We start from the raw sequence: 120,401 nt of genomic DNA, 5'->3' as shown, positions 1-120,401 counted from the left end.
CAAAAGCATGAACAGTAACTGCAGATTGAATATCCGTTCTGCATTTCACACGACTTGTACGGTCATCAGTTACAGCCACACCTACATTCCCAGTTAATACTTTATATTTTTTTATTGGCAACATTCAGCTGCTGTTTGGTGTGTTTTTAATATGTAGATTAAAAAGTTGGAACTGCCCAGATAGATAACTGGTATTACCCAACCCTTCTGCCTGTAATCTGAGCACCTGGAAATGAGAAATGGCAGTAGCTATAATACAATTATTTTCAGTATTTTGGTAGATTTTATTTGAAGATCAGTAATAATTTGCTTCTCTAAGGCAAGTGGTTAACAATTCATATGCATTATATGTTTTTTTTTCCTGCTTTAACACACATGACCCAGCAAAATAAATTGCCAAGCCCAAAATTGTTGTATAGTGTGTAATGTGGGTTCTGTATAATACTGGGACTGAACACTGCCTTCTTTTTGTAGCTGAACATCAGTGTCTGGAAAATTGATGACAAATAAATTTAGATACAATACAGATACAATAGTGAAGCTCTTCAAGTTTTTAACGCTGTATTGGATAATTGTACATTTTGTTATTCTGTTGAAAATGTACGTAATGTAATTGGAATTTTGGATTATAATGTGTGGTCCATTTGCCATTTGAGGTTTACATACAGGTTTTACCAATGATTTTCCTTCTTATATTTTCAGCAAATTAACCTGGTTTAATGAAAAAGCAAAACCATCACATTTTAAAGCATAACATAATATTGCATAATAGGCAATGGTTTCACACAATGCCCCTTGTACTTCTACTTAACTGTAAATATGAATTGGCAATAGCTTGTATGGTGTTTCCTGGTATTTGAGAGTAGTGTGTGCAGGTCTGTGTCATTTGAACATCTCCAACTGGTACATGAAAGTTTGAAGAAATTTGGTAAACCTTCTATTTTTTGGTTTATCACATTTTTGTTGGTAGCTTCAATGAGCACTGTATTGCAGTGCTTTTGCCTGCGACTCAAGTTCAAGTTCAAGTTCAAGTTTGGTTTATTCGTCACATACATAGTCATACACAGTATAACTCGCAATGAAATGGTGGAGAGTGCTCTGTCCAAACTGAGGAAAAGAAAACAGGGGTGCATAGAGAAAAATATATATATGCAAGATAAATACATATATTATATGTATATATGACTCTATTCACTTTCCCTTTTTCTCTAACAAAAGAACTGTAGCTCTGTTGCACACCACAAATTGCACTTGATAGGATTTTGTTCTTAGTTTAAATAAATTGTCTCAAGCAGCATTATCTGCTTTGAAAGTGAGTTTGAGAACATCTGTGTCTCTTCTGTGGGTTTGAGACATCAGGGTTCAGGCACTGGGTGCTCCTTTGAAGTTTGGCAGGAGGCTGTGGAACACAAATGGTTTCTACCTGCTCTGAACTGAACTGTTCTCCATATTTAGCTGCTCAAGAAATTGCTATTTTACTACATGGAACTTGCTAAGGGTGCTTTCAGATGATGAGTGGCAAAATCTTTGTGCTGCCCTTTCCAGTGCTTTCCTGTGGAGAAAGCAGTGTTACTTCTGTTATGCCACCTTGCTCTTGTGCTCAAGGTTCAAACAAAATAGAACTGACCTAGATGCCACAGACCTTTTCAAAGCACAGCCAGTCAAACTAAATTGTTAACATGACAGAAGTAACTCACTTTGTCAAAATAAGGAGAAGAAAGTGACTCCCATCGTTTCAGAATACCCCATGAAGTTTTCTGAACCCACTTTATTTCTCTCTGGATCCTTGTCTTCTCCCATCTTGTCCACATAACTGCTGGTAGAGTTTTTTTTTTCTCTCTCTCTTTCAAACTGAGAATCATGATTAAAAGAAATGTTCTGCAGGTTGTTTTTAGGCTTGCAGTCAATCGACAGCTACTGTGTGCTGATGACATAAACATAGTCTTTATTGCAAAGACGTTGAAGAAACTATTCTAAAGCAAGTCGTTTTTTTGCATAATATATGAAAATTGTATCAACAAGTCAAATAAAACATTTTATTGATTACTGATTATGCAGCTTAGTCACAATGGCTTTCACAATTATCATTTATTGCAGGACTATTTCAGAATTAATTATTATAAGTGAACCTATTATAACTGGGTTTTACTTCTATGTGTTTTTGTTCCTGTGTGTCTAATTAAATGTCTTTTCTGAGAGCGTAAACTTCCCCCGCTCACTGTTCCTAATAATCTATAAACACCTAACATACTTTTTAAAAGGCTTTTTAAATGACTAACAATATTTGAAAAAAAAAGTTTTAAAATAGTTGAAGATGTGGTTTAAAAAAGTTTGATTAAGTTAATTTTCATGGCAAGGAATAACTTTGCAATTAATTGCCATTCATCTGATGACTCGTCACAATCTAGAGTTAATGCAAATTGCGACCACAAAAACTGAATTAGCAAAATTTGTGCTAGTCTCAAAACCTCAAAATCAAGCAGGTGTAGCTTCTCCAGCCAGTGCCAGTCCTTGAAGAGCATCAGTGGGAAATGGGTCACACAATTCTGGCTCAGGCAGAGCTTATGTAGGCTGATCAGATAGATATTCATATTCACTACAATTATGAATAGCTTGCTGTATTTTAATCTCTCATTATATATTCAGAATTATAGTGAAGTACACAAAGTTTCCAGAGAAACAGGACATATCAGACAGTGGTCCTTCATCAACTGTGCAGTACACCTGGAATTTTCTTCAGATATATGGTTTGCTATATGGCACTTTGCTTGCAATGCTCATGAAAGACCTCTGTACAAAACATCCTGTTTCTCTGGAAACTCACCTGGAATCTTTTCTCTCACAAACACACGCACATACACACACACTCACATATGTGTATGTATATATATATATATATATATATATATATATATATATATATATATATATATATATATATATATATATATATATAGATCCTCACTGTTTTAGCGATTTAAAATCAAGTCATCTGTCAACCGATATGTGTCATTTTATGCTGCTCACTGCACATTTATGGGGTTACCATGGAAACCATAGTATTTACAGCAGCAGTGATTGGAGCAGCCAGACAGCAAGAATTTGATATTTCTGTACACACACACACACACACACACACACACACACACACACACACACACACACAGGCATGCAGGCACACACATATGCAAACTCTGAAAGTTTCAGGTCAACAACTATGATGCAAATTTTGTTATCCACATTCAACAAACACTAAACTGTTCCTATAAAGCTCCCACACTATGGAATAACCTTCCTGTAAATGTTCAAGACTCAGGCACAATCTCAATATTTAAGGATAGACTGTCATTTTATTATTAACTACTTCCCATCTTAGGTAAAGGTGTAGATCTGGGGGTCCATGGGTATTGAGAGTTATGGTAAACTGGAATGGTATGGTGCTGTCACTTCACCTCTCTTTTGTCACTCAAGTTTGTTGACTGGGAACGGCAGAGTGCTGATGTTCCTGGGTGCCCTCATGCCTGTTTCCTTCTGGCTCTATTCTTTTAGCTATGCTGCCATAGTTAGATCGCCGGAGTCCAGCTTTGCACATTATAGTTTCCTAATTTAATAAAAATTAACTACTAATAGGGCAGTGGCAGCTCAGTAGTTAAGGTGCTTGACTTGTAATTGGAAGGTTGCTGGTTCAAGCCCCACTGTTGCCACTGTTAGGCCCCTGAGCAAGGCCCTTCACCCTCAAGATGTACTCACTCATAAGTGTAAGTTGCTTTGATGAAAGTATCAGCTAAATTACAGCTAAATGCTGTAAATGTAATTTACACACCCTTGTAACTGGACATGCTTAAGAATCTATTCTGTCTTTCTGCTAAGGTACACCTACCCATGATGTTACTGAGCCTCAACCCGTCATAACTGCCATGGCTACTCCCACCACCCCCTGATGTCCCCTGCTGTAGCTCACTACAACTCCACCCCAGCCAACTACTTCTCTACTACACTTAATGGGTGGGATGGGTTTCAGACATGTGCACACCATTGATACCAGACTAGGACTTCTAGAGAACTGGAATAGACATGAATTGCTTATTTTTTTCATTTTATTATTATTAATGGATTTTTCTCTTTCACTACTAATTCTGCTCCTTACTGTCCATATTGTTACTATTGTGTTGTCCATAGTCAGCTAGAGGAGAATGGGCCCCCCCTTTGAGTCTTGGGTCCTCTCCAGGTTTCTTCCTCATGCTCTAGAGTGCTTTTCCTTGCCACTGTCACCCTTGTCTTGTTCACTGGGGACTTGGACTCGGCCATTTGTAAAGCTGCTTTGTGACAACAACTCTTGTAAAAAGTGCTATATATATGATATATATATGAAACAAGGGGAAGTATCTAGATGATAAAGAGGATGGGTCTCAGAACTGAGCCTTGTGGGACTCCTTGAGTGACAACAAAGGTGGAGGAGGCGTTTCCATGGGTGTTTCCATAAATTGCTTTCTGTCAGTTAGGTAGGAGTTGAACGAGTCCAGGGCAGATCCATCAATGCCCTGTTCATACAGCCTTGACAGAAGAAGTGGAGGAACATACAGTGTGAAAGGCAACACTTGGGTCAAGTAGAATAAGGATACTAAGTGTACCCTCATCTGCAGACAGGAGAATGTCACTGATGACCTCTGTGCTTTGGAAAAGGCACAATACAGATTGAAATTGTTCAAAAAGCTTATTAGATTGTCGGTAGGCTTGAAGTTGGCAACGGCCTGTTCAAGGATTTTGGACAGAAATGGAAGGATAGAAATGGGATGGTAGGTGTTAAGATTAGATGTGTCAAGGCCAGGTTTTTTAACTATAGGAGTAACTGCAGAGATCTTGTAGGCTGAGGGACCTTGGCCAAGAAGCAGGAATTTATTGAAAATAGCTGTGAGATGAGGGTCCAAGGCAGGAACAGATGGTTTGGTTAGACAGGTATGGAAAAGATAAAGAGAGCTGGTGGTTGTTGTAGTGATGATGTCAGCAATTATAGAAGAATTAACAGTTTTGAATGCAGGAAGGTGGAAGGAATGTGAGTGGCAGGCTGAAGGGAAATCCGGGAGGTAAAAGAAGAGACAGCTGTATAATAATAATAATAATAATGTCTGATCTACTATGTAAGTTATCTGTTATCTAATTCAGCAGAATAGGAACCATCTTGAATATCTGCATACATAAGTGTGTTGATGTGTTCAGTTGTGTTGGCAGCATAATGTGGTTAATGATGTCTGGTGTGTGTTTAAGTGACGGGAGAGAGGATGTGCTGCCCTTTGCTATTTCTGAGCAGAATGTGGATTCTATTTTTGGGGTTACCATGGAAACCATTGTATTTGCAGCAGCAGTGATTGCGGCAGCCGGAGAGCAAGAATCTGTTATTTCTGTACACACACACACACACAAACACAAATACACACACACACACACACATACACACGCAAGCATGCAGGCACACACATATGCACATGTACATTCTTACAAACTATGAAAGTTTCAGGTCAACAACTATGCTGAAAATTTTGCTAGCCACATTCAACAAACACTAAACTTTTCCTACAAAGCTCCCACACTATGGAATAACCTTCCTATAAATGATTCAGACACAGTCTCAATATTTAAGGCTAGGGTGAAAATCAATCTGTACGGTCAGGCATTTTATTAACTACTTCCCCTCTTAGGTAAAGTTGTAGATCTGGGGGTCCATGGGCATTGAGAGTTCTGGTAAACTGGGATGGTATAGTGCTGTCACTTCACCTCTCTTTTGTCACTCAAGTTTGATGAGTGCTGATGTTCCAGGGTGCCCTCACACCTGTGTTTCATTCTGGCTCTTTCCTTTAGCTGTGCTGCCATAGCTGGATCTGCTGGAGTCCATCCAGTTACTGAGCCTCATCACATCTCAGCTGTCATGGCTACTCCCACCTCCCTCTGATGTCCCTTCCTGTAGCGCACCACACCGTAACCTCAGCCAACTACTTCTCTGCTACCCTTGATGGGTGGGATGGGTTTCTTTTTTTTACATGTTTAAAAATTATTTTTCTATTTAAATTATTGTTATTGTGGCGACCATTGTTGGCCAGAGGACGATAGGCCCCCCCTTTGAGTCTCGGTTCCTCTCCAGGTTTCTTCCTCGTGCTCTGGGGAGTTTTTCCTTGCTACTGTCACCTTTGGCTTGCTCAATGGGGGCTTGGACTTGGACATTTGTAAAGCTGCTTTGTGACAACAACTCTTGTAAAAAGTGCTATATAAATACACTTTTAGTTTTAGTTTTTATTTTTTGACTAAACACACCTAACATACTCAAGACACCTGTTTGGCTGTTTCTTGTAATCGTGCATGGGCTGTCCCATTACTGATGTTGACACAAGTGCTGGAGACAAACAAACTAAGTTGGCATGTCAGAGAGAGGGTAAATGTATGTTTTCATCTTGACCTAGAGAGAACAATGCAAACAATGAACTCAGACACACACACACACACACACACACACACACACACACACACACACACACACACACACACACACACACACACACACACTCACTCATAGACACTCACATATACAAACCATTAACACGGATTGGGCACTAGGACCCAGAGGAGAAAACAGCTCCAGGTGCTCCCTCCCTCATAGCTCTCTTGCTCTCCATCATTGCAGCTACTGCATGTGTATGTGTGTGTGTGTGTGTGTGTGTGTGTGTGTGTGTGTGTGTGTGTGTGTGTGTGTCTGTGTGCGTGCGAGAGAGAGAGAGAGAGAGAGAGAGAGAGAAGCACAGATTAATCTGCTCACTTCCATAGGAGGCAGAATAGATATCCTCTGTTCCTCTATCATCTTTCTCACCACACAAGAAAGAACAGACATAGGAGAGGAGAGAGAACAGGAGAGAGAGGGGAGAGAGAGGGGAGGTGAGAAAATAGAGGAGGAGGAGAGTGAAAGGAGAAAAGGAGACACAGGGCAGTCTAGGTGGTGTTTCAATGCTGACTGCTTCTGATGATGATGAGGAAGATGACGAAGATGAAGATGATGATGAAGTTTTGAGGACACCACTAGCTAGGTCGAGTTATCCACAGAAGGTATGTTGGTTGGTGTTATATGTGTGTATGTGTTGAAAGTATGTGTACTAAAAGCACAAGCAATTAACAAGCAGGATCCCCCAACCTGTGTGTGTGTTTGTATGCATGCGTGTTTTGTTTTTTGTTTTTGTGTGTGTGTGTGTGTGTGTGTGTGTGTGTGTGTGTGTGTGTGTGTGTGTGTGTGTGTGTGTGAAAGAGGGAGAGAACAATACTGATGACTGAGAATACCTCAGATAACACACATAAATACATAATTGCGGGCTTTTCACTTCCTGAAAACAGTCTGCTTCTGCATGTTGAGAACACTTGGACACACTTGTCTAAAAATAAGCATAGTGGCTGGGTGTGAATTAGTGTATCAGGCATTCCCTGAATGGAAATTCAAGTCTCGATGAGTGCAGTGTGAGCAGTAGATCTGTGTATATGTGTTTCAATTCATACAGGAACCACAGGCCACAGTACAATCAAAGCATGTTTTCAAATTTTTGTAACTGTAGTGGAATCTTCTGATATTTTGGGCAGGGGAGAATGTGTTCCCTTTAATGGTAAAAATTATAATCATAAGCCCTGAGCCTTCTTATAATTCCTATAAATTCAATCATTCACACACTCACACACATACAATATACAAAAAATGATTTAGTCAGGTATGTGGAGATGACTAATTTATAATAATAATTTTGAGATGAACAATTTATGATAGTAACCTTTAAATGGATTAATAGATTTTGGGTTAGTTGAGTCTCTGCTGAAACTCACGATTATGATCAGATTGGCTGTCCTTTCTTTTTCTGTTCAGGAAATGCTTGCAGTGCCAAGATAACAATGATGATGGTGATGAAGAGGACTCCTGCAGAAGATCCGCAGGGATCCACACCTTTTTGGTGTGAAGCAGGTTGTGGCTGTTTAGTTAAAGTTAAAGGTAAGGTTTTTCTCAGCCCTCTACTGAAGGATGGGACATGGCTCCATGAGTAACATCACCAGCCTGGTTCATCCCGTCCCTCTATGGAGTCACAGAGGAACTCCTCAGCTACGCCTCCATGGTTGGCCAATGAGTCTCGCTCTGACTCACCAGACGGGGTTGCCGTGTCCCAGTCGCTGGCGCTCCTGGTCATGCTCCTCATGGATGCGATGGCTGTGGTCGGCAATGCAGCTGTCATGCTGGTCATCGCTAACGCACCGCAGCTCCGCAAGTTTGTGTTCGTGTTCCACCTGTGCCTGGTGGACCTGCTGGGCGCACTGTTACTTATGCCCCTGGGCATGCTCTCGGGCCGCACCTTCGTTAGCGAGACTCTGTGTCGCAGCTACTTGTTCCTCAGTGTGTGCCTGGTCAGTGCCACCATCCTGTCCATCTGTGCCATCAATGTGGAGAGATATTACTACATCCTTCACCCCATGCGCTACGAGGTACGCATGACCCTTGGGCTGGTGGGTGGGGTCCTTAGCGGGATCTGGGTGAAAGCGCTGGTTATGTCAGCACTGCCCCTACTGGCCTGGATAATGCAGGGGGGGCGGGGCCACTTACTGGAGACAGGAGGAGGTGAGGTCAATGGGGCTGGGACTGTACCTGCCCCGCCCTCCCAAACAAACAGACGGTGCTCTCTGCACTGGAGTGGGGGTGGAGCAAATCGTGTGGCATTCATGGTTCTTTTTGCACTTGTGTATTTCCTGTGCCCACTGCTCCTCATCCTGGTTGTGTACTGCAGCATGTTTAAGGTGGCTCGCGTGGCGGCCATGCAGCACGGCCCCCTGCCCACCTGGTCTGACAGCCCACGCCGTGGACGCTCCCAGTCCCTGAGCAGCCGTTCCACTATGGTAACCAGCTCAGGCTCCGCCTCCCACAGCGAGACAAGTGTAGGTGGCCGTGGCATGCCCCACCGGCCGTTTGGAGGGGGCAAAGCAGCAGCTGTGCTGGCAGCTGTGGGAGGGCAGTTTCTGTTTTGCTGGATGCCATATTTCTCCTTCCACCTGTATGCAGCACTAGCGTCCCTGCCTCCTGCAGCTCTGCCGCCCCTGGAGGACGTGGTCACCTGGATTGGCTACTTCTGCTTCACTTCTAACCCCTTCTTTTATGGCTGCCTCAACCGGCAGATACGGCAGGAGCTCAGTAAACACCTACCCTTCCTGTTCCCACCCACAGCGGAGGAGGAGCAGGACCGACTGCCAAGCCGTGAGGGCTCTATAGAGGAGAATTTCATGCAGTTTCTACAGGGAACCGGCTGCAACATGTACAACCAGGACTCACAAAATGCCTCAAGTTCCAAAACGCCACCCCATAGATCTTCCCCCTTACTTGCACCGCCCCTGCCACAGTCTCAGCCAATCCCTATTGACTTCCGTATCCCTGGACAAATTGTGGAAGAGACTTCTGAATTTCTGGAGCAGCATCAGGTTAAGAACAGTCTTATCATTTCAGATGGCTAGGATACAGAGAACTCCATTCCAACATTCCAGGATTTCAATCCATTCTTAGTTGCATTAGTTGATTAATGTATTGTGAACTTCCTGTTTATTGTATGACATTCTTTAGTTTATTTTTCTGACAGAAATTCTACCTGAATCAGGTGATTGCGTGGAGGAGAGTATGAGCTTAGTGAGGTGTAAGTGAGGTGTTATCTGCATCCTGATTGCAAAACAGCAGCGGTTTTAGGCCACCGCCACTCTGCTGGGGGCCAAAGAGATTGTTGAAGGCTTGAAACCCAACACTTCTGTTGCTTTATACCTCTGGGTTTCTTTTTTATTGTTGGGAATGATTAGCTTTTGTTTTACCTTTGAGAAGTAATCCACTGGAGTACCACTGGAGTGATCAGAGTGAACAGAGTGATCCTCTCCCCTCCTCTCTCCCAACTAGAAGCACATTCACACACTCAGCATTTGGGACACAGTGGAACCTGAGAAAATCTTATAGAGTTCAGGGAAAATTACATTCTTGTGTATTTTATAGTTGATTATTTATATGAGTTCCTTCTACATATCAAGTGTCTTTTCAGTAATCCTCAATCCAAAAATCCTTCCTCACTTATTTTGAATTACTGGTTTGAGTAATGTTGTGTATGTATAAGTTATATTTTATTTATATATTTACCTAGATGTTATTTTACCTTGTGTTGATGTTGTAACTAAAGGGTCAGGTAGAGAACAGACCTACATACACATGTACAATATCGTAAATACACAATACATAGGAAGCAGCATAACCCATTCACATTGTTCCATGACCCATAGTACAGACACAGCAGTGATGGGCTTCTTCTCTCAAAATAATTGAGACATTATGGGGTTAGGGTTTCTCCAAATGGTACAATCTCTATAAGGTCAGTGATTCAGAGATTAGGGAGTTAGAGTGTTACAACATCATTACCAAATGGTTACAGTCTCAAAAATATAGGCATAAAATGAAGCTGAACCAAAAACACCAAACCCTCATATGATGGCAATAAGTTGGTGTTAGACACATTTTTTTCTTCCTCTATGTGTGAATATCCAATAAAATACACAATAGGAGGTAGCTGCAGAGTGGGCAACAAAACCTGAGCTAACTAACCAAACAGAAAAGAAAATACAATCACTAAACATTATAACCATCACCAAACTAGAGGAAAGAATGGTGCTCACCGCCTTCATGAGGGTTAATTATCCACTATACAAATACATTAAGATTATTTGCTAAAATTGCAGTTTACACACAAAAGACACAAAAGTGTATGTGAGTGAATGAGTGTTCAGGATGGCTCTAACAGGGCAAGAGAGATATGTTACCTTCTGAGCATCAGGTGAAGTTGGTGCTGGCTAAACCCTCCCCTTGAGGCTGAACACTGACCCTAACCTTAAGTTGTAACCTAAAGCAGCTCCACAGGGAGTGCCACAGCCTCCGGAGGTAGACCACAAGCTTTCCCATATTTCAACGGCAAAGGATCAATGTTCATGCAGATAATCAAGGAAAGGAATCTATCAAATGCCTGATAGGGAATCAGTTGTCTGAACTTTTATGTACAAGGATGATTTACAGATTACCAAATATTCCACCAAGCTGCAGTACATTCATGCAGGAGACCATTTCTTTCACCCAGGTGTCCCTGACTCCTCTGTACTCACATGTACTCACACACACTTACAAGTGCATACAGTAGCCCTACCCTTTTCTCTTGCACACATAGAACAGAGCTACAAATGAAATCTTTCTGAGGCAATGACTACAGATCTTCTGGGCTGTAGGGATAGGAGGATTGTTTGTGCTGTTCAGTGTTGTTGATAAACAATGGTTATTAAAATGGAACAGCTTCCCCTTTCTACCTCAAGCTCATTTGTGTGAGTGTGAGTATGTGTGAGAAAGACAAAGTATGGTTTTAATCTGGTCAAGGCTGGACTGCAACCTGTGTGTGTGTGTGTCTGTGTGTGTGTGTGTGTGTGTGTGTGTGTGTGTGTGTGTGTGTGTGTGTTTGTTTGTGCAATTAGTTGCTAAGATTTCTTCCACTATATCAGGGTAATAAATGTTTGTGTTTCATAATAAGCTTCCTAGTGTTGCAGACACATAGCTGAGAGAAACTGTACATTCACACCTCCTCCTCCTTGTCCCCCCTGCATTTAACACACACACACACACACACACACACACACACACACACACACACACACACAGCATCCATGTGCTATAAACCTTGTGACCTTTTGTAGACATTTCAGCTTCAAAAACATGAACATCATCAAAGAAGTGTGCAGTCTCACCCGAAACTTTGATCTGGGCCCATCCAGTAGGGGGTGTTACCTAATGCTCTAGTGAACCATAGATTATAACTCTTCATATGTGACTGTGTCCCTAATAATGAAACTGGGTGTGTTTGTAATGATGGTCTGTGTGTGTGTCTGCAGCACCCCCCCCCCCCCCCCACCCCCCCAGAGCACGAGTCTCATGCATACACTCCTGGCTGCTAGGGATCTTTGTTTCCATGGAGACCATCAGCAGCGACATTTCACAGGTGGTGGTAGGAGTATATTTCTGGAGAATCTACTCCAAACACACCCCCCTGTCCCTCATTCTTTCCTGCTTTCTCTTTGTCCATGCATTTCTCTCTCTGTCTCCCTCTCTAAAAAGTCTGTAATAAGTGTACTGAAAGATTGCAACTGAAAAACATTATTAGCCAGTAAATTGAAGTGCTTTATATGACATGTCACAAAACACTACCTTTGGTAGTCTAGTATGTAAATCTGAAAGAGGTGGTATTATTATCCTTTGAAACCAAAGAATATTAAAGTGGCTATTACTAAATAAATCTGAATAAATTACTAAATCTGACCTAAATTAACAGATTTGGATCACAGTTGCACTTTTTAAATCACCAGCACAAATTATAATCTTTTGAACACAATTCAACAAATGTTTTTCAGTTTCACAAAGGAAAACTATTTGGGGAAAACAGTCTGTGTACCTTATGTTCATTTGATTTTCTTGTCTGAAAAGAAAACATAAAAATGAAAAGCAATGAACTTTCCTGAAAATTGTTTGTCGAGCCAAACTGGGGGGAAAAAACACATATCAATGCATTTCCTGAGGCAAATAGAGATAATTAGACCATGAGCTTTAACATGTTTTTATTTATATATTCTTTGTTGTTTGTTTTACTTGAAATTTCTACATTAAGAAAAATATACAATACAATAAACAGAGCGTTACATATAAATAATTACAAATTCATCCAATAAGCACATAATCATTTTAGCTTTTTTATTAAAATGTTATGCAATAAATATAATTAGGAAAGGCTGTGATAAAAACTTTGAAACTGGTATTAAAATTACACTCGTTTGATTCATAAAGGTGGTATTTACCTAGTATCAAGAATAAATCAATTATATATATTTTGTGGCAACTGAATTAAAGGGACAGCTACACCTCTTATATCCTTTTTAAGGGAAGTAATAGAATTACCCCTCAAGGGGGCGGGGGGGGGGGATTCTAAAATGCTTTACTTGGAAAATAATAATAATAATAATAATAATAATAATAATAATAATAATATAGGTATTATTATAATTTATTATTATTATTATTATTATTATTATTATTATTAATTCTCATGAAAACTCATAACCTGTAATAAATGAGCAAAATCTGCTGCCCCTATGTTATTGCTTTAGTGCATTAAGCAACGTTAAGCTTTTTCCACGTTAAGCATTTTAAAATGTCCTCACGAAATTTTTTCTGTCATCTGTTATCTTTAACCGGTATAACTCGAGAGAAGCCATTAGGCTGCGCAGACCGATCGCCGCCTGACTCGATATAAGTGCATGTCACCGGCGCATGTCAACGGTTACAGTCAGTGGTTACAGTCAATGGTTACATTCAGGCGCAGCTATAATTTCGTGACAGCGAAGGTTTCTGCAGGTCTCCAGGTTTCACGGACTGCACCGAGAAGCGACTGGATGACGACAGAGCTTAATCCGCATTGGCTAGAATATCCGATGTCAAACACGCATCCACAAACTGTAGTTAATACAGCAAGCAAGCTTTTAAAATTTTAGTGTGTATAGATATTATGCTCAAATGCGATATTTAGTTTGATATTCTTTAAATAAATGTTATGTTATATATTTGTGTGAATTCCACAAGAGCAGCCATCTCACGTGGGGATCAGCAGGTAAAACTGTCCGGCTTGTCTCTCTCCTCATCTCCTCCCCGACTTCAGCCAGCTAATCTTACTAACTACCAAGGCGAGGTGCAGTTTATCTCGGACAAGTCACCAGCCTCCTTTTACATTTGCATTTTGCAAATTTCATTTTGACAGTTCTCCACAGAGATTTGGGCACATTATGAGTAGCTTTATTTAAATTAAAATTTATTTCCCAATCTAATTAACATATTTGATGTAATTGTGAAATAATGGTTTCAAAATGATAACTAAAATGTTAATCACCTAATATGCATTTGTACTCAGTAACAAAGTGCTAGTGAAATTTAATGATCAAACTCACCACCATGCTAGAAAGATGGCAAAAATCAGATGAATAACAGTAAATGTCCACTTTGCAATAACATATTCCCACTCTACTGCACTCATTCTGCAACAAACATACACCTCGTTTCATTCTCACTCTTCCACCTGCCAGCCAGCAAATCAATGTGCAGCTTCAGCACGATAAAGACAACAGGTAACTTTTTTTGGAACATGGGGGATGAATTTGTAGAGTAGCCAAGATGGAGCGTATGGTAGAACTTATTAGGCACTCACTCAAGTGTTGGTACTGCCAAATTGAAAGCCATGGCAGAACATCTCTGCACTGTGAGCAAGGATATGGCCTCTATCACAGAAGGCCATGGGGTTGGCCCCTATCACAGAAGGCCATGGGGTTGGCCCCTATCACAGAAGGCCATGGGGTTGGCCCCTATCACAGAAGGCCATGGGGTTGGCCCCTATCACAGAAGACCATGGGGTTGGCCCCTATCACAGAAGGCCATGGGGTTGGCCTCTATCACAGAAGGCCATGGGGTTGGCCCCTATCACAGAAGACCATGGGGTTGGCCTCTATCACAGAAGGCCATGGGGTTGGCCCCTATCACAGAAGGCCATGGGGTTGGCAGAAGGCCATGGGGGTTGGCCCCTATCACAGAAGGCCATGGGGTTGGCCCCTATCACAGAAGGCCATGGGGTTGGCCCCTATCACAGAAGGCCATGGGGTTGGCCTCTATCTGTCTTCAAATGTATGGTCACATCTTTTGCAGCAAGGACAAGTCAGTTGCCACCCACCACAATACATTAAATTAATACATTTTAAACATTTCAAAAACAAAAGGAAACACTGGCTGATTTTTAGAAAAAGGTCCTCTCTGCAACCTGTTACTTTACAAGCCACTGAGAGTGTGGAGGAGTATTTGGGACTGTTGAGAACTATTACTGACTCTAAACTCATCTTGACTGCCAACACACTGGCAAGATACACTAAAGCACAGCATTGGCTCTATTTTTAACGTAGACACAAAACACTGAGGTTGTTTTATATAACCTTTATACGGAGTGTGGTGACCTATCCATCCACTGCTGGGGGTAGGACTGTCTCAGTCCAGAATATGCTGAACAAGGTGATAAAAATGGGTAGGAAAACCACTGGCTCTAATGTAACAAGCATTTTCCAAATCTCAGAGGAGTATACCATCAAGCTTGCTTTTAGGATACAGGACGATGCATTTTTCATTGAGGTCTCTCCACTCTCCTTTGGATGCAGGTTCCAAATGCCCAGAACAAAAACCAAACAAGCCATCACATCATTTGTGCCCAGGAGCATTCAATTACTGATTTATTTTGCCTTAGATTCTGTTTAATTCAAGGCTTCTTGTTTGGACCTAGTTGCTTGTTAGCTGTAATTACTCACTGCAGGTGTAGTTTCTCCTTGGCTTTAGGAGTGAATTGAGGGACGGACTCAGCACTTACTGAACTGAGTGAAATTAGGACGACTCTAACTTCAGATTTTAGTGTGCTTTGGTTTTTCTCTGTGATCATCCTCTGGTTAGTTAATGAAGGCTCTGAGTTTAATTACTTCTTCCTTAGATTCTGTTAAATTCAAGGTTTCTTGTCTGAACCTATGAATGTATACGTCTGTAGCGGTAATCAACAAAAGACTTTGCTGTTCTTTTCAATGAGTTCCTCATCTACAGCTCACCTACCGGACCTCGCAAACTCATCTAAGTATCTTTTTCCTCACACTATCTCAATCTTTCATGTCATACATCCACAAACCTAGCATCCAATCTGAAATGTGTTCCACAATTCCTGTCCACATATCCCACAGATCTCCTTGACACTATCATCATGTACAGTTGTGTTCAAAATAATAGCAGTGTTTTTAAAAACATGAGTAAAGCTCAGAATCCTTATAATAGTTTTTATTTCCATGCATTGGGAACACTGCACGTTATATTCTAAATCAAAACATGAAGAAAAATGTATCAATTTTTAAATTACTTTACAGAAGATTAAGAAAAATGAATATTGGGCTGTTCAAAAAAATATCAGTGTCTGCATTTTTTCTTCACAAACTCAAATATTTACTGTATAAACTGAAAACCTTTAGGATTTACTGTGAATCACTAAACTAATATTTAGTTGTATAACCACTGTTTCTGAGAACTGCTTCACATCTGTGTGGCCACTCCATAACTTTAATTTTGTTTGTCTGGAACCAAGATGTTGCTTGCTTACTGGTGTGTTTGGGGTCGTTGTCTTGTTGAAACACTCAATTCTTCAGCATAAGGCAATATGACTTCTTCAAGTATTTTGATATATGCAAACTGATCCATGATCCCTGGTATGTGATAAATAGGCCTGACACCATAGTAGGAGATACATCCTCATATCATGATGCCTGTGCCACCATGCTTCACTGTCTTCAGAGTGTGCTGTGGCTTGAATTCAGTGTTTGGAAGTCATCTGACAAACTGTCTGCGGCCCTTGGATCCAAAAAGAACAATCTTACTTTCATCGGTCTACAAAATGTTTCTCCATTTCTCTTTAGGCCAGTCCATGTGTTGTTTGGCAAATTGTAACCTCTTCAGCACGTCTTTTTTTTAACAGTGGGACTTTGCGGGGGCTTCTTGCCAATAGATTATCTTCACACAGGTGTCTTCTAATTATCACAGTACTCACAGGTAACTTCAGACTGTCTTTGATCACCCTGGAGCTGATCATTGGCTGAGTCTTTGCCATTCTGGCAATTCTTCGATCCATTCGAATGATAGTCTTCCGTTTTCTTTCACATCTCTCTGGTTTTGCTTTAAATTTTAAAGCATTGGAGATCATTTTAGCCGATCAGTCTATCATTTTCTGCACTTCTTTATACGTTTTCCCCTCTCCAATCAATGTTTTAATCAAAGTACGCTGTTCTTCTGAACAATGTCTGGAACGACCCATTTTTCTCAGGTTTTCAGAAAGAAATGCATGTACAACATGTGTTGGTTTCATCCTTAAATAAGGGCCACCTGATTGACATCTGTTTTTTCACAGAATGAATGGCCTCACTAATTGAACTCCACACTGCTATTATTTTGAACATGCCTGTTTCAATTAATTATTCAATTACACAAACTCAGGAGCATGCATATGATGAATGTTTGGTCTGATGATTTTCTATGACTACTACACCTACTGGTAAGTTATTTGCCATGTAGTAATATAATTTCTACCAAAAACAGTGATTGGTCTGGTTAGTCATGTTGGACTGCTATTATTTTGAACACAACTGTACATTTATAGCATTTATCTGACGCTTTTATCCAAAGTGACTTACAATTATGACAACTTGAGCAATTGAGGGTGATACCAGGCAGTTCTTGAAGGAAACTGTGAGTTCATGGTAAGGGTTGGAAGTACCTGGGATGTACAGAAGCTCAGTTTTACTGGGGTGGAGCTGCAAATGGTGGGCTGATTGGCAATTCCAAAGCCCTCCTGCCACTAGGATCTGTGATGGTGCCAAACGTTGTGATTAAATGAGGTTGCTGAGATTGCAACATATATGATAAAGGGCACTGCTAAAGGGCAGTTGACTTATAATCAGATGGTTGCTGGTTTAAGCCCCACCACTGCCAAGTTGCCACTCTTGAGCAAGGCACTTAACCTCTGAAGATGCCCACAGCCTGGGCATAACTTTGGATAACCAGTTGTTGTTCTCAACTCATGTTTCAAATCTAACCTGGTCTTTCTCTAAGAGCCATCGGACCTCTACAACTTGTCAAGAATGCAGCAGCACAACTGGCCTTCAATCTTCTGAAGTTCACACATCACTCCACTTCTGTGCTCCACTGGTTTCCAGTAGCTCCTCACATCAGATTTGAAACCTTGATGCTTCCCTACAAAGCCAAAAATGGACCAAATGGACCAAGGGTCAAAGCTCAATCCAAACCTCAAGTACAGCTTGGCTTGAAATAGCATGCTTCAAGTCTCATGGCAAGCATTGGGACTATTCTCATTCCTTGCTCCAAGATATTGGGATGAACTCCCACTTTCTGTCCACACAGCAGAGTCCCTTGCAGTCTTCAAACTCAGAATGAAGACCCATCTATTCGTGGAATATTTAAATGACCACTGATCCCGCTCCTGTATTAACTAACTGAAACTAATACTTATTGTAGGGTATTGTTTATTATACTGATGTTGTTTAACAAACTCTAGCACTTATTGTTTATTGCACTTATCATTGTTTAACATAGACCTTATGTATTTTGTATTTCTACAATATTCTAGATCATCGGTATATTGGACTCTAACCTACTGTACTGTACTAGGATATATTCTATGAGTAAATGGCAAAGCACTTTTGTAAGTTGCTGTGGATAAGAGCGTCTGCTAAATGCCATAAATGTAAATTAAATAGTTTAGATACATGCATTCACACTTTAGATTATGCACTTTTAATCACAATTCTAAATAGTGGCTTTTTGTTATTGATGTTTTAATGGTCTTAGATGTTTGGTGTTATTTATTTATTGTTATTAATTGCTCTTGGCATATTAATGTGTAATGTGGCCCTTCCTGTGCACGACAAATTCCCTTCAGGGCAATAAAGGTTTCAATGAATAGGAATGGCAGCCTCATCAGTGGACCAAGAAGTGCTGGCTTAAAAGGCTGAATGATGAGATGCAATTCTCTAACATTGAAGCATCAGAACAAGTGGAGAGCCACAACTATAGGAATGCAAATGTATGTACTTAAGATGCAATTTGTTATTCAGATGATAAAGTACAAATCCGAATGGCTCAGCCATTATTTGTGCTATGGCATAAAAAGGTGCTGCCAATTTCTTAAAAATCTTATTTTATATTGTGTTGTATTCTATTTTTAAATGTTGCATTACAGATAATTTTGGAATATAGATACTTTTGGAATATGTTGTGTTGATTTGGGATCATATGTATGTGTGCATTTATATTTGTGTATTAATGTTTTATATGCATATGTGCCAGCCTCTCAGCTTCTCAAACTGCCAAAATGTGAGTAATGTAGTACAAAAATGATTTCCATATAGGCCCACTAGCTGGGCATGTGAAGCACTTACAGGAGCAGCTTTCTTTAGTTGGAAATTAATAACCTTGCACTGCTCATGAATATGAATAACTATTCTGACTCTCTAATTGGTGTGTGTGTGTGGCTGTGTGTGTGTGTGTGTGTGTGTGTGTGTGTGTGTGTGTGTGTATCATGACTATTTGAAGTGACCACGAAAACCCTGAGTAACAAATTATTTCAAAATAATTTCAGGCATGCTATTCTCTTTGAGCTGTAAAGAGAGGGCAAGATTTGTGCCTGGTGTGTCCAGCAGAGGGACGTGGAAATTGGCCTTCTCCAAGTGTCAAAGGGCAGATGAGTATTTAATCTGTTTTGTATAATCAGACTTTAATTGTTTAGCACAGCCTCATCACTGACTTTGGAAATGGGTGTCACTGTATGATCAGAAAACCCTACATGGAAGTACCAGAGAACCTTGCTACAGATATTGTAGAAAGAAGCAGAGGCAAGTATAATGTTTATACTGTTTATTTTGTTTCACGGTGTACTGTGTTACAGCAGAATCTATGTTTGATCAAGGTTTATGAATAATTAGATTTTTAAAACACAATGCTTGGTATTTTGTATGTCAAGAGTTTAGAAATGCATCGATTCATTATTAGGCCACTGGTGGTTGGTGTAGGGTGTAATGTTTATGACTGTTCTGAGTGCTTCAGAAAGGACGTAGTAAAGAGCTGACAAAAGGAAGAGGATACAATCAACATTTATCATTTATGAATATTAGATTTATATAAACTAATATTTATATGATGTTTCCTGCAATAACTGCATTTAAACTGCACTGTTAACAGGAAATATCAGTGTAAAAATATATGTATTTAGCTAATAAGACCTATTAAAGTAACTATCTTAAATCATTTACAGTTACATTTCTTTATGAAATGTCACAGGCCACTAATAAAATTCATGGCAATGTTTTAGGTTTATGGTGGACTGTGTAAACCAAAGTCTATTTTTCAAACATAGAATATATGGAGAATGGAGTAAAAAGCTTTTTTTTTAAAGTTTGTTGTTGTTGTTAGAATATTAGATATTAAAACTAAATGCAGATGTTGGAAAAATTTTCTTAAGAACAGTGTCACTTGAAACTATTTTATCATCCTTTAAGTTTGTTTACATTTTTAGATTTAGGTTGTTTCTGTAGAACCCATGGATTTTCACAGCTGTATAGAGAGAAGAATGGATGATTGGAGCACATGTGAAAATGTGTGCAGGCAGGACAATAATATACTACTGAAAAGCCACTGCTGAAACTTGGGCATAAACCACACTCCCATTCCAAAACCATCCTCTGTCTCTACTCCAACCATTTAAGTCTCCTGTTATTCCTCCATTCTTGGAATCCTATTAGCCTGAAGTCAAGCTCAATAAGGTGAAGATCCTACAAAGCAAAGGGGCTTACTCTGGGTCTAAAAATGCTGTAAGTCCAAACTGGATTTTTTGAACACTGGGCTTAATATGCTTTACAGCTACATCCAGTTTCCTGAATGTTACAATCTATCCACCGTTATCCAAATTGTAGTCTAGGTAGTCTAACAGCAGCCAAAAACACACTGCAAAAATGAGTGATAGCATCTGTCAAACAGTGATAGCATCTGTCTCCTGTCAAAGGCAGGAGAATGTGAAAGGGTTTTTAAACTATCCACAGAACCTTTCTAACACAGTCTTAACCAAAAGTGTACATTATTTTCTTCAAAAATAGTTATGTTCTATTTTTTAACAACTTATATACAAAACAAATGTTAAAAGATGTTTTAACAATTTGACTTACAACCGATTAAACAATAATTTGTTGATTCCGAAATGCAGACTGACAAAGGTCAGTCTGTTGTTAAGATGCATACAAATGTAAAACTGTACTGCATGCAGACAGCAAGGTCATGAACCAGTCAACCAACCCAACCCAGTGGAGCCTGACACAGTCATACCTTGTTTTAGGTTTATGTAAACGTTGGCCTGTGCTTGTCCTGGGTATGGAGAAGCTGTTGATCTCTTGACTGGATTAGAGAAATGCTCAATCACACTCTCAACAGGTGGTCATTCAGTGTACACAAGATGTAACTGGGATCATGGAGACTTTAGCTTTAGAGAATTGTGAACAAAGGTGCAGAAGATCAGGAGCAGTGCTGCCCCCTATAAGGGTGCCGAAGTACTGGAAAAGGATCTTTTCCCATTAGAAAGATGCAAATAAATAAACAATGGTTGTCGCTGATGTTGACCTAATTTACTTTATTCATACATTACTTGTGGTGCTACTGTGTACAAAAAGACATGGTTTGGTACTAAAATAATACAATATGACAAATTACAAATGATTTCTTTTTAAAATTATTTTTTTCTTGTCTAACATGAGTAATGTATATGCTCAATCCACTTTTCTACCATCTAATAAGACAAATATAGCATACATTCAGTGCATCTTTTTAAAATGTGCAAATCCAAAATGTGTCACTACTAGGGGTGATGATAAGGGAGCTGATACCACAAGTCAGAAAAGGGGGGGGGGTCTAAAGTTGCGGCACTGTGTTGCATACTACTGAAGTAATCGCCCAGGATAAATTTACAGCCTCCATGCTTGCAGACTCTTAACATATACATTACTGAGAAAGTCCACAGGCACGAAGGAGTGTCTAATGCTGCCATTCATCTAGGCTGTAAGGGGGGGTGGGGGGGCAATTTTTTAAATTCCCATGTCATCTTAGGATGTAGGCTTCAGCAGACTTTGCTTGTGGAATTAAACAAACTTGGACATAACAACATAAACAAAGGGGAATTAATTTGATCACAAATTCTTTTTGCTCAATTTATTTAGCTTAAAAAAAAAGGTTTTACATTTTATTGTAACTGCAGTCTTCAATATCAATAGGTCCACTGGCTATGACACTGGAACATATTCTAAAATTTGTATTAAGATGCAGCTTCACAGATTTGATGTTAGACAAGGTACACAGGTAAAGGCTTACTTTCTGTAATACACTGAGGGGTCCTATAATGATAGTTAGTTAATGAGTTGAGTTGGGTGTGGTAGAACAAGAGAAATCTGTTAGGTGCAAAGAACGCTTTAGACTATCTATGTATGTGTATATGTATATGTGTGTGTGTGTGTGTGTATGTGTGTGCATACACTACAATAAGCAGACTGTTTAACAGGAGCTGTTAAATATTGCTATAAACTGCTGTTTGCTATCTGCAGTGTGACAGAGTCCATGCATCCACTAGGGTCATCCACTCAGATAGCAGCCATTCTAATCATGGTGGCGATTATGCAACAGAGTTTGGATGGTTACTTAAAAGTTTTTTCTGTTATTCTGTTAACTGTCAAAACAACCAGTATGGCCAACAAGTACAAGCTCCTACATTCTCTGTGTACTCAGGAGAGCTGCAATTGGTAAATCATAGAATGTTTTAGTATTGGTGAAAACTGCTCTTCAAGATGAACCTGTGGTGATTTATTGGAATATACTGATTAAAAACAATAGTGACTGGGAAGTACCATTGCACTGCAAGTTGTGTATCACCTGCAAATAACCTGCAAGTGAGATGGATTATCAAAATTACAACACAACATGTACTCTATTCATAAAACATAAATATCACGTTGAAAAAATACTTGGTTCATGATCAACAACCTAAAGTTCAAATTAGATCATGTATAGCAGTGAAAGCAAAAAAAGCATTATCAGCACCAGGAAGATCTCACAAAAGCATGGCAAAGGAATGAAATAAAAGACCCCAAACACACCCAGGATAGGAACTCAATGCATGAGACATATGTTAATCAAGCTATTGATGCTATTGTGATGCAACAACTCAACTAGAACCAATAAAAATGAAAGAAAAAGAAGAAAAGGTATAAGTGATTCTTGTTTAGCTTGAATGAAGTTAACTTATTGTATCTTAATGCAGTTATATGTATTATTATATGTAATAATAATAATAATAATAATAATAATAATAATCAGAATCACATTATTCCACCAAGTATGTGTATACACATACAAGGAATTTGTCTTGGTGAGTGCCCACATGTATGATTTAACCTACTAAAACAACTGGACAGCACATATACAACAACAGTATTTGACTATAACAGAAAAAAGAAAAAATGTAATAAAACAGGATATAGAATAAGAAATAAGTAAATAATAAAAATAAAACTTACAAAAGCTAAGGATATCTGTACATGTGAGATATGTATGCTATACACACACACACACACACACACACACACACACACACATACACACATACACACATACATATATATATATATACAGAAGTTCAGTTTAAAAGTGCAAAATGTCCACTGTGGTTGGTGAGTGCTACAGCTTTGGGGAAAAAGCTGTTAGCATGTCTAGTAGTGCTGGCTCTGATAGCCCTGAGTCTTCTACCAGAGGTCAGTAGCTGAAAAAGTTGATGTCCAGGATGAGAAGGGTCAGCAATTATTTTGCTGGTGCATTTCCTCACCCTGCTGGTATAAATGTCCTGAAGTGGTGGCAGGCTACACCCAATAATCTTCTCTGCCGTCCTGATTATGCACTGGAGTTTGGCTCGTTCCTGTGAGGTGGACAAACCAAACCAGATGATTATAATTAATAATCTGAATAATTATAATGAATAATTTCACCTTCACTCTGAGCTGGAAATTGTAAAAATTGTAAAACTGTAAAATTGTACATTGTATATAATCATATTCATACATTCCCTTTTGATTCATTATTTATCAGGAGGGGTAATTATGTTAAAATGCTGTTTGTCGACTACAGTTCAGCATTTAACACTATTATCCCCTCCAGACTCACTACCAAGTTGGAGGATCTAAGACTGCATCCATCCCTGTGTGACTGGATCTCCAACTTCCTAACAAACCACAATCAGTACGGGTGGGCAACTGTGTCTCATCCACCCTCACCCTCAGCACTGGAGTTTCCCAGGATTGTGTCTTAAGCCCCCTGCTCTACTCACTGTACACCTATGACTGCACAGCCAATTCCAGCTCCACCATCATTGTCATGTTTGCTGGTGATACCGTCATCATGCACCTGATCTCAAACGACGAGAGGGCCTACCTGGAGGAGATTAATTCCTGGCACGTGCCAGGAAAATAATCTCCTCCTAAATGTCAGCAAGGCAAAGGAGATGCTTGTGGACTGCTGCAAGAAGCAAGAGCGGCACTACCAACCTGTGAGGATCAACAGAACCATGGTGGAGAGAGAAGACAGTTTCAGGTACCTTGGAGTTCACATCTCGCCGGACCTGTCCTGGTCCCGCCACACCAACTCCCTGGCAAAGAAGGCTCGTCGGCGTCTTTACCACCTCAAACGCCTAAGAGACTTCAGACTGCCCTCCAAGGTACTGCGAAATTTGTACACCTGCACTATTGAGAGCATCCTCGTGGTGAAAATCACAGTCTGGTTTGTGAACTGTATGTATCTCTCCTCGGCAACGGGCCGAGCAATCACCAAAGGCATTTCACTGCGAGTTATACTGTCTTGACTATGTATGTGACAAATAAACTTTGATTTGAATTATTTGATTTACAGATGATGTAAAGACGGACTCAATGATCACTGTGTAGAAATGGATCATCAGACTCTGCAGCAGGTTGAATTTCTTTAACTGTCGAGGTGTTGTAGTATGAAGTGCAGGGCCAAACTGACCGTATTGTCGAAAGACCCGTTTGCTCTATATGCAAACTGCAGGGGATCGAGCAGAGGGTTTGTAACAATCTTCAGGTGGGCTAGGACCAGACGTTCAAATACCTTCATGACTACAGTGGTCAGCGCTACTGGCCTGTAGTCCTTTAATCCAGTTATGTTAATTTTGTTGGGGACTGGAATGATGGTGGGCATCTTGAAACAAGTTGGAACAGAGCCGAGTTGCAGTGATTTATTGAGTGATTTATAATAATAATAGCGATTTATAATAATAGTAGTAGTAGTACTAGTAGTGGTAGCAGCAGCAGTATCTCTATTGCAGTCTTTACCAAATTAATTTATTAAGTACTGTCCCTTTAAATGTTTCCCTTCGTTTCCTCTATTCGTTTGACAAAGTTCCAGGAAATTTAGCTATCAGTTAGAAAACTAGCTAAAGATAGACAAATATGGCTTGAGTTCATGTGAAATATACACGTGGAACTGAATTTTGGTTTAGTAGCTAAACACGTTTTAAGACAAATTGGAGATTCCTCAAACACAGTATAGGTTAGCTAGAGACATCAACTTGAACACCTGAAAGTAAAGGTGGGAATTCCGTTAGCTGAGTAGCTAGTTAGCTACCGACTTGATGAAGAGTTTACTTCTGTTTGAGGTGGCGTTGGTTAAGTAGATGGACTGTATGTGGTAGTGGAATATATTCGAGTATTTCAAGAATATAGCTACGAATATTTTTTACGGTTTCAGTTTAAGCCAAAGGAATCTATTTAAAGAAAAATAAAGAACCGATTCAGACGAGCTGACTAGAGTTAACCAATGGCAGGTGGTAAGTAGCTAACTGGTTATCTTACACACCGATAGCAGCAGAAATGTGTCACTGGCTGTAAACACCTTAGCGAATATTTTGTTCTGGCTAATGATAGCTAACGCTCACTAACGCTAGCTAGGTTAAGGAACTAATCATTTGTCGCAGTTGAGTAACCGCTAGGTAAATATAATTTACAGTCAGTTAGCCAACTTGACTAGCTATGTGAACTAAAAGACCATGGTTCATATTTTAAAAGTTAAGTTTTATACGGCGCTCCCGGTAACGTTAAACGTCTATAGCTTAATGTAAGTATCTACCTAATTAGCTAGAACTAACAAGTAATACGTTAGCTAGCTAGGTTAACCATAGGTTAGGTTAGTGAGCAGATCTTAAGATATCGTTCTATTTATCTAGCTAACCTAACTTGGCGTTAGCTACTGGGTTACCGTTTTGACCGGGCAGTAGTGGCAACTTAATTTGTCTGGTTACCGATAGAGAACCGCTCTATGTATACAGAGAATTACCTCCTGCCCGTTTTGGTGCAAATATCACGCAAGTCTTGATCTTGGCTATAATATATACAAACAGCGTCTTGTGGAAATAATAGTTGAAAAATTGCATGCGCATGATGTTTTGTATGATTCTCCCCACAGAATCACTGTCGTTACTGAATTAATTCCGTACGCGATATAAGATCAGATTTAGTATAATATAGCAGCAATTGTTTTATAGGGCAGTCCTATTTGTTTTAAAGGGTTCCATGTTGCGGTTCAGTTGTAAGCTTCCACACTAGTCTCTCGGGGTCTGCGCATGCTGAATGAAGTCTTTAAAGTTGAGAAGAGTGGCTTTAGCGTGAAAAATGGAGCGAGGACAACTAGCAGCCTAAAACCTCCGAAGCCCCTCTTCGCAGAGGAAGCTGTTATGCAAGTTGTGAAATGTGACTGACCAACAAACGAAGAAATAAATATTTTAGACGTGAAAAATAATCTGCAGCAATATCGTTTGGTAAAAGAACTAGCACACATGTATTTCATTGTATAGATGTTTCATAATATCTTGATAAACGGTCATGAATAGTGCTAAATGACCAATAAATCTTGGGCTTGTATTAATTTTCTTTTTAGTTTGCTTTTCTTCTTTTGTCATCTTCCGTTTACATTTCTTGTACAGTCTGGATATAGTGACAGTTTTAGCAAAACCTTTATCACAAAACGTGATAAAAAAGAAACGACTGATTCTTTAAGCGGTATCCATCATTCTCTTAGACCTTTTTAAGTAGAATGAGGTGGGATTTGAGAGATTAAGGTAAATGCGGAATTAAACATCTAATTTTGAGAGGAGTGAGAACTTTTCAGAAGTTAAGGACACTGCACAGTGAATATAAGCAAAAAGATTTTGAAGTTTATTTAAAAGCAGGGCAAAATACCTGGTAAACAATACAAACCTGAAGATATACATATATATAGATCTTGTGCCTCTCTGAGAGGAACTTGCATGTCAGTTTCACATTGTGAAACCCAGATGTTTTGACTTTTTGCATGTAATTTTCGATTTTATTGTAATTCTCTTAGTACCTTTTATTACTGTTAGGTTTACTGGTAGGATTGGGATTATCCATTTCTCTAATGTTGGGACTTGGGTAATGGCTAGTGCTACTGTTAGTAGTAAGGACTGCTTCAGTTGAAGAGCAATTAGGATCTAACTGCACAGTGAACAAGCATTAATATAGGTGGAGGTACTGTGTGTAACTGCACAGACCTGTTTGGATGGAAGTGTTGTCTTTAGCAGTGTTCAGACTTGTGTGGGTGGAGGTAATGTCTCGGGTAGTGGCCAAGGCTATATATGTGAGTTTACTCTAGCATTGGCCATGTGGGTGGAGGTGCAGTCTCTTGCTCGCTCCTCCTTAGGCTACAAGATCATGTTAGTCTTGGGTCACCCAAACAATTTCTAGGCATTTATCTGGACAGTATGTGTTCATTTCAATGTAGAATACACCATATACAACAGATACATAAACAATAATATGAAAATCAATTCAGAAATGTAATTAAAAGAAACATTTGTGTATTTTCAAAAATAGCTATTGATAGCTTGATAGATTTTTGTGCAAAGACATTTCAGGATAATTACTAGACACAAACACAGTTAAAATGGAACAGTTATAGACTGTTCAGAATAAAGCCCCACTTTTAACATAAGGTATGTGGTATCTTGAACAGGGAAACAAAATTAAAAAAAAAGAAGCTTAGGAATTTGTACAATAGAATCATTTTCCCTTTATTTTTTAGCAAATAAACACTGTCATGACATATCTTAAAACATTTGTGGAAGCAATAAGATATAGATACAGCGGGTGAAATAAGTATTGAACATGTTACCAATTTTCTACGTAAATATATTTCTATAGGTGCTATTGACATGGAATTCTCACCAGATGTCGGTAACAACCCATCCAATCCACACATGCAAAGAAATCAAACCATAGTTTCATAATAACAAGAAGTGATGAAGCATTGCTATGGCAACATGCATCATTGCAAGTTATGACTTGGTTACTTTCGACATGTGTATTAAATCCAAAATAGTTACACCTGATATTCTGCCTCATTTACAAATATGTATATTAGCTTACTTAAAAAGGCCAAACACTGAGTTAGATGGCTAAATTACCCAAATTTCAATGCATTTCAAATAGCTTTCTTACTAAAATAGTATCCATGTATATTTATTTTACTTGTGTAAAAAGAAATCTGTTGTCATATTTAAACATCCATTCTTCTGCCACCATTGCTGCTAAACTTCATTATCCACCATCCGTGAGCAGCTCTGCATATTGTGTTGCATTTTGCGTTGCATTATGCGGCAGTAGTGTCCATCCTATCCACACTAAAGAAGTAGTAGCTTGTAGGCAAGCCTAATGCTCTGGTATGCATCAGTTAAGAGGTTCAACTGGAGTAGCACGTTGTAGCAGCAGAGAGGACACAGTTGTCCCATCTACTTGACGGTCACTGTCATTGTCATCCTTTACAGTATAAGCATCTGCTACTGATTGTTTGTGTTGACTACTGCTGTCCATAGCTTTGCAGTACTGTTCATAGTTTTTTTGGCAGTGACGCCATCAACAAATTTGAGCAAATGTCTATGCAGGTCTTCCATATCTCCCAGTGGAACTTCACCAAAGTTCCTTGGGTGAAGAAGCGACAGATCTACGTGGGAACACAGATGTTGTTGATGTGTCAAATTGTCGCTCAATACTGCTCACAATAGGGTCCACTCTCTGGTTGTACACTTGAATTTGATATTTGTTCAGTGGATCAGAAGTTGAGGTACCCTCATCTGAGCATTGTTCGCCGTCCATGCGTTTTTGCTGTATTTGCCATTTCACAGGAAGAGACTCTTCCACAACAAGATCTTCATCCAGATCCAGTTCATTCAGCTGGTCATTAGCACATTGAGCAAAATCAAGATTGAAAGTCTTCCCACAGCATTCCCTATTCTTCAGCAATTCATCCACCGTATGGTACACAGTCATCAGATCTAGCTGCACAGTTTGTAGATACTTGGACAATGCTGTAGTGTGGGAGAATACTTGCAGATATACATGTGCAGTCAGAACTGTTTCAAACTTCAGGACACTGTCAATGTATCCCTTCGCCTTGGCCTTAATGGCTGCTTGGACCTCATGAGCAACTAGTATGGCATTGACAGTGGTGGTGTGGTGGTAATTTCCACAAAAAGACATCCTCTTGGGTCGTTGAATGAACCAAACACTTTCTTCAAGGCAGCATCCTTCTACCACCACCTGGTTTCTCCGATAGTTCGGTCATTTGAATCGTTTCTCACCGGTGGACTGTTGACTCCAGATGTTCATTCGTGGCTAAGATTCCTGAAAGAATACTGCAATGTCATTCAGTAGTGAGAATAGCGATGTGCTAGTCACCACAACACTTGTAGCTTCAGTCACAATGAGATTTAATATATGTGCATGGCACCAGACATGGATCTGCATAGGAGCTTCTTTTGATAGCAGGGTACTGAAGCCTTTGTAGTGCCCCTGCATGTTTGATGCACCATCAGTTGAGTTTCCAATGCAGTTCTTAAGATCAAGCTTCAGTCCAAGCAGAACGTGATAAACAAGTTGCACAAAAGCTTCGCCAGTAGATCCCTCGCATTTCACCACACTCGCCAATCTTTCTTGGATAGTGCCCATGTTATCAACATATCTCACAACAACAGAGTACTGGTCCTGTGTTGATGTGTCTTGAGAATGAGCAACATCTCAATCTCATGTTGCTTCTTGCTTTTGCTCTTCTGGAAAACTTCAGGAATCATACTTCCCAAGTAGTTTTACAATTTCCAGAAACGTCCTATGGTTGATCTCCTCATCGTGTGGTTGCTGCTTCTTCATTATGTCCTCTGTAGCTCAGCCCCCTTTTACCAATAGGTTTGACCACTTCTGTGACCCTTTCTATTACTTGTCATTTTTCTTACCTCATTTTGATGACTGTGTGAGCAAGTTAGAAACGTTGAACTGTTTCTGATCAAGAAAATATGCTGCAGAACATCTCAAATGAGCATAAGAGTGTTCGTGTTCTTCAACATACATATGAATATGTCGCCAGTTACTCATTCCCTCAATGAAGATTAATCTGAGGCGCTGGAAAATGCTAAACACACTGAACAATGAAGAGAATGGTTGTCTTTGTTGTATGACAACCACCATCTATTTGAACCATGAAACACCTTTTCACCACTTTGTCAGTTTTTTGATTAGGGTAGTAGTTCCAAAACAGCACACATTCTTTATATCTATATGGTTTCTTAAAGTAGATTTGCTCTGGTGATTGCACATGAACGGTAGGTACCGAATCCATTTCATCCTCTTGTTCACATACTTCACCAGGCCCATCTGGCCTGGGACTGGTATTAGTACCTTTGAACAGATCCACTAGGTTTCTGCACATTGAAGGACTTTCTTTTTCTTTCGATCACGTTCTTCCTGAGCCCCGCCTTTTCTCCTTGTCTGTTTAGTTTCATCTGTATTTGGCAACAGATGCTGATTGGCTGAAATGAACGACAATGATACGACGAGGTCATGAGTAGGTGTTAATAGAACTTAATTCAATCCCAAACAATTGCCCATATAGGTGGTTAAAGCAAAGTAAGTTATAAACTATGAAGAATAATAAACTATGAATGTTCCCTCCTAATATGAAAAATTCCTATCCTGTGCTTTATACCTTTATTTCATCATACTAATAATTACAGCTGAAAACCACTAATTATCGCTTATGCAGACGACCAGAGAACAATAAAATGCGTAATGCATAATGTACACTAATTATTAGTATAGGAGAATTTAAATACTAGATATGAGAGAAAACAAATTGAAATAATGTATATGCTACCCGAAATTTAGCGTTATCGAAACAGAAATTGAAAAAAGGCAATTTTGACCAAATCTGTCGCTGCAACATTGTGTACTGACAGCTAAACCAACTTGATGACGTAATACAGTATATTGTAGGACTATATAAATCGCAGTACCAGACAGATAATGTTTAGTAGTTAATTTTAATGTCAAACACCAACCAGTATGTAAAATTTATTTCATGAAAGGGCTGGCCCATAACCAGACTAGAGTCCGTGTCCCAGCAGGCATTGCTCAAATGCCCTAATGGCCAGTCCGCCCCTGCTCACGGAGCCCAGAAAAAAAACAAAAAAACTGAATCAAAAAGTTGCCTGTGCACTTTATCTGAACAGCAGTGGGCCTTGTGTGTGCTTCCCTTAGGTTCAGTTGAGCTGTAAAACCCAGCAACACATGCCATGACCACCATACATAGCAGGAGGCTTTTTTTTTTTTTTTTTTCCCATCTACATGAGAACAGCGTCATATCACATACATAGCATGTTTCAAACTGTGCATATTCTCAACAACATGGCTCGGTTCTGTTGGTGCCAGTCTGTCTACATTTCTTCATCCACTTGAGTCATAGGAGTTTATGGTTGTTATTAGGAAAATTATATGCTAGTAAACTAGTGACTAGTAAACTCTAAACAAACATCAATATTCCCAATGCTAGACACAATGTGAATGTAGCATGTTTAGTTTGTAAGTAACCTGAGAATTTGTCCTAAAACGATGATAATTTGTTAAAACATTGGTGTCTGAGTCAGTTTTGTTCTGTGCAGGGCTTAAAAATTAAATAATTTTTTCGCTCTGAACAGTCTGAAGAATCTTATAATTTCTGTTCGTGCGTTTCGACCCCAGCATAACTTTCATAATTTCATAATAATTTCATAATCAGAATAATTGCATCCCTTTTAAAGATCATCTCTATAAATCATCTAATAATTTCGATAAAATTAAGCAATTTGTTAGTAGGCCAGTTATCCAGCGACTATTTTCTGATCTCTGTTTTTTGCTTTTGTTTAATCACAACCAATAAAAATAATGCCTAACTTTTAATGCTTAACTAATGTTCCGCTTAACTGTAGCTGGTTGACAGGAAAACATTTTGTGGCTCAAACCGTTGTGGACTTGTCACTTTAGCAATGCCGCTGAGATAAAGCCAGGCTGAACATAAAATATCCGGTAACAAGGATTAAAAATGAAATATTCTGTGGAACAGTTAAGGATGGCTGATTTCGGTTTAGTTTTCATTCCTATGGAAATATTGTTCCTTTCTGGTTTTCCTTTTTTTTCTTTGAAATGTGTCAGAGCCCTGGTTCTAAGTAATAATGATAGAGTTTAGGTGTGAATCCTCTTGATCATGTGTGGTACTGCAGAGCCTGAAGAGAGCAAGCAGAACACTCTTTCCTAAAATCCTTGACACTAAACTCTCTCCTGTCCTCTTCAGATTGTTCTTGTGTGCTAATTTTTGGAAAGTGTGTGTATGTGAGAGAGAGAGGAGAGAGTGAGTAAGTGTGTGTGTGAATCAAGACAGATGAAGCTGTCATATCTAGGTCATCTAGGAAAAATTAATAGGTCGAAAATGTTTATACCTAATAAAGAACATGTAAAGTCATCTCAGATGTTTTTAATATGTGGAATTAATTTGAGTGTACAGACTGGTCAAAGACCTGAGCTTGAAGGAAAAACAGACTGTCCAGAGGAGGGCAAGATGTTTTATATATAAAATATGGTATTTTTCGAGCTTTTCAGACAGAGGTCCATCAGGTGTTGAAGCGTCTAAATTTGTAGGAGGAGGACTTAGTTTATATTAGAAAAAGCAGAGGTTTAATCATAACAATTCCATGGATTTCTGTTCTGAGACTGTAGACCAGTTCTTTTTCTTTGAGTTTCTTAATTTCATTGCTGTTATAGTAAGAACTGGCAATGTGAACAGATGTCATTAATATAATGTCCATTAGTATTAAAATGTCACACCACTGGAAATGACAAATCCTTAATTCTGATCATTCTAATTGATTGACTAAATTGGTACTTATTGTAGAATATTGTTTATTATGTTGTTTAACAAACTCTAGCACTTATTATTTATTGCACTTATTGTTTAAGATAGACCTTATATATTTTGTACTTCTAGGTGTCAGTATCGATCCCTGTATTTCTACAGTATTCTAGTTCATTGGTATGTTGGACTCTAACCTACTTTACTGTACTAGGATGTATTCTATGAGTAAATGACAGAGCACTTTTGTAAGTCACTCTGGATAAGAGCGTCTGTTAAATGCCGTAAATGTAAATGATGGTTGAAGATGTTCCACAAACCAGTCAGCAATGTAATCAGTGTTACAGCTGATTGCATCTCCTGCAGGTGATACAGTAAACTCCCCTGCTGTAATGTACATGTGGAGGAATGGGTGAAGGCAATTGATCCTTTTGTGCTGGTTATTTTAGTGGCTGTGTTTAATAAATTTATATGTAGCACGTTTAGAGTGGTTGCAGGCTATCATTCCACGTTTATTATCTGAATGGTCATTTATCTCACTCTTGACAATCATGTCTTTAATGTGTGTGTCTCATCTGTAGGATATTAGTGGAGGATCCTTAACAGGATGCAGTTTCTGCATCATCTTGGAGGATTCTAAATTGTTTAAGTATAATATGAGCCACGGTTTTAATTGTAATATACATTAGCACCAAAGTAATTGTCAAATTTATATTCCTTCATAATTTCTTTTAAAACATTCTCTAGCTACACTTCTAGATCATTGCAATATTTTATCTTTCATCTGTAATGGTATTGAAATCACCACATATAACTTTATTAAAAAGTGAGATTTTTTTTTTAACTGTCCTGCATTACTGTAATTTTCTTTCCAAACAAAAACTAATTTACAAACATTAACCTTCCAAGGATGATTTCTCTTAACCTAAGACTGTAATGATTCCAGTATAAAATAAAAATACAATTCCATCAATTTTAGATTCAATGTTAGTCACCATTAATACATAATCTTTGTGCTTTAAGCATCATTCAAAATTGATGATCTTTATTTCTTTTACGCATAATATTTTGACATTTTTTTTTCTAAATACCGAAGATGGCACCAGTCCAATAATACATATCAGAATTGGGTCAATATCAGCAAAAATGATGGTGGAGAATTTTTTTATGGAAACCTATCCAATACTGACATAAATCTGGCCTGAAAATAGGACAGCAGTGCTTTGTACTACGTGATAACAGCCAGGTTAGTTTAAGCACAATTTATACACTGCTGTAGAGTTTAGCATTTTCTTCACATTGATGATTAAAACTATTGTTCATATGAAATTATCCATGCACTCACACACATGTAATGATTTCCACCACCATCATTTTGATAACCAAGTGTGGACCCAGTGAAGGGAAGAGATTATCTGTCTTTGAGGGAAAGTATTTAAACAAGACAAAATAGCATTTTAGCATTGTTCACTGCCATGAATCCACAACCAAGGGAGATTTGTTTATTAATTCATTCTTTAAAAAAAACACAGTAAGGTTTCCAGTTTGGCTGTGAAGTAAATGAAGTTCAGTAAAAGGTGAAACCTGACAAACTGAGCTGGAGAGGAGAAAAATTAACTGAAAAGTAAAGTACTCTCCATCTCAAATTCATGAAGTTAATTAGTCTATGGCTTTATTCAAACCGCATGGGGGAGGGGGGAGGACAAACTGTTGTTTGCCATTAGTCTAATGAGTTTTAAATTGTATTGTGAATTTTGAGTAATAAACTGAAGAATAAGCTTCAGCTAACTGTCCATAGTTTTTTTTGGGGGGGCTAAAAAGAATAACCATTGAATGAAAAGTCTTGTAGTACAGGTAGTCTTTACTCTCTTATCACGTAGTTGCTGCTGTGTGTTTAATGTGTAACACAAAGAACAGCAATTAAACCACTGAAACAATTACAAGGCCAATATTAAGTTGATGTGGAATAGCGGTTGCATTCAGTAATGAGGAAAAAAAATGTAGAGGAACAATAGTGTAAATTTCAGGAGCCCATGAATGAAGCAGCTGTACTGAGCAGAGAGAGTGAGTGTGCATGTGTCTGCGTGTGGTGGATGTGTTTAGGTGAGTACAGTACAGCTGAGACCCAAGAAGGTGATGACCAAGGCAATAAATAACATCTCAGAGAGAGATACTGATTGTGTGGCAATGGGTAAAAAAAATTAAATGCTTTAGTCTTGTAAAGCCTTTTTTAAATTTAGATTTATCAGGTATCCATGTATAATATCTGTAAAATTGCATGTATAATACATCCCACACAAAAAAATTCCCTGAACAACTCGACCACAGCTCCACAGTAGTTTTTAATGAAAAAAATAGTATATCAGTATCGATATCAGGTGACATTCAAATGCAAGATATAAGAAAAATTGCTACTGTGCCATCTGTTCTTAATGCATTAATGTTAACTATTTGAAGATGACAGAATTTCACATGAAGCATGAAGCAACTGATAGAATATGAAAAGGCATTTGTTCATTGAAGTGTCTCTTGACACTATCGTCATCTGATAAGCTACTTTTGGTGTCGCTATCAGAGCTCTTTCTTCATCTTCCTCACTATTTTTCTCCTGGCCAGAAGAGTTCTCCACTCCTACACTTCTGCTGTATTAAGCTGTCTCTAAACACTTACTCCATAGTCCTGCTGTGTGAGAAGCAACCCCCAGTCTAGACAAGCAGCAACATTTGAGACTTGGTGCCCTATACACTCAGTTACATGCATACAGCCTAATGCACTCAATTAGTCAAAGTCAAGTCAAATTTATTTATATTCTGCTTTTTACAACAGCTATTGTCACGAAGCAGCTGTACACATGTCTGAATCCAAGCCCCCAGTGCGCAAGCCAAGGGCGACAGTGGCAAGGAAAAACCTCTTGGAGCATGAGGAAGAAAACTTGAGAGGAACCAAGACTCAAAAGGTGGCGGGGCATCCTCCTCTGGCCAGCAACAGATACTACAATAGCAAAGATATAAACAATAAGGAGTGATGAGGGCAACACAAGTAGTTGACTGGGGTGGAGGTGTGGTGGGCCACAGCAGGGGACATGAGGGGGTGGTGGGAGGAGCCATGGCAGATGAGACTCAGAAACAACATGATAAAAGTTTTTTAAAAACCTTTTGTTGACAAATACATCTAGTTTAAGCAAAGACTTAAAAAGGAAGGCTCAGCACTGTAAATGTTAAGACTTCTGCAATGGATATCGGCTTCTGGGCAAAATTTTGACTGTTGGTAATTATACTTCACTATACTATATAAACATCTGACAAAAGGATCTAAAGAGTATTTAATAAAATGCCTGACTGTACAGATTTTCAGCCTAGCCTTAAATATTGAGATTGTGTCTGAGTCTATAGGAAGGTTATACAATAGGGTGGGAACTTTATAAGAAAAGGTTTTAAAGGAAATTATTGACTTATTGACCTGTACATTCCAGTACGGGCTTACTGCCCTATACAAACCATTGCAGACTTACTGCCCTGTACACTGCATTACAGACTTGCTGTCCTATAGACTCCAGTGCAGATGTTGATGCCCTGTGCACTCGATTTTAGACTTATTGCCATATACAAACCTTTACAGACTCACTGCTCCATTCACACCAGTGACAATGTTTTCGCTGAGCAGTCATGAATCAGTTCATCGTGATGCTAACTGGCTGAAGCTAATTTCTCAAAAATTGAAATTTCTTAAACATTTTACAGATTTGAGAAGACAAGTGCTAGTACATTTCATGGAATTTATTAAGTAGGATAGTAACAGAATCTCACCAGCCTAGCCTGCAATGCTAAGCTAATACTTTTAAACTTTGCTGGGCTGCAGTGTGAACAGAGCTGGCTTGCAGTGCTTATTTTTTTTATGTAGAAAGATTCCAAATACTAATGCACATGTGATGTCCACATACTGTGCTGGTGTATTTGTTGTATTATCAGTGTTTACAGTCTGTGGGCTTGTGGTTTTTTGCTTGTTTGTTTGTTGTTTTTTTGTGTCATGGTTTAAGGGGTTAGGTTTATGCCTGGAGGGTTTTTTATGTTTTGTTTCCCTTAGCAGTGTTGTGTCCTCCAAAAGAATTGGTATGTGTGTGCATGTGTAACCTTATGTGTGCATCTTTCTACACACTCCCTGATTTCTAGCTCTGCTCAAATTCTGAATACTGTTGTAACTGGTCAGAGTCACAGGAGGAAAAGCTTCCTCCTCATGTACTGTATCCTTCAAAGGACTGCAGTGTCGGCTGCACCCCACTTAACCACATACACACAGACACAAACATTCTCACACACACATACAAATGTGCACTTACACAATTCCCCAGTGGTGCAGTATGAAGAAGGAGGGAAGTAGAGAGAGTGAGGGTTAGATAGAGAGGAAACTAGAGGGAGAGAGAGAGCATAATGTGGACAAAGCCATGTTGGTGTCTCTTCCCCCCTGCCCTTTCACGCCACATAGTATGTTCCAGAACAGCCTCAGAGGTATTTAATTGAGTAAGTGTTCAACCTTGACTGCCAGAAAACGACCCAATTCAGCTGGGTCTTGGTGCCAGGGGAGGGAAGGAGACACAAAGACTGGATCAAAAGAGAGAGAAAGAGAGAGAACGTGAGGGAGCGAAAAGGGGGGTAGACAGGAGAGAGAGAGGGAGGGGCAAGAGCGAGCGAGCGAGGGAGGGAGGGAGGGAGGGAGAGAAACATTATGCTCTGTTCATTGAAGAAACGGAGGGAGGAAGAGAAGCAGCCGTGCCCTTGCAGATAGCAGCACAGGTATTTTATAGCACTCTCCTACACCACACACATACTTACACACACATGTAGGGTGTGACAGGTTGTAGGGTGGGTGGGTGCAAGCAGTAATTGCTAACAAGAGAAAGATACAATGGGGGGGGTGGGGGTTGAGAGAAGTTGAGAACAGGCAGCATAACATGGGATAAGGGGCTCAGAGATGCTGCAGTGTAGGACCAGCAAACTTCTATAGCTGGGTGTTACCAGCTTACTAGACATTTCCCTGGTTAGTGTGCAGTAAATAAACAAGTCATGGAGAATTTTGATGGCAAGCATGTGTGTCTCCAGCTCAGCTCCACAGTGTCAGCTTGGAAAAAAAGGTGCCCCTCTCTGCATACAGCCACACACTACTGCTCCGAGCAAACACACTTTCACTGCTAAAATATCTGCGTGATTGTGTGCAAGTTCTGCTATGTGGTGATTTGTATGCAGAGTGCATCATAAAATGTTCTACATAACATGATGTTTAAGGTTCTGTCCTAGCATGTGTATGTTTTGTGTCTGTTTCTTTTTTCTTTCCATCTTGCTGGTAGTAGTTGGAGTGTGTTTCTGTGTGTGCGCGTGTGTGTGCGCGTGTGTGTGCGTGTGTAACAGTACAGCATCTGTTATTCTCAGTGTTGAAAGAGTGAAGCCATGTTGTGGGAACTCATGTTGTCAGCAGCAGGTGTGTTTGTGTCTGTGTGTTGTTTGTGTGTGCACAATGGCTATAATGTGGTGTGCACTCCAAAAATACTATATCAGGATAAGTGTGTTCTGAGAGGTGAAGAGAACTGGTGTCTGCTAAGAACATGCGGTACTCACTGAGGGTCACTGGGGTCTGGTGTGTAGTGCAATGGAATCTGGTGTAGGGCTCAGTGGAGATAGTGCTGATTTTCAAGCACTTTTCAACTTTGGATGAAAAATCGTGAAAGTAGATGTGTATTTTGAAATTGCAGTGGTATATTTAATCAAGTTCAAGTTTGGTTTATTTGATAATCATATAATCATAATTTCTATAGAGGAGTAGTAAGGCAATTACAGCATACAAAATGGTGATCCACAACCACATTTGAATAGTTCACTTCTACAGAGGTATTACTCTGTGAATGGTTATCTGGATGGTCTCTGATTGGCTGGTGCAGTCACTAGAACAGTTGTGTATTTTTCCTTAAAGAAAACTGCTTGTGATGTAGGAATTAAATATGTTTTCACCATCAAATAACAGCGCCTACATCAGAAAATTCAAATAATATTGTGAAACATTTTGCTGTCCTTTTTCTCTAAAGTTGATCATTTCCTACTTTTAACAAGTTTATAAAATATGGACATTGAACAGAATGCTACGCATTAGGATCACACTCTGTGCCAGTAGCAGTGGAGAAATTACAGCACTCGGATGCTTTGCCAGCTGCTTTTTCCGATCGTAAACCAGTTTTAAATGTAGAACAAATTGAATTCATGCTGTTTTCCAGAGCTTCCAAAATTTATTTGAATGCCTTGAATATCAGTTCTCTGAAGGGATCCATCGTTGAAAGAGTCACTGAGTATAAGTAGTTTGTGATTTGGTTGGATAACGAATATGCTTTTAAATTGAATACCACTGAGCTTGTAAGTAAACTGAGCTCAGTGGTATTGCTTTGCAATACACAAGTTGTTGAGGCAACATTTATTATTAGCTCCTGATTATGGTGAAGTGATCTATAGATTTACACCTGCTAGCACCCACAAAAAAATCAGCTCTCACATTCATCAGAGCTTAAAATGTAAATAATTTTTTACTTCATGAAAAAGTTGGCTGGCCCTTACTGAACATACATCCGGGAACACATTAGCTTCTGTTTCTGTTTCTCTACCAGTCAGATACCAAAGTACATCACTTCTATGCTGTCTGTCATTATGAAACTTAAATGCTATGGATAAGGATTCTCTGTGAATCCTCAAAACACTTTGGAAGTAAATCATGTTTATCTCCTAAATATTCCCATGATGTTTGTACATAGATATCATATTTAGCAGGTTGTGATCTGACTTATTGATTACATTTACAGCATTTAGCTGACACTTTTATCCAGAGTGACTTATAATTATGACTGAGTACAACTTGAGTAATTGAGGGTTAAGGGTCTTGCTCAGGGGCCCAACAGTGGCATCTTGGCACTTGGGGTGAGGCTTTAACCAGCAACCTTCCAATTGCAAGTCAAGTACCTTAACCACTGAGACACAGCTGAGCTGGTGATATTAGTTGTTAAGCGATGTGTTGGGCTACTAATACTATACTAAGCTAATGATGTTCATAGCTGACCAGAGCTAACCAATGCAATATAATTGTTTTGATCTTTCCTGTATTATTTCAGACTAATATGACTCGGTTGACACTACCTTGTCTGAAAATCTTGTTTGTTTCAAGCCTAGTAAATTTACAAGTTTAACACTCAAACATCCACCTTAGTTAATTGTGCTGGATTATGTCTGATATTATTATATTTGTATTATTAAAACAATGTTTTTTTTGTTTTTTTTATTCATTAAAATTTTTTTTTTTATATTACCAGTATATTGCAATACTTTTGTAATTCCTGCTTGACTACATTGTAAATGAGGTACTCCCTCAATGTGTTCCCAAGATTTAAAAAGGTGCATGGTTGATTGAATAAGGGATGTTTGATGAGCGAGAATGGTGGAGTCTGCCCTAGGTTCAGAAGCAGCTGGGAACTGATAGCCTAGCTCTCCTCCGTCTCGCTGTATTATGACTGAATTCTCTAAGCAAATCATATTTACTGAATTGGGGGGCAGATATGGCATTTACTGACAGCAGCTACTGAACTGTTAAATTAGGACAAGACTTGCTTCAGATTTTATTGTGCTTGGGTTTTTTTTCTCTGTCATCATCCTCTGGGTGGTTAAGGTGGAGTCTGAGTTGACTTACTTTTCATTTAGATTTTGTTAAATTCAAGGCTTCTTGTCTAAACCTAGTTGTTTGTTTGGTGTAATTACTTGCTGCGGGTGTAGTTTTGCCTTGGCCCTAGGTGTGAATTGGGAGGCAGACACAGCACTTACTGAACTGTTAAATTAGTACAACTCCTGCAGAAGGCTTTCGTTGTGCTTTTCTTCTAGATCTACACTGAGATTGGACCTCTCAAAGTCATCCGAGTGTAATTTTTTTGGACTCTGTCCTACTGTAATGGATAGGATGCATTCTATGAGTAAACGACAAAGCACTTTTGTCTGGAAAAGTGTGTCTGCCAAACGCTGTAAATGAAAATATACTGCCAACAACATTGTGGAGACTTGCTAAGCCTCAGCTAGGCAGTCCTGTTTACCAAGGTCCAGTGTGGCTGCAAGCTTTTATACAAGACAGTGACACACCCGAGTCCCCTAACCAGCTGCTTGAAGACCGAGACCAGCTAGTTAAACTAGTGGAATTATTTGCAGCTTCTGCTTAGTTAAACTAAAAACCAGCAACCACACTGAGCCTATGTGAATAGGACTGTAGCTGTACTAGTCTTGTTGACAGTTCAATGACCAGATGGATGAAGGACTTTCATAAATACTGTAGATTGACTACAGACCCACCATGACACATGGCATATTGAATAATTACTCTGGTGGTGTGTGTGAAGGTCTACAAGCCTTTACATTGAAATGTATTGATATGATGATTGACAACCTGGTATTGCTTGAAATATTGGCTTTATTTTCAGAAAACATCTCGTTCTAATCATGTTACTAGTTAGATGTGTGTGTGTGTGTGTGTGTGTGTGTGTGTGTGTGTACATGCTGGTTAGAACAGTAGATGGTGGCTTGGATATGTTAGATGTGCCTACTCTCCTTTGGTCATCTAAAAGACACTGTTGTCTCAGCACAGAAATAGAGCACAACTCGGTCCCTTACGATCTTAATCTCTTTCTGTCCCCCTCCCCCCTGTCTGTGTCTCCTGTCACCCTCCTCATCCCTCTCTCCCCATCTTTCTCTCCCCTGTGCAGACCTATTTGGTCTCCCAGGGCAGAAGGCCCTCTCCTCCCAGCGTTCTCTCCCTGGCACTCCTGTTTCTCATAAACACTTCCCCATTGACCTGCGCACATCCATGGATGGCAAGTTTAAAGAGATTGCAGAGGTAAGAGAAAAACATGAAAACATCCTCAGTGTTTACTTAGTCCATCCAAGGCTTTCGGGCATTTTTTGGGTGGAAATTATCGAGAATCCTGGCACTTTGACATTTTCTGATACAAATGTGGCAAACGTTTTATTAAACTGTATTTAATTTTTTTTATTTTATTACTTATGTACTAATAATAACTCTCAAACCTTTTGCTGTGTGCACACGTGTCTGTACATACATGTGAGCATATGTGTGTCTGTGTATGTGTGCACTTACATGTGCATAAGTGTTTTGTGTTGTGTATTTTTGTGTTTACACATACATGTGTGTGTGCATGCTTGTGCGTGTGTGCGTGTGCTCATGTGTGCATGTGTATGTATGTAGGAGCTGCTGGCTCATAGCCTGGTGGACAGTGAGATGCGCAGTGCTCCATATGAGTTTCCAGAGGACAGTCCCATCGAACAGCTGGAAGAGAAACGACACCGTCTGGAGAGACAGATCAGCCAAGACATCAGGTGTGTGTGTGTGTGTGTGTGTGTGTGTGTTCGCTGTTGGCTATATACTGCTTATTTCTCGGTGCGCTAAGTGATTTTTCTTGCCTCGTGTGACGTTAGCTGAGATTAGTGCCCTAGGTTTGGCCTCTTTCCTGTGACTGGAAAAGCTGGGTATGTAAGGTCAATGGGGTGTGTTAACTTATCATAAACTGAGAGGGACTTGGGTGTGTTAGGTCTATTAGTACAGGGTGTAAAGGGTGTCGAGTGTAATCAAAACAACTGTCACTCTGCAATTTACTGCAGAAACTATTTGGGTGGGGGGAGTATTTCTTTTTATCACTCTTCTTCTTCCATTGTTGGTCAAAGCCAGCAACACTCATCCTTCAGGCTTTCACTAACATAAAAGCACTTGCTTGGAGAATCCTACTGGTCAGTTGGATATATGTGAACTGTTAAAGAAATGGAAGTTTTGGACTGGTTCTCTTCCCTAAATAAACACCTTAGGAGTCCCACTGTGTGGGTTCATAGCAGTGTCTGTGGTGTGTGTGTGTGTGTGTGTGTGTGTGTGTGTGTGCGTGTGTACATATGTGTGCTTCCTGCCTGCAGATCTTATGATGGCAAAGCTCATCTAGAGTTCACTATAGCAAACTGATCAAACTTTCCTCAATCCTCACTCCTCCCCACCAACTTGAAGTGTGTGTGTGTGTGTCTGTCTGTCTCCACACTGCCCCCACTTCCCACACTCAGGCTGGAGCCAGAGATTCTGCTGAGGGCCAAGCAGGACTTCCTGAAAATCGACAGCATAGTTGACCTGGAGTAAGTCACTCATAGTCGCTCAAGTTCCTCTTCTCTGGATTCTCTCTCCATCACTCTCACTCGCTGTCCATCTCTCTTGCTCTCTTGCTTGCTATACTATCTCTCTCTTCCTTTTTGTCTGTATAGCTGCATTGTCACATTGTGGTTCTGGGTTCCACAGCTGCACTGCTCTCACTAATGTAATACAATTGATTCAGCAGCTAATGATGGAGCACTGATGAGTCAGGGTTGCTCAGCTAAACACTAAACAATGCACTGCTGGGCTGGAGTTGCCCGAGCCATTTTACTTAAATAAACTTTTTTGAGATTAAGTGTTTTTTTTTATTTCACAGAGCTCCAATTCTCTCTACCCCATCCTTTTTGTGTACCAGGCATCTGAAAGAGCAGGATGAGGCAACAGTGGATCATGCTTCTAAAGAGAGAGAGCCTGTGTTGGAGAGAGAGTTCCAGCGTGTGTTCATCTCAGGGGAGGAGAAGTGTGGGGTACTACATTTCCCAGCTACTGCACTCATTAACCCAACTGCCAGACTTTGGCCAGTGAGCCTGTATTGGGCAGCACTGTTTTCAGTGTCTGAAAGAGTGGCCTGCAAAAGGAAAATTATGCACTTTATCAGCTACTACAAAGAGCTGTGTAATTCTCCACTAGTTTCAATTTTACCAAACTCAATTTATAAACTAAAATTCTCATAATTGTGTTTATGTGCATGTGTGAGAGGGAATCTCCATGTATTGGCTCCTGGTTCCACCCAGGTTCCCTTCACAGACCTGGTGGATGCTGCCAAGTGTGTAGTGAGGGCCCTACTGATCCGGGAGAAGTACATGGCCTTGTCTATGCAGGGCTTCTGCCGCACCACCACCCGCCTGTTACATGACTTCTCACACACACCACTCCATGCCAGCCCATCTAAGGAGGTACCTGAAACCCCAGTTGACACAGGTACTGGCACACATTACTTTACTACCTTAATAACATAATGCATATTTTTATTCCATTTTACTGCTGTTATTTATTGACAGCTAATGTTTTGCACACAAACACATACATGCCCTGTTGCTGTGACCTGTGTTTGTCTGATAGATGCCCCTGTGCATCCCCCGGTTTCAGAGATACACCCCTATGAGCGGCAGGACTCTACAAACCTGCCCTCAGACCTGGGGTATACCTGCAAGATGATGGGAGGGGTGGTCCATGTGTACACCAAAGAGAGCCCAGTGGACAGGTGCCACATGTACATGCCTGCTTGTGTGTGTGTGTGAGCATATACATGCATGTTTATGTATGCCTGTGTGTGTGTGTGTGTGTGTGAGCATATACATGCATGTTTATGTATGCCTGTGTGTGTGTGTAAGTGTGTAAATATGTACTTATTCCACTGTAGGTGTATATGAAAGTGTATTTGTGTGATGTTTTCAGGTGTATGGAGCTGGACCTGCCATATCCAGACCTGCAGGAGTTCAATGCTGATATGAATGTTATGATGGCTCTTATCATCAACGGACCAGTGTGAGTCTTAATGAAACCTTAATGCACCTTTTCCAGCATTTTAGCTTTTCCTGTGCCTAAACATGTCTAGTTTTCTCATTTCAGTGACTGAACACTTATCCCAACTGAGAACACAACATACCAACTCCATGCAGTGTCATATTTTCCACTGATTCTTGAGAATTGGGACAAAATGCAATGCAACGTAAAAAAATAGAAATTTAGGATTTATATACTGCATATATATATATATATATATATATATATATATATATATATATATATATATATATATATATATATATATATATAAAAAAAAAACAGACACTGACCTATAAAAATGTTTTGATATAACCGTGCAATGTTTTGCATTTTTTATCAAAATATGCCTGTTGGAATGCTGTTACTCATTTTTGTCAGCACCATCAGACACCAAGAAACACAAATTAATGTGTTGTAATGTGCTTATAAGAAGTATAATCCCTAAGTTTCAAGAATGACAGAGGACCAGTTACTTCCAATACACACATATAAGTATTATAAACCTTTCTGGTTTTTTGTTTTTTTGGGGTTTTTTTAATTTTTTTTTGTTTTATTGTACTGTGAAATGCAATTTTAACTTTGACTTTTAACATCAGTCAAGCTGTTTCTAACATTTAAAAGATTCAAAAACATTATTTTGCGGCAACTTACATTTTTACTTACAACCTAAAGTGAATGTTATTTCAAGATTTTATTCAAGATTTAAAAGTATGTTGTAGCCAATGATGCATCATGTTTGCCAAGATCATTACTCATCTCAAAGGTCAGTTATAAGGGCATTTGTTCGGAAAGGGACATTTTGTTTGAGAGGGGCAATTGGTTTGGCAATGAGGGCTTAATTCAGATGTGGGGGTGACTGTAGTAGAAGGCTAGAATGATGGTGTGGCCATCAGAATGATGGTGATAGTTGTTGTAATATATAGCTGTGGGGGTTAATTTTTGGTTGAGGGGTATTTAGCAGTGGGGTACTTGTCTTTGAGAGTTATTTGTCTGCTGTTGAAGGTCACACAGCTGTTCATGGATATTTAGGTAGAGTAGTGATTGTCTATGGGGTAGTTATGTATTTATTTAGCAGTCGGCGTAGTTGTGGTTGAGGGCTATTATGCTAATGGCGTAGTTGCTGTTGAAAGTCCTTGGACACAGAGGGGGTATTTTGGTTGAGGAGCAATTGACTGTGGGGTAATTGAGTCTGAAGGTTTAGATGTGGGGTAGTTGTGGCTTAAGACTATTTGGTTGATGGGGCAGTTGTTATTGAGGGGTAATTGGCTTTGTTGTCCCATTCAAGTCATTAGCTGGAATATCTGGGAGTTTTTCCCAATCATTTTCTTGGCTTTCTTGATTCTCTCATCTTATGTTTCCAGTTGCTTCTCATTCCTCTGTTCTCATTCACTGTCATGGTTAGTCCCTCCCAGCTTCCATATTCCATAGTTTCTCTGTCTTGTGCCATATTCCATAATTTCTCTGTCTTGTATTCCTTAGTTGCGTTTTCTCCACCCCTCGTTTGGTTTTCCACGCCCGTCATTACTTTCACCTGTTCCTTGTTTCTAGTCTTGTTAAGTTAATGTATTGAAACCCTGTCTTGTTCCCTGTATCTTGGCTGTTCGTTGTTTGGTTGTTTGAATGGATGTTTAGCCTGTTTTGTGATTCTAGCCATTTGTTTTTCCTTACCTCTGTGTGTAGTTTCCTAGCTTCTTTGTTATAGTCTGCTTCCCTTTTTGCCTTCATGTACTTTTGTTTTTGGTTCATCATGTATCCTAGTGCTCTACGTATTAGCTGAAACGCACAAGAGCATAAAAACTAAGAACAGCAATCGGCTTCGACATTTTCAGTATCTGTGTCTGAATATCTTGTATCATAATAGCGTATATACTAATCTATAGGGAGTTCATCTGTGTTCCATCAAAATTATGTTCCTTCACATGTGTTCCCTAAACCCTAACCATACCCATAATCCTAACCACTTACATAAACCTACCCCTAACCTCTGACTGTGCTGGAGTTAATAACTACTTATCCATAAAGGCACTATATGCTGTCTTGTTGCATTTACTATGTCTACGTTATTAGAAATAGTAAACCTTTATTACTAAATGTATTATATAATTAAACAAACCACATTGACTGTCAACTACTCTCATGATTATCATCACCGTCAGACAGAAAATCTGATGGTGTTGACAAATCTTGACAAACTAGCATTTTTACAAAGCAATTGAGTTTATGTAATTGCTATTTTGTTTCTGTAGATGCTAGCTGCTAACAGAATCTACTTCATAAGAATAATACTATCTAAAAAATCTTAAATACTTTCCTCACAAATCCGGAGACAGTGTTGACACATTGTGGTTGTGACAAAGGAAATATTAACATAAAGAATTAAAATATTCAGAAACTATAAAACATACCAGAGCCTGTCTGACACCGATGTATTCTGCAGAGGTGAAATTTGGCAAGGGTTTTTCAGTGACAGTTGCCCTTGATATTGTCTAATTCTATTGCATTTTAATGAGTCTGTCAGTGTTGACAAAAAGAGGGGACACCCATGTGCCACAAGCTTGCTCATATCAGATATTTTTAAATTTTACTTTTTATAGATGTCACGGAACACTTCCCTCTCACTGGTCACGTGGTACGGCCCGCCGCGTGCAGTGGGAGTTTCTTGTTCATCTTGATTTGAAATACTTAAATACATTTTATTACTTATGAATGTTTTAACCCTTCTCTATGGACACAATATTTTAGCTTTAGTGAAAAGTTATTAGGTGTCACAAATTTGATTTAATAATGAGTAAATAAAATGGAGGCGGATAATTGTACCTTAGAAATATGTTCATTATAATTTACAATGAAATAAAATAAGGTCATTATTAATCCTGATAACAGTTATAACTGCTGGACATGTTCTGTCTCATGTCTCAAGTATCAGCGATTTATTTCAGTTAAATGCCAGTATTTGAATATTAATATTAATGTGCATTTTTTGTTGTATGATAGCTGTTTGAGTTGTTCTGGTATTTATTGGCCGTTTCTGAATGATGGACCAATTTATCTGCCGCAGTCTTCTGTAGTTAATAAAGGCGCTGTTGTGCCACTTTCTCTAGCATGTCAGTGTAATTTTGACCATGTCAGCAGTACTACTACTAAAAAACAACAAAAAAGTATTCCTGGGTCTGCCTTAGTTTAGTGCACTTTGCTCCCTCTTAACGTTGATGTTATATTATGTACTGTGCTTATTTATGCTGCTTTCACATAATTGCTTTTTAATGCAGATAAAAACACAAAGTAACCATAACAGGCATTGTATTAAAATGCACCATTTAAACTAAGAACACTTTTCATTCACAGCAGCATTTCAAAGAAGACACTAGCATTGCATTGGAAACTGCCTGATGAGCTTTTCTTCCTTGTTATAAATGATCAGCTGTTAAAAAAAAAATTGTGTTTTTTTGAAAGGTTGAACTTTTCTAAACTTCTGCTCTACTGTGGGAATCCATTTCAGGGTGGTTCCCAAAGCATTCCATATACAGTGGCAAACAGGGGAAATGTTACATAGTCTTATATGGTTTTACAGATGTACTACATTGTTCTTTAAGTTAATATTAAATTAATACGTGAATATGAAACACATTAAATACCGGAATATTCTACAAGCTTTGGCTTAACTGTTGAAAAATGTGTTCACACTTGTAATAAAATATAAAAGTGATTTGGTAGTGTTACTGTTGTCGGCCTTAGTGTCTGATTATTTCTGGCCTGCGTGACCTGTGCCTTGCATGCTGCTGTTTGATGCAGAAAGTCGTTCTGTTACCGGCGGCTACAGTACCTCAGCTCAAAGTTTCAGATGCACATCCTCCTCAACGAGATGAAGGAGCTTGCAGCGCAGAAGAAAGTACCCCACAGAGACTTCTACAACATCCGCAAGGTACCCTCACCCCCACAATGAACCTCTACTTTGTTCATAAAGTGCACAGAAAAACATGAGTCTGTTCATAAAATACACAAAAACATCTGACACCAGGGCACTGTTCGAGCAGGGAATCATCACATTGTACTTCACTATACATCTTTCTGTGCTGCTACTGTAAACATACCCACACCTTCTGCTGAAGGGACTTCTCCAGCTTCTCTGTTAAAACTTGTCTGTGAATTTTTTTGTTCTTCATTTTTTCTTTCTCTGTCTGTCGGACTGTGTGTGCGCGTGTATGCGTGTGTGTGTGTGTGTTAGGTGGACACACACATCCATGCTTCTTCCTGCATGAACCAGAAGCACCTGCTGCGCTTCATAAAGCGAGCAATGAAGAAATATCCAGATGAGATTGTGCACATTGAAGGAGGACAGGGCCAGACACTGATGGAGGTGTTTGAGAGCATGAACCTGACAGCCTATGACCTCAGCGTTGACACACTCGACATGCACGCAGTACGTCCCTTAGGCTGGTGTGGATGTGTATGTGTTCATGTGCAAGTGTGTCCATTTGTGTGTGAGTTGGCCTGTTTCTATGAGTTCAGTTATGTATATTTGACACTCAATTTGTGTGCATGTGTAATTAACTCTAGTTATATATGCAGTCAAAAACAAAAAGCACTTCTGTGAAAGTGAAAATTTGCTCCTTCATTCAGGACAGGAACACCTTCCACCGCTTTGACAAATTTAATGCGAAATACAACCCAATCGGGGAGTCAATCCTCCGTGAGATCTTTATCAAAACAGATAACTACATCAAGGGCAAATATTTTGCCCACATCATCAAGGTGAGACATGCCTTTGTGTGTGTGTGTGTGTGCGCGTGTGTGCGCGCGTGCATGCATGCATGTGCATGTGAGTTGTCTATGTTGGGTGGTCTTGGAGTTCTTTTGCAGATTAGTTCACATACACTACTCTTTACTTTCTGCAGAACCTACAGTGTTGGAGCTAGTTCAAACTGTATACATGCACGTGTGTGTGTGTGTGTGTGTGTGTGTGTGTGTGTGTGTGTGTGTGTGTGTGTGTGTGTGTGTGTGTGTGTGTGTGTGTGTGTGTAGGAGGTGATGTCAGATCTTGAGGAGAGTAAGTACCAGAATGCTGAGCTGCGTCTGTCGATCTATGGGCGATCACGGGATGAGTGGGACAGTTTGGCACAGTGGATCATTACACACACCGTCTACTCACGCAATGTCCGCTGGCTTATACAGATACCACGTCTGTTGTAAGCACACACTTTTCTCTTTGTCTGCCTGAGCTTACGTGTTTGTTTGATTGTTTCTGTGCTTGCCAGGTTGTTTTTCCCTATTGGAAAGCAGTCTTGTGTCTTATGAAAAGAACTATATAAACTACCCACACAACCTCATACATCAACATGCATACACTGAGACTGATATACATTGACACTCTCTCTCTCCTCTTCTCATCTTCCTTTTTCAGTGATGTGTACCATACTAAGAAGCAGTTGGGGAATTTCCAACAGATGTTGGAGAACATCTTCCTGCCTTTGTTTGAGGTCACCGTCAACCCTCACAGTCACCCAGAATTGCACCTGTTCCTACAGCACGTGAGTCTTGCACAAAAACATGCACAAGCACGCATGCAAGCACACACACATCCTTGATCTGTCTATTTATCTTGTACACTGTGTGCACAATTTTTAGGCAAGTAGTATTTTTGAGGATTCATTTTATTATTGAACAGCTACAGTGCTCTCAGTCCATCCAAAATGGACTGAATATTTCAGGTTAATTTCAGTAAAATTAAGGTTTTGGCTTTCTTAGGAGAATATCTGTGTGCATAATTATTGGGCAACTATTAGTGTGCAGAATTATGCAACTAAATGAAAAATGGAAATTTTCCATATATATATATATATATATATATATATATATATATATATATATATAAACAATGTATGTACAATATATGTATAATATATGTATATATACACAATGTACAATGTATATATGGATATATGTGTCTTCAGTCTCTCTGTATTGGTCTTCAGGGAGTGAAAGCGCTTCCCTGACCTCAACAGAGAGAAGAGCCTATTGTTGGGATGGGTGGGGTCCTTGGCAATCCTCCTGGCCTTGGTCTGGCATCGCTTGTAATAGGTGGTCTGCAGGTCAGAAAGTTCCGTATGAGTGATGCGCTCTGCTGAAAGCACCACCCTCTGGAGTGCTTGTCTGTTCTCCTTGGCGCTGTTTCCAAACCTGACTGTGATGTTCCCCATGAGGATGCTCTCGATAGTGCAGGTGTAGAAGTTCCGCAGTACCTTGGAGGGCAGTCTGAAGTCTTTTAGGCGTCTGAGGTGGTAAAGACGCTGTCGAGCCTTCTTTGCCAGGGAGTTGGTGTGGTGGGACCAGGACAGGTCCTGCGAGATGTGAACTCCAAGGTACCTGAAAGAATCTGCCCTCTCCACCGTGGTTCCATTGATCCTCACAGGTTGGTAGTGCTGCTCCTGCTTCTTGCTGCAGTCCACAATCAGCTCCTTTGTCTTGAATAGGTTTAGGAGGAGATTATTTCCCTGGCACCAGGTTTCCAGGTGTTTAATCTCCTCCAGGTAGGCCCTCTCATCGTTGTCTGAGATCAGGCCCATGACGACGGTATCGTCAGCAAACGTGACAATGATGGTGGAGCTGGAAGTTGTAGGTGTACAGTGAGTAGAGCAGGGGGCTTAGGACACAACCCTGAGGAGCTTCATTGCTGAGGGTGAGGGTGGATGAGACACAGTTACCCACCCGTACTGACTGTGGTCTGTCTGTAAGGAAGTTGGAGATCCAGTCACACAGGGATGTATGCAGTCCTAGATCCTCCAACTTAGTAGTGAGTAGGGAGGGGATGACGGTGTTAAATGCTGAACTGTAGTGGACAAACAGCATTTTAACATCATTACCCCTCCCTTTGTCCAGGTGGGTCAGTGTGGTGTGGAGCAGATGTGCAATTGCGTCATCAGTGGAGCGGTTCTGGCGGTATGCAAACTGCAGTGGGTCCATGAAGAGGTGTGAAGGCAGTGAAGAGATGATGAAGTCTCTGACTAGCTTTTCAAAGCACTTCATCACGACTGATGTGAGGGCAACAGGGCGGTAGTCATTCATTGAGGGTCGAGGTTTCATTGGGACGGGGACGATGGTGGATCGCTTGAAGCTAGATGCAACGGTACCGAGCGTCAGGGAGAGATTGAAGATGTCGGTGAATACCGGAACTAGCTGGTCTGCGCAGGCTTTGAGGACTCTCCTGCAGATGCCGTCTGGTCCCGCCGCCTTCCTGGTATTCACTTTTTAAACACTCTCCTCACGTCACTCTCCGTGATGATGAGAGGGCGCTGCTCTATGCACATGCGCCATTGGCTGCACCAATAGCACCATTAGTGCTGTTAGCATTAGCGCTGCTAGATGTAGCCTCGAAGCGAGCTGAGAACGTGTTTAGCTCGTTCGCCAGAGACTCATCCGCACTCATCAGTCCGGAGGGTAGGCTCCTGTAGTCCATAATCGTCCGTAGTCCCTGCCACAGGGATCTAGAACCACTCTGCTGGAACTGTGTCTCTAGTTTCCTCCCGTAGCGCCGCTTTGCCTCCCTCACTGCCCTGTGCACTCCGTATGCCGCAGACTTGTACTCGTCCATGTTCCTGCTGATGATCCCCACATTGTAGGCGGCAGTGCGAGAGTTCAGAGCCTCGTGCATGGTTTTCTCCACCTAGGGCTTCTGGTTGGGAAACTTCTTGATGGTGGCTCTTGGAATCGTGTCGTCCACCGATTTCCCAATAAACCCCACTACTGCCTCTGTAAACTCGCTGACATCATCAGTGCTGCGCCGGAACATGTCCCAGTTTGCGTCATCCAGAGCATCCTGCAGAGCGGCCACCAATTGGTCTGTCCAGTGCGCGACCTCCCTCTGAACCGGAGCTTCCCGTTTCAGCCTTTGTTTATATTTTGGTAGAAAGAAGATGGCGGTGTGGTCTGATTTGCCAAAAGGTGGATGAGCTAGTGCCTTGTAGCTGTCCTTGTATGGGGTGTAGCAGTGGTCGAGTGTCCTATTTCCCCTGGTGGGGAAGGTTATGTGCTTGTAAAGGTTGCGCACTGCACGCTTGAGGTTAGCGCTGTTGAAATCCCCCACGATAAGTGCAGAGTCCCGGTGTTGTGCCTGAAACTGTGTGAGAGCCTTATGAAGTTCACACAGTGCAGTGTCCGTGTTGGCCTGAGGTGGAATGTACACGGTGTTGACGATGATCGAAGTGAACTCCCAAGGAAGGTAGAAAGGACGAAACTCCAGGTTGGGTGAGCAGGAGCAGGTGAGAGTAACAACATTGGCATTTTTGCACCAGCTGTTGTTTACCATCACACATTCCACCGCCTCTTGACTTTCCTGAATCTGCCGTCCTGTCCATGCGGTGAACCGAGAAGAACTCGGCCGGGTGGATGGCGTGGTTCGGTACCACTGGGCTCAGCCACGACTCGGTGAAGCAGAGGAGGTTGCAGTCCCGAATGTCCCTCTGGAACTTTATCCTGGCCCGGAGGTCATCAAGCTTGTTGTCCAGAAACTGGACATTGGCTAGCAGGATGCTGGGTAAGGGAGCTCGGTGTGCCCGAGCCCTCAGCCTGTTCCTGACGCCGGCTTGCTTCCCTCGAGGCCTTTTCCTCGTGTCGCGTCCTTTGTTCTCCCTCAGGATCTCCATCGGCCATCTTGAGTCCAGGGTAAGAGACGGCTTGAGGTGAGTGCTATGTAGATTAAGAGAAATAAGAGCGTCTCTGCTGTATGAGATACGCGTCATGGTGTAGAGAGAAGGGCTGTGGAGAAATCAGGGATAGCGGGAAGAGCGAAAAGAGTAAAAAAAAAAAAAGTGCCAGGTGTGGACGGAGCAGTCGTGAAGGCAGCAGACCTCACTGGTGCCATCTTATTTTCATCTGTTAAAGTGAGAATAATAAACAAAACTCAACATTTACAAATTTCTGACATTTAAAAAAAACAAAAACAATGACCAATATAGCCATTTATGAAGACTGTCAGTTTCTTAATATGTGGACGATCAACTTTTTGTGCATCAACAACCACAGCCCCCAGACACTGTTCAGAGTTTTGTACTGTTTTCCTTCATCATAAATCTCCTGTTTTAAGAAGGGCCCACAAGTTCTCAATAGGGTTTAGGTCAGGTGAAGAAGGGGGCTATGTCATTATTCTTTCATCTTTAAGGTCTTCACTAGCTAGCCACGCAGTGGAGTACTTCCATGCATTTTATGGAGCATTGTCCTGCATAAAAATTATGAAAAATTCTTGATAGATGCAGACTTTTTCCTGTACCACTGCTTGAAGAAAGTGTCTTCTAAAAACTGGCAGTAGGTTTGGGAGTTGATGTTGAGTCCATCTTCAACACAAAAAGGTCCCGCTAGCTCATCTTTAATAATAACAGCCCATAGCAGTACCCCACCTCCACCTTGCTGGCGTCTGAGTCAAAATGGAGCTCTGTGCCCATTTCTGGTCTGTCAAGAGTCACTCTTCTCATCATTCCATAAAACCTTTGAAAAATCTGTCTTCAGTAATTTTTAGCCCAGTCTTGACGTTTCACCTTATGTGTCTTGTTCAGTGGTGGTAGGGTTTCCACCTTCCTTATCTTGGCCATGTCTCTGAGTACTAAAAAAAGTACTGAGTACGTCTGGGCACTCCAGGTAGGTTGCAGTTCTGGAAAATTACAGCACTGGAGGATAATGGGTTCCTGGTCACGTCATATTTGATTCTTCTTAAATCTTTGGCAGTTAATTTGCGTCTTTTTTTCTCAACATGTTCCTTCCGACCCTGTTTACTATTTGGAACAAAAGGTTCAGTGGTTCTGTGATCATGCCCCAATATCTTAGAAATTTTAAGTTGCTGCAACCCTCTGAAATACTTTTTACAATTTTTGACTTTTCAGAGTCAGTTGAATCTTTTTTTGGCCCATTTTGCCTGAGGAAAAGAGGCTGCCTAATAATTATGCACACCTTGATATAGGGTGTTGATCTCCTTAGGCTACACCCTCCCTCATTACACAAATACACATCACCTGATATGCTTAAATCCAATAAGCATTCAAGTTTATACAGCTTGGAGTTGGAAAATATGCATAAAAATGATATGGTCAAAAATACTGTCTTGCCTAATAATTGTGCACACAGTGTATACACTCATAACATTTAGCTGAAATGCAAAAAATACAAGGGGAGACAATGGCATCATGCAACATTTTTAGGTATTTGTACGTTTTCCTCTTTGTTTACATGTTTTATATTTTCTGTGGAAATAGAAAATGTAAAAGTAATAAAGGTTTAAATGATGGAACAAAATGTGTAGGTCTACAAAACACAAAAAAAACAAACAAATGAACAGAATAAATGAACGCTAACAGCTGCAGCTCCCCCAAAGATCAGGCAGCTGGCAAAAAAGAAAGAGTTTAGCACTGATCATGCCTTGCACATTTGCATGTCCACCAGATTGCACTGTTCCCAATTCCACTGTTATCAGTTTTGTTGTTCCTGGCAGTACTGTTCCTGAAAGGGCTGTTCACAATGCTGCTTTTCCTGCAAACGACAGGCAGAGCCAACCTACAGGGACATCACAATACACACACACACACTTGTATGCTTATTCATACATATACACACATATGCTCATATACACACACCTCCATATAAACATATATAGCTATAAAAATAAAAACAAATGTGTATGTAGCTATATGTTTGTATGTGCCTGTATTTAGGTGGTGGGTTTTGACAGTGTTGATGATGAATCAAAGCCAGAGCATCATGTGTTTAACCTGGACAGCCCTCTGCCAGGCAGCTGGACAGAGGAGGACAATCCACCTTACTCTTACTACCTCTACTACACCTACGCCAACATGACTGTGCTCAATCACCTGCGCAGGTACACACCCACTCATGCTCATTCTCACACAATGATCTCATTTTATCAATTTAAACTACTTCACACACTTTCCGTTGCAGAATTCACTTTTCTTTATGTCTTAGTTGTGACTAATGTATCAGGTCTCTGTAGCTGTTCAGAGAGAGCAGAGGCTTTAGTAGTATGTTGCACACTACTAATACTGCTGCTTAGTTGGTAATAAGGGTGTCAGATAGGCCTGAAGACCTTCACACCACTAAACGCACTTTACAGTTTTCACACAGAGGTCCTGTCCTTTACTAAGTGGAGCATGATACTGAAATAGTTTTTCAGAAGGATTAAAATGGTCCAGAATTAATTAAAAATGTTTTTCACCTCTCTGACTTTAGATTTCAGAAAATGTGTGGTGGCTGTGATGTGAGCTGGGGAAAATGTCACTAAATTCTTCTAAAATGTTTATATAGTATATAATAAAATGCTAAATTAATAATAGAATAGACTGTTTCTAATCTGGATGGATTTATAGGAAGCGGGGTTTCAATACCTTTGTGCTGCGCCCTCACTGTGGGGAAGCAGGGCCTATACACCACCTGGTATCTGGATTCATGCTTTCAGCCAACATTTCACATGGACTACTACTGAGAAAGGTATATATGCACACACACAATCTCATGTGAACTTCTACTGAGAAAGATGTATCGAATGGCCTACTTAAGTGTCACTGAGTGTGGAAACCTGTAATATTCAGTACTGTGTGTGTTTTTTGTTTGTTTTTTCCAGGCTCCTGTACTGCAGTATCTTTACTATCTTGCCCAGGTTGGCATTGCCATGTCTCCACTGAGCAACAACAGCCTGTTCCTGAGTTACCATAGAAACCCGTTGCCTGAGTATCTGTCCCGTGGCCTCATGGTCTCTCTCTCCACTGATGACCCACTGCAGTTCCACTTTACTAAGGTCTCTCTCTGTCTCTCTCACACACACACACACACACACACACACACACACACACACACACACACACACACAAAAATCAAAATACCAAACCACACTTAAGCAAAATGCTTAAGAACAGTCATTTCACATGTACATTTTTAAAATTGTGTGTACTTTTTGTGTATATTGTTATTAATATTATTATTATTATTATTATTATTATATTGTGTGTATATTATGTTTGGTATTTGTGTGTCATGTGGGTGTATGTGTATAGGAACCCCTTATGGAGGAGTACAGTATAGCAGCTCAGGTGTGGAAGCTGAGTTCATGTGACATGTGTGAATTAGCAAGGAACAGTGTACTGATGAGTGGCTTTTCACACAAGGTAATACAAAAATACAAATACACACATATACAAATATACACAATGTACAACATTAATATTGCTGCTCTGCCTGGACTCTTAGACGAAAAGCTACTGGCTGGGTCCAGACTACATGAAGGAGGGTCCAGAGGGCAACGATATCCGCCGCTCTAACGTTCCAGACATCCGCGTGTCTTACAGACATGAGACTCTTTGTGAGGAACTGCAGCTCATCACCCATGCTGTGCGCACCCAGGAGCTGGAGAACATGGAGGAAGAGGCACCTCTCTCCATGGCCCCAGACCTCCCCAAACACTAGACAGTATCTCCTTTACTCACCTCTTCCAGTCCTTTCTTGCCTTCGTCTCCTCTATCCCCGCTCATCAAGTGGCCTTCCACACTAGAGAGTACTACCCTCCCTACTTCTCTTCTCCCATCACCTTGGTCCCAAGTTCTCCCACATGCCAGACAGCTCTTCTATCCTTACCTCTGTGGGGTTTGGGTTTCAGGTTTATAGGTTTGAGGGTTGGGTTTGGTGTCTTGATAGTTTAAGAGTTTGAGTGTTGGGCTAAATTTGCATGTTTCGGAGAAGTAGCACATTGTGACACCAACCTGCTAATAGTATGCATTTCAGACATGACCTCACGCATTTCCCTTTCAACTCAAGGTCTTAAACAAATGTATATACATACCGACATGCGCGCGCGCACACACGCGCACACACACACACACACACATCAACCAATTTGTCTCTTACATATGGTTGCTTCCTTTCCTCTAAGAGTTGCTGCCTTATGAAATACAACTGACCAGTTTCCTTTTGTAAACACACACACACACACACACACACACACACACACACAACTGTCATAAGCTGCATGTGTGGAGTGTGCTTGTTGCCTTACACACTAGAGGCCCTGGGACGGTTAGGGTTACTAACTTTATGCTTGTAGAGGTTTTACTGCATCTGGTATCAAGACCTGATATCCAGCCAGAGAAAAACATTTCATCATGAGAAAGTGTTTTGTGTATGAATGTGTAAGTGTATGACTGTTTGGGTGTGTATCACATCACCCTGAAAAGTGCGGTCAGCCTTTCACATTTCTGCCCTGTCTATATGAAGAAACATTAAGCTTTAATTGAGCGGCAGATGACTTTAGAAATATCTGGATAATGTTTGTTTGCTAATCACAGTTAGAAATTGTTTACAAATACACGGAAAAAGTTTCTAATGGGTGTTTTTGAAAGATCTACTTCTTGCTCTTCCATTTATTGTCTCCATCACCAAAATCACAAACACACATCTCTCCTAGAGCTCTGCACTGTGCTTCTTTCTTGCTGTTGATGCTAAGATGATTCAGATGCAGCTAATGACCTCTCTGACTGTTATCCCACTGCTGGTTTGTGAGTCTGTGGGTAATATGCCCTGAGACCACCATGTGTTTGATTTCATATGAATAGTATTTTTTCAGAAGGTACAGATATGCCTTTGTATGAAGTATTATCATATGTATCTAAAACAGTTATATTGATAATGTTAGCTCAAGTCTATTACATACTGTGTTTCATTAGGATGTTCCCAGTGATTATATTATTTTATCCGATAACAAAGATGCGCAGACTGTAGCACTGAGTTGTATCCAGATGACGTTCCACTGGCTGGGCATTGAAGGCACAAAGACAAGAATGTGTTGCAAGTTCATATTCTAAAATGCTGAACATAATTATTATAGTGCAGGTGTAATGTTTCCCCTCTGAAGGTAAAGTTGTTATCCTCTTACTGACCATGAGAGATTAAAATGTTTATTGAAGTTATTTTACTAGGTTTTCACTGTTGCTTCAGTGAGGAGGAATGAGGTTTTCTTTGTGCATTAGGATTCAGAACATTTCTATAGAGGACTACATCAGTTACTATTTTACGCAGTACATATCCCACTCTACTTTTAGTCTGTTAAAATGTTAATTAAAATTCACAAAATGCTAGGGTTTGCTTAAAATAGCCATTATGATTACATTTACTCTTCTAGTTGAAGCACTCTATGTGACAAATGAACCAAACTTGAACCTTTATTTTTAAGGTATTTACTTTTATTATTGCTCAAATTCTGCACAATTCTGTTTTGTTAGATGTGTAAGATTTTTAAGTGTTTGGTTTAGTTTTATATGCTTGAAATGGACATCTAGTACCTGCTCTTCTGGTTGAAGCATTCTACCAGTGATTCAGTGAATGCTCTAGTAGGAAATATAATGTGTACTGATGACATCAAATAAAGCATGAAGTACCTACAGTATGTTCTGTCTGTAAGTGCTCTTAATTGGCCAGGGGAAAAACCAAACTAACTGAATAGGGGTAAGGGAGGATGGTGGATGTGCATGCGTGCGTGTGTGTGTGTGTGTGTGCTCTTCTCCTGCTGTAGCCATTCTGTGCTCTTGCTGATCTCTCAAACCAGTGGCCTCACCTCTCTGGCCAGCTACAAACAAAACACACACACACAGAACAGTGAGCATAAGGTATGAGTAGGCTGTTGAGTGAGTGTGAACACCCTGAGTGGTGACTGTGTTTGAGGCACTGCTCACAGCAAGAGCTGATTTGACATTCTGCAGTTGGTAGTAAACTCGTCCTCCTTCTTCTGGACAGACAATCTTAAGCTCCTCCCGCGTCATCCCCAACAACATCGCTCCGCTGAGTCCCCCCAGACACCGCACCGTGCTAATGTGTGTACACGCAAAGAGGAGCATCACGCTGTTGATTTTGTTGTTTTTTACCTGCACTACGTATTCAAATTATGGAGATCTGTCATTTGACTTCACAGGCTCTTAGTGTGGTAGTGTTTCTCACATTTTAGTGAAGCCCTTCTGCTCCAGCCAAGCTTTAACCTCCTCGGGTTTGGACTTCCTATTCAGGGCAGGATTGCTTTGCACTTCCTGTGAATGGGGGAGTTACCAAATATAACTACAGTCAGATATATTTGTGTGCCAGAACTATGAATGCAATGTGTATGTGCAGTAGCACTGAATTCCCTGCAGAGGGAGTTGCACACCTGTCTCTCCTCAATGTCTGCGGACTTTAAGACATTGTTTGGGACATAACCTTCCTCACAGCGATCATTTCTCACCTTCCACCAGCGCTTTGACATATCCAGAAGCTGTAGATAATTACCACAATTAAATTCAGACAATTTAGCTCACAGGACTGGAAAATCTCTGCTTCATTTTTACAACACTCCATGTGTATATGTGTGTATGCATGTGGTGCTGTTTAGTGTTATGAATCTGGCAGCTCTGGTTGCACTTCAAAATGTTACTAATATGTTTATACAATATGTTGGTGTTTTAATGAGGATGTTTTGGTATAAATATCTTCAACTGAATGTTAGAATGACAATGTGGATATGCAAGTCTGTTGATAGGTTGAGTGTTATAGATTAAAAAGTGGAAAGTGTGTTAGTTTGAGTGCTTGTGTGTGGGGGGGGTTGTTAGTTTGAGTGCTTGTGTGTGTTGGGCGGGGGGGGGGGGGGTTTGTTAGTTTGAGTGTGAGGTTGGCTGAGCTCACCTCTACCTCTTCTCCTTTCATTACACTCAGTTCTCGATCATTCCGCCCTCTAAAGTCACATGACACATACATGCAGCTGGGCAGCATCTCTTCAGAACTGCAACACACACACAGTGTTATCCTTAGCCTGTCAGTGTTAGACTTGGACAGATAGGAAAGTGATCCTCAGCACTGGAACAGTCCTACCTTTTCTGTGGAGAGGATTTGGTGTTCTGAGATTTGGTGTTCTGAGAAGTAGAGACATTAAAACACTTGAAATTAGTTTAAACAATTTCATTTACTGTAATTTAAATAATGCTTGTAAATTACTAAACTTACATAAATGCTACTTACCCCATCAGTTAGATGTATATTTTATGTATATTTTAATGACTATTCTAAATGGTATATGAAATCTAAAGTAATCGTTAAGAAAATCTGTCTGTGCATATACCTATATATGTGTGTACATTTGTGCTTGTACATGTTCAGTGTGTTTGTTTATGTATGTTTTGTGTATGCGAGAAACAGATTCCTGCTTGTGTATGTGTGTTTACCCATGATATTAACTGCTGGCTTTCCTGATGGATCACATGTTTTTTGTTGGTGTGTGTGACTTGTGGTGGCTCCCAGCCATCGTTAAACACAGGAGTGAAAGTCGGGATATCATTGTCATCCTCAGGCCATTTTGTACTGAAACAGGTAAAAAGCCCGTTAAACAGTATCTGGTGATATGACTCCTAGGTACGTAACTTACAACATATTAATTACTGTAGCACATGTTGATTCTGTCATTTAGTGTCTCTGGGTCTTATAGCGGATATAGCACCCCTGACCTGGGAATTGCTATGGCCGTAATGGGCTGAATAGAACCTTACACCCTTGTCTGTCTATGATTATGTAGAATGTGTTACCTGGGGATGTTCCAGGCATCTCCCAGAGACTGCCACAGCTGATCCTCCTCAGGCGAGGCCTCCTCACCCAGGAAGCGCACGCACTCTGGCTCCAGAAGTGGCGCTACTACAGACGGGGGGAGATCATCCGCACACTGACCCACCACCTGCCGCATGGACAGGCTATCGCTTGAGCGCAACTCGCAATGTGGGCGTATTGGTGTGTTTGATCACTGCTGATTCTACTGTTTCCTTACCAGATCCAACATGGAGAAGAGACAGTGGGCCAGATCTGCAGCACTGGGGTTGTTAATTTGACCATTAAGCTGCCCCTGGGGCAGAGGCCGGGAGGTGGAGAGAGTAGCAGCTTCTTTTAGCAGGAGTAAAAGACTTTTGGCTAAACTCACTAAGTGTAAAATGGAGGCTAGTACACACCAGAAGGTTGAAGGCCATTTTGATTTTCTGCAGGCAGACTGTAAACAACTCCTTTGAGGGCAACCCTTTCAAAGCTTCCACACAAACAGAAAGGACAAAACATACTATTTACATAGCACCCGTTAACACAACACAATAAAGATCAACATTACTATATTAGTTTGGTGGTAATCGCTTCACCTTTCTGCTTTTTCTTCTTTTTTTTCTTCTTGTCCGCTCTCGGCACCACAGCTAGCACAGTATCCACAAAGTCTTTGATATCATTAATCAGGTGGTTCAGAATATCCTACAGGAAAGCACATCACACTACAAAGACTTCATCGTTACCATTTCCCCTAAAAATCTCCCCACCAACCATCTGTCCAAAATCCTTTTTTTCTTTTTGTGAATGTTGTATTAAAATGTAGTTAATTGCTAGATTCCATTATCTATGGATGGCTTGCCTATTGCACAAGCAGCCCAGGAAAATGCAAACCACTTCCTGCCTCTATGGCACATATGGCTAATTCCTGCCTCCTCTACAGCACATAAAGCCAATGCCTACATACATCTTTACGAACTGGTTTCGCAATGTTATAGCATCGTAGAATGTGCTTGAGAAAAGCACCAGCTCTCTGACTATGCCCAGGGAGCATGACAGCTTGCATAATCATTATTTACATTATCATCAACTTGTTCTATCTAAGAGCATAGCCAAATATTGTGAATATAATTAATAAAAGTGTAATATAAATGTAATTATTATGGGAGAAATTAATCTGAGTGTGACTACCTAGTGACCTAACATGCCCAGGTTATGATGTGTTTAGACTATGACATCGTGCCTTTGAGCTCTATGCAGCTTTAGTAATCAGACATGCCACATCTTTTGCCAGGTCTCAGTTCACTCACGGTGTTGTCAACCATAAGACACAAATATGATCAGTTTTAAGCACTGGATGCTTTGGGTCACTTTAAAAAGGCATGTATAACTGGCCTTAAATTCTAAAGTCTTTAAAAATTATAATGTCACTAAATGCCTCCATTTAGTTTATATTTCTGAGGTAGGGTTAGGACATCTGTGGAAAGTGATACAGGACACTCACTACATTTCTGTCATGCTCTGTATAGGGGGGTGGGTGATGGGTAGGGCATGTGGGCATGTTCTCTGTAGCAGGGGGCTGGGTTGGTGACTGAGCACTGGAGTAGACAGGCTTATGCCTGGTTTTAGGTGAGACTGGACTTGGACTCTCATCTGAAAATAGATACTCCAGATTTTTAAATTCATTTCCAAAAGAACATAATGTTAAGAAATACAATATTTATAGCAAAAACAAATAAAAGAGATGTTTCTCTCTTTTGCTGTACATGTGTTTTTGTAGCATTGTGATTAAATGAAGAAGCTTGGCTAAACATGCTAATATGGCTAACAGTGACTAGAATTTAGTAGCCACCAATTAGCATGCTGTCATTTGCACATTCGCTTTTAGTGACCGTATTTTTGACTAATCTTTCCCTTTAATTTCTCAGCTGTTACCTTACCATAGTCTGGAACATTCCACTCCTCTTTGGGGGGTCCTGAGGGAGTCCGTTCTTTCCTCTCTGGACAGAGGGGGGTGTGTGTGTTTCTGTCGTTGTTAATCGTCAGGGCCCCAAGTTGTCCGCTTCCAACAGGAAATAAATGAAACTTTTTTTCCCCCCCTTACCAGTGCAGCAAGAAAGAGAAACCTGAACTCATAGCCTTTAGCTTTTAGCTTCTTACCTCTTATTATTCCTGTCTCTGGCCTCAGTGGCCCTGTTTAGCAAAACCTGTTCAAGATTTTGCTTGATATAATCTGCCTGAAAAAGAAAGCAACCTGAATACCTTCTGGAGCTTGACTGAGTGGGTGAGATGGACTGGTTTCAGATGGGGGTTGTTTAGGATGGATAATATCAGCACTATGTTGATGTCAGTAGAAAAGAACATCTAGCCCAGAGTTTCTCTGTGTGCAGTCCTGCTTCTTACCCTCAGAGAGTCACACTGGAACATGAAGACTTTGGTGGCCCCACATCCATGTGGCTCCTGCACTGACACGGTTAGCAGGGAGTTGTACACACAGCTGTCCAACATTGCCTTCACCTCTAACAAACTGCTGAGAGCCAGAGACTCCAGCTCCTCCTGGACAGATACAGAAGGGAGGGGAGGGATAGCAGGGAGGATTATAGGAAAAGATGAAAGAGAATCATCAAAGATGAAATGCAGCATTAGTTTCCCTAGAACATTACCCCTACTCTTTTACCCTTAGAACAGTACCTGTTTTAGTGCTGTCCTAAAACACCGCTGTTACCTTTTCCCATCTATCGTGACACACCACCTCCCTAACCCTACTGTAAGATCTGTCACCTTGGTCTCGATGTCGGTGAGGAGCAGGTTTCCATCATGCACCTCCAACAGCATGTCCTGCCCCCACACATGCCCCATTGCCTCCAGCAACTTCAGTCTCTCCACACACTCCTCCACCCCTCTCATCTGCACCTCATCCAACTCACAAGTGAGTAGGTGCTGAAAGATGCACGCACACACACAAATTGATGCTTACTGTACAGGCCTCTAGTCTGAATTACATCTCATGGAAAATACAGAGCAGAACAGTCTTAGTATTAGCATTTTGTGTGTTTTGTAGAAATTAGCAGAGATAATGTTACCAATGCATGTTAATGCTGGCAGACATAATGCTAGCCTTGCATATTATGAACATCATCATAATTCATGTTAACATTAGCACTGCAGGTAAACATTAGTACTAAAGGGTAATATTAGGACTGCAAAATAAGGATAACTTTGGGTGCCAGTGGTATAGTATTACCTCCACTCTGTACTGGAACTTGCACAGCTGTTTGTTAATGGACTCCGCATATTCTTTCCGGCGCACTGTTAAGTTGAGACACACAAGAGTGAAGGAAAGGCTGCCATCGGGCCGGGGGGGGGGGGGGGGGGGGGGGGGTATAAGAACATTAACATGTTTAATGTTTATTTAATTTTGCTGTTCCATAACACATTTAATGCAATAACAAGCAGTAGTTGGATGTGTCAGATGTGACTGGTTCTTCAAAATGTGTTGGATGATTCTGTGGAAAAGTTTAGCCTAGCATACCAGTGGTTTCTTTGGAAGTAGCACATTTGCAGCTATTTGTACTTTTAGTGAGCAAAAGTTGAAATAAAATTGACCAGAAATTGTTTTTTTGCATACAATTATGAGTTTTTTCTACAAATACTGCTTCGTGAAGGCTTCTCTGCATAGTTGGCCATAGTTGGCCATACAAAATGCAGCAGCCGGAGTTCTGGTCCCCAGTAGAAAATCTGCACACATCACTCCCATTCTTAAACAGTTACACTGGCTACCCATAGTCAAACATGTTCAATTTAATATTTTCCTTCTAACTTTTAAAGCACTTCATGGCCTTGTGCCCTCATATATTGCAGATTTTCTCCATCCGTTTGTTCCATCATGTATGTTAAGGTCATGTGACTCAGGCTTCTTTACTGTCCCTAGGTACAGGTGCTCTAATATGGGAGGCAGGACATTTAGTGCTGCAGCACCTACTGTGCATAATTCCCTTCCTACATCCATTCATTCCTGCTCCTCTCTTTCCACCTTCAATTCTGGAATGCTTGAGGCTTTATAACAGGACTTAACTCAGTGGAGCTCTTTGTTCCATCATGCACGTTAAGGTCATGTGACTCATGTGACACTGTCCCTAAGTGGAAGATAACCCCAGGGGCCAAATTCAGGCCAATAGCAAGGTTCACCATCAAGTGTTGGATTTACCAAAGAGATTCCCTGTCCCCTGCTGCTGTTCAGCATAGACCTAAACCCCCCAGTGCAATCATTGCCAAGAGTGGCGCCACCATCGGCCACCTCCTCTACATGAATAACATCAAGCTGTATGCCAGAAGTAAACACGACATCCACTCACTAATCCATCTCAACAGGATATACAGCAACGATATCGGAATGTCATTCGGACTGGATAAGTGTGGTTAGATGGTTAGAAGGGGATGTAAGTTGGCTAGAACAGAGGGGATCGCACTACCACAAGGTAGCATAACAGATGGTGAGGGCTGCAAGAAGTACCTTGGAATCCCAAAGACAAATGGGAGGGAGGGAGGGAGGGAGGGGGAGAGAGAGAAACGGGACGTTTCGGACAAGCGTCCTTCATCAGCTACGCAAGAAAAGCGCTTCCGAATGTATAATTCCTAAACTGCGTATATTATATGTTCTTTTAAAATTCATCGTTACTTGAGAAAAATACGACATTGCTGTCGCTCGCTTAAATGTGGTCGTGTAGACGCGGCTTCCTGGTGGAGGATGGTTCTCCCCAACAAATCAGTAAAATAATTTAAATATACATTTTCCACACATCCCTGCAACTGTTTAAACCTATTATATATACAATTTATTCCTAAAAATGACTGGATGGTTTTTTTTTTAGGTTAATAGATATTGATAAGTGCTAGAACTACATTTCACAAACGTGACGTACATTCATGAACGCGGTACAAAATCAGAAAACACTTAATTCAAAATGACGTGCGCTAGCTGCACTGCAAACAACACAAAGGACACTGGGCTCCTGCGAGAACTAGTAAAAAGTTGGCCTAAGTTATGTTTGCGATTACTATGGTTGTATTATTAGTAGGCTATATGATACAGTATGAACAACTGATCTTTTCATGCTCCGCATTCTTGTGTATTTAATGTTGCTACATTGTTCATAACTCAGCCTAAAAGAACCCTGATAAAACAACCGCTTAACATAACGCATTTTCTCTCTACATTGTGAGTTACTAGTTTCCTGAAATTGCATGCATTTTCCGAATTTGCACCGAGTTTTCAAAATGTAGCGTACCTATCGTGATTTTCAATCATTTGTTTAACCTGAGTTTGTATAACGTTCAATTTGCGTCGCGTTTCTAAAGTGTAGTGCTTGTGCTGTCATTTCGATGAACATGCTTCGTGTTAATGCAAAGCATTCCTTCATTGGATCTTCGCGGCAACCGTACACCATTACTTCACTGTGGTCTCACTGCAGGGAACGTCATCACTGATGTGTGAAGGAGAGGAGAAGGTCAGCACTCACTGTAGATGGATTTGGTACTGGGTCTGTAGCGGTCCGAACCCTGGGAGGAGGTTTCATCCGGTGAATAGGCACTGAGAAAAAGAAACCACCCGCACACAGCATTACACACACCAAATCTTCACAAATAAAAGTAATAACATGCAAAAAGCCCTGCTGCTTTAAAACCCCCAACTGTGGCTTTTGAGTTAGAAAGAAGTCATTCACGCTGTTTCTGATTAATCAGTATGACCACTGTGTGTCAGAGAAAAGGCAGCTCTTACCTGGACTGCAGAGAGTCCACAAATGGACTGCTACTCCTGTACATCTTTACCAGAGTTCACCACCCTGCACACATACACACACTGTACAATTATGAGCACAGACTGCAGTTTCTTAAAGCCCTCTAAAGCATATGCTGTGAGTTTTCAGAATAAGTCACTGGGGCTGGATGTTTGCATTAATTATTGATTTTAAAAATATCCATCGACAGTAACTTATTTATACCCATAACTATCAATAAGCTCATCTTCAGACAAAATGTCTGAACAAAGACATGTAATTTAAATTTTGCAATCTATATATCTGCCATTTTTGATTGTATGGAATGTTATTGATACATTCTCCTGCCAACGAGCGGTTACTCTGGCTCTCTACACTTTATGGTGCCATAAAGGACAATCTCACAGTTCAGATAAGACCACATAAGGCATAGGCAAATGGACATTGACCAAGGCCTACTAAGTGTCAATATATCGCTCACTCTGAATAGACACTCTCAAACAGATTTTACAATAAAATAATGTAGCCTACTACATAAATAATACTTCCATAAGATAGTGCTGAGGATACAACTGCTCATAGTGATGATCTAAGCTGTCACATTGATTCTTTCAAAGGACTCATATCTAATGCACTTTTATAATAAGACACAACACAGCAGTGTATAAAAAATGAAAAACAATTAAAATAGTTCTGTTTATAAAAATAAGCAGTTAAGCATTCCAGATTTAATATAATGCAGAATTCAAAATCTACAACCATGTAAAATCAGAAAACCCAGGTTACAGTTCTCTTCTGTTCTCATTTACGGCACTTGGCAACAATTTTATTTCATTCTGACATAAACTCACAAAATAATCATAACTATGAATAAGCCAAAGTTCCAAAATTCTGTAAAATCCTTCAGATTTGAGATTACCTATCATGCATTTAGTTGCAGCTGTTTTTGTGGGTTAGTTTTGCTTTCTTTCTCCCGGATGTGTCTCTTTCTCTGAAGAGCGTCTCCTCTCTGAGAGGATGAGAAACTCGGAAGAAAGCATTAACCTCTGTGTAAGCTGGAGGACAAAGTCCAGAACTGCCCTCGTGTCTATTCACACAGTGACGATGAGAAGAAGGTGGCTGCCAAGACAGGAATGGGTATGTATGTTGATGAGAAAGAGTCTGTTAAATATCCAAGAGACAGAGGTAAAGAGAATGTGTATGTGTGATTTTCAGAGTAGTATGTGGAATCATGGCTGCTGTCTGGCTGTGTTGCTCTGCTTTGACTCCTCTAACTTTAATCATTACCTCACTCAGGTGTACAAATCACATACCTCATGATTAACCAGGAGATCTCTGCCTTCTCTATCCAGCCACACTCACCATCTGCCCTGGTGGTATGATTTTGGTGTCAGACCATAAACCCAGTTCTGCAACAAGCTACTCAACCCCATTCCAATTTAGCCCTGTGGAATTGCTTAGAATCCCACTGTACTCACCTTCTTCAGTTTTAACTGTATTGTCTTCTTCAGTTGAATACACCAGCCCCTGTTAAAACTTACAGCTTCAGGCATTAGTGTTAGACTTTAACCCAATATTTGATCAAACATTTAAAAATCACTCAATTATATGAGTAATCTAGGAACATGGCTCTCTAGCACAGACAAACTGCAAACTTGTGGCCTCCGTGCAGTGATCAGTGATAGATTACTAAGTGATTTGTGCATTTATTCAGCCTCCTCCTCCCTTCTTCTCTCAGATATCAGGGAGCTTCTCCACTCTGCCTCTTTTACTGATTCCTGTCATTTCCACAGGTTCCTCCCAAACAGCACTCAGGTGTGATTTTAGTGGATCTAGTGGAGCCTTTAATTTCTGCCACATTCAGGAATTGCTGTCTGTAATAGATCTGTCATTTCATAAAGTATTTAATTAAACATTAAACATTAATTGAATTCATTTTTTTAGTTGCTTCAACTCTCAAAGGCCTTGCTCCTCAAAACTGTTCCTGTGTGCCTTGGAAACTTTAAATCACCATCGTTATGGGCTCGTCTAAAGCCTTTTATTTTCAGTTTCAGATTAATTTTTATACATTTTATAGCAAATTAAAGTTAACAGCAAAAGCAACTTTATTAATTATGTGTTACTAGTACACCATCTGGTGTCAACCAGTGGAGGTTAGGTTCCCCTTCTGAGAGTTCCTCTCAAGGTTTCTTCCTCTTGCTCTCAGGGAGTTTTTTCACCTTAGCATGCTCATTCGGGGCCTGGACCCAGATTCACTGTATATGTAATTTCTGTAAAGCTGATGTATTTTACCAGCTGCCTACCTAGTAGACCAACTGAGGAACTAAGAAGGGAGTGCCGGGCTGTGAAACCCCGGCAGATTCTAAATAGTGTCCATAACAGTTTCCTCTGTATAGTCCTTCTTTAAATGTTGTATGTGATACTCATATAAAGCTGTAAACTGAAAGACAACCATAACATTGTACGGCCTCACTGCATTGGTTACCTCAGGAACTTTGCAGTAAACACAGGTAACATGTATATTCATGAGAAAAAGTAATTTAATTGCAGTTTTGCCCACTGAGAGAACTGCAGCAGCATATGAGGACATACTGTCTTAGCATATTGTCTCTGATTACTATGAGCTGGCATAACTTTATACAGTTCTAAGTGGAGGTGCATAGGTAAGATATGGGGCCCCAGATAGTCTAGACAGTTGGTTAATTAGAAACAAGGTAGTGTCTCTTCCTGCAAAATGATGGAATTACAATGAAAAGACAACCTGCTTGAATGTGAATAGAACAGGGGAAAACACAGATTAACCTGATGGAGCTGCATGCTGACCACTGGCAGATCTACTGTACTATTCATGTGTTGTTCATCTTTTCAGTTCAAACCACATCTTTCTCTTTTTTGCATGCTGCTTTGGAGATGATGCTAACACTTGCCTAGATGTGCTCATTGGTGACAAAGCATCTAAGATGATGACAGAAAACATCCCAGTGCCACCAGTAGATTAACTGATGTTGCCAGATCCATCCAGCTGCTCCATCTACTCCAGCGGTTGAAGATACTGTTCTGCCACCCTTGCCCACTGGAGTAGCTGAGACTCCTCCATCGATACTGAAATGGCTACTTGGACTAAACAAAATGTAATAAAGCATGGATTGTTTATTTGCAGGGCTGGCCTAGAAGGATGAATTTCCTCTTGAATCTTGGTCTTCACAAGGTTTCTTCCTTAGTTCCCCCAGGGATTTTTTTCCTTGCTGATGGCTTGCTCATTAGGGATCTGGACATTTTACATTTGTAAAGCTGCTTTGTGACAAGTTGTGTTGTAAAAAGCACTATATAAATAAACGACTTGACAACCAAGCCCTTCCTGAACTCCAAGGTTGTGTTTGCTATTTCAAGAAAATAATTGTTTTAGCCAACTACTTCACAGTATCTGGAGCCTAACTAGATTAATTTATAGTACACAAATGTTAAGTACTTCCTCTCTTACCTTCCAAACAGGCTAAATTATATTGCTACCTCATCTAGGCTACGTTATCTTGCTGTTTCTTCAATGGCAGAAAATTGAATATTTTGAGTCCCTTTATCTCAATAATATTGTCTCATTTTTCTAGTAATGTTTGCCTGTGGAATTTTAGTAGAAACATCTGACAAAGTTGGTACATCAATGAAATGTAACTTCCAAGCAATACAATTTTATGATGGTCTCTAAAATGCAACTATGACAGCACCATATTTCTCCCACCTAGTTAAGGTGGAAATTGATTTTTAAAATGTCAGAGGCTGAACTTTGTGTAGCTGATTCATACTGAAGTAAAGTCAGTTTACTGTTATCGAATATGTTGAAGGTCAGTAAAATGTATGACAAATCAGGATGTATCTGTAGACAACTGAGTTCAATTTTAAAAGTTTTAATTTTGAATAAAATTCGTGGGTTTTTTTCTTTCAGAACTACCCATCTACTACCGGAGCTAGGCATGAAGGTTATGATGTGAATATTCCATTACCAGTAGTCACCAGTAGTGGGAGCTGTTATTTTTGGAGTAAATTAGCAATAAAACGTCCTTATGAATCTTCTGTTTTAGCATGTTCCCTTGGATGCTGGAAATGGGAGTGGAGTAGATTGTCTGCAGAGATTACACAGGAAGCCAGTGCCAATTCTGCCAATCTACTCCTGCTCTTGGCCTGGCAATGAAAGATCTGTAGTACCCACTAATACCCATCACTGTGCTGTATGTACAGCCCAACAGAGCTACTGACCAGACTGCTCACATCATGTGATATTCTCATCATTTAAAAAACTCAAACCTAGACCTCTGAGAGCAGGCAGTGTGTTTCTGCCTGGTAAGACACATGCTGCAGGTGAAGACACTACTCAGTCAGCAGTCAAGTCTTTATCTGTCCCTGATAGAATTTGGCCACCTTCATCAGAAATTCTCACAATGTAAAATTTACCTAAAATTACTTTGTAATTTGCCTCTTTAATAAACATTTACTTATGTTTCTGACTTTATAATGATGTGAAACCAGAAACATCTACTGAATCAAACAGAAGAGAAATACATCCATTACAGTGCTGATAGGTTAATGGACTGTTTTAACACCAAATCCTGCTGGAAATTGAAAGGACTGACTGGAACCACCAACTGTTAAGGCCATAGCAGATTTGTTAGAGTGTATACACTACACAGGATAAAAAGAAGAGACACTCATTACTGCACCTACTTGAGTTGAGCACATTTGACAAAAACCATTCTATTCAACAGAAGCACTAATTTTTAATAAGATTATTCTGTAAAGTTAAAAACATGCATCCATATAATTTTATATAAAGATATGTAAGCATAAGCAATAGGCTGATATAATCAGATATTGTGGTATAGACTGGAACAAATGAAAGTTTAGCTTTGTTTTTATTATTTTATAAAAGCAAAAAAAAAACAAATCACATGTAACTATGACATAACAGGATTACAAAAGCTGTATGGTTTCAAGGTTATGAAATAACAGTACTCTTTAAACTACAGTATACCAAGCATCTACAGGTAATTTTTCAAAATAAGTCTAAAGTTAAACAATTACAACAGTGCTCAAAAGACAGCAAAACTACAGTAAAATGTAACTGATCTGCACTTTAGAGATCTAAATATATTTTATATATACACACACAATTGCATACTGCAGTCTAACCCAGCACTCATATCTACCATGTAAATAAAATAGAATTTACAATCAAATCACACTCTACTAGAGATCCTTTTTAAGAACCTTAGGATGTGGACTCTAGAATGAGGATAAACCTCAGACCTGCCTTGGCCTGGTTCGGTATTAATGCTGCACCATGGGCCCTGTGTTGTGTGTGTTCGTGAATCATTGACACTTTACAAACTGTAGTATGACAGACTTTGACCCCCTGTCCCAGTGCTGCAGCCTTAAAAGCAAGCAAGCCATTGTATAACTGCACCACAAACACACTGCTACATGCTGCACACAGTATGTTTCCTTTAAACCACCCACCCACACACAGGCAACATGTACATGTACACACACACACACACACACACACACACACACACACACACACACACCCCAAAGAACCTCTTGGGTGAAGCAAGTGTGTATTTGTGTTTGAGTGTGGGACAAAAGGAAGGTTTACCTGTGTGTGTGTGTGTGTGTGTGTGTGTGTGTGTTTGTTGTTCTGTTATGCATGTAGGACTGGGATATGATGGGTCTGTCTGTGTGTGTCTCTCTGTGTGTGTGTGTGTGTGTTAGTGCTACTGTGCATGCAGGGCGGGGGGCAAATGAACGTTTGCTCCAGGAGGTATCGGCCAGGCGTCATGTCCCTGGTGTGTTTGTAGGAGGTGGTAAAGCTGCTTAAGCTGGGTGACAATGTTGTCTTTAATATCAGGGACAGAGATCTGCAGGCGCACACTACCACTGTCAAAAGAACGCGTACCGTCACCTGAAAACATCTCACTAATGATCCGGGCCACTACTGGGATCACCTACACATGCAAAGAGAAATACATTATTATTATGATCATCTTTACTTTGACTCATTACAATCACATGCAAATTAATACACCTGTTGACATTAAATGTACATTACGATAATATACAAATGCAAAGAAAGCTCAATATATTAGCATCAATACCATCTTATTATCACCAATAATAGTTTCACTTGTGTGTGGATAAAGGGTAATGATGCTTTTTGTCTGTATGCATGCATGCATTAAACTTACTTGTACCATGATAAGTTTCCTCTCCCTGGACCGTCCATCTGGCCACTCCTCCCCGAAACACAGGTGAATATCAAACTGAGGCAGGACAGGAGACTGACCCCGGTGGTGCGCTATCACACCTACACACACACACGCATGTCTACCACACTACATATGTACTCAGCACTCAGGGTAAAAAACATGAATAACTGCAGTGTGTGTTTATAAATGTTTATATGCTCAATATACAACATACAGACAGTATGTTCTCATCTGCTAACTTGTAGGAGTTCAGCCTATCTAAACCAGTTCAGGATGAGGGCACTGACCGCTGAGGAAAGTCTCCAAGCAGAAGAGTTTGACTTTGCGTTGGCGTTCGATGACATTCGGGGCATTGGGGTTTGGGGCGCAAGGCCCAGACCAGTACACCTTACACTGGCACAGTCTGATGGCGTAGATATCATGTCCGCTAACCTCCAGGATCAGGCCACGGTCCATGACATCTAGCAGGCGGTTGGTGAAGATGCGCTGCTTATCATTACTGATGTGCTCAGTGGAAGGAAAGCGCAGCTGCTCCAGGCTGACTGGACCAAACAGCTCCTCCTGGTTCACCATGGGGCCCAGGTCTCCATAGAAGAGCCGACACCCCTGCGGGTTACTCACAGTAACAGCAGGACACACCTCCTTCCCACGGTAGTAAAACTGCACCTCCAGATCAGTCACTGAGATACACACATTTGCACACACAGACACATAAAAGATGCTATTAAATGCAGCCTCTGCCTCTGGGTGTCTAGTTAAGACACCAATATTTTTATGGTTTTACATGTTCAGAAAAGGCATGTGTACATATGCATATGAGTGTGAATGTGAGTGGGAGTGCATCTATGTGAGTATGAGACATATGTATATGTTAGGAGGCTCATTCACTGGGCAGAGAACTGATCCAGGTCTCTGGTGTGGTGACAAGCACATCTGATATGGGCTGTGTCTCCAGGCTGGCAGGGGGCTGGATGTCCATGGGTGGAGGGGTCATCTCCACATCCAGCGGCTCCTTCTTAGGCCACACCTCGGGGGCAGATGGAGGGCAGCTGGGGGGTTGCATAGGGGAAACAGAGCCAGGGGGGGTCCACACTGGAGCCGCCAGCGGAGAATTGCTTACTGTTACAAACATACCCACAAACACAGAATATAGTGTAGAAAGTTCCAAAAGGGATTCGGGTGTATTTAAGTGTGTGTGTGTGTGAGAGAGAGACACTAACCTGGAGGGTGGTAGGGAGGTGGTGGAGGTTCTGGTGTATCAGGAACATCATCCTCCTCACCGTCAGAGTCATAGCCAGGAGCAGAGCCTGTGGAGCCTCGAAGAGAGACAGGGACAAACATGAGTACTACCCATCATTTGCACACAATGCTGAGTTTGTGCATGTATACGTGCACATACGCGCATGTGTGTAGTACCGGGGTTACTAATGGGTGGGGGGATGTCGCACACGTCATAGATCTTCAGTGGGTTCATGGGCACCTCCTTGGTCCCGTCATAGATGAGATTGAACTCACGACTCTTATTGAGAGCACAGCGGAGCTGAGCTTTCCACTTGGCTGGGTCAGGCTCATCCACCCCCTCCTGGAACTTCCCTGTTTCTACAGCCCAAGCCTGAGACACACATACACACACACACACACATTCACTCAAAGTCCATGTGATTTTAGCCCCTGCCAGACAGATGTCTTTGCACTTGTGGATGATGTGTGGTTGCCATAGCAACAGGACTCACCTTGAAGATTGTGTTCTCCTCATCCTGCTGTGGTGTGTGTCGTGTAGCATGTTTCCACGGGATCTGGAAACGCTTGGCCTCACGGTCAAGCCACACCAGACCTGGAAATGTTCCGTTATCCACCTGAGCCACCAGCCACGGCTTCAGCCGCACACGTCGTGGGTGTCCCGACATTTCACTGGAGGGGCAGAGAGCAAGAGAGAAAAAGATGTAAAAAGAAATGGAGAAATATAAAAAGAGACTGTGTGAAAATGCGATAAGTGTGTTATGTGTACGGGCCCGATCAGTGTAGAAAATCACACGGTCATTAAATTAAATCCCAAATCAACTTTTTTTAAAGGCTGCGATTATGCTGCATTACCAAGGAGTAAACATTTCCATTGCATGTACATTTTACTTACAAGAAAAACGTCGCAAATTATGGCTGAGAAATAAAAGCGAACGACACTGTAGGACAAACAAGACTGTTTTTGTCAAACGTATGGCGTCGCGTCACCGAAACCTAAGCGCTGCGGATCGAACACAATTTAAGACGTTGAAATCACCAAATAAATGGGTTTAATATCTTTAAAAGCATATTTCGGTTTGCTCGCAAACAAACAATTTATAACCACAGAACGCTGCGGCTGCACCAAACTTACCTGCTCTACCCAGCTGACCAGGAAGCAGTGACAATGTTTTTACCGGGAAAATGTTACAGTTGGCTTTATCGAAAAATGAAATACACCTTTGTCTGCGATTTTGGATTTTTGTGAGATTAACAGAATGGAAAAACAAGAACACAACTTCGTAGTGGAGAAGTAGTTAGAATATCCGCCTTCAACCTCTAATCATTGTTTGTCGCCTTCCCGAAACTCAGGTGGGCAACACCGATGACGACACATGCGTTTCATTTCGTCACAGGCACACCTTTACCGAATTCGTGTGCCGGGAAATAATTCTGCGGCTAAATCATTGTAGATTCATCCTTGAGCTAATTTTGTTCTGTAATAATCCTGTTTCGCGAAAGATCTTAGAACACTCAACATGTAGCCTATAAAGGAAAATTAAGAAAAGCTTGTCACCTAGCTCTGTATCTTAAAATAGTCTAATATGCTTTCGCCCGGACAAAAATGGATAGTACTATGCTTTGTTTTACATTGTTTTTTTCATAAACGAACGACACTGGATAAGAGTAGTTATTAGTTACCAAGCCCTAAGGTCGTCCACATGAGGTTGCACAAGCCAAAAAGTTGTTTTTAATCGATTGTGTCGCCACGCCCTTGAGCCATCTTGGGCGAGCGTGCGCAGGGCCGTCGCAGCAAATAGTGAATATTTTATTTATACAGTTGTCTTATGCCGAAAACAGATTCTAAATATCAGTGCATAAGCATTGACTTTAACACTAATGTCACTAAGACAACTTAAATATTATTTCTGAAAGTACAGTATTTATGATCTAAAAAGCATTATTTAAAAATCATATAATTCCATAATTGAATCTATAAATTCCCACTCTCAAATGCAGTCAGTTACACATTTTTTTCTTTCTTGTCGTGTAGTATTTGTAGCCTTAGTAGAGTCTACAGCTACAGAGTCTACAGTCTATAGAGGCAGAGTTATGTCTCTGTGCTGCATTTTGTAAACATCCTGAAAAGTGAGAAGAAAATGAAAGAAATTGCATCAGTTCTCATAGCCTGAGTACTTTCATTTCAGTGGGAGGTTGGGTGTACTGGCTAAATAGCCTGATCTGATGGTGTGGAGCTCATTTTAGGTTTACAGGCAGTGAAGGAGTACAGATTGGGTGGGGTGTACAGATCTTTAACTTGTGTGGTATGTATAACTCATGTGTAGGTTAATCCTCTGAAGGCTCAGAGCTGGTGGATGGATTTCAAGGGGGAGGGTTCATCTCTCCATGGTTTTTGTTGAAAACCTGGGGGAGGTCTAAACACTCTGAGTGTCACTAACAGCATGTGGTCATCCGGAATTCCTGAAATCCCTTTATTAACTTCTCCAGAGAGAGCTTACCTGCATGCACGCACTCACACAGAAATGCATATTTAAGCTTGTAGTTTCTGATTTTTTACTGCCCCAGTTTTTTTTTTAGATCCTTTTGTCAGATGTTTATATGGTATAGTGAAGTATAATTATAAGCATTTCATAAGTTTTTTTTTAAATTTTTTTATTGACAAATACATCTAATTTAAGCAAATATTTAATACTTAACACTTAATTTAATATTTAATATTTACAGTGTTAACCCTTAAAAAAAAAAAAAGATCTCTGCAATTCGCCTTGGCATGGATATCAGCTTCTGGGCAAAATCTTGACTGATGGAAACCCATTTTTGCCTAATCAGTGCTTAAAGTTGATCACAGTTTCTGTGTTTTTGTTTGTCCACCCTCTTTTTGAGGATTGACCACAGGTTCTCTATGGAATTGAGATCTGTGGCATTTCCAGGCCATGGTCTCAAAATGTCAATTTTTTGTTCACAGAGCCACTTGGTTATCTCTTTTGCCTTGTGACAGGGTACTCCATCATGCTGGAAAAGCACTGTTTATCACCAATTTGCTCTTGGAAGATGTTTTGATACCATTTCTTATTCATGGCAGTGTTCTTAGGCAACATTTTGAGCAAACCCACTCCCTTGGATGAGAAGCAACCCCACACATGAATGGTCTCAGGATGCTTCACTGTTGGCATGACACAGGACGTATGGTAGTGCTCACCTTTTTTTATGCAGACAATCATTTCTCCAGATGTCCCAAACAGTCTGAAAGGGGGCTTCATCAGAGAAAATAACTTTACTCCAGTCCTCTCCAGTCAAATCCCTATACTTATGGCAGAATGTCAGTCTATCCTTGATGTTTTTATTGGAGAGAAGTGGCTTCTTTCACATATTTGCCAGATGAGATGTCAGTGTGTCTCCACCTCTGGTCCGTGTCCCATGAGAAGCGGAAGCCGCAGGTTGGTGTGAGTTGGAGGTTGTGGCTGACAACAATCAGTTATAGGGTTAAGCCTTTCTTGTTTTGTTAACCTCTATTTTAGTGGAGTAGTTGTTTGTCAGTTGACAAATATAGTTGGGAGCATGTTCATAGGTGGAGGAACCATGATGGAATTGTTCTTGTTGTAGTCAGGTTGTTATTATTGGAGAGACAATTTGTATCGCCACGAGGAACATAACATATTTTGTGTGGTTTGGTGAAGAACAGTTTGAGTTCAACTAAAGCTTGAAGATTTGCAGAGCCTGTGGTTTCCTTTCTTTTCCCATTTTTGAGTTAATGTGACGCCTTGAGAACTCATTGATGTTTGAAGGCATGGACGTGCAAAATAAACGCCTGTAATCAAGAACGCCTTCTGTTCGTGACTTAACTGGAGAGGAGCGAGAGGAAGCTACACAGGTGATATGGGACGTTGGGTGTGCTGCGTAGGGTAACTCAGGGGGTTAACAGAATTCCAGCACTTTGCTCCTTTTGTCTCCAGGAGAAGATGAGACGTCCAGCTGCTTGTCCACTACCCTGTTTCTGCTGGTGTTGACTGGCATCATGGTCTTTAGAGGATTCTGCATGTTCTACATATCAACCGAAACTGTCAGTATTAGCCTTATAGTGCTCACCTGTATACATCTCATTTTCTTATAACACATCTCTGCATACTGATGCACCCCATTTATGTAGATTTAGCGTTTCTGATATCACCCACCCAGAGTGCTACATAACTTGATGACCAGAAATATAAAACAAGACTGATGAGCAGGAGCACATTCAGTAGTTCACTCTCCAAATTTTGTGTTTGTATATTTAAAAGCATATGAACAATAAGATCTACAATAAAAAATGTAAGTTTGAATAAATGTTCAACATAACCTGTGCTACCATGTACCCTATTTTATCTCTCCCTATCTGTGTGTTTGTGTGTGTGTGTGTGTGTGGCAGGCAGCAACCTTCTATGTTAGAAAGAGCTTGTGTTCTAAGCTAACTGTGAAACTGTTGTGTCCCTACCTGCAACCAGCAGTGAGCTGGATACAACAAAACAGCAAAATCTAATCAGCTGGCAGTACAAATTCGAAAGTTCTGAGATGCAGCAAAGCAGCAGGAGGTGTTACGGCACAGCAGATGAGTAATGCGCAGCACTGAAAGAGAGCATCTGTGGGCTTAATATAGGGAGAGGGAACTAACAAGGAACAGGGGAATCTGATCAGTACTCGGGACTCTGTGAACAGTACAGGTGCAGTGTATGTACGCGTGTGTCAGTGGGCGTGTCTCTGAAGTGGGGTGCCTGGTAGACCGTGACAGGTTTATTTTTCTCACATAAACTGTATGGGATTTGTTACGTAGACTTCTATTACATGAGTTATCCTTTTGCTATGGTACAGAATTTCTCCCGGACAGCCCTCAAACACACATATTTCCAAAAATGTGTAACGTTGCACGATTACGATGCAAACGCACACGCTGAGAAGAGCAAGATTTATTAAGGTCAAATCCATAATCAGAGTCATAGTCACAGTCCAGCAATACATAGTAAACAAAAGAGACAGACACACGATAACAGAATAGGGAAACAGGCTACAATAAGGAACACAAACTATACAAACAGGGTAAGAAAAATGGGCAGAGCAAACACAATAGGGCTTAGTATATTCAACTACATATAACACAGAGGCATGGATTAACAATGGCAGGCAGCACAAACAAGATAGAGGCATAGAATCACAAAGACCAGCAAACTAACAGGGAAAAACGCAGGGTTAAATACACAGGGTAATGAGCACTAACAATGCACAGGAGATACAAATGAGGTGAAAACCAAAACAGGGACTGGAACAAGAATGGAGAAAATGAGATAGTGACATGAGACAGGGAAACCATGGAGACAAGGATACAAAGAGGGGTCAACCATGACATGACGCACAGAATCCAGCAAAGCCTTTTATTCCATCATGTTCTTACACATACTATAACAGGGCAATCACATTTCGGAGTGTACAGGTAAATGGAGTGCATAGGTAATTTGTCCAGGTCTGCAGGAACCACACATGGTGTCTTCAATGACACCATGTCTCATCCTGCGTGTTTTAAAGTAAGCAGTAAGCGGTTCACCAGCACTCTGAAATACAAAGGACATTCTAAACATTACAAAGCATGATGACACTGTCACCATGGCAACAGCTTGTTCTGACCTGTCAAACAGGACAGACTGGTCCAGTCTCCATCACCAAACCAACCAAACCAGGAGGAGCAGTGTGACTCTCCTTATGTACACACAGAGGGATGGTCCATTAATGACATCATCAGAGAGCACATGAGGCAGGCCTCAGGTTAGCCAACATGTAACATCATGACTGAAAAGAAAACATTATTCAAGATTTCCCATGACTTCAACAGCTCATATGTATCTCTAGTTCCACTTGTTCTTGTTAGTGTTGCGTATAGAGCAGTCATTCAGATTACTACATAAATTGAAATGATCTTTGCCACTGAAACCCTCAAATTACCAAACACCTCCAACAAAACCCCTATCAAAAACAAGGTGTCTTGCAACAATCAAGTTTAATTATACAGAAAAAGAGTACTGATTAAAACATACATGAATAGTTGGCCATTTGAATGAGCCTGGTTGATGATGCTGGGTGATGAAAGAAGGAACTCCGTAGTCTCCAGATTCCTAACTGAAATTAAAGCATTAAGATGCGCTGTTGGTTCACCGTGGCGCATGCTGAAATCCATAGAATTCCACATTCATTAGGAAGGGAAGTTCTGGGTTACGTCATATTTCAATGCTACACAACATACTGGAAACGTTGTTACTAATAGTTAATAACACCACCACCTAAGCAAAGCTGAAACTATACAGAGAACGTTAAGGTATCCCGACTAAACAAAGTGTCGTTAAAACCGAATGGTCATGCTGCCATGACAACACATATTTGCGTTGATTTGGCTTTTATTATATGGTGAGTCCTTGGATACCTGTGACTAACTGGAGGGTGTGGAAGAAAGTTGACAGACATTCCAATACATAATGTTTCAGGTACTCAGGAGGAGCTGAATGTTTAACCTCACCTTCGCAGACGGTGGGAGGGTGAGAGGAGGTGACGGCAAGTGGCCATTTTCTCCAGATGAGTTTACACAAATCAGCGAGTCCTGCGTATTCATCTGCCGACCTACCGAAAGCGCCATCAAGCCACAGGGCACTGCTCGAAATTAAACATCTCATCTAACAATGAGACTTTAAGCTGTGTTAATAGTTCTGGCTAAACTAAACAGGTGACAGTAATATGAAGAAAGGCTCTCTAAACTTTTTGAACCGAAAGAGTACATCTCTTTTCGACACCAATGTTCAAATTAAGGACATAGGTAAGATTTTTGTGATTACCTATTAACTGTAGAATGTTTTTCGATCACTGTAATAAGTGACTAATAAAATGAGCCATATGGGTATGTGGGACCTTTGCACTTGACTGTGATAGGCAACAGTGAATATTGTTTAGGTTGAGGCTGACGGGAACATGGCTCTTAGTCCGAATTTTTAGGTTTACCATGTATGACCTAATTTTTCTATTACACATGATAAATATGTGTGGTTTGGAGTGCACCGTCAGTGTAAAAAAAGAACAACGTATTAAAAATACCAACTATTAAAATACCACTAAAAAGTTAAATAAATGTATAGCTTTTCTACAACTGGTTCTAATACTACAGTCTGTTGTAATAGGAACTTAAAAACAGGGCTACTCGTTTTAAATGTTTATTCGACTTTCATTTTTGCACGGGAAACAGTAAAATATTGACAGTTTATTAAAGATTTTTTAAGAAAAACATGCTAATTTTGAGGCCTAATTTTTGAATGACAAATTCGCTAAGAAAAGCGTGCACTGTTAAAGACAAATCTAGGCCTATTCTAAAATCTCAAATGTTCTAAATTGCGGAATGGATTTTAAAAATATGTGAAACCACAGGTGAAAACACAAGATGTCGACACCCTCTTTAGTGCTACGTGATATACACAATCTGAGTAAGAAATTCCAGGCCTTTGAGAAGTGTGTTCTTAGGGTAAACATTTTGAGTGACAACGGGTAATTTTGTAAACCACTATTCATATGTCAGAAAGCTTTTAGAGTTAACGTATAGTGATCATGAAATCATTAGGCTGTGAGACAGAAATGGAGTGTCAGAAAGGGCTGCTTCTCTCTAAATCACAATCACTCATAACCATGATTTTCAGTGGCTATTAATCTGTACCTAGATATTGGAAGTGTGTACATACAGTCTTGTGACATTTGTGTGCAGAACATTGCAGTACAGTTGCTTACATCTACAGTGGGTTAGAGTTATTAGAACTTGCACCTGCCTCTATCTCTATTTCGGTGGTAAGAATCACAGCAATAGCTTGTTACAGACTCAATCCCTTTCATGCTAAGGCACAGCTCACACCTCTGGTTATAGAACAAATAAAACTTCTCTCACTAGTCTTCACTGATCTACCACTGGACTGTTGCTGGTTTGGTGCTGGTCTTGTTACGGTTGGTCCTGGTGTGCCACTGGCATATTGATAAGGTGCAGGGGAAGTGACCTTTCTGTAAAGCACAATTTAAATCTTGTTTAAAAAGTGGTAAAATTTCTAACTGAGTGCTTCCTATAATAACACATGTAAGATGGTGCAGTTTGTGTGTGTGGTATGTCAGTGACTCTGTAATTTTAATGTTTACACTATCTAACTGTACTGATAATGGAGATTCTCAACTAAACAAGCTTTTAACAAAGGCACCCGAAGCCCTCTATCAGTGCGCAGGAAATAAGCCTACCTTGAATTGATAAACAAACAGTAATCCTGTTTAAGACAAATTAAGAAGGCAGCCAGTGAGTTTAAGTTATGCTATGATGTGAGATATTTCAGACGTTCAGTGCTCAACAGGAAAGGATATTCAGTTCATCAGCTTCATTTCTTTGCTTCTGGAGCTTTTAAGATGGGAAGCACCTCATGAACCCTGATTGTAACTCAACTGCCCTTTCACTTATTCACTCACACAAGCGCTTAGAGGGCTGAAGATTTTTGTGTGTATCACTGAAGGAGAAGAAAAAATATTTCTTGTTAATATAGATAAATTATAGTCAGCCATACTTGTTTCTTCAGTGTTTTATTTTTACATTCTATGTCATCACAACAAAGCATTTAGCAAATGAAATCTTTTTCCTTAAATAGGCGGTCAATGACTAAATTTAAAGAGATTAATTTAAAACCTATATTTAAAAGGGGACAGTGGTAAGAGTGGGAAGTAGAACATATACCCGAAAGGGGTTAATTTGAGATTAAACACTTTTGTTTTATTTAACTTCATGACTTGTAGTTTTAATTTGGGAAGTGTTATTAGCCAAAGTAACTTTTAATATGGAAATAATTATTATGGAAAACTGTACATAAATATATGTATAATAAATGTGAATAAAACACTTTGACTGCAGTAGATACTGTTTATTATGGAGTTAACATCATTGGCAGAATATAATCCAGGTGCTCTCACTTTACTCCAATGTTATTGTTATGGAAGGAATACTTGAAATCTTTTTGTGGGCTCATAATATTTAACATGCTTTGTATTGATTCTGATTGCTTTATTTGAAACTAACTGCAGCTGCTATGTGTTTTTCAGATAACTTGGACCTGGTGCTGGACTCAAACACTATCCCAGAGTCCGGCACAGCCAAAGTCCGGGCAAGACCCACAGTCAAACATGTCAGTCTGGTAAGATGTGGTAACATGTCAGCTTTAGCACTGCAAGAGCCAGTATCCAAAATAATGTAATCTATTTTGGATTGACTAAATGAAACAATCAGACTGCTGTACTTTATTTAAAATGCAAATCAAAATCAGATCAGATAACTGAACTTATGCACAGCACTTTCATATTTGCTTCTAGTACCCACTGATTCTGAGATATCGAATATTTAAGGCAAGAGCAGGAATTAGCAATTCACCTCTTTTTGAGCCAGTCCTATGCAGACACTACCATAGTCATTAACATATTTACTGTACAGAAGAGCTTGATTCAAGTATGTTAGATTAATTTTAGAATTCGATTTTGTACTGCATAGTCCAGGATCAGGATTCTCTGCACAACTGTTTAGATAAGCATGTATAGCTCCAATCCTGGAAACAGATGAATTCAGCAGTTTGCTATATCCCTGCTCAAGCACACCTGCTTTAGATATAAATCCACTTATTAGATTTAACTGGTCCACAGCCTTGATGATCATGTGCACGGTACAGGTAAACTCAATTCATCTGTTGTAGTAAGTGTTGTATACTACAGTGTTTGGCCCTTTGACTTCTAAGTACTTTTACATCAAGGGAAAATAAAATGAATGAACACATAAATACTTTAGCATGGGCTGTGTGTGCAGAGCTAAAAGAAAACTGATAGTGAGATACAACTAGAGTATTCATGTGAGGATATGATATAACACAGAAGAATGAGGATTAACTTGACTAAGTATTAGCTCAGCCTAGAACATGCATCCCAACGCATTCACTTAAGCACATTCATCTTAGCCCATTTATGTACCCTTTAGCTCATATACACACAAACACCTACAACCTTTGGCTTATAATCAAGGCTCATCCTGTTGTGTGTGAGAGAGAGATGCAGAATGAAGAGAAGAAAAGGTATAGGTCATTTACAAGACACGTTTATCCAAATAAACTTTTAGCTATGACTGAGTACAATTTGAGCAATTGAAGGTTAAGGGTCTTGCTCATGGGCCCATCAGTGGGAACTTGGTGGTGGGACTTGAAATGGCAACCTTCCAATTACTAGTTGAGGTCCCTAACCACTGTCTCTGTCAGGAGTAGTAGGAAAATAATCTACTTTCATTACGCAGGCTAGTGTGAACATTCCTCACATTTTAACACTAAAAAATTAAATGTCCATAGCAACAGTGAGAAATGTGCACCTGCCTGATCTGTGACAAGTATGGCTAACTCATAGTACAGAGCTAAAATTCCATCTACTCACCTGTAGTGTGTGTGTGTGTGTGTGTGTGTGTGTGTGTGTGTGTGTGTGTGTGTGTGTGTGTGTGTGTGTGTGTGTGTGTGTGTGTGTGTGTGTGTGTGTGTGTCCCACTTTTACTCTATACTACAATACATTTTGGGGATTTCTGGACACAGTAAGATGGGGTAACAATCATTAATGATACCGATCATTAATAAACACAGTTTTGATTTGCACCCATAATTAATGTATCTTGGAATAAATACACACATACTGTATGTACGATACTGTAGTATAGAGTTAACACACATGTATGATCCCTAATGAGCAAGCCAAGGGCTTTGGCAGTGTCAAGCAGTACTATTTGTACTAATACATTTGCTGATTCTCAGTCTGGCAGTAGGAGATCTGTGCTGCCTTCTGGCTCTTTTTGTACATCCACGTTGGAAGTCCGGTTTGTATACCAGGGGCATGAGCATTTTGACTAAACCTGGTGGGCATGCTATGATTCTATCATTACCTGCTCATGCTTAGACACACCAAAAAGTCTAAGCATGAATGTAGTCCTAGCAGACACTGAAAAGGTCTCACTGTAGCTAATTCTGCAGAACTTTCTGAGCTGTGTTTCCTAAAAGCAGAAAAAATTGGAAAATTCCACTGAGCTGCAGCCTGACAGATTCTGTTTGAATCCTTATAGTAGCATCTGTGTGATTAGATTTGAGATTGTTTTGAATACAGTTGCTTTGTTTGGGGTTACAGTTGCTTTTGCAGAGGTTATGCTGAACACACATTACTGACTACACCCTCCCTCTCTCTTACACTCACCCACTGCAGACTGCATTCTCTGTTTCTCTCTTACACACACACACACACACACACACACACACACACACACACACACACACACACACACACACACACACACACACACGGTTTGTCCTGATCACATGCTGTCAAATGTTACATTGACCTAGACGATACTAAAATTAAGACTACTTTGAAGTAAACTATAATGTTATTGAATAGTGACAAAAAAACTACAAAATGTCTACCATTCTTTTCAAAACAGTTTGCTGCTAAGACACACAAGTAATTACAAACATAGGCATATTGTGAGTGGGGGGAAAGGTGTTTCCTTCAGCCTGCCCCAGGGCCGCAGTTCTGATTTTCTGTCACAGTTCTCAGCAAAAAAGGGTGTGGGCCAGTGTGTGTTGAGCTTAGACCCTGCAGCTGATAAACCTCATGCAGTGGAAAGCTTTAGGAACTGGTTGGTTCAGTGCACCTCGAGGGAGCTCCAGTGAGGCGTGTCAGTGTTCCAGCCAGACAGGCATCCAACCGAGAGGCACAGCAGAGACACACCTGCTTACAGCATAGTTCCACACACCACAGCCATACAGAACAGCCACAAAGCAGACAGAACACAGCTACTGCACCCCTGCCTCACGGTTGAGCCCTGTTCACTGAGCACTGAGGCAGGCACTCCCACTTCCCCACAATGCAAGTAGAAAGTGTGTGGTAGCTCAGTGGGTAAGGCACTTGACTTGTAATTGGAAGGTTGCTGGTTCAAGCCCTGCTGCTGCCTAGTTGTCAGTTTTGGTCCCCTGAGCAAGGCCCTTAACCCTCAATTGCTCAAGGTGTACTCAGTCATAACTGTAAGTTGCTTTAGATAAAAGTGTCAGCTAAATGCTACAAATGTAAAGTGCTTGTGACATTTTTCTGTTTGTTCTCTTGTCAGTATGGAGATAGTATAGTGGGATTCGCAGTTCCCACCCCTAAAGTTCCTGTTCTGCCTCCTGTCAGTGAACCCCAGAGTAAACATACAGGTGAGTCCACACAGAACATACAGCACAGACAGTACACACACAAAAAACACAGCCTTCATCTCACTGTTGTATCACTCATTGAACCAGATATAGCGGATTTCTGTTCTGATTAGTTATTAAGAATCAGCAGACTGTGAAATCATCTCAATATGATGTGGTCATCTTCAAATGTGTTAAAGTGGTTCTGACACATGCAGATCAGTAGATATTATCGAGGCAGCATAAGCTGAATAATGTATCACTGTGCATCAGCCTGACCAGAAATGAATACGCTGTATGTGTTTTTTTCCTTCATGAATAGGAAGTACTGAAAGACTCTTTAATGGAGGTTTGATTGCTGTTAGTGATCCAGAAGAGGGAGAGATTTTGATCCCACCTCCTCCCTCAGTGGCCCCACCACCTCCACCACCCCAATTCATTCCACCATCACCTCAGTATATCCCTGCTCCACAAGAATTTGTTAGGGAACCGGACCCGTCTGTAGACTTGGCTAGGCTACACCCACCCTCCATGCCTGCCCCAAAGCCACCATCACAGATTGGCTCTATAGCATCAGAGGAACTGCACCTGGCCTCGCTCAAGCCTCCACCTATGGTTCCCCCAAAACCTCCTAGTGACACCCCTAACCTAAAAGACTCGATCCCCATTAACAACAACATAAACACAGCCCAGAACATACCTCCACTTCCTCCAGGTGAGAAACCCCAGTTCTCCTTTCCCAAAACCCAGAAGACACCTCCTCCAAAGCCTGTCAGACTGTACACCGCCTCCAGCCTCGAGTTACTCCAAGCTGGACCAGCTCCGCCTGCTCCCACACCCTCAGCAACCCCAGCTTCCAGCTTCAACCCACAAACCCCGGCCAAGCTGTATAATGTGCCAAAAACAACTGTTCTCCACAGCCAATCAGACTCAGAGGCAAAGACACAGCACATCCTGCTCCTAGAGGACTCTTCTGGAAAGCCAGTTGGAGTTCATGTCAATGGGAAAAACCCTCCAGTTAAGGACCTCAATCCAGCCCAAAGCCTGGGGCCTCCAACTAAGCCAATGCGGTGCAACAGCTCAGGTCTCCAGCTGGAACAAGACCTACAGGTCCAAAGAGAGGACTTGCAGGAAACACTACCCAACCAACTTCCCATCCAAACTAAACCAAACAACCACGCGCCTTCAAAAGTAAGGATGCTACAGGAAATCCCAGCCCCTATTAAAGATTCCCCCAAAACAGAAGGGTCTCCATCAGCCCAAGACATAAGACAGGTGAAGGAGCAGCAGGCGTCTTCAGGCAGAACGCGCTATAGCCCATTACTGAACAGAAAGCTACAGGTCCTGCGAGGACACGAGAGCTCTGGGGTGAAGGAGGCTGCAGCGTCTCCACTGGCCCTCCTGAAAGCTGCCAAGGAACGAGACAAGCAGCGTGCGGTGCTGTCCAGACAGAGTAGCACCCAGAGCAGCAGCTCTTCTGAGTCCACTAACTTCAGCACCCAGCCCAGTGAGACAAGACCCAACTCCTGCACAGTCTCCTCAAATGCTGCATCCTTCTCCACAGAACAGCCCAAACTGGCTGCCACGACAGACCCTGAAACTAAAGCCCAGATCACACAGTTCTCACCCATCAAGCCTGTAATGTTTCCCAATCCCCCACCCTCCATCAGCCTTCTTGGTATAGGTCCCATAAAGCAGGGTGAACCTACCTTGTCAGCATCTCTGCCAGGGCAGGTTAAGGATCATGAGAATGTTATGGGTATTCCCTTCATCCCTCCTCCACCTGAATTTGCTAACTCTCATGAAGAAGATAAAGGGCCAACCAGGACACCTACACCTGAACCACCTCTGAAGAGTGTTATTCCACCTGTAAAATCCAATTCTTTAACCAATGGCCCTTCTACTTTCCCTAAACCTGCATCATCCACAAACCCTGCACCCGTTACTGCTTCTCCCAGCACAGAATCAAAAATAAAAATGCCAGTTCAGATCAAACCAAAGCCCCCACCAACCCAGGCCCCAGTCCAACCCAAAATCCAGCCCCCTCCCCCTCCTCCAGTACAGCCCCCAACTCCACCAAAGATCCAGCCTCCAACTCCACCAAAGATCCAGCCCCCAGGCCAAACTAAAACCCAGACCCCAGCTCTACCTCCTCCACAGGCTTCCCCTGCTGTCTCTGCCAGCCATGCCACCCTGCTCAGCATCCTGCATAAGAAGATGCTAGAAATGGACCCCAAGTTCCTTCCAACCCGAGAGGCAGACCCCAGTGGAGATGACTGGAACTCACCTCTGTCTGATGATGATGGTGTGAGCAGTCCACCCCTAAAATCAGCCACCAAACCGAAGAGTTTTCCCATCCAGGGCCAAGGACTGGACATGAAAGAACTAGAGACCAAAATGGCCAAGAAAGCTCAAAACACAACTGCCAAAGCACCTGCCAGGTATATTTAGTGAGTGTATGAAGGTTAAATAAAGGAGCTTCATTTCAAAATGTTTGTATGTCTAGTAAGCTTTAATATAACATATATTAAAAATGTTTATTTTTACTCCCATTTTTTAGCAGTAAGTCAAAGCAGCAGTACGGCATGACGTTCACTGTGAGGCCTGGAACAGAACAGCCCATCACACCTTTGCCCAAAGCAGAGTGACTTCACAAGTAATTTCTGAATCTGAAACATGCTTCAGTCTCACACTCAAGCGTCTGTACCTATATAAAGTACGAGTAAGAACGAACTGACGCTTCATCTAGTCAGTTTTGGAGGCACAGATTTGGGGAAATTATGTAAAGCTTTTCAACAAAGACTATATTTTAGTGTCATTAAGACCAGCTGTAATGTTTGGTTGGGACATGTACTCATCATTCTACTGCTGAAGAGCAGGTTTGACTTATTCCGTTGCCACGTTGAACTCACCAATGTGCTTACAGTGGAACATATACGACGGATAAAACAGGACTGTGTGTCATCGGCTTCTGAAGATACTTTTGAGTCCGTTTTAGTAGGATTTTTAAATTGGACTTCACTGCCCACCTAGTGCTGGGATTTTTCTACAAAGCATGAAAAACACAGTAAATACTGACAGAGAGAATGGCAGAACCATAGGAAAGGATTAGGATTAGGCTCTGGGAACAGGTTATCAGAACGCTCTAGCCCAGTAGCGCTCTAGTGAAACAGGAGTTTTCATAGCTCTCATGGCTAATGGTAAAGCAATAATAAGACTTAAGGTTTTTTAAAGCCTTATTGGCTTGTGTTTAATCAAGAGGCAGATGAGATGCAGTTGAGATTTTTATTTTCTTGAGTTTGTCCTTAAATGATGCCTCTAGTTACTATAAAGATTTAAGAGGCTGCTAGAGAAAGCAAACCACAATATTTAAGATAAAAACATGTACACTGCATAATTAAATCACCATCAAAACACACTGTATAAATCATATCAAAACTATTCCCCTATACTTTGGTTTCATGTTGTTTGATCAGACTTTCAATAACAAATGAGTAAAAAGAATGCATTAAAGAACAATTTAAACACTTTTAAATACTTTTATTAAAGGGAGATAGTATTAGGGTAGTGTATTGAGTTACGCAGTTGTTTTTTTTATATCTTAAGTTTTAAGCACATCCATTAGAAATAAAATATCAGAAATATGTGTATGGAGGTCTGTTCATTAAAACTAAGAAAAAAAGATGCAGCATTACTGAAATACTGTATGAATTTTATTACAAAGTATTCCAAAAGAAGGGGAAAAAAGGTTCACAGCAGCTTCTGCTCTCAAGTAAGATGCTGTTTCAGCTATATATTCCACCCAGAAAACATCTCAAATGCTGATGTTTGCATGGCCTTCACATTCCAGGAATAACTAGGCCGAACGTTCACTTCAGCTCGTTTTCTCAGTGCCAATTTAATATACATACACCATTAAAAAGTGCACCAATGGCCTGTTGACTGCAGCTGCACTGAATGGACATCCATCATAAGTTCCCCCTGCAGATCCAGTAACTGCCTTTAACCTAAATCAACCTTGACCCCAGATCAGTCTAAGAGAATTCAGACAGATCAACAGGAACCAGAGGCTGTCATTAACTGCCAAACTATAAGCACTTTTGCACTTAAAATATACTTAAACTATACTTGTTTTCTTCTTTAGTTTGTATTATATTTTGGGTTGTGTTAATTTATGCATGAGCTTATCCATATGCATGCGTGGGTGGGTTGGTGTGCATACAGGTAAGTGCATGCATGTAATCTAGGAAATTCTCTGGCCCGTGCTGTGCAGCAGCACCTGATGGTCCCAACCCGCTGTGGTCAGCACATCTGAGCCAGCTGGAGCCCAACACACACCTCGCACAAAGTCCTGGTGCCTAATGTCTCTGTAGCTGCTTATAAAAAAAGACACACACACACACACACACAGACAACCAATCTGTAAACAGGAGAGGATATACACAAGATACAGTTATTACATAAACAACAGGAAGTGAAAATGATACTCCTATTGTGATTTAAACATTAAAATAATAGAGGCACTGACTGTAATAATTTGTTCAGTGTCTATGAGCTTTTAATAATGATATGGCTGGATCAGTGTTGTGTGAAGGTCATAAACAATATGTACAGTTCCGCATTATAAGAGATGTGGGGATTTGTTTTTGCACTGGTTAATTGTCCTTCAGTTATGCTTCAGATAAACAAATTATAAGAAGCAGTACCTATACTCACATTTCTCTGAACTCCCCATTCACCACAGCTACAGAGCAGTCATCACTGACTGAGGCCAGCTGAGGAGAGCTGCACAAAGGCCAAACAAAGCAACAAAGTGTGTGTGCGAGCCTGTGATTGAGCCCATAAAAATGTGTATTACAAATCTACAAGTGCATGTATAATAGAGAAAAAAGCCTCTGTGCAAGTACCTGTGTGAAGAGAAGGCCAAGCGACACACTCTGCGTCTGTGTGTGTTTATCGTCTGCACACACCCTGCAGCCTGGAAGTCCCTAAGAGTAACCCTACCCAGCTCATCACCTGAGACGGACGACATCCATACACGGATCCAAACATACACACAACAACTACATTTATAACATTTGGCTTTTATCCAGCACAATAACACACAATCATGAGTATGACACTGTGTGTGCTCCTGGAAATGAAACCCATAAGTATGGTGTTGCTAGAACCTTGTTCTTCTGCCTGACCAAGTGAAATACAGGAGCATCACTGCGCCCACATAGACACTCCGCTCCTGAACCACACACACCTACACCACACACACATGGTTCATCTACAATGCTGGCAGATTTGTACATTTGTAGTACAGCACAGTGAAATATGTAGCTGTGTAAAGTAAGGGACTGTGGGAGTAGAATTTGTATGAGATGGAGTACCGTATGCGATAGTGCTGGCCTGATGAGGGTGCCACACAACAGTAGTCGGACAGCAGCTAGGAGGTGCCACGTCTGAAACAGTCAGACAGGGAGACATGCACGTACACACAGAAAACCATTCTGTTATTACTAAAGCACATATACCCAAAACAGCAAGGAAAACTCTTAACACTGTGTATTATAATGGTGAAATAATGCAGAAGTGTGTAATTGTGTATAGGCCCCAACTTAGTAATGCTACCCAGCTAGCACACACTAAAGTTCACATTAAAGTTAATTTTGTGTAGTTTTTTTCTAGACAGATTTAGCTGCTACGTATATCATTTTAAAACAAGGTTATGGCTTTAGGTTATATGAAGGCTGACAACTAATAAAAGCAAAGAAAAATAAAATGTGCGTTTGGCCGTGTCTACCCAATCGAGAGGCTGGTTTAGGTTTCCTACGATCCCATAGCAGCAAACGGCCATCCTGCACAGAGAGCAAATGTGAGACAAGATTAACACCACCAATTACAAATAACTACACATTTATGAGCAGGATTCACTGCTTCATAACAAATCAGCAAGTAGCCTACAGCATAGTCTATGCCAACATAGCACAGTCTACATCAGAACTCTATCAAACTAGCAAAGTTATCTGGGTGTATGTGAGTGGTCCATGGTTCTGAGAAATGATACAGACCTGAGCACAGGAGAGGAAAAGGGAGTCATCTGTGGGGCTGCAGGATACACTATTCACTGGCATGGAGTGAGCTGAGAAAGAGAAAAAAAGTCTGTGTGTACAGGTCACATCTGTTTTTAAGGTAGCTACTAGTGCTGCTCTCACCGTTGTATGTGCTGATCACAGCCTCCTGACTCAGGTCCCATACATTGATCCTAAAACCAGGAAGGAAATAACAGCTTTAAGAGCAGCTCAGAATGATCAGCAAGCACACATGCACATGCATGGACTCCCTCAGAGCGCCCCCTGCTGACCTGCAGTCCATGCTGCTGCTTACAGCATGGCCGGCGCTGCTGGTGGGACTGATCGCAGTGACGATGTGATCGTGCTCGTGCCGACTAAACCTGTTCACAAGCAAACGCTCATCTTCTGTCAGCTCCCATAATTCCACAGCACCTGCACAGACACACACACACGCCTATAATTCCATAGCACCCACACAGCACAAATAATTCAGCCACTCCAGTAGATTAAAAGAAAAAAAAAAGAAAAAAAAAAAAGTGTAGATGTCTCTGTAGATGTCTCTGTGTGTGAGATTGTGGGGATGTTTCCTGACATATGCCCCTATAGTGAAGAAAACGTGATGGGGTGCCCTGGAAATGGGATAAACTTGCTGTTCCAGAAAGGGGCTATCCCCGACAACTAAGCTCCTAGATCATAGCTCACTGAAATGATCACTGTCTGCTTGTGTGCATGTGTGAAACAAATGTTAAGAGTTCCTTTATGTTAAGTGTTTTACTTTGGAGGTGTTTGTGAAATACATTTTAAAGGCTTACAGTTGTGTTTTCATCATAGAGATGTGGTTATACTTCTAATATGTTCAAGTTCAAGTTCGGTTTATTCGTCACATACATAGTCATACACAGTATAACTCAGTGAAATGGTGGAGAGTGCTCTGTCCAAACTGAGGAAAAGAAAACAGGGGTGCATAGAGAAAAATATATATATGCAAGATAAATATATATATTCTATGTATGTACAAAATATATTAACAATGTATGTACAATATATGCATATTATGATTATATACACAATGTACAATGTATATGGTTGGGTATATATGTACACAATCTACAGAATGTACAGTGCAGGTGTAATATGGTTGGGTATATATGTACACAATCTACAGAATGTACAGATCTATTTTGTATAATAACATATCTACAGTTGTTGTGTAACAAGGTAATTGAGTATAAATCTATATATACAGATGTGGATTACCTAATACAGATATGGATTACCTAATAATGTTTATCTTAATCAAGAATGAAAGATTTCATACATGCTGCAGCACAGCTTTTGCACACTGGTGGGGTCCCGTGTTATGCCCTTTTTCAGCCTGTGTCAGCCACTGTACACATGAATGCTGCAGTGCTAAGATACAGTAATTGCTATACCAGAGTCGGATGCCACAAGGACGGTCCTGTCAGTCAGCCACCTGGCCTCTGTTAGTCCAGCCTCTGTCTGAACGCCCGCCTTGCAGAAGCCCTCATTGGGTGCCAGTTTGGAGTCACTGTATACCCAGATAGACCCCTGCCAACAGCGCCCCGTTAGGCTGGATGCCCCAAGCAACAACATGCCATCTGAGAGAGAAACAGAAAAATGCTACATTAATTAACGTACAGACACAAGGTTGCACTGTATAAGTGACTTGCTTAAAGCAGCTGCTGAACATAAGACAGTTGCATTAACGCTCAACGTTTTAACTCCTGGTAGAGGACGTTTTGAGTTATGGTTTAAAATAGTACTGCATGCCTCGTAACAGCTTCAGGTACTCTAGGTTCAGGTACTCTAGCCAGCTAGTAATCACTCCTAAATGTGCTAGCTAAGCAATTTAAAAGCCATTCTGGTAAACATAACAGGCCAAACACATAGTTTTTTGTTCAGATGTAATTTTGGTGAGACTCGCGTTTAGATTCCGTACACTTAGCTACAGCCCAAGACTAGAATTGCTTGCTGGCTAAATTCTGAAGCCCACCGGATCTACACTGAAGGGAGTCCAGGTGCTTCTCCATGCAGGCGGGGGCGTTTGGTGGGATGTTCCAGCGGTTCTCCTTGATCATTTCTGCACGGTGCTGAACTCCAACGGCGCCTACTTTAATTAAAACGCAACTAGATGTTATTAGACACTTTAGATTAGAGTCTTGTACGTCTGCGTGGGGCTCCACTGCATTACATAAAGACACGCAAATATAGTTCGCTGTCTAGCTAATTATTAATCGACTTATTTAGGATCGAGAAGTCCGCAATCGCAGAACCAAACCGATACCGCGAATAAATGAACCAAGCGGGTGGCTTCCACGTGTTCAGCATACTTCCGCTTCCAGGTTATTGCAGCGTTTGCGTGTTTTAGTCATTTATTGTTTATTAGCCAATTATTTTTAATTTCTACGTGAAGTACAATATTGCATTTGAAAGAAATGCAAGTTGTTTTGGTGGATCAAATAATATATGGTCAGGTGAAAACTTGTTACTTAAGTAAATGAATGAGACATTCGTTTGCAGTTCAGTGTTTAACCGCTAGATAGAGATCTATCTGCAATGATGTTGCCCACTTCAGTAAAGTTGTTTTAGTATTAGTGTGTTAGTCTTTCTTTTCTTGAGTGCATGTCATCAATTTGTTAAAAACATTTAATAGAGCTTTAACCCTTGTGTATTCTTAATATTTTGTATGCTCTACTTGTCCCAAGGATCAAAAATGACCCTTAACCTTCACTAAAGCAGCTAAACTACAGAACTATTTTAAATGAAGAATCAAGTTGTTACTATTGTTGTTATTATTAAAGGAACTTCACAATTATTTTTTAACATGATATTAGGTTCAGCATTATTTGCCATTTGTAAGTATTGATTTTTTTTTTAGCATGATATCAGGTTCAGCTTTATTTGTCATTTGTAAGTATTAAAAATACATAATATTGAAAATGTGGAGCTCTCTTGGAAACTTAGCACTTGTTATAGCCTACAAACGTAGCTGAAATGTGCAGAAAGTAGTTTTGAATGCATTTTATTGAAGATATTTTATTTTGCATTTTATTTTTTACTATTGCCCCCACACAAGATGAGTAAACAGCAACAATAATTAATAATAAAATAATAGATACAAAACAAAAAATGTGAAAATCAAATCAATTAAGTTACAGAAATACACAATACGTTAACACTGAATATAATTTACATTACAGATGTGAAAATAAAAATGTACCTCTGAATGGAACCAGTTACTCATTCACCATTACTTAAGGTCCAGGGTTATAGAGGTATGGCAGACACTGCACCCACCTCTCCCAGACCTTTCTTATGACTGCCAGTTTGTCTCACACATCTTGTGAAAGTGTGAAAGGGTTTCAGTGGCATTTTGGCATAAGAATAAAGACTCTTTTGTCTCACCTGCACCTCTCGCTTCCTTTGTGCTGCCAGTGTCACACAGGTTTCTTCCGCAATTTGTTCTCGCAAATGGGGGAAAGTAAGTAAAATATACACTGGGTGAAACACCCTGAGCATGGATGGATAAAAAACGTTATGGGAAATCAATTGTGCCATGGGTGGGTAATTTAGCTGGTAGACAGAACCATGCATCTCTTATTTCGGACACGCATATCCATATGAGGGTTCATTCCAGGACACACACCTGCAGTTGGCTGTGACGTGCATTCTGGATGGATTCTGAGTGGAATTCCTTATTGGATAATCTGCTCTAATAGTACATGGTGCACACAAAATAAACATTTCTGCCATGGCTTTTTGAGAGCTTTGTATTCAGTCATGATTATACGACACTTAGTAAGTCCAACAAACAAATGACAAACATTTTACTCATTTGCACATAACACAAATATTTTTGTGATTTGAACTGGTGGTTATGCAGTGTTATGATGTACAGTGGTGTGAAAAAGTGTTTGCCCCCTTCCTAATATCTTATTTTTTGCTGTTTGTCACATTTAAATGTTTCAGATCATCAAACAAATTTAAATATTAAACAAAGATAACACAAGTAAACAAAAAATGAAGTTTTTAAATGAAGGTTTTTATTAAGGGGTGAAAAATCCAAACCTACATGGCCTTGTGTGAAAGTGATTGCCCCCTAAACCTAATAACTGGTTGTGCCACCCTTAGCAGCAACAACTGCAATCAAGCGTTTGCGATAACTGGCAAAGAGTCTTTTACAGCGCTGTGGAGGAATTTTGGCCCACTCATCTTTGCAGAATTGTTGTAATTCCGCCACATTGGAGGGTTTTCGAGCATGAACTGCCTTTTTAAGGTCATGTCACAGCATCTCAATCAGATTCTGGTCAGGCCTTTGACTAAGCCACTCCAAAGTCTTCATTTTGTTTTTCTTAAGCCATTCAGAGGTGGACTTGCTGTTGTGTTTTGGATCATTCTCCTGCTGCAGAACCCAAGTGCGCTTCAGCACACCTTCCAAAAAGTGACCACTTGGATGAGTCGTTGCTGCACTCTTGGGGTAATTTTGGTCAGACGGCCACTCCTGGGAAGGTTCACCACGGTTTTGTTTTTGCCATTTGTGGATAATATCTCTCACTGTAGTTTGCTGGAGTCCCAAAGCTTTAGAAATGGCATTATAACCTTTTCCAGACTGATAGATCTCAATTACTTTATATCTCATTTGTTCCTGAATTTCTTTGGATCGCAGCATGCTGTCTAGCTTTTGAGGATCTTTCAGTCTACTTTACTTTGTCAGGCAGGTCCTATTTAAGTGATTTCTTGATTGAGAACAGGTGTGGCAGTAATCAGGCCTGGGTGTGGATAGAGACATTGAACTCATCTTTCCAAAGATGTGATAAACCACAGTTAATTTATGTTTTAAGTGGGGGGGCAATCATTTTTTCACACAGGGCCATGTAGGTTTGGATATTTTTCCCTTAATAATAAAAACCTTCATTTAAAAACTGCATTTTGTGTTTACTTGTGTTATCTTTGTCTAATTTAAATTTGTTTGTTTGATCTGAAACATTTAATTGTGACAAACATACAAAAAAATAAGATAAAATAAGGGGGCAAACACTTTTTCACACCGCTGTATATACACTTCTGATTGTATAGCTGTTTACATGCATTTATGGAGGGGCAGAGTCTGTGATTAACATTAATAAAAGACCAAGAAAATTAGAATAGGGAGAGCGCTGGGACAGCTAAGGCCTCAGCATCACCCTAAGACTGGGGGCCACAGGCGCTGTACCTTTATATACAGTAATCAGGTACGTTTTTAGCCTGGATTTAAAAACTGCAGAGTATGTCTGAGTCCTGAATTAAAGCCAGAAGGCCATAATTAAGGGTTTTAATATGAGAAGGCTCTTCCCCTGGCTGTAATCTTACTAATTTAGAGGTAAGTTTGAAAATATTTAAAATCTATTAATAGCCTTAGTTATGAAGAATATATATTTCATTAAAAATTTGTTTGCTTAGTCACTTTAAAGCTATACCTGATAAAATAATTCTAAAAACAGATTTGAATTCAACTTAAAAAGTACTGTATGTTACTCTAGCTTTGTTAGTGAATGCTGACTTTCTTTAAGACATGGGCCACAGGTAACAGAACTTATTTAAAACTCAGAAGTTAGACCTCATCTGGACTTCAGCAAGTTGATTTCATACATAACACCTACAGCACTCCTCCACCTTCTTCCACAGCCTCTCCCAGCACATTTCTCAGACTAGGAGGGATTCCACACTGCTGCTGTTTTTCTCCAGATCAGGAATCTCATTTCAGGACTATTTAACTTCTTTTAAGGACTATTTTTAAAGACATTCTCAGGCCATATGACAATATGACAATAACTCAGTAAAAGTACAAATGTAAGAAAATGTTGATAAAGTTTATTAAGTGCCTGTGTTAGTGATCCTGTTTTTTATACACTTTATAAATCTCAGCCAGGCCATGCATAGTGTAATCAGAATATGAAATGTGTGACTGGTTCTTGGTTATCATGTACAGTGTGTGAATATATATTGTGTTTGATCAGCTCTGCATGAACAGCATCAGTGTTGAGTAACCTCCCACTTCCCCCAATGCATAAAACATAGCACTTGCACCAGTTATCACCATGGAAACCTGGCAGCAGTACCTGGGTGCGTCAGTCTGTGTCTGGTGCTTTCTAGAGAGAGATTAGTCAAAGACTCATACCTGCTCACGCGCACACACACACACACACACACACACACACACACACACACACACACACACACACACACACACACACACACACACACACACACACACACACACACACAGAGAGAGAGAGAGACAGCTAAGGCTGGTTCATACCTGTAGTGGAGATATGTGCAAAGAAATATAGAGTGGCCCGAGGCTGCAGTTTATAGTACACCACACCCAGAACACACACACACGGCGCGTCATACTGGAGTCACAGACACAGTCACAGACAGGTAGTGTTTTTCTCCTCTCCATTAAAGGTGAGAAAGACAATCCAACATGTTTGTCTTCCTCTCCTTGCCATTTACTTGGCTACTGTCCTCCCCTGTTACTGCCTCTGCCCATTGCTGGTTTTCCTGCCTGTAATGTAGAAATAGCATATATTTACTTCTCTGATCAATTTTGTTGATTCCACTGTCTTACATCCATCTTCTAAACCCTGTTTGACTGTCCATAGTAAATGCTTTCGATGACCTTGAAAATAAAATGCTAGCAAAGCAAAAGTCAATCTGGGTGTATTTAAAAATATGAGATAATTATGAGTCAAAGCCTTTTAGTGTAAATAAGTGTATATTACCCCGTAAAGACTTTTTGTTTTTTACTGTACAATATTCTCCAGAATCTCTTTCTCCTGTTGTAACAAGTCTGAACCTGACAGCACAGCACTGTGTAAGAGAACAGGCTGGGCTTAAGGTTAGGTTTAACCCTAGTCATGCTGCATTGAGGATACATGTAGATTTAGTATTAGGCTTAGTATTAAGTTTAAGGTTAGAATTGGGATTTGTGGTAGATTTCTAAAGAAAGGTTTAGAGTTAGACCTGGATTTACATTTGAGGCTAAGATTTAAAGTTAGTCCTTGGAGCTGAGATTTGAATGTAGAGTTAATGTTAGGATTCTGGCTTGACCCTGAGGTTTATAATGTAGACCATTATTCATGTTTTCTGGTCTTTGACAAGATCTGTCCACTAAAAGGTTTAAAATGCCCTACTTTGATTCACTTCAGATCATTTACTGGGTGTCTGTATGGATATGTTGCAATGTATGTGCGTTCCAATGTGTTCATTTTTTAATTCATGATTGTGAAGGGTGTGGCAGTGTGAGGAAGTATGCATCATACAGTCCTCACAGTCATTCACACACGTACACACATGCACACAGATGCACCCCCCCCACCCCTTCACACAGAGGCGTGCCACTGTTTAAATATAAAGCCCCAGGAAAGACATTTTGATGTTGAAATCTATCACCAGGCTCAGCAAAACTACAACAGTAAATCAGGTAAGGGTGCTTCATGTAGTCATTAGCTTTACCTGCTGAAAAGCTGCACATCCCAAATTTATGAAATAATAATATATATTTTTTTTATTTTAGATCTTAAAGGACTTGTAATGAAGGTGTGGATTTTTCTGCAGTTAGCAGGTATGTGTTCACTGCTGAAATGGATAGATTATATTACTCAGACCAACATTTTCAAACTCTCACTCCTGATTACTGTCTTTCTCTCTTCCTAACTGGCTGTCTTTTTTCTCCTGATCGCTGTCTCTCTCTCGTTCTTCCTGACCTGCTGTCTCTGTCTTCCAGTGGTGGCTGCTATGTCACAGACACAGCAGGACTGTGTGCGGGGCGCATGTTACCCACCCATTGGAGACCTGCTTCATGGGAGAGAACAGCAGCTCAGTGCATCTTCCACCTGTGGCCTCATTGGAACAGAAGTATTCTGCACACCATTTGAACAGGTAAAAACTCAAACCTTACTCTGTGGAATTGGTTTTCTTGTTGTCTGATAAAATATCCATGTTAATTTGACATTGTCAGATTATGTTAGATTTTTAAAAATAATTCTTACACGGTTTATTACAGCACCATTAAAACACATGCCATAAGAAACAATGACTGGGTCAGCAGGGTTTGTGTGCTGTTGAGCTATTATTGCAGATGAGGTCACATTCTTAAGAAACTGTCTGGATTTGTGCCATATGTGGAAATTTTCTTTCTTTGGTCTGCTTAGAGGTTACAGGATTAAGACATGTAGAAAAAGACAGAGAGTAGCCTGCTGTCATACAAGTATTTTACAATGATGGTTCTCTGACTAGCTGAACCTGGCCTGGGGATATGACTAACTGTGCACTCACACTGATACATGGGACACCACTTTCTCTGAATCAGCAGAGAAACAAGATTTCTATCTTTGTCATATGAAATACATAATAATAATTAATTATTTTATCAGTGCAAAACTGAATATAGATTTTTAATTATGTTTTATGAGTGGAATACAAAATGCTGAACAATGAGTTTTAACTGTGAAATAAGGAATTTTATTAAGTCTATTCTAAACAACTTACTATAGTACAGACATTTTGACTGCACAGTATATCTGTGCACTTGGTTAGCATTTGATTAAAATGGTGAGGAGCTTTTCAAAAACAAGAAGAAAAAGGTTTTCCATGTTTTTGGTTTGTGGGTGGAAAACTGAGACCCCAGAACAACCTCTGGACTGAGACCTATGCAGACATGAGGAGAACATGGATATCCCTCCAAGATAGTGGGACAGACCTGAAACTATAGCACTGAGAGGCAAACATGCCAACCACCAAGCCGCCGTGCTGATTAGTCTGCTGTAGGCAAGGTATTTGAGGTGACTGAAATGGTTTCCAAAAATCTTTTAGACAAGAAGCTTCTTTGGTCCAATCTTTCTCTCTCTCTCTCTCTCTCTCTCTCTCTCTCTCTCTCTCTCTCTCTCTCTCTCTCTCTCTTTCTTTCTTTCACTACTCAATCTGAAAATACATCTCTTGGGAAAAAGAGTAAAACAAATATGTGGTGATGCTGGGTGTTAGTGCATTTAGTAAGCTCTCAGGGTGTGTGATTGTGTGTGTGTGTGTGTGTGTGTGTGTGTGTGTGTGTGTGTGTGTGTAAGACACCATAAACCTAAAACTGATAGCAGCTGTCCAAGCTGAAGGAAGCTTTCTTCCTCTACCCTGCATCAGCTAACCAAGTGGGAATATAAATGTTGTAAACACACATTTCACAAAACTTGATTCATAGTCAGCAATGTTGTGATTTTACACACTGCAGGTCAGACAGACCTGTGGATTGTTCTGTGCTATAAGCATCGAGCTGATCAATACATGCACAGATACTGACCCAAGCATACACACATACACAAATGTCATCAATCACCAGGAGTTGGGGGTCAGGTGTGGCCACTGGTATCGAACAGGTTGATAAAATTAATCTTCATTCCCTATAGTGGAAAATGAAGTGTTGCCCATGTGACTCACGGAATCCAGCAGCACGTAATGCTCACACCATCCAGAACGTCCTCAGCAGTGCGGGACCTGACAGGTGGTGGCAGTCCAGGAAAGGTGAGATGCTGGATCATACAATGGAGTGCCCAGTAGCACAGTGGCCTATGTCACTCTGTCACTGAACAGCTCCTAAACTAATGGAGCACCACCTTCTCAACTCTGGTCAAGTTTCAAATATTTGATGTAATGAATTACTGTGTTACAACTTTTACAATTGTAAATATTCACATTTTGCTTATTGAAGCTTGTCTTTGTGTTTCTCTCTGTATGTATAGGTGTAAATCCTGTTTCTCTGCTGCTGGACCTACAGCAGCTATTTCAACTGGACACACTGCTCCTCTCCTTTAAGGTACAGGAGACATACAGCACTGGGCATACCCTTCACACACAAGCATGCACACACATGCATGTATACACACAAAGCTCACCATAACCTCATCATTGAGCGCAATAAAATAAACAGATTTTTCATAAAATCAAACATACTTTTATAGGTTACTTCTGGTTTTGTCTGGTTTTATTACATAATTAGGGCATTTTTACACACACCCACACAAATACACAGTGGTTACTGTGAGCTTACATGCCATATTGTCTCTTGCATGTAGGGCCCCCGGCCAAGTGCTCTGTTGATTGAGCGCACAGCTGATTTTGGACGGACCTGGCAACCAGCACTCTACATGGCCATCGACTGTCCATCTGCTTACCCCAAGGTTGCCATGACGATGCCCTCTGACCTGGGCACTACTTACTGCTACACCCTCCCTGCCAGCTCTGCTAACCCTTATCAGGACCAAAAAGTATGAACAGACTCTCTCTTTCCCTCTCACTCAAACACATACCTACTCAAATACACATGCAGTCTATCCGCTGGAGTCTGTGTGTACAGGGAGTGATGAGTGGTGTCCTGGAGCCAGTGGTTATGGACACTATTAGGCTGTTTGTTAGTGCTGAGTGTCTTGTGTCTTGATTGTAGAGTTTTCTGTTTCCCCGTTTCCCCTCAGATTTACTTCCACCCCCTGCAACAATACTCCAAAATCAACTACTCAGATGAATATAAAATTGAAGGCAAGCCATGTCTGTTCAAATCAAAAGATTATTAAATTATACTTAATTAAAATGATTGTTTGACTGATTCATTGTTTAACTGATTGATTAATATTCCCTCCAGAGGTAACTGCTTTTACGGGTCTCCGTGTGAATCTCACCCAGCTGGGTGAGGTTCCCCGCACGCCTGGCCGTAACCCCAGTCAGTTTTATGCCCTGAAGGAGATGAAGGTAATGGGCTCCTGCTTCTGCCACGGGCACGCCAACCGCTGCCTGCCTAAAGCCACCTCCAGCTACCCACACAGCACAGAGGTACCCAACGTATAACACAACAGTAGTAGATTTTTTACATCTCTATTTAAATGGATGTCATTAAGAATTTGAAAGCGAGTCGTCTCAGTGCTGTGAGTGGGCATGCAGCAGTTCTAAAGAGAAGGTTGCATTTGATTGTGGATGTGCTTTTGTTTTAGGTGAATGGAGTGTGTGAATGTCAGCATAATACAGCAGGGCTGAACTGTGAACGGTGTGCTGACCTGTACAATGACCATCCATGGAGACCAGCAAAACGTGACAACCCTCACACCTGCAAGCGTACGCAACACCTCACCTGCTACAGCCCTACAGCCCACACACACACACACACACACACACACACACACACACACACACACACACACACACACACACACACACACACACACACACACACACACACACACTGCAGCTCCCATACAAATACACCTTATGCCACAGATTCCAGACTAACATGCCTTTATACTGCAGCTCCCACACTAACACAGCATGTTCAGTTTGCTATGTTAACCTGGAATAATACCACCTGCTTACAGGGGCCTATTGATATACAGATCTGGATATAAAGGTTATCATTAGCAATCGCAACCAACTTTAGGGATCTGGAACTCTTTTTAACTCATGAAAATTGGCTGTGTGTGTGTCTGTTGCCCTTGCAGGATGTGAGTGTAATAATCATGCTCAGAGATGCCGTTTTGACAGTGAGCTGTACAAACTTAGCGGCAGGCGGAGTGGCGGTGTGTGTGTGGGATGTCAGCACCACACCACAGGACCCCGGTGTGAACAATGCATCCCAAATTATTACCGCAATCCCCACAGCAACATGCAAAGCCCAGATGCATGCTTAAGTAAGTTACGCACACATACACACTCCTCACTCTATTGCATGTCTATGTAAGTTTCACACACATACACACTCCTCACTCCAGTATACTGTAAGATACACATACCCTTCTCACTCCAGTGTATGCCTGCATAAAATACATATGTATACACACTCTTCACTCCATTGCATGCCTACATAAGTAACAAACACACATACACTTCTCAGTCCAGTGTATGCCTATGTAAGTCACACACACACACTCCTCACTTACACCCACATACCTGCAAACACACTCAAAAACACACTACAGATATCCTCACCCCACATGCGCATAACCACACACCCTTACTTCAGTGAATTTATAGCTGAGTCACACACACTTACAACATGCATACTCCTCACTGATGCACTGTGTTGCTTTGTTCCACTGTGCAGGGTGCCAGTGTGATAGCATGGGTTCAGAGAAAGGAGGTCAGTGTGACCAAGTCACAGGGGCGTGTCTCTGTAAGGCGAATGTGGAAGGTGCACGCTGTGACCGCTGTAAACCCGGGTACTTTGGCCTCAGCACTGCCAACCCACTTGGCTGCTCCAGTAAGCTGCCTTGCACCTCAACTTCTTCACCTCTCACCTCACACCTTTCACGTCTATATTACCTATAGGTGCACTTCACTATGTACCATTAAGCTCACACATTTGGCACTAAACATTGTGTGTGTGTGTGTGTATTCAGAGTGTTCCTGCAGCACAACAGGCTCTCTTCATGGCATGTGTGACCCCGTAACGGGACAGTGTGCATGCCGTCCAAAAACGGAGGGGCTGTCATGTGATCGATGTACCATTGGATTATGGAACCCCTCCTCTCCCTCGGGCTGCCAGCCCTGTGACTGCTACCCCAATAATGCCCTCAGCCACACCTGTGACCAGGTAGGTCCTTCCTGTCACACTCTGGAACTTGACCCGTGACCAGCTACTCTACCCATACCACCCTCTCGTCCTCTGTTTCTAGTAGACTCAATACTCTACTACAGAGGTTTCAACTCCAGTACTGGGAACAAAACCCTGGGCAGTTTTAGGCTTTCCCTTTTTTTAGCCAACTGATCCAGGGTCCCAGGTAAACTAGAAGTATAAACCCCTGCTCCACTAGGTAAACTGCAGTAACTGTTTTTATTGGGTTTTTTTCATGCGGTGCATTCTGGGAGAGTAACAGTGTTTTATTTTAATTACTATAGCAAACAGGTCAGTGTCTGTGTCGGGAAGGGTTTAGTGGACGAACCTGTGGTGGTTGCCCAGACAACACCTTTGGAGACCCATTAATTGGCTGCAAACGTAATAGCATCACTCAATACAAATCACACCTCTGATCAGACCTTTGCCTCCCTTTTCTCTCTCTATTCTTTTCTCCATCCCCCCGTCTGTTCTTCAGGCTACATTCAGACAGTCAGAGATTGAGACTGATGACCTTATTTACTAATGAAAGTGTCTCTCCTATTGTATTATAAAAGGAGTGGAACACGTCCTGTTGTATGGACGTAAGTTAGTTCCCTTCTTGATTTTTGCAATAGCATAATACCTATAGCCATGTCAACAGAGAGTAAACATCAAAGATGCCAATTTCCATAATATGCAACATAAAAAGTTGCCATTTATCTGCTAATACCAACAGTGCCTTCAACTGGTGTTATGTGGAGAACGTAGGCCACTGTGTGTCGTGGGCACTGTACCTAATCTTTTTCCTTTTTTTTTTTTGTTCAGTTTGCATTTTTTTTTTTTTTTGCATTGTCCTCCTGTCAAATACTTTGATATGGCTTTCTGACTACAGCACCCCTGTTTTCTGTCTTGTCTGAGAGTTTGACAGCATGCACTTATTTATATGTATAATGATGTGACCAGCAGCTAACTGCTCTCTGAGTGTAGCCTCTGTTTGTCTGCCTCTATCTCTATGCCCTGTGACTCTCAGAGTGACAGTACAAAGAGAGTCTTGCACTGGACATTACACAATGAAGAAAATCTAAATATTTAGCCCTTTCCAAAGTATTGCAGATTAACGTTGCTTCTCTCCATCTTTCTCTGCATTCCTCATCGCCCTTTCAGCATGCCAATGTGACAGTACAGGGACGGTCCCTGGAGGGTGTGATAAGGATACAGGTGTGTGTCACTGTAAGCGGGGGGTCACCGGTGTTCACTGTAACACCTGTGCCCGTGGGCACTGTGCCAGCTTTCCACAGTGCCCCACCTGCCCTTCCTGTTTCGTCCACCTGGATGCCCAGCTGCAGAGTCTTACCCTGGACTTCGGGCACCTGGCCAGCACCCTGCTGTCTGCCACAGACGGCGCCGGTGCAGATGTCATGGGCCGCATCAGAGAGCTGGAGCTCACGCTCCTCCACCTGCAGGATTCCCTGAAACTCCCTGCACAGTCCGAGAACTTCATGGATAACTATGTAAGACACCTGCAGAGACTCTGGTACGTGAGAGCACACATACCTGAACACACACATTTAAACTGAATGCATTCTGTGTGGTAGCATTATGTCAAAATAGTTGTGTTGCTGATGGAGGCTGAGAGTCTTAGTGTTGATTCACATTACACAGTCAAGATTCTGGAAAGTCTATCTTCTTTAACATGCAGCACACTCTCTGTCTCTTCGGGTTAGGTCTAAGGTCAGAGATATAAATCTTGGTCTGCATTCCACTGGTCCAACTCCAGACCTACAGGGAGAACTAGAGAAACTGCAGAATCTGCTCTCAGAACTCCACCTGGTATATAATGCCAAAGTAAAACCTGGGACCAACTATGCAGGTACAGGCAGCACACGCAGCTCCCAGTGTTTACCATGGGTGTAATTTTCGCTGGGGACTCTGTGCACATGTCCCCACCACTTTCTAATGAGGCTGATTTTGTTCCCACCAGTTTTTCAAAATGTACTCTGAGCATATTAGTGTCTTTGCTTAATTTCTTAAATAATAATTTGAATCTTACTTTATTCAATGAAATAAAACATATATTAATCATAGAATGCCTAATGACAGAGCATATGAACATGAATATGAAAACAGTGGAGCTTATCGTGTCACACAATGCTGAGATAATAAATGCACCACAATTTACATTTCAGAAAACAGACCATTTTTAAAATAATAAAAAATAATAATAAGTAAAATATATTTGTACAGTTATTTTCTATTTAAATCATAATGTTGATACTTCTTTTAAATGCAGCCATAAAGACTTCATGAGCATCTTCTTTTCAGTTTCAGTGCCAACTTCTTTTCAGTGCTCATGCTTGATTTCTTAAAGGGAATGCAAATTTGAGGGACAGCTCATTTTTGTCCCCAGCATTTTCCAAGCAAAGTTACACCCATGGGGCTTACATACTGATATTTTCAATTTTATAATAAATCCTTTAAAAATACATTTAGAAATTGCAGGAAAAAACTATTAAAATGCACTCAAACTGCCTGCTATTTTTATGCTGGTCAAAGTGAAGTGACCCAGTGTCCTGGTGTGGTTAACTAAGTGACCAGCAAAGGTCCAGTCATATTTGAGTAAAATGCAAAGACACTACTTACTGTGGACCTCATATTTTAGCTAGATGTGTCTCACACAGTCCAACTGCCAAAGTTATATGCACATTTATATCAATCTTCCCAGTAACATCTGGTTGCTGTTTTCTCAAAGTGCACACTGGTGTGAGATTGGTCTTCACAAGTGCACCTGTCAGCTGCAGAGGAGAAGCCTCCTGAGTGAATGTGTGTTCCTGCAGGTGCCTGGGCTGCTGTTAGAAAAGCCTACAACAAGTCCACAGATGCAGCTGGGCAGGCCGAAGCTACGGGAGATGCTGTGAACAAGGCATCATCCATCCGAGATGATGCCATGAAAAGCCTCAACCGCATCCAGCCAGGCAACACCAACAATCTGGAGACACTCAGCAAAGTTCTGGCAACCCTGCCCAACCTTACTCCTACAGCTGTACAGGCATGAGCAGCACAAAATCAGCAAAAACACATGAATATAAATAACCATAGTTGTATATTAACTAATTCCAACTTTAGCTGTAATTTGTGGTACCTTAACAATGTTTAACTAAAAAAAAAAAAATCTATTTCTTTTGGTAGGTGTGCAGCAGTAGTCGTTTGTCCATCTGTACTCCCCAAGACTGTAGGGGTGAACTTTGTCCTGCGGGTGGAGTGCCTCCCTGCATTCGGGGTGAGCGTTGTGTGGGTGCTTTACCACAGGGTAGCAGGGCTATGCAGGACTCAGAGGAGGTAAAAGCAAAACTACAGCAGCTCAACGACAAGATTACACAGGCTTACTCACAGGTAACACACACACACACACCCCTTGTATATAGCCTTACATCTTCATGTTTACACAGTGAAGAGCTTCCTAGCTAGTGAGTGAGTATCACACATTTGAATTTATCACACTTATGCCTTCTTCTGATCAACAGATTCAGGATACCCAGGCTTCAGCCAATCGAGTCAGACTGTCCACTGAAGAGCTGACCAATCAAATCAAGCGCGCACGTGATGACATGGATGATGACATGAAGGATACTAAGAACTTTATAAGGAGACTGAAGGACTTCCTGTCTGGTAAATTGTATATGTACATTTACACTGAATCTGTGTAAACGATTATTTTTACTTTAGTAAAACTATGTACACCACTAAATTTGTGTACATAAAAATTAGGTAGATTTTACTAGCTGACCTACAATGTGTTGCAAATGCTACTTTATACTAATCTTTATATGTATATGTGTGGATGTGAATAGACCCAGTCTCTGATCCTGGTGTAGTGCAGCGTGTGTGTGAGGGTGTGTTGGGTATGAGGCTGCCAGAGACAGCAGAGGCTTTGAAGAGGAAGCTACAGGAGATGCAGGACCTCGCCGCCTCTCTACCAGACAGCAGCAGGGTCCTGAATACTGCTGGGCCACAGCTGGAACAGGCCCGAAACCTACTGCAGGATGCAGAGAACGCCAGGTACCCCACACACACTACAACCCTCACACACACACACACACACACACACACACACACTACAGCCCCCCACACACACACACACTACAGCCCCCCACACACACACACACTACAGCCCTCCCACACAAACTCCAACCCTCCCACACACACACACACACTACAGCCCTCCCACACAAACTCCAACCCTCCCACACACACACACACTACAGCCCTCCCACACATCTCCCAAGACGAACCACCCCAGCAGGTTCATTTTTGTCCATGCCTCACACACACTGACCAACACTACTACACACAGTATAGCTCTCACACCCCTCCCAAGGCTGCTACACACACTACAGCTCTCACACACCTCTAAACACTATCCTACAGACATACTGCAGCCCTCACATACTTTGTCCACTGCTACCACACACTACAGCCCCCCCACACACACACACACATGCAACATCAGTGATGCTACATAGCTAATATAAACACCATTGATGATTGGCTGTTTGGTGGTTGTGCTTTTTTTAATGTATTTGTGTGTTTGTGGCAGGGATGTGGCCTTGGAACTGCAGGAGAATGCTGAGACATTGCTGACGTCACTAGATGAGAATGAGAGCACCATCACAGACATGGAGGAGAAACTGCGGGAAAGCCAGGACATTGTGGACAGTGTGAAACAGGATGTGCAGAAGGTACAGACAATTACCCATCTAAATGTCTGTATTAGTAAGATTGCTTATGTGGATGGAAAAAAGATAAATGGCTGTCTGAATTTAATGATCTCTCTCTCTCTGATGAAATGAACGGTCTCTCAGTCAGAGCAGGTTTTGGAACCAGCAGAGGGGCTGGTAGGGGAGTTGCCAGGGTTGTTGGAGGCAATGCACCCCCTGCTGGAGGGTCTGATTATGCTGACGAAGAGGGGAGGAGTGTTGGCCACAGAGGCTGTAAAGCAGGCAGATGGAGCAGAGGAAGAGGCTAACAATGCAGCACAGGTGAGGCACACGCTACCCAACATGACCCTGAACACATACCATATCCAGCTTGGTTCGGCACTCACTATGCAGCACAGTCCAAGCTACCCAAGACATGCTGAGCACCAAACACCAGCTACACTAACAGACTATATAGCACAAGTAGTTTACAAAGCTAGGGCCCTCTGCTTGCACAACACAAAACCAAATGGCTCCCCACAGGTACGTGGCTAATACTGCCCTATAAAATCACTTATCATTGTTTTTCATGTATATATTATTGAGTTTTCATTTTATAACCAGTGTGATGGTGTGTATGCGTGTGTGTGTGTGTGTGTGTGTGTGTGTGTGCGCGTGCAGGACTTGCTAGTGCTGCAGGATCAGCTGGTGAAGCTGAAGCAGGCTTCTAAGGACAGTGATGGTGCAGGAGCAGCAAGGAAGCGGTTACAAGCCCTGCAGCAGGACACCACAGCCCTCATCCAGGACACCACAGACACCATCCACAAACTCACAGGTATGAGGAGAGACAGGAGGAAACTTCAGGACAGGCAAAACAATGAACTAAAATATCACTGACAATAAACTAGCACATTGTTTATGTGCTCATCTCTGTGATTCTCCTTTCTTTCTTCTCCTTTTCTCCCTTATACTTTCTCTCTTACTTGCCCAAACCCTCCCACTCTCACTCACTCGCTCTCTCTCTCTCTCTCTCTCTCTCTCTCTCTCTCTCTCTCTCTCTCTCTCTCTCAGATAAAGAAGAGTCTCTGCAGAGAGGAGCAGCAGACCTGCTCATGAATGTGGGGCGTTTGGAAGGTCTCGATGCTCAAGTTCAGGAGCTGCTCACTGATATCCGCACCAAAGCAACCAGACTGACAATGTGCCAGGGCTAAGGAGACATGGCCACCAGGGGGTGCTCACATTTAATAAGATAGGCACAGTCTATTTATTCTACCACACCTGAACATTTCAAATGAACATTTGTGTGCAGCCTATGACTTTGTAATGTAAACATAGCATGTACTTACAATGTCTCTGTGCTTCTTAAACATATATCAAACTGTAAACAATACAGGAGCCTACACAGTGATAATGGACTGTATAGTACAAAATTTTAATAACTTTTTTTTTTCATTTTGCATAAAGATATTTAAGTGCATGTTATTGTTATACAAAGTAGACATAATTTCAGAAATGGCATTTCATTTACTATTTCATAATAAATCATTATATTGAATAAATAATTACAGGTGCAACTGTTTAAACTCAAAATTTTACCTCTGAACTATAAAGTTTAGAACAGGTGACCATTTCCACAAAGCAGATACCCCCATATACTTTTTCTCTCAAACAAAGAAACACACACACACACAGTGGAATACTAGCACAGCACAAGTAAACACACCTAGTAGGGTACAGACGTTTCAGTTAATCTCTGTCAACACAGTGATACATGGTTAAGCAAAGACACTAATATGCTCAGAGTACATTTTGAAAAACTGGTGGGAACAAAATCAGCCTCATTAGAAAGTGGTGGGGACATGTGCACAGAGTCCCCAGCGAAAATTACACCCATGGTAAACACTGGGAGCTGCGTCATTATGACAGTTCCCTTATGATAGTCTTATCAAAGTAAAATTATTCACTAATACATAAATGGATAACTACATAAGGACAATCTCATGTCATGTTTAAAAGAGAAAGGAGGATAGGATAACCAGTGTGTGTGTGTGTGTGTGTGTGTGTGTGTGTGTGTGTGTGTGTGTGTGTGTGTGTGTGTGCTCTGACACAGTTGTATCTCTGGGCATACAGCAGACAGACAGCAGTGGTTTTTATACTGTTGCTTATACAGTAGCAGTGGTTTTTATACTGTTGATCATTAGAATAGGATTTTGTTAAGGTAATCACCTATTCAGCATCTCAAGTAGAATGAGGTGTGTCTGTGAAGGAACTCAACAAATACTTGAATGGAATGGCTGCTGTACATGTGGAGATGCTAATTTAAGCAAAAATTGGAGTGGTCTCCTATTTTTTACCCCTAAGAAGAGGAAGACAAGAAGTGCAAGCTGAATGGCTAAGGGAGACTATAGATTGGTAACTGTGAAAGTGACAGATAACCGACATGTATGACTATGTATGTGACAAATAAACCAAACTTGAACTTGAACATTAGAGAATTGTACTGATATTCTGTGCATGACCTTGTTTTATACCATTTATTGTATTGTGCTTTTTTCTGCCCTGAGATTTCTGGCCGCTGTTATACATTGTTGTACTCTTTGGATGCTGATGCTTGCTCAACCATAAAGGAGAATTCTTGCTTGTCTGCCCTTTGGACCAGCCTGACTTGATTGACTCTAATGATGAGATTAAAGCCTGTGCCTGGGTGTCATGGAGCAGCACATCACCACCCCATTGCCTCTCCAGCTAGAATGTGTTTAGATATTTCCTGTGTGGACTTTGTCTAGGACTACTAATTGGTTCTCACTGAATAATCTGATGACTTCCCCCAAATATTTGACATTTCTTAAGACTTACAAGTTACTTGTATACAATTACATTTATGGCATTTAGCTGACACTTTTATCAAAAGTGACTTACAATTATGACTGAGTACAACTTGAGCAATTTACTGAACATAAACACAAAACAGTTCAACATATATAACAACCAAATAAATAAACACACACACACACACACACACACACACACACACACACACACACACACACACACACACACACTCACAAACACAGCTCTTACCTGAGCTTCTGTAGGGATTAGGGTAACACCGACTCTGCGTCACGTGACATGCCGAAAAAGGCAGACTTAAAGTTTGGTTACAACATTAAACTAGACAGACATGCTGGCCACATCATCTTTTATCCTGCAATTTAGCTTCAAATACTTCAAAGACAGTTACCTGCCTCAAGTCATCTGTAAGCTTCCTTGCTTCACCATCCTCTGTGGGAAAAATATTTATCATTAGGCAATGCTGCTTCACACAAACAAGCGTACCTTTGCCATGTGCTTTGGTTTGTCTCGTTGGATTATCATCTGCTTGGTTAAGGTAGGCTCTGAGTTCACTTACTTTTGTCTTAGATTCTGTGAAATTGAAGGCTTGTTGTCTAAACCTAGTTGTTAGTTGCTTGGTAGTGGTAGTTATTCACTACAGGTGTAGTTTCGCCCTGACAATCATAGATATCGCAATCTCAGCAACCTCACTGACTCACAACGCTTCACACCATCACATATCGTGGTGGCAGGAGGGCTCTGGAACTGCCAATCTGCTGTCCAGAAGGCTGACTTCATCTCAGCATTAGCATCCCTCCACTTCCTACACTTCCTGGCTCTGACAGAAACATGGATCACCCCTGAGAACTCGGCGACTCCGGCTGCCCTGTCCTCTGCCTTTTCATCCACACATTCTCCGAGGCGTCTCAGCGACTCCGGCTGCCCTGTCCTCTGCCTTTTCATCCACACATTCTCCGAGGCGTCTCAGCGACTCCGGCTGTCCTGTCCTCTGCCTTTTCATCCACACGTTCTCCGAGGCGTCTCAGTGACTCCGGTTGCCCTGTCCTCTGCCTTTTCATCCACACATTCTCCGAGGCGTCTCAGCGACTCCGGCTGTCCTGTCCTCTGCCTTTTCATCCACACATTCTCCGAGGCGTCTCAGCGACTCCGGCTGTCCTGTCCTCTGCCTTTTCATCCACACGTTCTCCGAGGCGTCTCAGTGACTCCGGCTGCCCTGTCCTCTGCCTTTCCATCCACACATTCTCCGAGGCGTCTCAGTGACTCCGGCTGTCCTGTCCTCTGCCTTTTCATCCACACATTCTCCGAGGCGTCTCGGCAGGGGTGGTGGCACAGGTTTACTAATGTCTCCAGAGTGGCGTTTCACTCCACTTTCCTTCTCTATACTTTCCATCTCCTCTTTTGAATTTCATGCCATTACAGTGTCTTTCCCCACCAAACGTCTTATCATTGTCATCTACTGCCCTCCAGGTTCCCTAGATCACTTCATTGATGAGCTCGACATTCTCCTGAGTCATTTCCCCATTGAAGGAAATCCACTCATTCTCCTTGGTGACTTCAACCTTCCATCAGACAGGCTGCATTCCTCCTGCATCCTTCTGCTGTTGACTGCATTCCACCTCACCCTCAACCACTCTCCTCTGACTCACAAAGCGGGCAATGTTCTGGACCTGATCTTCACCCGCACCACCACAACATCGGACATCAGTCACCCCCCTCCACCTCTTGGACCATCACTTTCCATCCTTCTCTCTCTCCCTTCCTTCTCTTTCCATCCAGTCCTCTCCAACATGTTCCTCCTTCCTCCGTCGCAATCTGCACTCCATAACTCCCTCTTCTTTTACTTCTACTATTTTGTCCACCCTTCCTCACCCTGACTCTCTATCCTCTCTCTCTTTGGATACAGTTACAAATACTTTCATTTCTACATTCTCCTCATCAATGAATGAGTGCCCTCTCTCCTTTAGACCTGCTAAGTCCTCCCCACCTGCCCCCTGGCTAACAGAAACACTTCACTGCCACAGGAGAGAACTAAGGACTGCAGAGAGGAGGTGGAGGAAATCTCACGTAGATTCAGACCTCAGCTCATACAAGTCTCTCCTTTCCAAGTTCTCACTGGAAGTAACATCTGCAAAGTCATCCTACCACAGAGAGAAATTTGAATCATCAATCATCATCTGATCCATGCAAGCTCTTCACTATTTTTTTCTTCTCTCCTTAATCTCCCCCCCTCCTCTGCAACAGAGCAGTCATGTTCCTCTGCATGAAGTTGCAGTATCAGTGTGTGCTGGTCACAGTTTAATACCATCACAAACCTTGCAAACACACTCTGGGGAACACACAAGTGCAGCAACACAAACACTGTTTTGATGATGATGTGATTTGATGACAGGGTAATATGACTGGCTGATTTGATGATTGGGTGCTTTAATGATTGGGTGACAACCTCAACCTCCTCTTCTGTCATTTCCTTACAGCTAATACACACAGGTGACAGTGTTAGTATTCTCTTTAAGATGAAATTCTGAAGCAGCTCCAGTGTGTATGTGCACAGCATATGTGTGGGGTCAATAAGTCACCTGTTCAGACCGAGTCTCTCCAGTATTGAGAGCTCCTGTGATGATTGAAAAGTAGAGAGTCAGGATTTAGCTCTGACAGGGACACACAGTGAGAGAGAGAGTCCCTGCTGAGACACAGCTCCATACACATAATAGAGACTAAAGCATTCTATATTTGAGAGAGGTAGAAGTTGAGTGGTGCTCTACCTTCATCACATCACTGGCCTCAATTTCCCGAAGAATGCCAGCGTATTCACCTGGAGTATGCTCAGATGCTAAAACCTGCCACAAACACACACACACACACACACACACACACACACACACACACACACACACACACTCAACTCTGTTCTAGCCCACTCCTGCCCTAATTAACTCTATTCTAAACCACTCTACTCCACTTCTGCCCTATTCAAATCACCTTTACCATACTCTACTCCTGCCCTACACAGCTTTTTTTCTATTTCTCTCTTCTCCACTCTACACAATTCCAACTCTACTCATGCCCACTCATGCTTTTCTCATGCTGCACTCCCTAACTGAGGTGTGAAGCAGGAAAGAGACTAGACAGTGGGGAGCCAACACTGAGCTGACCTTATAAGGGAATTCAACAGTGCAAAAACAAGCGTGGATGACTTCATTTTATTTATAAATTATATTTAGTTGTTTGGAAGTGCTATGTCCAAGTGCCAGTCTGCTTGAGATAGGAGGAATTATTACTCCAAAAATAGCCAAAATTTCTGAGAAAACATTTCAGCTAGATATATGCGAGACAATGTAATGGAATTTGGGGAAGAGACTTTGCTGAATATAAAAGTCAATTATTTTCTTTGAGCTAGTCAAACAAACAGCATTTCCATGAAGTGCGGTTTAGTGATTTCAGCATTTGTGATATGCAAAACCAATCAGATTTATCCACTCAGCTCCTTACTGAAACTGAATTACAGCTAATGCTACTCCCTAGCTATTAAATCCTCACAAGATTATTAGTCAGCATTAAGAAATTACCACTAATAATATAGCATAATCTCATTTGTGCTCATTTGCATATTTCTAAATTGCCCCTAGCTACTGTTGATTCACTATTAGGCAGATTGGGATATTTTTTTATTATTTGTTTTAGATTTTAATTTGTATAGAGGGTTAACGTGTGTGAGCTCCTCTCACCTGTTCATCCATCTGGTGGACGTCCTTCACACAATAGGAAAGCATACAGAAATACACACCACAGTAACATTATTCATATCAATGATGCAATCTGGAAGCAGTTAAGAACACAATGGTGCATAGCATCTGATTTACAAGTGAGGGGAACAGAATCACATGAAGGACAGTGTGAAATATCCTTCGTGACCACCATGTCTGCTAAGCTTCAGGCGTGTATATGGCCATAAAGTATGACTTTATCTCATTACTGAAGCTTTCATGGCATTAAGACTGAGCCTTCTGATGTGTGCATGTGAGGAAAGGTGACCCAGGTACAATGTGATTATTTGAAAGGCCAGAAGACCAGAGGAAGCACTGAGGGATGTGGAACAAATTACCAAATCACCAAATAAGAAGCAAGTGTAATGACATCCATATTCCTATACCCTAACTTTAACTTTAAAAAGTATAACATACTTTTATGGTGATTAGGTCCACCCTATTTTAAAACCACCTAGTAATCTTCAATTAATTTGAAAAAATTAAATATCATTAGAAATTAATATAAATACCAATATTTATTCACAGACATGTACAGGCCTCAACAGTATAAACATACATGTGATAAATAAGAATCTCATTAACTACTTTGGTTCCTACAGCAATTCACAGGTTAAATAGGAAAAAGTATATCAGCAGCAGATATGGGCCATTTGACTGGAGTTCTGACCCTCTCCTTTAAGTACTCTAATAAAGCACTCCTCCCCAAGCAGATCTGTTCCACAGCAAAGGTATTGGACATCTGGTAATGGAGGAACTGACCGCATGGGACCCCCCTGGATGGAGAGCCCCTCAAATGGCCTCAGAACTAAACTGATTTTGGCTTATCGTTTTTATTCTTGTTATTACAAGATAAGTAGTACCAGACTGTGTAATTCATAATAAAATGTGTATCTACATGTTGGTATCCTTTTATCCACCCACCCTCACCTCCAATGCAAAAGTGGTTAGATCCTCATACATGCAGACCTACTGTGTAATTTGTTTTGACTTGAGAGTAGTTAGCTATTCAGATCTCATTAAAATGAAAGGAGGAGGGAGAGAGATAGAGGGCAGGCAAAAAAGGCAACTTCTAATCCATTTCATTTCAGAAAACAGGTTAGCCTGAACTGTTCCAGAGTCACCCTGGATGGAATGATCTGGGTTGGAGTATAACATAAATCCTGTAAGTATATAATGACATGATGGCCAACATTTTAGACTAAAAGCCATTAACTAGAAGTGATTAATTGCTTCACATATGTGGCTGGAATGTGAAGAAATTAAAGTACAGCCCTAGACCCTCAAACCTCAGGCATTATAAATCAGTTCCCATAGTTTGTCCAGTGGTTTTGTTTGATGCAACTAATAAAGCAGTTTGTGGTCTGCTGAAAAAAGACATGTAACCAGGCCATGTTAACAAAAGGTTGTGACTCATTAATTTTTTTTCTGTTGCACTTTAGACAAGCCCTTAATAAAAAAAAATTTGTGTTATTACTAGTTAAAGCATTACTAGTTAAAGCATTTTTATATAGCATACTTCATACATAAGGTAATTCAAGGTGCTAAAATAGTAAAGCAAAACTTATTAAACTAACCTAATGACTCATCTACTTCTAGCTTTTGAGGAGTAACTTTTACTAAAATGTTTGAAATTAAAGTAATTCCCCACCCAATAACCAGAGTATTATTTTTATTATTTTTCACTCTCTCTCTCACACGTGTGTTTTCTCAACAGTTGTGTTGTCTCAGACTGACTCGTCCACTCTCCCAATAAGCACACGTACACACAGAGGGAGAGAGAGAGAGAGAGCGAGAGAGAGAGCGAGCAAGAGAAAGAGAGAGAGAGAGAGAGAGAGAGAGAGAGAGAGAGAGAGAGCAAGAGCTACAGCTCATACCAGTAAGTGCAGCCAGCAGCATGTAAGCCATACTAGAGTCTCCAAATTTAGAGCAGACAAAGTTAGATTCTAAATTTCTACACATAATTAGGAAAGAGTCTTCCTAAGATGAACAGATACACCTTTACAAGGAGACATTACAAGATCACAGACTCACAGGAATATGGACCAGTCTGTCAGAATCATTAGGCCATATTATTTAACAAAAATGTTTGAAGAGTTAAGAGCTGTAAGTAAGTGCACAGTACACACCTGTACAAACATGTACAGACCAATCAGATTCATGGACGTCTGGCTTACTCTAGTGTGTTTGAGGTTTGCCATGTGCAGTTGCCACTTTGGGAGGGAAAGCACTAATCCCATTATGCCAAATCCTAAACTCCATCAACCCAACCACAGAGAGCCTGAGAACCTCTCACTGCAGCCCAGGTCTGGATAATGCTGCCCCTCTCTCATACACATACACATACACACCATCAGCAGGAATGTCAATAGGTCAGGAGCTACCATGACATCAGTATTAAACATACGTGTATACACACAGATACACACACACACACCATCATGCCTGAGTTCACCAAATTGATAACGCATTATTATTATGAATTGAACTTCTGGAAACAGCAGACCAGGCATAATAATCCAACCATAAGGCAAACTTTGATCAACTGTTTTGTGGAACATCTCTATGATTTAAATGGAACTTACCTAAGAGCCTATTTAAGTGCATGTCTTTTCAACCTTTAACACTAGGGGGTGTTAGCTCATCATAAATTCTGAATAATACACAGTGTGTTTGGAGTGGTAAGTCTTTTAGGATAATTTATGATAAAATAAGTTGTCAGGACTAAAGTTGTAGAAAGATGTTTAATATCTTAAATGTCAGCATGAGACGCCTCCAAGGTTTCTCTGCTCTCCCTCACACATAACCTGAGACTGCTGATTTCATTCTGTCTTTCCTTCCTATCCAAAGGAATCTACCTTTGAGCTGCGTAGGTGTCAATGACCTAATCCCATGGGTTTGGCAATGTCTCACACATGCACAGAAATACACACACACACACACACACACACACACACACGCACACATGCACGCACGCACGCACACACACACACACACACACACACACACACACACACACACACACACACACTTCATTCTGATTGTTGCATGTTAATGGTCTGAGGACTAGCTGCTCATTTCTGAATGTTCCTTCAAGCCTTTTGCACTGGGTTTGATGTTTCAGAGTCTGTTCTGTTGGTTGAGTGAGATACATTAGTACTGTCACCATTGTCACTAATCAGTTTTAGCAAAATATTCACAATCTCCCTTCCACACATACAGAGTGAATATGCTCTGCCTGTGACAAGCTAAGTTAGATGTTGATTATTTTGAAACTCCTCTGTGTTATGATTTATACACCTTTCACAAACATTCCGAAGTCAGCAGTGCATATTTTCTGTGTGAGGGCATTCAGAGCTTGTTCATGTGTATTTTGATGAGACTGTTCAGCACTCTGTGGGTTGTATGTGACTGATTTCGGAGCTCACTGGTGTGTGTTAATTTAGACCTTGACAGGGAGCAAGGAAATAATCTGGACTGGATTTCAATAATAAGGAACTTATTGTTGTTGCAGTCCAGGTCAAAGCGTAGCCCTAGGGTACACACTGT

The 120,401-nt window shown here is 40.9% G+C and overlaps 7 protein-coding genes and 1 long non-coding RNA gene across 18 annotated transcripts; 4 read left to right on the top strand and 4 right to left on the bottom strand.

Moving 5' to 3' along the window:
• The first annotated feature begins 6,750 nt into the window (after nucleotides 1-6,750).
• Nucleotides 6,751-11,378, top strand: LOC113590940 (G-protein coupled receptor 61-like). The gene is made up of 2 exons (XM_027031279.3): nucleotides 6,751-7,089; nucleotides 7,889-11,378. Exon 2 carries the CDS (start codon nucleotides 8,095-8,097, stop codon nucleotides 9,511-9,513), a length of 1,419 nt encoding a protein of 472 aa, XP_026887080.2. The 5' UTR covers nucleotides 6,751-7,089; nucleotides 7,889-8,094; the 3' UTR covers nucleotides 9,514-11,378.
• A 13,787-nt stretch (nucleotides 11,379-25,165) lies between these two features.
• Nucleotides 25,166-59,162, top strand: ampd2a (adenosine monophosphate deaminase 2a). 4 transcript variants are annotated; one of them, XM_035520403.2, is made up of 18 exons: nucleotides 25,166-25,616; nucleotides 41,784-41,914; nucleotides 42,284-42,414; nucleotides 43,141-43,209; nucleotides 43,581-43,692; nucleotides 43,960-44,146; nucleotides 44,288-44,429; nucleotides 44,624-44,713; nucleotides 48,527-48,656; nucleotides 48,960-49,154; nucleotides 49,355-49,486; nucleotides 49,757-49,920; nucleotides 50,136-50,262; nucleotides 55,429-55,592; nucleotides 56,098-56,218; nucleotides 56,352-56,525; nucleotides 56,782-56,892; nucleotides 56,975-59,162. In XM_035520403.2, exons 1-18 carry the CDS (start codon nucleotides 25,607-25,609, stop codon nucleotides 57,188-57,190), a joined length of 2,406 nt encoding a protein of 801 aa, XP_035376296.1. In that variant the 5' UTR covers nucleotides 25,166-25,606; the 3' UTR covers nucleotides 57,191-59,162. The 4 variants fall into 4 exon arrangements, with proteins under 4 accessions (XP_035376296.1, XP_081561248.1, XP_035376297.1 ...); XM_035520404.2 differs by having other exon boundaries at nucleotides 25,167-25,616; nucleotides 44,315-44,429; XM_035520406.2 differs by lacking the exon at nucleotides 25,166-25,616 and adding an exon at nucleotides 25,627-37,803.
• A 79-nt stretch (nucleotides 59,163-59,241) lies between these two features.
• eps8l3a (EPS8 signaling adaptor L3a) lies at nucleotides 59,242-68,078 on the bottom strand. The gene is made up of 20 exons (XM_035520407.1): nucleotides 68,009-68,078; nucleotides 67,092-67,155; nucleotides 66,832-66,902; nucleotides 64,557-64,621; nucleotides 64,094-64,252; nucleotides 63,716-63,868; nucleotides 63,473-63,549; nucleotides 63,253-63,374; nucleotides 62,817-62,965; nucleotides 61,912-62,017; nucleotides 61,732-61,805; nucleotides 61,554-61,628; nucleotides 61,318-61,463; nucleotides 60,961-61,096; nucleotides 60,611-60,651; nucleotides 60,425-60,521; nucleotides 59,913-60,017; nucleotides 59,711-59,796; nucleotides 59,449-59,581; nucleotides 59,242-59,342 (listed from the first exon to the last, which is right to left on the bottom strand). Exons 2-20 carry the CDS (start codon nucleotides 67,133-67,135, stop codon nucleotides 59,313-59,315), a joined length of 1,869 nt encoding a protein of 622 aa, XP_035376300.1. The 5' UTR covers nucleotides 67,136-67,155; nucleotides 68,009-68,078; the 3' UTR covers nucleotides 59,242-59,312.
• A 3,814-nt stretch (nucleotides 68,079-71,892) lies between these two features.
• Nucleotides 71,893-75,955, bottom strand: irf6 (interferon regulatory factor 6). 5 transcript variants are annotated; one of them, XM_027032369.3, is made up of 8 exons: nucleotides 75,721-75,955; nucleotides 75,080-75,257; nucleotides 74,763-74,958; nucleotides 74,567-74,653; nucleotides 74,235-74,465; nucleotides 73,634-74,026; nucleotides 73,326-73,444; nucleotides 71,893-73,085 (listed from the first exon to the last, which is right to left on the bottom strand). In XM_027032369.3, the coding sequence occupies exons 2-8, from the start codon at nucleotides 75,251-75,253 to the stop codon at nucleotides 72,855-72,857; spliced, it is 1,431 nt and encodes a 476-aa protein (XP_026888170.1). In that variant the 5' UTR covers nucleotides 75,254-75,257; nucleotides 75,721-75,955; the 3' UTR covers nucleotides 71,893-72,854. The 5 variants fall into 5 exon arrangements, with proteins under 5 accessions (XP_026888170.1, XP_081561877.1, XP_081561878.1 ...); XM_081705751.1 differs by having other exon boundaries at nucleotides 74,235-74,438; nucleotides 75,721-75,954; XM_027032368.3 differs by having other exon boundaries at nucleotides 71,895-73,085; nucleotides 74,567-74,662; nucleotides 75,721-75,953.
• Nucleotides 75,956-79,976: 4,021 nt separating this feature from the next.
• Nucleotides 79,977-81,264, bottom strand: LOC118240394 (uncharacterized). Of its 2 annotated transcripts, XR_004775398.2 has the most exons (3): nucleotides 81,124-81,264; nucleotides 80,648-80,729; nucleotides 79,977-80,402 (listed from the first exon to the last, which is right to left on the bottom strand). It is a non-coding gene; the product is annotated as an uncharacterized LOC118240394 (long non-coding RNA). The 2 variants fall into 2 exon arrangements; XR_014119420.1 differs by lacking the exon at nucleotides 81,124-81,264 and having other exon boundaries at nucleotides 80,648-81,097.
• A 12-nt stretch (nucleotides 81,265-81,276) lies between these two features.
• On the top strand, nucleotides 81,277-90,333 carry LOC113591747 (uncharacterized). Of its 2 annotated transcripts, none has more exons than XM_081705646.1 (5): nucleotides 81,277-81,417; nucleotides 83,712-83,794; nucleotides 86,785-86,872; nucleotides 87,174-89,292; nucleotides 89,412-90,333. In XM_081705646.1, exons 1-5 carry the CDS (start codon nucleotides 81,339-81,341, stop codon nucleotides 89,497-89,499), a joined length of 2,457 nt encoding a protein of 818 aa, XP_081561772.1. In that variant the 5' UTR covers nucleotides 81,277-81,338; the 3' UTR covers nucleotides 89,500-90,333. The 2 variants fall into 2 exon arrangements, with proteins under 2 accessions (XP_081561772.1, XP_026888173.2); XM_027032372.3 differs by having other exon boundaries at nucleotides 83,712-83,803.
• Nucleotides 90,334-90,376: 43 nt separating this feature from the next.
• On the bottom strand, nucleotides 90,377-95,250 carry wdr77 (WD repeat domain 77). Of its 2 annotated transcripts, none has more exons than XM_027032373.3 (10): nucleotides 94,928-95,250; nucleotides 94,347-94,532; nucleotides 93,204-93,345; nucleotides 93,055-93,104; nucleotides 92,911-92,981; nucleotides 92,643-92,697; nucleotides 92,230-92,301; nucleotides 91,759-91,867; nucleotides 91,568-91,636; nucleotides 90,377-91,224 (listed from the first exon to the last, which is right to left on the bottom strand). In XM_027032373.3, the coding sequence occupies exons 1-10, from the start codon at nucleotides 95,010-95,012 to the stop codon at nucleotides 91,095-91,097; spliced, it is 969 nt and encodes a 322-aa protein (XP_026888174.1). In that variant the 5' UTR covers nucleotides 95,013-95,250; the 3' UTR covers nucleotides 90,377-91,094. The 2 variants fall into 2 exon arrangements, with proteins under 2 accessions (XP_026888174.1, XP_026888175.2); XM_027032374.3 differs by having other exon boundaries at nucleotides 91,133-91,271.
• Nucleotides 95,251-100,305: 5,055 nt separating this feature from the next.
• Nucleotides 100,306-112,879, top strand: lamb3 (laminin subunit beta 3). The gene is made up of 23 exons (XM_027032371.3): nucleotides 100,306-100,399; nucleotides 100,493-100,540; nucleotides 100,703-100,857; nucleotides 102,372-102,486; nucleotides 102,705-102,778; nucleotides 103,038-103,229; nucleotides 103,434-103,497; nucleotides 103,601-103,788; nucleotides 103,947-104,067; nucleotides 104,448-104,636; nucleotides 105,050-105,205; nucleotides 105,345-105,538; nucleotides 105,844-105,940; nucleotides 106,706-107,075; nucleotides 107,266-107,411; nucleotides 108,376-108,587; nucleotides 108,728-108,931; nucleotides 109,063-109,207; nucleotides 109,390-109,597; nucleotides 110,136-110,277; nucleotides 110,401-110,577; nucleotides 110,917-111,070; nucleotides 111,307-112,879. Exons 2-23 carry the CDS (start codon nucleotides 100,510-100,512, stop codon nucleotides 111,444-111,446), a joined length of 3,474 nt encoding a protein of 1,157 aa, XP_026888172.2. The 5' UTR covers nucleotides 100,306-100,399; nucleotides 100,493-100,509; the 3' UTR covers nucleotides 111,447-112,879.
• The last annotated feature ends 7,522 nt before the right edge of the window (nucleotides 112,880-120,401 follow it).

Source organism: Electrophorus electricus, chromosome 22, assembly GCF_041902795.1.
Source record: "Electrophorus electricus isolate QZ-2024a chromosome 22, ASM4190279v1, whole genome shotgun sequence".
NCBI lineage: Eukaryota > Metazoa > Chordata > Actinopteri > Gymnotiformes > Gymnotidae > Electrophorus > Electrophorus electricus.
The sequence above is the reverse complement of the archived record's forward strand: the minus strand, read 5'-3'. Positions and strand labels throughout refer to the sequence as shown.

Bases quoted from the DNA above. Each gene is read 5' to 3' on its own strand.
- LOC113590940 (XM_027031279.3), top strand. From the start codon at position 8,095: ATGGAGTCACAGAGGAACTCCTCAGCTACGCCTCCATGGTTGGCCAAT.
- ampd2a (XM_035520403.2), top strand. The intron at 44,714-48,526 runs GTGAGTCTTAAT...TGTTTGATGCAG, and splicing joins CTTATCATCAACGGACCAGT to AAAGTCGTTCTGTTACCGGC. The intron at 56,219-56,351 runs GTATATATGCAC...TGTTTTTTCCAG, and splicing joins ATGGACTACTACTGAGAAAG to GCTCCTGTACTGCAGTATCT.
- eps8l3a (XM_035520407.1), bottom strand. From the start codon at position 67,135: ATGTACAGGAGTAGCAGTCCATTTGTGGACTCTCTGCAGTCCAG. The intron at 64,622-66,831 runs GTGAGTGCTGAC...TCAACTTAACAG, and splicing joins CAGTACCAAATCCATCTACA to TGCGCCGGAAAGAATATGCG. The intron at 63,869-64,093 runs GTGACAGATCTT...GTATCTGTCCAG, and splicing joins TCACCGACATCGAGACCAAG to GAGGAGCTGGAGTCTCTGGC.
- irf6 (XM_027032368.3), bottom strand. From the start codon at position 75,253: ATGTCGGGACACCCACGACGTGTGCGGCTGAAGCCGTGGCTGGTGGCT. The intron at 74,027-74,234 runs GTGAATGAGCCT...TGTGTATCTCAG, and splicing joins CTGGATCAGTTCTCTGCCCA to TGACTGATCTGGAGGTGCAG. The intron at 73,086-73,325 runs GTAAGTTTAATG...TTGCATGTGTAG, and splicing joins GGAAACTTATCATGGTACAA to GTGATCCCAGTAGTGGCCCG.
- LOC113591747 (XM_027032372.3), top strand. From the start codon at position 81,339: ATGAAGAAAGGCTCTCTAAACTTTTTGAACCGAAAGAGTACATCTCTT. The intron at 83,804-86,784 runs GTAAGATGTGGT...TTCTCTTGTCAG, and splicing joins CAGTCAAACATGTCAGTCTG to TATGGAGATAGTATAGTGGG. The intron at 89,293-89,411 runs GTATATTTAGTG...CCCATTTTTTAG, and splicing joins ACTGCCAAAGCACCTGCCAG to CAGTAAGTCAAAGCAGCAGT.
- wdr77 (XM_027032373.3), bottom strand. From the start codon at position 95,012: ATGATCAAGGAGAACCGCTGGAACATCCCACCAAACGCCCCCGCCTGC. The intron at 92,302-92,642 runs GTAGACACGGCC...TGACTGTTTCAG, and splicing joins TAAACCAGCCTCTCGATTGG to ACGTGGCACCTCCTAGCTGC. The intron at 91,868-92,229 runs GTACTCCATCTC...CGTCCGTCTCAG, and splicing joins GGCCAGCACTATCGCATACG to GTGATGAGCTGGGTAGGGTT.
- lamb3 (XM_027032371.3), top strand. From the start codon at position 100,510: ATGAAGGTGTGGATTTTTCTGCAGTTAGCAG. The intron at 102,487-102,704 runs GTGAGATGCTGG...CTGTATGTATAG, and splicing joins GTGGTGGCAGTCCAGGAAAG to GTGTAAATCCTGTTTCTCTG. The intron at 105,941-106,705 runs GTAATAGCATCA...TCGCCCTTTCAG, and splicing joins CCCATTAATTGGCTGCAAAC to CATGCCAATGTGACAGTACA.